Source organism: Leucopleurus acutus, assembly GCF_964270905.1.
Source record: "Leucopleurus acutus genome assembly, chromosome: 15".
Classification (NCBI taxonomy): domain Eukaryota; kingdom Metazoa; phylum Chordata; class Mammalia; order Artiodactyla; family Delphinidae; genus Leucopleurus; species Leucopleurus acutus.
Window position 1 is genome coordinate 69,743,761 of NC_139157.1, and position 144,179 is coordinate 69,887,939.

The 144,179-nt window shown below is 43.0% G+C and overlaps 2 protein-coding genes and 1 pseudogene across 7 annotated transcripts in view; 1 reads left to right on the forward strand and 2 right to left on the reverse strand.

The window, feature by feature from the left end:
* Window positions 1–11,497, forward strand: part of SNX14 (sorting nexin 14) — a 67,611-nt gene extending 56,114 nt beyond the window's left edge. For all 5 annotated transcript variants that reach the window (XM_082855357.1, XM_082855359.1, XM_082855361.1 and 2 more), the window contains 9 exons: window positions 1,351–1,462; window positions 3,790–3,830; window positions 3,958–4,077; window positions 6,506–6,629; window positions 6,903–7,067; window positions 7,245–7,340; window positions 9,552–9,643; window positions 10,313–10,369; window positions 11,267–11,497. In XM_082855357.1, the coding sequence (XP_082711483.1) occupies window positions 1,351–1,462; window positions 3,790–3,830; window positions 3,958–4,077; window positions 6,506–6,629; window positions 6,903–7,067; window positions 7,245–7,340; window positions 9,552–9,643; window positions 10,313–10,369; window positions 11,267–11,305 (846 nt within the window). In that variant the 3' untranslated portion in view covers window positions 11,306–11,497. The remainder of the gene's footprint in view (window positions 1–1,350; window positions 1,463–3,789; window positions 3,831–3,957; window positions 4,078–6,505; window positions 6,630–6,902; window positions 7,068–7,244; window positions 7,341–9,551; window positions 9,644–10,312; window positions 10,370–11,266) is intronic.
* Window positions 11,498–12,796: 1,299 nt separating this feature from the next.
* LOC309971978 (3-hydroxyisobutyrate dehydrogenase, mitochondrial-like) lies at window positions 12,797–14,107 on the reverse strand (annotated as a pseudogene). Its single transcript has one exon. The product of its transcript is annotated as a 3-hydroxyisobutyrate dehydrogenase, mitochondrial-like (transcript).
* A 16,010-nt stretch (window positions 14,108–30,117) lies between these two features.
* Window positions 30,118–75,354, reverse strand: NT5E (5'-nucleotidase ecto). The gene is made up of 9 exons (XM_082855364.1): window positions 74,917–75,354; window positions 59,949–60,171; window positions 54,751–54,939; window positions 40,435–40,632; window positions 39,372–39,526; window positions 37,624–37,729; window positions 36,677–36,826; window positions 35,132–35,332; window positions 30,118–32,146 (listed from the first exon to the last, which is right to left on the reverse strand). The coding sequence occupies exons 1-9, from the start codon at window positions 75,253–75,255 to the stop codon at window positions 31,983–31,985; spliced, it is 1,725 nt and encodes a 574-aa protein (XP_082711490.1). The 5' UTR covers window positions 75,256–75,354; the 3' UTR covers window positions 30,118–31,982.
* Window positions 75,355–144,179: the final 68,825 nt, after the last annotated feature.

The window sequence follows — 144,179 nt, forward strand, 5'->3', positions numbered from 1 at the left end:
TCCTGGACTTCCCTGGTGGTGCACTGGTTAAGAATCTGCCTGCCAGTGCAGGGGACACGGGTTTGATCCCTCGTCTGGGAAGACCCACATGCCATGGAGCAACTAAGCCCATGTGCCACAACTACTGAGCCCACGTGCCACAACTACTAAAACCTGCATGCCTAGAGCCCGTGCTCCGCAACAAGAGAAGCAACCACAATGAGAAGCCTGTGCTCTGCAATGAAGAGTAGCCCCTGCTTGCCACAACTAGAGGAAACCTGTGCACAGCAACGAAGACCCAACGCAGCCAAAAATAAAAAAATAAATTTAAAAAATTTAAAATCTCCTTTATTTGGACATGGAACTTTGTAGTTTTAATTAAGCGTTAATTCAGTTAAATTTGGATGCCTTTTAGCCAACAATAAGTACTTTTTAAATTAAAAATATTCAACAGTGTAAAGGGGTGTTTACATTATATTTTCTGTATTTGAGCCAATGAATACCTCAACCCAGAAGGTATTTTTTTCATAACTTTTTGGTGATATGAAAATTGAAATATGATATAAACATTAACTATTGCAAGGATATTTGAACACAGCGTATGCTAGTGTTAACCTGTGGTTTTGTTGATATCATTAAACCCATTATTTGAACCGACTAATTCTAAGAACTAGAGAACCTCATTCTAGAAGAAATATTTTTTGGTAATATGGAGTTAAATGTTGCAGTACTGGTATTTCATTTTAACTCTTTCATAGTTACAAAACTGAATATTAGGTAAGACTGGGTTAAATCTCACTTTAAAACTTCAGTTTGTCTTGTAAGAAGAAATAGTGTTGCAAGCAGATCAGGCAACAGAGTCTCCAAGTTATTTCACATTTCCACGTTTAGTTCTCTGCAAAACCCTTTATACCAGCTTCCTTTAATTATCAAGATAGATGTATGATATTGTAATACTTATTTTATAGTTGAGAAACTGAGAAATAATATTAGCTAATGTTTAATCTTCCTTCCTGTGTATCAGGTACTGTGCCTCATCTAACAACACTGTAAGTAGGTAGTGTTATCTTCATTCTACACATCAGGAAACTGACTCTTAGGCAATATATGAACTTTGCTAGGGACAGCTAGCTAGCAAATGGAAGAGCAGAATTCAAACCCATTCATGTGTGACTATAGAGGTCTTACCCTCTTATATGATGCTATTCTTTCTATAAATGTGCTTTGTTATTATTCTGAATATGAAATAGCCTTTGAGGATTTAAAATTGTTTTCTTGGTTAAAAAAATCATTTTAATGTAGTTTTTCATCACTCTTCTAGATTGTTAAAACTGTTTTTCCCCCCCTTTTTTTCTGTTTTTGTTCATCAAGAAACTTCTGCAGCATCCAGAATTGAGTAATAGTCAACTTCTGGCAGATTTTCTCTCCCCCAATGGTGGGGAAACACAATTTCTTGATAAGATACTACCAGACGTAAATCTTGGTAAGTCAATTTAAATAATCATATAGAAGAGGATAAACTGAAAAGAAAAGAAGCAGTATTTTCAGATTAATTTAGAAAAATAATTTATAGAGTGAAGCCATGTATCAAAACTCTGAAGGACTTCTTATATACTGTTAATGGGAATATAAATTTGAAAACCACTTGTAACTTTAATGGAGTATAATCTATAAAAATATTGAATCACTGTGTTGTACACCTGCAAGTAATATAATATTGTAAATCAACTATACTTCAATTAAGAAAAAAAGGAAAACCACTTGGAAAAACAGTTTGGTGTAAAACTGAATGACCCAGCAGTTCCTCTCTGAGATATACACTCTAGAGAATCTTGTATTCATATTTAACAATGTTCTTAGCAGCATTGCTTATAGTAGCCTAAACTGGAAATAATGCAGATGTTCATCAGCAATAGAGTAGACATAAATTATAGTAGTTTCACAAAATGAATACTTAGAGCAATGCATACCCATGGCATGTAGCTGCTTGGAACGTGTTGATAATCTTAAAAACATGATGTTGAATGAAAGAAGCAAGAGGCAGAAGAATGTATGCAGCATGATTCCTTTTATATAAAGTTCAGTATAGACTAAGCAATAAGATAAGCTGGAAAAGTGTGAATAAAATTGCTAAATATCGTAATGGAAGAGAAGCAGTATTTCTAAATATATTTTATATAATGTCATTTTAAGTATATATAGAACTAAATGAATAAATATTACAAGTGGGCATTTGGCTTTTATCTGTATCTCTACAATTTTTTTTTGTTTTTGCGGTACGCGGGCCTCTCACTGTTGTGGCCTCTCCTGTTGCGGAGCACAGGCTCCGGACACGCAGGCTCAGCGGCCATGGCTCATGGGCCCAGCCGCTCCGCGGCATGTGGGATCCTCCCGGACCGGGGCATGAACCCGTGTCCCCTGTATCGGCAGGCAGACTCTCAACCACTGCTCCACCAGGGAAGCCCTCTCCAAATTAATACATATAGTTGAGCCAGAATATTTGGTGTGTGTCTTATCGAGGGAAAATGTGAGAACATTTTGTATTTGGTTATACATAATGTTTAGGAGATAGAATTGGGTAGACCTGGTTACTGACTAGGTTTGAAGAAGAAATGATCAAAAAATAATAAAATTTAAAAAAATATTTCAGATGTGGAAAACACAATATATTGGCTTCAAAATGTTTAAAAAGGCAGAATTAAAATGAATAAACATTTAATCAAGTCTCCAAAATAAAAAAAAATGATGATCCAGGTTTCTGTTTATACAACTGGATGAATGCTGTTACTTGCTGAGATACGGAATAAATTTAGAGTAGTTCTGAACTTGTTGAGTTTATAGAATCCAGTTGAGGAAGTTTTATAAGGTAGGAGAGGCCAGGAGAGAGGCACAGAATAGAGATCTGTATGTTATTTGAAATCAGATTGAGCAAAACATTTGGCTCAGGCAGAGCATGTAGAAGAGAGAAGCACAGGATGCAACACTGTAATTCAAAGAACTTGGGAAATTCTGAGGTGGGAGGAGTAATTTATGGGGGTACCAAAGGAGAAAGAGCCTGGTGAGAGGGTTGGAGGTTTGCATGTTATAAAACAATCTCTATGTTATTTTTCATTAACATGCCTTTTGCTATTGCCATTAGAGTCTACTTTTTTCTAAACCGGACTGAAAGAAATTTAAGTTATATTAATCAACTTTGACTGATTTTTACAGTCATTTCTAAATGCTTGAGAAAATCTCGTGATGTTTGATATTTTATAATAAAGGAACCTGGAGATACGATCAAGACAAAATTCTGGCAAACAGGATTAGAATATATATTCTTAATCTAAAGCTGAGAATGCAAACTATTCAAATAGCCAATTTAAATAGTGTAGCAACTTTTAGAGCTTCTTTTTCCCTTTGACTAACTTTTGCATACTTTTAGCTATCTTTATATATTCACCATTGCTTAAAATGTTTTGAAAACATTTCAATGGAAAATTTCAAATATACACAAAAGTAGAGAGATTTGTATAGTGAACTCCTTATCCCTTCAATAGTTATTGACACTTGGCTTGTTCCAGCCCTTCACCTGTCTCTCACCCCACTGGATTACTTTAAAGTATCCCAAATGTTGTATCTATAAATAGTTAAAGACTACCTGATTTATTGTAAATTTTTGTTAAGCGTGAAATGCTCAATTATAAATATTTTTTTACCATTTTGCTTTTTACTTGGCTGTTTAGTGTTTTAAATTAGTAAAGTATTTATATGAGCAGTTATGAGGTATATTATGCCTTGTTAAAATTAATATTTTACTTTTAATTGCAGGGAAAATTATAAAGTCTGTTCCTGGAAAACTAATAAAAGAGGTGAATGACTGATTTATGTGTATTCTATAAAATGATAGCTATAAGCATATTTAAATAGCAATAAATTTTAATGGGTTATATGATAATGAAAATCATAATCTTGATTTTTATACCATGATCTCCACAGAAAGGTCAGCATTTGGAACCTTTCATCATGAATTTCATTAATTCTTGTGAATCTCCAAAGCCTAAACCAAGTAAACCAGAACTGACCATTCTCAGCCCTACTTCAGAAAATAATAAGAAGGTACTGTGCATTGCCTCAGAGAGCCATTAAGTTTGAAGCTGTCCTACTTGAGATGACTTTTCCATTATAGGGAGAATCCTGTGTTAATGAAATGGATGGGACTTTATATTTTCCTTATGTGGAAATTAATTGTACAGTATAAGGAGTATATGTAGTTGCTTCGTTCTTTGCTTTAAACGGGGTGGGTTTTTTTTTCCTCTTTTTATAAATTTATTTTATTTATTTATTTATTTGTGGCTCTGTTGGGTCTTCATTGCTGTGCGCAGGCTTTCTGTAGTTGGAACGATCTGGGGCTACTCTTCATTGTGGTGTGCGGTCTTCTCACTCTGGTGGCTTCTCTTGTTGCGGAGCACGGGCTCTAGAGCACAGGCTCAGTAGTTGTGGTGCACGGGCTTAGTTGCTCCGCGGCATGTGGGATCTTCCCGGCATGTGGGATCTTCCCGGACCAGGGTTCGAACCCGTGTCCCCTGCATTGGCAGATAGATTCTTAACCACTGTGCCACCAGGGAAGCCTGGGGTAAGTGATTCTTTAGAAACTGTATTCGTAAACTATCATTCTGTATTTTGGGGAATTTTTAAAAGTGGTTTTCTTAAGCTGTAAATCACCAACTTCCAGTAATCAAGGAATTAATTGCTATAATATATTTATTTGCTGGTATTATGTAATTTTAATGGCTTATAAAATATTTCATCGATTCATTGAACAAATACTTTATTGTGTGCCTGTTATGGAGAGGCACTGGGAATATAAAGATAAATTACCTGTCTGTAAGAAGCTTAGTTCAGTGCCAGAGTAGGACCCAGTATGGGGAGCTATGTGAGCTCAAAGAACAGTTCCCCTGCCCAAAAAAAAACCCTTCATTTTGTTTATCACTATAAAGGGTATCTTTAATTTTTTTCACTTTATAGGTTTATTGTTGGTAAACAGTAATACAGTTGATGGTTGTGTATTAATTTTTAATTCAATAATCTTGCTAGACTTACATTAATTTTAGTAACGTATCCATTAATTCTTTTAGATTTACACATGCAAATGATGGCAGTTTTCTTTCATTCATGGCTAGGACCTGCTATACAAAGGGAATGGTTGCAGTGTTTCACCATTAAATAAATAGTGTAGCTTTTTTTGTAGAAATCCTTTATGAGGTTAAGGAAATTTAAGTCCATGTTTATGGGTGTACTTAGCCTATAATTTTTCTTTCTCATTGTATCCTTGTCAGGTTTTGGTATTAAGGTTATATTAACCTTTTTCTATTTGCTGGTAGAATTATAATTGGAATTATTAGTGCTTTAAATAAGTGATAACCTGTTAATAGTCATTTAGGCCTCAAGTTTTGTTTGTGGGAAGTTTTTTTTTTTTACAACCAATTTAATTTCTTTTATGATTATAATATTCTTCAGGTTTATTATTTCATGAGTCAGATTTTGATAGGTTATGTTTTTAAAAAAATTCTCCATCTTATCTAAATTTGAAAAATTTTGGTCTGAAGTTGTCACTAATATCCGTTTTTCTTTTTGTTTTCTCTGACATCTATAATTATGTCCCCTTTTATTCCTGACATTTTTTGTCTTTTTCTTTCCTTTTCCTTTTTGATCAATCTTGCCAAAGCCTTTGTCCGTTTTATCATTTGGTTTTGTTGGTCTTTTCTATCAGTTAAAAAAAATTGTTTTAGATTTATTTATTTATTTATTTGGCCACACAGCGTGGCTTGCAGGACCTTAGTTCCCCCACCAGGGATCGAACCCAGGCCCTTGACAATGAAAGCACGGAATCCTAACCACTGGACCACCAGGGAATTCCCTATCAGTTTTTGTTTTTAGTTCCTTAATTTCTGCTATTTGATTATTATTGATGATAATAGACTCTTTTTTTTTTGGCATACTTTTGGGGTAAGTAGGGCTGAGATTTAGTTGCATTTTAGCATTTTTGCTATAAGTAATTCTTCATATCTTGTTTTTGTCTCATATATTAGGCCTTTCTGAGCTTTGACTATTATTGTCCAAATAAACTAAACATCCTTTAATTAAATAGTGATTTATAATCTTTAAATCATGTTAGAATTAAAATTAGCTATTACTGATGTTTTTATGCATCTTTATGTAGATATGTTCATTTGCTCCTTTTGGTGTAAAAAATCAAAGGGGTTCTTTATAGATAATGAATTTTCTGTTATGTCTAAAATGAAAGTAGATTTTTATTTAATATTTTGGCCCCCCACAAAATATTGTATTTTTTAATTCAATTTTGGGTGTAAATGTGGAATTTTGGGGGCAGATCTTAACCTCTGTGATATTGTAGGGTTTTTAAAAATATTCTCTTTTGATTGGACAAAGTTTAAACGCCTTTGCTCTGTGTCACTTTACCCTTAGTAATTATTATCAGCAGGTGTAATAAACTATATTTTTTTTATTTCAACTTTTACTTTAGCTTTTCAATGATCTGTTTAAGAATAATGCAAACCGTGCTGAGAATACAGAAAGAAAGCAAAATCAGAATTATTTTATGGAAATGATGACTTTAGAAGGAGTCTATGATTACCTGATGTATGTAGGTAAGATATCTGTGGTTACTGTTAAAACCTGTTTCTCATCCATGTATTATATTTTTTCTGTGATGCAAATTAATGCTCTTGAGTATTGCCCCATTATAATTTTTTTAATTGAAGGTACTTTTTAAAATAAGAATTCAATGTATATAATTGATCTTGAACATATTAAAGTTATTAGTGTTTACAAATAAAATATTGACCATTTGTATTTTTTGCATTGGACAATGTTCAGGTATCTGTTTACCTTAATGAAGTGTTCTGTGTGATCCTTCTCAGGACGGGTGGTTTTCCAGGTTCCTGACTGGCTTCATCATCTCTTAATGGGAACTCGAATCCTCTTTAAAAACACCCTGGAAATGTACACTGATTACTATCTTCATTGTAAACTAGAACAGTTATTTCAGGAGCACCGTTTGGTTTCACTCATAACACTTCTCAGAGGTTTGTATTTTCTCATGTGTTTGTTTCATGTTTTGAGTACTCTTAAGGATTTTAATTAGACCTAAAAGAGCGAAAAGTCTTGCTTTTCTTTGCTTTATTAGTATTTCTACCATGAGGAAATACTTTGTATATAATAGGTGAAAATTCCAGCAAATGTTTCTTTTTGTCTCTTTTTAGATGCTGTATTTTGTGAAAACACTGAACCTCGCTCTCTCCAAGATAAGCAAAAACGAGCAAAACAGACTTTTGAAGAAATGATGAATTACATTCCAGGTAATGTAATATTTAAAAAGTAGTTTAATATAGATTAGCACTCTTTTGAGGTCATGATGTATAGTAATTATTGAGGCTAATTTTTACTGTGAGTTTTAATTTTAGAAATAGTTACAGAAACCAATTAAAATTAACTCAATTGGTTAAATAAAATTTGGTTTTTATGATGTTAGCACTAAGAACTTTAAGGTAAGGCTGTTTCTACTCACACAATAGTTGGATTCTTTCAATAACTTAGAATCAGACTGATCAAAGTGATAGGTTTGTGGGATGGTTGGAGTCCTGCTGCCCAATCACTTCACCAGGAGAAGAGCTAAACTAGTGTGTGTGAGTGAAAGGTCAGAATTCATTCATTCATCCCAAGTTTATTGAGCACGTTCCATGTGCCAGGCACTGTGCAGAGTGCAAGGGATATAAAAATCGTACTTGGGTAGCTCAGTCTGGCAGGAAGGTAGACATACAAATAAAACATGCATGTGATTATAGAGCCATGTTCAAGTTACATAGTATCTCAAAGGAGGAGGGTGATCCCCCTCTCTTATAAAGGAGGTAGGCTTGGGCCACTAAATGAATGAATGGTAGTAACCTCTTACTGAGATGGGAAACATGAGGAAGAAACGTCAAGAGGTCAAAGCAGAGGATATTTAGTTTAGGACATTTTGAATGTGAAGTGCCTATACATTATTCAGGAGGAAATGTCTAGTAAGCAATTAAATATCCAGGTTTGGAAATAGGAGGAATGATGATATAGGATAAATATATGGGAGTCATGTGTGAGTGGGTAATAATGCCCAGGGAGAAAATACAGAGTAAGAATGGAAAGTATCTTAGAGAATTCTCATCATTGAAAAATGAGTCTCAGAATGAGCCTGCTGCTCTGTGAAGACAGTTAAGTTAAATCCCTGGTCTGAATGTGAAAGTGAACCACAGCTGTTTTTGAGTGAAACTTCTCTAGGTATATAATGAAGTAATTTCTTACTTATTTTGTATTATAGTGACCTTTAGCATTTACAGTTTTAATAACAGTCTTAGTTTTTTAACAACATGGAAAGCCAGTGAATGTAATAATTTCTTATTTTGCTCAGGCACGAATTTGAATCACATCTACTTCAAGACTTCATTTGGGAAGAAGTAATTTAGCTACTGAGGAAGCTTAGCATGCTTTCTGTTGTCTTCTACTCATTTCTTCCTTAGTAATGAAGAATCTGAAAGGATCGTTTATTTTTGTCCATTATACTTCATGCATATTAATTGGGAAATTCTGTGTAGTATTGGTGAATTAAAGGATTCACAAAGACGCATAAATATCAAGGATCTACTAAACTTATTATAAATTGAATTTGGCTTTTGCCTCTCAGGGTTAGATTTACCTTATGAAAGCAAACATAAAATGAGAATTTTCCATGAACAGCATTAAGAGTTTCATTATGATCGGAGTGGAAAGGACAAATATTTGAGCACCTTGTTTACTTAAGAATAATTTTGTTTTCCTGCTTGGAGTAATAGGAGTGATACATGACAGCTGTGTAGTCACACATGAATTGGAACTTTGGGGACCCTAAATTAGTATGTAAACATTTTCCCAGGAGATTGTTCTGTAAGATAGTCAATACTAATTATGCAAAAAGTACAGAAATAAAGTGGTCATATTCATTGAAGAGAGTCTATGTTCACCATAAAATTAAATTAATTATTAAAAATATTAAGATATTCAAATATTATGAAAATATAGAGAGTAAAAAGTAGAAGCCATCCTGTCCCCACTGTGCAGAAGTAGCTACGAGCTCCCGTTTGGTGTTAATCCTCACAGACAGTTTTTATGTATCTCTATACATGTATGTACAAATGTATGTGCATAATTTTAGCATTTTGTTTGTTTTACTTGAATGGGATAATAAAATATGTATTATTTTCCAACTGTCTTTTATCACTTAATAGTATAAACAGATTTCTTTACTGCAGCATTCCCCAGAGCTTGCAGTATGCATTGTGCATTGTGAATCTCCCAAAGGAGGATTCCCAATACTGCATTTCTTGACCACAGAACCCTTTTTTCCAAGAGCTTCTTGCCAGAACACTGATTTAGGAAATGCTAATTTACAGTTTTTGCATAATACCCGGGAAAGAGAGTGGAGATTTTGCTTTATGATCCAGTAAATGATAAGTCACTTTATAATATAAAATTGTTTCACATGTGGCTTTCTTGTTTAGATCTGATAGTCAAGTGTATTGGTGAAGAAGCCAAGTATGAAAGCATCAGACTTCTTTTTGACGGTTTACAGCAGCCAGTTCTCAACAAGCAGGTAAAATTCATTAAAGCAGGTTGACTAGTGTTGGCTAGGTTTAGCAAATGACACAGTAGGGTGTCTGGTATATTATTAACTGTGAAGTGATGCTGTACTAAAGGAAGGCAATGTAATTCAAACATTCGGATAGGAAAAAGTATCTTTGTTAATAACTCTCTTTTGCTGAATACCTTTTTTTCTTTATAACATGAACTGTTTTGATTTAAAATAAATATATATTCACTATAGAAATTTGGAATATACTAAAAATTCATGAAAAAAGTAAAAATTTAAATATCAAGAATTCCATCATTCATTCAGGTTACATAGAATAACCACAGTTAACATTTTACTGTTTATAGTCTGTTACATAGCCCGTTGAGATCTTAATACAGCTACAATTTTGTATCCTGCTTGTTTTCTTTAAAATTGTTGTTACACATAAAATGTTTAACATAAAATGAATTATGAGGAATAATAGTAAAATGAACTCATGTGTATGTAAAACTCATCTTTAAAATAGAACATCATGGATACTATTGAAGCTACTGCTTTTGTGCTTGTTTTATATTGTCAGTTTTATTCCCTGCCTTCCCCTTTAGCGGTAACCATAGTGCTAAATTTGTATTTATCGTTTTTATGGGTTTTTTGTCTAATGCCTTAAAAAATATTTTTTTGGCGTTTTAGCTGACTTATGTTTTATTGGACATTGTGATACAAGAACTGTTTCCAGAGCTCAGTAAGGTAACTGAAAAGCAGCAATTTTTCTTTATGTTTTTAGTGGTATGCTGGCATTTATTTTAATTAGAGACATAAAAATTAAGGAAACCCTCGTGATTCTGATCATTTTAAAAATGAACACCCTTATTTTCTTCATTCAACATGCTCAAACATAGAGTGGATTTTGGGAGATAGGAGCTGAATAGCCTCTGCCTTGACTTCCTCCTTTCCCAATTACAGTCAGATAGGGACACTATACCCTGTAGGGCCAGAGGAACGTGCGAGTTTACCTCCTAGCAGTAGGATGGGCCAAGCTCTGCAGGCTATCATCTGTGACACTGAATGCTGTGTAACTCAGACTTGAGCATTTTTGAAGCAGTTGAGCTTATATGAACCCAAGAACACAAAATGAATTGGAATTGGAGGATGCTAATATTATTATTATATTGAATTTTGAGGATTTTGAGTTTTGAGCATTGCTTTTTACTGTTTTTATTTTTTGACCAATCCCTTTGGTCAGATGAAATAACTATTCAAGGTTGTGATACAGCAATGAAATGTCAGTTTCGTAGAGGAAACCAGATTTGGACTATTTACCTATTGAATACAAGTTTTCAAGTTATGGCAGTATTAAATGTATATTAAAACAGGGTGGCAGTTATGGATAGTTTGTGTTCAGTTTACATGGGAATCAGTACCAGGAAACCTCCAGCTCTCTGCTTGAGACTTTATGAGGTCTATCGCTATACCTTGCCATTTTTCTTCTCTCTAAAACGTAAATAATTTCACACACACACACACACACACATATACACAATATCTTAGGTTAGAATTTTAATACACTGAAACTGTTAGGCAGTTTACAAATCAACTCTGGTTTGTTTCTTTCTCTTCTATTAAATAGATTTCTTTTTAATTTAGGTACAAAAGGAGGTTACCTCTGTGACGTCCTGGATGTGAACATTTGGATTTGGGATAGAATAACCAGTTGAAATGTCTGCTATGCTAGTGTAGTCGATATGTGCTGTTTTTTCTTTTATTTTTGTATATTCTTATATATATCATGTAATTCAGTGTCTGAAATTTGGATTTTGTTTGTTTTAATAAAGACTAACACGGACTTAATAATGATGAAAAGTGATTGGGTCTCATAGCCTCCTTTATGAGTTTTTCATAGCAAACAAGGGACTTCTTACTCTTTTTTTTTTTTTTTTTTTTTTTTGTATGCGGGCCTCTCACTGTTGTGGCCTCTCCCGTTGCGGAGCACAGGCTCCGGACACGCAGGCTCAGCGGCCATGGCTCACGGGCCCAGCCGCTCCGCGGTGTGCGGGATCTTCCCAGACCGGGGCACGAACCCGTGTCCCCTGCATCGGCAGGCGGACTCTCAACCACTGCGCCACCAGGAAAGCCCAGGGACTTCTTACTCTTGCTGGATGATTGACAGGTTATATATAACCCTTTAGGGTGTAAAAACTGAGTACTTAAAAGACATTTGTGTGATTCAATGTGTGATTGAAGTTGCATTTCATTGAACGTATATAACTGTATTCCAAAAACTTATATAAACAACTTAGTCAAGTAGATTTTGGGTTTATGTTGTCTCTCCAAAAGAAAAATATGAATTAACTGTATTCTTTGAGGAAAGTTAAATAATTATTTTTAAAGTTTCAATGTTGAGAATTCTACTGATAATTTCTTCCCATGATATGCTTTTCTCCTTCAACCACATTTGTCTTTCAAGAGTGGGCGTTTTGTGTTTGGTTATTGGCTGTAGTGTTCATTCAGAATATATTTATTGAGTTTCAGCCATGTATCAGGCACTGATAATGTGGGAACTCTAAATATAAGTTGGAAAACTAACCCATTTAATGGTACTATTCATGAATGTTTTTCAAAAGTTTGTAAAAATGGTCATTAGATATTGTAAATGTTTTGCCAGTAGTTCTATTTTTTTTTAAATTATCAGCATAGAAATTTATTTGAATTCAAAATAATATGGTTATATTTAGGATAATATAATAATTCTCTAAAGCACATATCATCGTTGGCTCTGAGACAGTTCTAAAGATGTCATTCTTTTGAAGTCAAAATGTAGTTAGAATGTACAAGGAAGCAAAAATATAAAAAATAAGTTTGCTAAGTATTGGGAGTTGTTATAAGAGGGGCACACCAAGGTAATGTAACAGAGTTCAAGGTACATAGCATGCAGCAGGAGTTCTCTTGCTTTACCAACTCCTGGAAAATAAACCAGTAACCTCAGAATGCAAGAATACCACCACTGGGTTAGCAGGACAAACTTTCTGAGGGACACAGGGAGTAATTCACTATACTTCCACTTTCTCTAACTCCTTGCCTCACACTGATTTCTTTTCTTTCCTCCAGGATAGGTTTTATCCCATGGAAAAAAAAATGTGGTTTTATTTGTAAAGTGGAGTAAATAATATTCTGTTTGAAGTAGGCAACGTTTTAACTGACAATGCTTAGGAATCAAACTTTTGAGAAAGGTCAATCAGCTAGCTAGCAGAGACCATCAGTGGCTTGCAGAAAAAAAAATTCAGATAATATGTGTTTGCTAAATAGATAAAAAGAATAAGCAGTTAAAAATGGGTGGAAAATCCCAGGGTTTATTGTGACCTAGACAATCAGAAGCAGACAGGTGACCTTTGATTAAGCCCATTTACTTGCGGAGTGAGCTGTGAGGGGCTCCAAGATAGAGTTTGGTTTCCAACAGTGTCCACAGCCAAAGGGCAAACTCAGAACATCTCCTTGTCTCACAGAAACTGGAACATGGATGAGAAGTCTTTTTTGGAGTAGCCCTTTGAGCACATCATCCTGTAGATCTGATGGGCCTGACTGCCCAGAAGGATTGGGCTCTTCGTGCTGGCAGCAGAGTCCTGTGCTAATCCCAGATCCTTAGCCATGAGTGTTGTTCCGAATCCACCCTGATAGTTATTAGCTGAGGGAACTCCATCCATCACCCCAGGTACAGGATTATAAGTGTCACTTGACCAACATTATCCTGAGCTCATATTTAGGATTTTAGCCAAGAGTTTGGGGTCAAGCCCTACCTGATTCCCGCATGCATAGCTGCAGCAGTCCTAGCCGTACTGATAGCTAACAGCAAGTTGTTGCAGATCTTCGCAGCCTACCCAGTCCCAGCAGCTCCACGCCATGCCACATTGCAGCCCACGCACCCCGGCAGCTCTTGGGCAGCAGCAAATTCTTCTGCGACTCCTCCCACCGCAAATGTGAGGCTCCCAGACCGAACAGCTCCCACACCACCATAAACGGGCATCCGTGAAGACTGCTCCCATTTCCTCAACTTCTTTGGCCAATTCGTTCAAAACCATAGGATCAACAGTACTGGAATCTATTAAGAGTGAGCCTTTCTTCACTTGTTTTTAGAATTTCATTTGCTCCAGAACAAGCTTCTATCGCATCGATGCTGGTGGGCAACATTGTAATAATTCTGTCAGCTTTTTTGGCTACATCTGCTGGGGAAGACACTACCTGTTCCCCTGTGTCTAGAAACTCCTTGCATGCATCAGGGAACACATCATAAATAATGAGTAGATAGCCATGTTTCATGAGATTTTTTGTCATTGGATTCCCCATGTTGCCTACTCCAGTGAATCCAACTGGAGTCTTAGAAGCCATTGACCTAGAATACACCGCTACAAGGCTGGCCACCGCCGGTTGCTGCCGGCAGCTCCAGTACCGGAGGCCAGAGGCAGCTCCACGGAGCTGTAAGGAGGCTGCCATGCTGCCCCCGCCCCGCCTCCCCACGGTGACCTCCGCGGCTCCCAGCTCACCTACTGCCTGTTAGGGTGCGTGGTCTATTATCTTTTTTTTTTTTTTTTTTTTGCTTCTATAAATGCATTTATTAAATTATATAAGTTTAAATAGTTGGTAGACTCCTCCATCCCCAATCCTGATCCGCAGATAAAACTATTAACAGTTTATATGCCTTTAGAATTTTTAAAAACATTTAGACAATTGTATATATAGTTATTTATCTGGAGAGATGATTCTTTTTTTTGGAGGGGGGCATTGGATCTTGGTTGCTACGCGGTCTTTCTGTAGTTGCAGTGAGCAGGGGCTACTCTTCGTTGCAGTGAGCAGGGGCTACTCATCGTGGTGGCTTCTCTTGGTGCGGAGTGCGGGCTGTAGGCGCGCAGGCTTCAGTAGTTGTGGCGCACGGGCTTAGCTCCTCCGCGGCATGTGGGATCTTCCCGGACCAGGGCTCAAACCCGTGTGCCCTGCATTGGCGGCAGATTCTTAACCACTGCGCCACCAGGGAGGTCCTGATGTACTCTTTTTTTTTTTTTTTTTTTAACATCTTTATTGGAGTATAATTGCTTTACAATGGTATGTTAGTTTCAGCTTCACAACAAAATGAATCAGTTATATATATACATATATTCCCATATCTCTTCCCGCTTGCGTCTCCCTCCCTCCCACCCTCCCTATCCCACCCCTCCAGGCGGTCACAAAGCACCGAGCTGATCTCCCTGTGCTATGCGGCTGCTTCCCACTAGCTATCTACCTTACGTTTGGTAGTGTATATATGTCCATGCCTCTTTATCGCTTTGTCACCATTTACCCTTCCCCCTCCCCATAGCCTCAAGTCCATTCTCTAGTAAGTCTGTGTCTTTATTCCTGTTTCACCCCTAGGTTTTTCATGACATTTTTTTTTTTTAAATTCCATATATATGTGTTAGCATACGGTATTTGTCTCTCTCTTTCTGACTTACTTCACTCTGTATGACAGACTCTAGGTCTATCCACCTCATTACAAATAGCTCAATTTCGTCTCTTTTTATGGCTGAGTAATATTCCATTGTATATATGTGCCACATCTTCTTTATCCATTCATCCGATGATGGACACTTAGGTTGTTTCCATCTCTGGGCTATTGTAAATAGAGCTGCAATGAACATTTTGGTACATGACTCTTTTTGAATTATGGTTTTCTCAGGGTATATGCCCAGTAGTGGGATTGCTGGGTCATATGGTAGTTCTATTTGTAGCTTTTTAAGGAACCTCCATACTGTTCTCCACAGTGGCTGTATCAATTTACATTCCCACCAACAGTGTAAGAGGGTTCCCTTTTCTCCACACCCTCTCCAGCATTTATTGTTTCTAGATTTTTTGATGATGGCCATTCTGACTGGTGTGAGATGATATCTCATTGTAGTTTTGATTTGCATTTCTCTCATGATTAGTGATGTTGAGCATTCTTTCATGTGTTTGTTGGCACTCTGTATATCTTCTTTGGAGAAATGTCTATTTAGGTCTTCTGCCCATTTTTGGATTGGGTTGTTTGTTTTTTTGTTATTAAGCTGCATGAGCTGCTTATAAATTTTGGAGATCAATCCTTTGTCAGTTGCTTCATTTGCAAATATTTTCTCCCATTCTGAGGGTTGTCTTTTGGTCTTCTTGATGGTTTCCTTTGCTGTGCAAAAGCTTTTAAGTTTCATTAGGTCCCATTTGTTTACTCTTGTTTTTATTTCCATTTCTCTAGGAGGTGGGTCAAAAAGGACCTTGCTGTGATTTATGTCATAGAGTGTTCTGCCTATGTTTTCCTCTAAGAGTTTGATAGTTTCTGGCCTTACATTTAGGTCTTTAATCCATTTTGAGCTTATTTTTGTGTACGGTGTTAGGGAGTGATCTAATTTCATACTTTTACATGTAGCTGTCCAGTTTTCCCAGCACCACTTATTGAATAGGCTGTCCTTTCTCCACTGTACATTTCTGCCTCCTTTGTCAAAGATAAGGTGACCATATGTGCGTGGGTTTATCTCTGGGCTTTCTATCCTGTTCCATTGATCTATCTTTCTGTTTTTGTGCCAGTACCATACCGTCTTGATAACTGTAGCTTTGTAGTATAGTCTGAAGTCCCAGAGCCTGATTCGTCCAGCTCCGTTTTTCTTTCTCAAGATTGCTTTGGCTATTCGGGGTCTTTTGTGTTTCCATACAAATTGCGAAATTTTTTGTTCTAGTTCTGTGAAAAATGCCAGTGGTAGTTTGATAGGGATTGCATTGAATCTATAGATTGCTTTCGGTAGTAGAGTCATTTTCACAATGTTGATTCTTCCAATCCAAGAACATGGTATATCTCTCCATCTATTTGTATCATCTTTAATTTCTTTCATCAGTGTCTTATAATTTTCTGCATACAGATCTTTTGTCTCCTTAGGTAGGTTTATTCCTAGATATTTTATTCTTTTTGTTGCAATGGTAAATGGGAGTGTTTTCTTGATTTCACTTTCAGATTTTTCATCATTAGTATATAGGAATGCCAGAGATTTCTGTGCATTAATTTTGTATCCTGCCACTTTACCAAATTCATTGATTAGCTCTAGTAGTTTTCTGGTAGCATCTTTAGGGTTCTCTAGGTATAGGATCATGTCATCTGCAAACAGTGACAGCTTTATTTCTTCTTTTCCGATTTGGATTCCTTTTATTTCCTTTTCTTCTCTGATTGCTGTGGCTAAAACTTCCAAAACTATGTTGAATAAGAGTGGTGAGAGTGGGCAACCTTGTCTTGTTCCTGATCTTAGTGGAAATGCTTTCAGTTTTTCACCATTGAGGATGATGTTTGCTGTGGGCTTGTCATATATGGCCTTTATTATGTTGAGGAAAGTTCCCTCTATGCCTACTTTCTGCAGGGTTTTTATCATAAATGGGTGTTGAATTTTGTCAAAAGCTTTCTCTGCATCTATTGAGATGATCATATGGTTTTTCTCCTTCAGTTTGTTAATATGGTTTATCACATTGATAGATTTGCGTATATTGAAGAATCCTTGCATTCCTGGAATAAACCCCACTTGATCATGGTGTATGATCTTTTTAATGTGCTGTTGGATTCTGTTTGCTAGTATTTTGTTGAGGATTTTTGCATCTATGTTCATCAGTGATATTGGCCTGTAGTTTTCTTTCTTTGTGACATCCTTGTCTGGTTTTGGTATCAAGGTGATGGTGGCCTCGTAGAAGGAGTTTGGGAGTGTTCCTCCCTCTGCTATATTTTGGAAGAGTTTGAGAAGGATAGGTGTTAGCTCTTCTCTAAATGTTTGATAGAATTCGCCTGTGAAGCCGTCTGGTCCTGGGCTTTTCTTTGTTGGAAGATTTTTAATCACAGTTTCAATTTCAGTGCTTGTGATTGGTCTGTTCATATTTTCTATTTCTTCCTGATTCAGTCTTGGCAGGTTGTGCCTTTCTAAGAATTTGTCCATTTCTTCCAGATTGTCCATTTTATTGGCATAGAGTTGCTTGTAGTAATCTCTCATGATCTCTTTTATTTCTGCAGTGTCAGTTGTTACCTCTCCTTTTTCATTTCTAATTCTATTGATTTGGGTCTTCTCCCTTTTTTTCTTGATGAGTCTGGCTAGTGGTTTATCTATTTTGTTTATCTTCTCAAAGAACCAGCTTTTAGTTTTATTGATCTTTGCTATTGTTTCCTTCATTTCTTTTTCATTTATTTCTGATCTGATTTTTATGATTTCTTTCCTTCTGCTAGCTTTGGGGTTTTTTTGTTCTTCTTTCTCTAATTGCTTGAGGTGCAAGGTTAGGTTGTTTATTCGAGATGCTTCCTGCTTCTTAAGGTGGGCTTGTATTGCTATAAACTTCCCCCTTAGAACTGCTTTTGCTGCATCCCACAGGTTTTGGGTCGTTGTGTCTCCATTGTCATTTGTTTCTAGGTATTTTTTGATTTCCTCTTTGATTTCTTCAGTGATATCTTCATTATTAAGTAGTGTATTGTTTAGCCTCCATGTGTTTGTATTTTTTACAGATCTTTTCCTGTAATTGATATCTAGTCTCATGGTGTTGTGGTCAGAAAAGATACTTGATACAATTTCAATTTTCTTAAATTTACCAAGGCTTGATTTGTGACCCAAGATATGATCTATCCTGGAGAATGTTCCATGAGCACTTGAGAAAAATGTGTATTCTGTTGTTTTTGGATGGAATGTCCTATAAATATCAATTAACTCCATCTCGTTTAATGTATCATTTAAAGCTTGTGTTTCCTTATTTATTTTCATTTTGGATGATCTGTCCATTGGTGAAAGTGGGGTGTTAAAGTCCCCTACTATGAATGTGTTACTGTCGATTTCCCCTTTTATGGTTGTCAGTATTTGTCTTATGTATTGAGGTGCACCTATGTTGGGTGCATAAATATTTACAATTGTTATATCTTCCTCTTGGATTGATCCCTTGATCATTATGTAGTGTCCTTCTTTGTCTCTTCTAATAGTCTTTGTTTTAAAGTCTATTTTGTCTGATATGAGAATTGCTACTCCAGCTTTCTTTTGGTTTCCACTTGCATGAAATACCTTTTTCCATCCCCTTACTTTCAGTCTGTATGTGTCTCTAGGTCTGAAGTGGGTCTCTTGTAGACAGCAAATATATGGGTCTTGTTTTTGTATCCATTCAGCCAATCTGTGTCTTTTGGTGGGAGCATTTAGTCCATTTACATTTAAGGTAATTATCGATATGTGTGTTCCTATTCCCATTTTCTTCATTGTTTTGGGTTTGTTATTGTAGGTCCTTTCCTTCTTTTGTGTTTCTTGCCTAGAGAAGTTCCTTTAGCAGTTGTTGTAGAGGTGGTTTGGTGGTGCTGAACTCTCTCAGCTTTTGCTTGTCTGTAAAGGTTTTAATTTCTCCATCAAATCTGAATGAGATCCTTGCTGGGTAGAGTAATCTTGGTTGCAGGTTTTTCTCCTTCAACACTTTCAGTAAGTCCTGCCACTCCCTTCTGGCTTGCAGAGTTTCTGCTGAAAGATCAGCTGTTAACCTTATGGGGATTCCCTTGTGTGTTATTTGTTGTTTTTCCCTTGCTGCTTTTAATATGTTTTCTTTGTATTTAATTTTTGACAGTTTGATTAATATGTGTCTTGGCGTATTTCTCCTTGGATTTATCCTGTATGGGACTCTCTGTGCTTCCTGGACTTGATTAACTATTTCCTTTCCCATATTAGGGAAGTTTTCAACTATAATCTCTTCAAATATTTTCTCAGTCCCTTTCTTTTTCTCTTCTTCTTCTGGAACCCCTATAATTCGAATGTTGGTGCGTTTAATGTTGTCCCAGAGGTCTCTGAGACTGTCCTCAGTTCTTTTCATTCTTTTTTCTTTATTCTGCTCTGCAGTAGTTATTTCCACTATTTTATCTTCCAGGTCACTTATCCGTTCTTCTGCCTCAGTTATTCTGCTATTGATCCCATCTAGAGTACTTTTAATTTCATTTATTGTGTTGTTCATCGTTGCTTGTTTCATCTTTAGTTCTTCTAGGTCCTTGTTAACTGATTCTTGCAATTTGTCCATTCTGTTGTCCATTCTATCTCCAAGATTTCGGATCAACCTTACTATCATTATTCTGAATTCTTTTTCAGGTAGACTGCCTATTTCCTCTTCATTTGTTAGGTCTGGTGGGTTTTTATCTTGCTCCTTCATCTGCTGTGTGTTTTTCTGTCTTTTCATTTTGCTTATCTTACTGTGTTTGGGGTCTCCTTTTTTTTTTTTTGCAGGCTGAAGGTTCGTAGTTCCTGTTGTTTTTTGAGTCTGTCCCCAGTGGCTAAGGTTGGTTCAGTGGGTTGTGTAGGCTTCCTGGTGGAGGGTACTAGTGCCTGTGTTCTGGTGTATGAGGCTGGATCTTGTCTTTCTGGTGGGCAGGTCCACGTCTGGTGGTGTGTTTTGGGGTGTCTGTAGACTTATTATGATTTTGGGCAGCCTCTCTGCTAATGGGTGGGGTTGTGTTCCTGTCTTGCTAGTTGTTTGGCATAGGATGTCCAGCACTGTAGCTTGCTGGTCGTTGAGTGAAGCTGGGTGCTGGCGTTGAGATGGAGATCTCTCGGAGATTTTTGCTGTTTGATATTATGTGCAGCTGGGAGGCCTCTTGTGGACCAGTGTCCTGAAGTTGGCTCTCCCACCTCAGAGGCACAGCACTGAGTCCTGGCTGCAGCACCAAGAGCCTTTCATCCACAGGGCTCCTTAATTTGGGATGATTCGTTGTCTATTCAGGTATTCCACAGATGCAGGGTATATCAAGTTGATTGTGTTGCTTTAATCCGCTGCTTCTGAGGCTGCTGGAAGAGATTTCCCTTTCTCTTCTTTGTTCTCACAGCTCCCAGGGACTCAGCTTTGGATTTGGCCCCGCCTGTGCGTGTAGGTCGCCGGAGGGCGTCTGTTCTTTGCTCAGACAGGACGGGGTTAAAGGAGCCGCTGATTCGGAGGCTCTGGCTCACCCAGGCCGGGGGGTAGGGAGGGTCACAGAGTGCAGGGCGGGCCTGCAGCGGCAGAGGCCGGCGTGATGCTGCAGCCTGAGGCGCGCCGTGCGCTCTCCCGGGGGAGCCGTCCCCGGATCCCGGGACCCCGGCAGCGGCGGGCTGCACAGGCTCCCCGGAAGGGCGTGTGGCTAGTGACCTGCGCTCGCACACAGGCCTCCTGGCGGCGGCAGCAGCGGCCTTAGCGTCCCATGTCCGTCTCTGGGCTCCGCACTCTTAGCCGCGGCTCGCGCCCGTCTCCGGAGCTCTCCCAAGCAGCGTTCCCAATCCCCCCTCCTCGTGCACCAGGAAACAAAGAGGGACGTAAAAGTCTCTTGCCTCTTCGGCAGGTCCAGACCCCTCCCCAGACTCTCTCCCGGCCAGCCGCGGCGCACCAACGCCCTGCAGGCTGTGTTCACGCCGCCAACCTCAGTCCTCTCCCGGCGCTCCGACAAAAGCCGGAGCCTCAGCTCCCAGTCCCGCCCGCCCCGGCGGGCGAGCAGACAAGCCTCTCGGCTGGTGAGTGCCAGTCGGCCCGATCCTCTGCGCTGGAATCTCTCCGCTTTGCCCTCCGCACCCCTGTTGCTGTGCTCTCCTCCGCGGCTCCCAAGCTCCCCCACTCCGCCTCCCGAAGTCTCCACCCGCGAAGGGGCTCCTAGTGTGTGGACACTTTTCCTCCTTCACAGCTCTCTCCCGCTGGTGCAGGACCCGTCCCTATTCTTTTGTCTCTGTTTAGTTTTTTCTTTTGCCCTAACCAGGTACGTGGGGGGTTCCTTGCCTTTTGGGAGGTCTGAGGTCTTCTGCCAGCGTTCAGTAGGTGCTCCGTAGGAGTTGTTCCACGCGTAGATGTATTTCTGGTTAATCTGTGGAGAGGAAGGTGATCTCCGCGTCTTACTCTTCCGCCATCTTCCCGGAACTCCCCTATTATCTTTTTAATTGCTTAAAAGTTCTAGACTATGTATGAATTTCTTTGAATCGGTGCTTTACTACCAAGCCTTAAACATTTACTAGTTTCTCAGGGACAGGTGGGAAATTAATCAGTCTAATTCTTCACATTTAAAAATCAATAGCATTTTGCATATTATTATTTAAAGTGTCATGGTGAACTGGAAAAATAAAATATGTATAGCCCTTTTATGCCATCCTCACCCACTTTCCTATAAATTGTGGTATTTTGTTTATTTAGATGAGAAAAAAATTCTTATGAGTGTATCAAATGGCCTGGGCTACCATGACAAAATACCATAAATGGGGTGACTTAACAGAAATTTATTTCTCACAATTCTGGAGGCTGGTAAGTCCAAGATCAAGGTGGCTGCAAGGTAGGTTTCATTCTGAGACCTCTTCCCTTGGTTGTAGACGGCTGCCTTTTTTCACTGTGTGCTCACATGACCTCTTTGTGCGAGCGTGTGGGAAGAAAGAAAGAGATCTTTCTCTCTCCTTCTTCTTATAAGGCCACAAATGCTATTGGGTTAGGTTTTATGACCTGATTCAACCTTAATTACCTCCTAAAGACCTCATTTCCAACTATAGTCATACTGGAGTTTAGGGTTTCAGCATGTGAATTTTAGGAGGACACATGTAAATCTATAGCAGTGAGTGAGCTCTATTTAAAGAAAATGTGCTGTATAAAAATCTACAAATACAAAATCATTCGCTATGTAAAAGGGAAAGGAACTAGATGCATTCTCTGTTGGCCAGGCATTTTATATCACATTTCACCGTCCAATAACTGTGAGATGGTATTATTCCTGTTTTATAGATGAGGATAATGAAGCCAGAGAGAACGGTAAAGTTGGAATTCAAACTTAGGTCTGTCTCTAGTCTTCGTGTTCTTGTCATTGTTGACCCATGAAAGGAGCCTTTATTTCCAAAAGCGGTCACTCTGGATCCCTTTAAAAAGTAAGTTCCCCTGGTGCCTTTCAAATATTTTACTTTGCACATTCCTTTCTATCCATCTCTATGTGTGTCTTGTAGTGCATGAGTTTCACATTTTGAAATGTGTTTATTAGAAATAACTCTCTGTTTCTGGTTGGGGGATAAAATGAAATTAAATAGATGGGAAGATACTTTGAAATTTATAAAGGACATTATAAGTTTGTGCTGTAAGTGTAATCATTTAGCTGTAGATAGCAGAAAATTCTGAGAAATGGTTGAAAGAAAGCAAACATATTTATTGCCTTCCTAAAAACTGTTAGATTTTACAATAAAAAATCAGAAGTCTAATCTGCCACTGTTCTTTGCAGACTGTATAATGATATATATACAAGTTGTAACTTCAGATATGGTCAACATTAGAATAAAAATGACCGACTGACTAAATGAATGAGCAAACATCTTGCTAGTCTACTCCACTTCCATTTCAAAGACTATGTTGTCTTTTATGTATCCAGTAGTGTCTTCAGTGTTGCTAGATACGTAAGGAGAAATCCTTAACCTGAGGCCTATGGCCCCTAGAAGATCGTCAAATCCAGTGAAAAATGTTTTTTGTATTTCACTATTTTTTGTTAATTTGATGTTTATGATTTTTTTCTATCAAATTATATTAAAGTATTATTCCAAGTAAGGGATGTGGCTGTATTCCAGTAAAACCTTACTTACATAAAGCAGTGGCAGGCAGGATTTGGCCCTTGGGCTGTAGTTTGCTAATTCCTGATGTGGAAGAACGAAAGCAAGGAGGGAAAAGGGATGCTCTTAGAAAACTTGTAATCACCTTCATATTAGGGAGTGGCAGGGGGGAGACTACAAAATTTACTCTTTGGAGAAAGGCACCTGTCCTTCTTGGGGAAGACTTAATTGGCCTTTTGGTTGCAGAGGGGTTAAAGAAGAGTCTAACTGCTCTGCATAATGAAAAGGGTGTTTAGGTAGAGAAGTTATTTTCTTAATTGCTTACTTTCTCTGGAGGGGCTGATACCAGAGAAAAAGGACTGTGTGGCTTTTGGACTGAGTCAGGAGGGTGGCAGAGAGGCAGGAGAGAAGGAATCATGCACGATTTGTTCACCTTATTCTACACGTGTGTATTGAGTCCTCACTATCTGCCAGGCAGTTTTAGATGCCAGGGATATATTTGTGCATTTCTAAGCTTACATTCGAACCCAGGGAGACAGACAATATAAATAAGAAAATAGTATATAGTATGTTAGAAAGTAACAAGTGCTCAGAAGAAAAATACACTGAAAAGGAAAATAAAATGGTATGGGTGGAGGTGTGCAGTTTAAAATAATGTGTCCAGGACATTGTAGAAAAGACCGGAAGGAGGTGAGATATCAAGCCATGCAAATATTTTGGAGCCCATATTCCAAATATTTGGAAATAGCAAGTGCGAAGGTTTGAGTGGGAGTGTGCCTGTTTTGTAGAAAGAGTAGCAAGGAGATCAGTGTGGCTACATCATGGTGAGTGAGGGGAGATAATGTCAGAGAAATGACGGGAGACAAGATCACAAAGGGCCTTGGAAGCCATTGTGATAACTCCCTTTTACCTGGTGTATGATGGAAAGATTTTGAGCAGGCCAGCAGCTATATTGTGATAGAATTACTTTGGTTACTGCATTGGGAGTGTTGAGAACAGACTAAAGAGTAAAAGTAGAGACAAGGAGCTCATTTAGCAGGCTGCTGAGGTAATTCAGTTGAAATGACAGTCATTTGGATCAGGGCAGTACTTGTGGAGTTTTTGTGAAGTTGAGGTCTTCTGTTTTTAAGTTGGGCAACAGAATTTCCTGATGGACAGGTTGTGAGTTTGAGAAAAACGGAGCAGCCAAGGATGACCCCAAGGTTCTGCCTGAGCAATAGGAACGATGAAGGGCCTATTAAATGAGCTGAGGGAGATTGTGACTGGCACGTGTTTTGAGGGGAAGATCAGGAATTCATTTTTGGACACGTAAAGTTTGGGGGGGCCTATTAACCATCTTAAATAGAGATGCCAAGTAGGCAGTTGTATTTATGAGTCTGGAGTCCATGGGAGGGGTTATAAATTTGAGAGTCACCAGGATCAAGATGTAAAACTGGATGACAGCACCGAGAGGTGAAGTGTAAACAGAAGAGAGAAGCAGTCCAAGGACCGTGCCCTGGGGCTCTCCAGTGCTTAACACTAAGGGAGCTGAGAAGGAGCCCCAGGAAGGACTCCCAAGTGATGGGTTTGTGGATGCTTTTTAGGAGCATTGATATCTCACACTGAGCTGTAAGTTTTCTTCTTCATTGTAACTCCCTCCATTTATGCCCACTTAACACTTCAACATTATGCTAGCCGCTCTTGGGAGTGGAGGGAGTACTGTATCCATATTTGGGGACGATGCCTGGCGGAGAAAATGGGTACGGCCTGGAGACTTAAGTTTTTAAAAGTGGCTCAAATGTCTGAAAAAATGGGTGACATTGAAATTTCTTTATAAGGAAATGTGTTTTAGGTAATTTTCTAAAGTTTGTCAGATCCATTTTCGTCATACAAGAATGAAAACTGCATAATTTTCCCTGAGGAATTTTATTCATGTTACTTAATGTTGGAACTGTGCTTCCTATTTAACTTCCCTCCCTCCTCACCGCACACACAGGTGCTCAGGGGAACTTTCTGACATTTTCTCCTAGTGTGGGCTAGTTTAATCTCTTGATTGTAAGTGATGGAACTGAACTTTGCTTTAGAGAAAGAAAAGAGGAATAACATATTTTTTCATGTAACCCAACTACAGAAAGGCAATAATGGAGTTGTCCTCAGTATGACTTACCCAGCACTTGAATAGTGTCAGGACTCTCTGTGGACATATGTCCATTTCTTGTCTCAGCTTCTGTCCTGTTAACTGTTATTCTTGTGGATGCCTTCATGGGAGAGGACGGTTAAACAAACTGTGGAATCGCGTGATGATACAGAGGGGCAAAGAGGGAGCTTGTCTCTCTCTACATCTATACCCATATAAAACCTTGTGGAAGGATTCTTATTGTCTTGGCTTGCCTCTTAATTCAGACCAAGATGATCAGGCACTATAACTGTGAGGCCTAGGTCATGTGCTTCCACCAGAGCTAAGAGATTGCTTCTGTAATTAACTGTCCCACCAGAACTACCTGGGATTGAAGAGGTTCAGTGTCTCCCCAAAATGGGGGCTCTTTCCAGGAGTGGGAAGAGATGCTAGATTGGCAAATACGTGCATGTGTTTCTGTTTTCAGATGTTAATTTTGGCTGTCACTTCCACTCAGCTGTGAACAGTCCAAGTGCCAGGATGTGTCTTTCTCACCCCTGTATCACCTGTGCATAGTCCAGCAGCACCTGGCACTAAGAAGGTGATGGGCACAAAAAGACTAGGTGAGTTGAGGTGGAATGTACGTGCAGGGAGTTAAGAGGCAGGGGTGTGGCCTGTGATCCAGGTCCCTCACCTCTCTTATGACTGTTGCCAGAGTGAAAGACATATTAAGACCAGGGCACAGGCCTCTCTGTGATCCTGAACCAGTGCTGCAGGTAAGGTGATCATGTCAGCTAACCTCAGGACACTGGTGACTCATGTGCACACTCACAGATTTCTGAATCAGATACAAGGCATTTCAGGAGAAGGAGGAAGCAGAGAGAGGTGTTGGAAAGAAAGGGAAAGGGGCTGCTATAGAGGTCTAACTGCTGAGAAGTTATAAGGGAGCACGAAGACTGATATTGATTTTTTTCCCCAAATAGCCACAAAAACAAGAAAAGTTACACTGAATGCGGCCAAAGTATTGAATAATTGAAGGACATTAAGTATATAAGAGATAGAGCTGTGTGGACACTGACAGATACACTTAAGTTGAGGACGCCGGTGAGCTGAGCACCAGAGGGAGGGAGAATAGCCCTGCTGAAGCATTGCATTCTATTGAACTGCACCAAGTGCTCACTCTTTCAATTTTCGTTTTTTTTGGCCACACCATGCAGCTTGCAGGATCTTAGTTCCCTGACCAGGGATTGAACCCGGGCCCCGCCAGTGAGAGTGCTGAGACCTAACCACTGGAGCACCAGGGACTTCCCTCAATTTTCTATATTGATGAAAAGTTTAAAGATGTTCATGCGGTCTTAAATAGATTAATGATCTTTTGTAAATGATGTGGACTTGTGTTAATTTTTTTTTCTTTTTTTAAAGAAATTTATTTATTTATTTTTGGCTGCGTTGGATCTTCGTTGCTGTGTGGGTTTTCTCTAGTTGCGGTGAGTGGAGGCTACTCTTCGTTGCAGTGTGCGGCTTCTCATTGCGGTGGCTTCTCTTGTTGCGGAGCATGGGCTCTAGGCTCACGGGCTTCAGTAGTTGTGGCATGTGGGCTCAGTGGTTGTGGCTCACAGGCTCTAGAGTGCAGGCTCAGTAGTTGTGGTGCACGGGCTTAGTTGCTCCGTGGCATGTGGGATCTTCCCGGACCAGGGCTCAAACCCATGTCCCCTGTATTGGCAGGCGGATTCTTAACCACTGCGCCACCAGGGAAGCCCTTGTGTTAATTTTTACAGTCTATTAATATTTCTAATAGTTGTACACTCTCCTCCCTCTGTTAAGGGACCTCTGGCATTAAGCTGTGGCTGGTATCTAGAGGAGATTAGCAGTTGTCTCAGCTCTGGGATTGAGCCCACTGGTGTCTCTTGATCTAGATTTGAAGGGGATGACTAGTAATTTATTACAGTGAATAATATTTAAAATACTTAAGTCAATGTGTGATTTATTTTTTCTATTTATATTTTAAATGTGAATTGTATTGGCTTCCTCATTAGCCCTGTAATGCTACTCCCATTCACTTGCATTGTGGGCTTTCTTGAATGGGTTAGGGAGGGGCAGATAAAGCAGTGATCAGATAGTCAAGGAGCCAGCAGCCTCCTTATCTGTGGTGTCATTCTAGAGAACAGTAATGACCGAGGTTACCTTACTAGTTTGTTCATTATGTCTTGTTCTACAGTAGTGTCTGGGATCTCTTGTTTTATAGTCCCATCTTCTCTTTCCACTTTTACTCAAAGATAGATACTCAGTAAGGAATAAGGCGAGGCTACGTGAAGAAAACTTGAGCAGGATAATGATACACCTGTGTGGTAGATGAGCAGGAATGATGCTATATGCATTTCTTAGTTATGACACAAGAGTTATCACAAAATCAGTTTCACACATGATAAATTAGTGAAATTTTTAGGAATGCTATATAAATGTAAACATATAAAGTCAATACATTGTGATTTTACCAGAAAGATAAGACTTGTTTATTTTTTAAGTGTATGCATTTCCTTTCTTCATCTGCAGAGTATAGATCTGAAAAAAAGTCAACACCAAATTAAAAACTCAAGCTCAATTAGAAATTTGATTAGCCATATTTATTTTTTCTTTATAAAAAAATATATATCTTAGGGACTGATTTCATTACTAATATGCTTATTATTTAATGATTAAAGTACCAGAAAAAGTTTAGTGTTGTTTACTTTTAGAGTGATTTTGGCTTTCATAAAAATCTGGATTTCATACATGTGAATGTACATTGTTGGAGTGGAAGTTAAGAACTCAACATAGTTTTCAAGACACACTCAGAAGGTAGTGTTTTTATTTTTAACATCATTTCATATATATTTGTTGTACTAGGAGATTCTCAGAGTACTCACAGGGGCCACTTCTCACTTTTGATTGTCCGGAAGTGGAACATCTTTATTTGGAGGAATTCCAAGGTAATTGGGGGAGGGGGCGTTGAAGGAAGCCAAAAGGCTGGAGCTGAGTCCTCACTCAGCCTTCTTTTATCTTTATGAAAGACAGCTTGGGCCTGAACCAGGCTCAGCTTGTTATTTGCTCCCATCTGAATGGAGGCACCAGGCAGCCAGTGGCCCTGGCAGGTGTAGCTGTGGTGGAGGTGAACCCAGCAGCACCAGGCTGGTGTATGAAGGCTGTTCCCGTGGCAGGGTTTTAGCCATGCCTCACTTTCCTCGCTCTCCATTTCTAGGCCTGGCTCTCCAAGCTTCCGGATGATTCTGAGGACTAGCTAATATTCTTCTGGTATGTCTCTGCTGATAGACTTGTTGTTTTTGCAACCAAAAATCCCAGTGAATAGTGAGTCTATAATTTCCATTGTTGCTTTTATTTTATTATTATTTTTGAAGTTTTTCAGTTTTATTTATTAATTTACTTTGGCTGCACCACACGGCTTGTGGGATTTTAGTTCCCCGACCAGTGATCGAACCCGGGTCCACGGCAATGAAAGCCCGAGTCTTAACTGCTGGACCATCAGTGAGTTCCCTCCGTTGTTGCTTTTAATATGCCAGTATCCATGTCATAGGTCAGAGTTAAATTGTCTTCATACCCTAACTAGCTTACTTGTTAACCGAATATTTTCATCAAGTATTTCATTCAGGTTCTTAGAGGGCTCAGTACGCGTTCCTAGAGATTGGAGATCTCCCAGCTTGTTATAAAAGTTTAAAGCTCCTGCTTTTGACTGCATTAGTTAGGAAAACTCGTTCCTTTTGATTTGCTTGGGTTGAGCCAAATCAGCTTCTAAAATGTGTCCTATTTTACCAGCACAAAAATAACATTAATTGTAACCCTTCATTTGTAAGGTTGCCTCAGGGCTGCCCCGGCTGATTACGTAGATCACCTAGGGGACGGTATGCGTTGAATTGTGTCCCCTGAAAAGATGCTGAGGTCTCGTGGCAGGACTTTAGTCCCAACCCCGTGTACCCGTGAATGTGAGCTTATTTAGAAATAGGGATTTTGCACATGATTAAAACGAAGTCCTTAGAGTGGGCCTGATCCAGCATGACTATGACTTTATACAGCATAAGGGGAAATTTGGACCCAGACAGACATGTACAGAGGGAAAAGGATGTAAAAGCCTGGGGAGAATACCATCTATAAGGCAAGGAATATCTGAGGCTAGCTAACCAGAGCTGGGAAGAGGCCTGGAACAGATTCTCCCTCCCAACCCTCAGAAGGAACTAACCGTGCCAAATTGATCGTAGACTTTTAGCCTCCAGACGGTGAGATGATGAATTTCTGTTGTTTAAGCCACCCAGTTTGTGGTACTTCGTTACAGCAGGCCCAGGAAACTAAATCAGAGGCCGTTACTAATTTAGGCAAGCCTAGTCATGTATCCACAGGGCTACATACTCTCTGAGGGCACTTACTCTGCTGAAAACTGCTGAGGGCAGCTCTGCCACCAACTGCATTTAATGTGTCTGATCACGGTGTACCAGCTGGTCTGCTTTGTCTTCAGCATTAATTGAGGAAAATTCTTGACGTACAACCAGTTCAGATAAGTTAATTAAAATCCCTAACACTGTATGACTTGAACATTTTTATTTTTAGGAAACCACTATTGGTCTTAAATTCTGTACATAAAAACCGTAAAATTTAGTAGTCTTACTTAAAATATCCTTTATTTACTGTTCTTTCCTACCTAAAGACTGCATGTATTTTTCTTGTTTTGGGGGTAAGAAGGGGGATAGGGAGTGTTAGTAGATGGCAGGGGCTGATAATCAAGGGAAGTGATACCAGTGATGAACTGGCAAAGAGTTTTCCATCAGTCATATTGTCTTGGGTTGTAGGTGTTTGCTTGAGAGAAGTAACTACCAGAGACAAGGAGTATATCTTCAATTTTATTGTTTGGAACCTACAATTGCAAAGTGTTTTCAGGTCATTTCTTAAACCACTGAATAATACATGTACACATATTTAGAAAACTTACAAAATGTTTTTTAAAAATTTGTGCTCCAATAGGATTTACCCTATTTTACAGGCCAAGCATAAGAAAATACACCCCGAATGCAATCTTATTGACATTTTCCTCTTACAGTCTATGGACATTTGGTTATTTAGGGCCAGTCTGTATATGCATAGAACCTAGGGCATTATTTTACTGCAACATTTACAAAGAGGTTGTGAAATTTAAAAGTATGTTTTGTATCAAGAATACCTAATAATTGTAAACATCAAGAAACATTCTCACTCTTCCATCCTTTAGCTGCTGTTCACTGACTCTGTGTAGGGTGAGGGCTCCCACTTCTTACTGAATCATTTCTACGGTAAGGAGCAGGCTCACGTGGTCCCCCCACCCCCTTAAGCAAGTATTTGTTCCTTGTGCAAAAATCATTCATTTCGTCGGTCTGGGTATTTCCTGAGCACCCGCTTAGAGGGGCACTCTCTCAGGCAGGAGTTCTCATATCTGTGCCTGAGAATGACTGAGAGTGACTGTTCAGATTTGGAGGCAGAGCTGACTTTAGATTTAGGTATACCACTTAAAAAAAATCAACCTTGGCTCCGCTCTGGATTTCCCATAACTGGGGGAGGGGGCGGAGTGTGTGTGTGTGAGACTAGAATCAGTGCTGGCATCTTGCTGGGGAGAGACAGGTGCAGGTTTAGAGCTACACCTTCTCTAAGAAGGTTCTCTTCTCATGACACCTTCCCATTAGGAAGAAGGAAGAAAGAAGCAGAGGGAGAACTGATAGAATCTCATAAAATTATTAGTAGCTAACGCCGTGTGTCAGGCACTCTGCTGCTACTCCTTAGCAAATACGTATTTAACAAGTGTAAATGGCCTTTAGCTCTGACTCTTCTATAATGTTAAGTTGGTCCTGGGCATCCTGGTCTTTCCTTCCCTTTCTCCCTGCCCCCTGACTGCGTTCTGCAGCTCCTGGCCTTTCCCATTATCTGCTGCACCTCTTGTCCCAGCTCCTCAAAGGCACATGGTGGTGCAGGAGAGAACGCCACCCTGTGTTTAGTCCGTTAAACTCCCTATAACAACACGCGCTGAAAAGGAAAAAACAGACCAGAAATAAAGCAGACTTGTTCTACATGAGTCTGGGGCTACGGATAGTTAAAAAGAGAGGAGACCATTAAGTATCTTCCTGAACAGTTAACTGGATATAATTGAAGGAGTGCGGGACTGAGGTCAGAAGGCCCAGGTGCAGGTCTGGGATCTGTCACTTTTAGCTATATGGCCTTAAACATGTCAATTCTTCCTGAGCTTTAGTTCCCTCATCTGTCAAATGGGAAAAACAATACCTGTCTTGCCTACCAGCGAAAGTTATGGGCATCAAATAAGATAGTGTGCTTAAAACTCCCTTGTAAATGATAAAGTTCTATGTAAACATAAGTTGTTTGGTGGATTAGAATGAATATAAAGGAGAAAAATGATGTGTATGTTTTAAAATTGTTTATAAAGTTTTATTAAAATTTGCATATGTAAACTAAAGATGGTTGGCCTTCTCCTCATGGGGCCCCTTTTCATTTCTTTTCTTGTGTGTTCGTTAAGTTGCTGATCCTGAGTGATGATGTCAGTGTCTTCATTTACAACCCTCTAAGCTCAGCTTCTAGGAGACTGCAAGGATGGTCCGCACCATCACAAAGCCAGTTCCTAAAAGGTAGACTTGAATCTCACTTGAGAAAAAAATACAGTTCCATTAATGGCAAGGAGAATTTTTGGCTATTGGTATAAAACTATGATCACTGCCAAAACTGAAAGAAGTATTAGAGAAAAACTTCCATGGCAATGACTTCCTGCAGAAAACTGGATCCGACCTTCAACTGCTGGATAAATTACTCTCATTTTTGAGATGTATGCGGAAACCACGTTGATATCTTGGTCACCTAGAAAAATACATACATTATTTTAACTACAGAAAAAATAATTATCAATTAACAGTAAGAAGGGGAAAGCCAATGTACTTCTCGAAAGTCCTTTGTAATTAGATATAAGAGGGAAGATATTCCTTTCATAAGCAGGGATAAAGTGTCACAGAAGACAAGAACAATGGCGATCACAAGTGCAAAGAATCTGATTGCTTTTTCATGTTCCAGATGTGAAATGTGCCCATTGTCCAATATTGGATAATTGGGGGGAATAAATTGTCTAAGCTCTGAGATGACTCAATATAGAGGCTCTTGTCATCAATGCCTCTGAACCACTCCGGACTGAGGGCATTAGGGAACTGGGTCAATATCAGTTAGCTGAGACATAAAAGTGGCTTGTTTTTTTTGGCTTGCCTGCTCAGGAATCATTTTCACGTAACTGATGCTGAGGCAATGGAGTCTTCACTTGCAAAAGAGAGGAGAACCGACAAATACTAATCGCCTGTAACTACAACAAACCCCTAGGGACCTGACAGACTTTTATTTAAAAAATGCCACACTACAGGGCTTCCCTGGTGGTGCAGTGGTTGAGAGTCTGCCTGCCGATGCAAGGGACATGGGTTCGTGCCCCGGTCTGGGAGGATCCCACGTGCCGCGGAGCGGCTGGGCCCGTGAGCCATGGCCGCTGAGCCTGCACCTCCGGAGCCTGTGCTCTGCAACGGGAGAGGCCACAGCAGTGAGAGGCCCGCGTACCGCCAAAAAAAAAAAAAAAAAAAAGGCCACACTACAAATCATATATCTGATAGGGCAGTTAATATCAAAAGTATATAAAGAATGTATACAACTCAAATACAGGTGACCAACAAGCACATGGAAAGATGCTCAACATCACTAATCATCAGGGAAATGCAGATAAAACCACAATGAGATATCACGTCACGCCTGTTACAACGACTGTTATCAAAATGACAAGAAATAAGTGTTGGTGAGGATGTGGGGAAAAGGAACTCTAGTGCATCGTGTGCAGAAATGTAAATTTGTGCAGCCACTATAGAAAATAGTAGGAGGCTCCTCAAGACATTAAAAATAGAACTACCATATGATCCAGCAATTCCCCTCCTAGGTATTTATCTAAATAAAATGAAAATAGTAATTTGAAAAGATATATGCCCCCCCCCCGCCATGATCATTGCAGCATTATTTACAATAGCCAAGATAAGGAAATGAGTGTCCATCAGTGGAAGAATGGATAAAGAAGATGTGATATATATATATACACACACACACACACACACACAATGGAATACTCTTCAGCCATAAAAAAAATGGCCTCTTGCCATTTGCAACAACAGGGATGGACCTTGGGGACATTATGCTAAGTGAAATAATTCAGAGAAAGGAATACCATATGATCTCATTTATGTGGAATTCAACAATAAAAGCAAGCTCAGATACAGAGAACGGACTGGTGGTTGCCAGAGGTGGGGGGAGTCAGGGGTGGGTGAGGATGCACAATGGGTGAAAGGGGTCAAAAGTTATTACAGACTTCCAGTTATTAAAAAAAATAAGCCCTGGGGATGTAATGTACAGCATAGTGAATATAGTTACTAATACTGTATTGCATATTTGAAAGATGCTACGAGGGTACATCTTAAATATCCTTATTACAAGAAAAAAAAATTTTTGTGTGTGATTATGTGAGGTGACAGATGTTAACTAGACTTATTGTGGTGAGCATTTCGCAATGTATACAAATGTCGAATCATTATGTTGTACACCTGAAACTAATATAATGTTATATGTCAATTATACCTCAATAAAAACAATATATTACTATCAATATAATACTTAAAAAAGAACTCTTCTCTCTGCAGTGGTTCTCACCCCTGGGTGTACATCAGAATCACTGGAAGAGACTTTTGCCCCACCCAGGTAAATCAGAATCTCTTAAAAGTTGGGACCAGTGCATTGGTATTTAATTTAAAATGCTCCCCAAGTGATTCTAATGAAGAGCCAGGGTTGAGAAGCCTTAGGGCCAAGGCTTCCTCAGCCTTCTTCTATGTAAGGTCCTTCTCTCCAGCACCTGTCAGTCTGGCCTTGGGTGATGCACAGTCATCAACTTCTTTGTTTCATGCAGGGCTCGAGAGGACACCTTTTAAGCCTGCCTTTCCATTTCCTATCATGGGATGGGTGGAAGTGCCTGGCAGCTTTCCTCCCAGGAAGGGCTGTCTCCTTTGCCCTGGATCTGTCCTTCACCCTCCTTGGGATACACAGCGAAAATGGCAGTCCCCTATGATAAGGCTGAAGAGGAACCTGGCTGAGCTCCTTGCTGGAGACAGATGCAGGGAAGCTGTGCACGTGTTTTGTAAACACACTAGTTTCTGCCCTGGAGAACAGGAAGGGGTAGTGTACTGGCAGTGGACTCTATGCATAGGAGGTGGTTCTCAGTTGGATTTTAAAATATGAGCAGGGGGTATCATGACCCTCACTGCTGCTGGAAATATCACCTGGGGTCAAGTGTGGTGGTTCCTATAATTTGCTCCAACCCACTGTGCAGAATGGGGCAGGGGACATATCCCATCCACGCCTACCTGACCTGTTTACACTAAAAGCTTCTTCAAGAAAGTTTAGATGATTTAATATAGTTTCCCACATCCAGCCTAAAGTTCTAGAAGTCTGGTTTTTCTATAAGTGCCACACTGATTGATATTTCACAATTTAAATAACTGGTTATACGTACTTAAAAGAGTTTTAAAACACATGTAAAAATGTTTTTCCCTGGGCTTGGGTGGATGGGTACGTGTGCTGGGGAGAGGCAGGGCAATATTCCCCCACGCCGTGCTGCTGTTTCCCAACAAACAAAGCAGGAAGTGGTCAGCAATGTGGGGAGGCATCTGGATTTCTGGCTTTGCCCTCCGAGCATTATGCGTAGCTCCCCTCTTGGGACCAGTTCTGTTCTCGGGTACCTCTGGGCTAGGGAGGGGTGGAGACACTTGTGCTTACCAGAGTCATGTTTTAACACTTCGTCTTTTATCATCCGGAATCCATCCCCACCCTTGGCAAGGAAGTTCGGGAGGATCACCTTGTACACCTCATCCATTTTGAGGGGCTCGTAACTGGGCACGCGACACTGGGTGCAAAGGACCTCTAATTTGACCACTCTTTCCCCGGGGTTTCGGGAAAGATCGTACACCACGTGAATTCCTAGAAAAGAAATGAGCCTGTATGTTTTCACTGGATCCAAAGGGAAATTTCTGTTTTCTAAGAAAGGGCCAAATCTGGAATTGGGGCACTGGGCTTAGTTTTCATTTAGTTTGAGCTTGAGTGAAATTTCAGCAAGAGAGCTGAGGTGACATTGCAGCTACCCTATCTGGTTAGGTTTGTCCTTGAGTCCTTCTGGGAGGTCTGAGAACCCCCGGGAGGAAAACTGGCTCTGGCCCAGAGTGGGCGAGAGGTGACTCTGCAGGGAGAAAACAGACCTTTTTAAAATCCTGAGTTAATTGGTCCAGCAACTCGGTTCAGTGGCTCTGGAAAATGAGGAACAGATGACAGGCACAGAACCTTGCACCATCTTGATGACTAAGAGATGTTAATAATTTGGGCTTGGGTGACTTTCACAAAACATACGACTACCCAGCACTGTGCTGGGGCACCAGAGCCCCGGTGTTCCCTCCACTCTGTCCTGGAAAACGCAGAATATCTGGGCTACTCCACAGGCAGCAGCCTGGACCCCACCACACTCTGCAGCCCCTCGATCCCAGCAGCGGAGCCCCTCGATCCCAGCAGCGGAGTGCCCTGCAGAGGGAAGACTTCACAAAGCAATCACAGCCCTCAGGTGCAGCCCGCTATCTACAGGCCGGAAACTCAGGCCAGAATGTGGAGTCAAACAAGATCATTCATATTAATTTAAAGTTGAATTCATTGGACTGTGGACTTAATTATTGACGAAAGCATTTCAGAAGTCCATGACAATTTGGGAAGCATTTGTTTTCCTTCCGTTTTCACTGCAATCCATGAGATAAGCAGGCCCATTTTCTCACTGTGCTCCTAGAGGCTGAGGGCTTGCCCCAGGTCCCGCTGGAACCAGAGCCAGGTTCCTATGTCTTGTCCAGACTGCCCCGCCCAGAAATCATCCTTGTTAATACTTATTGGACACTGCATTCCTTTGAACTTCTGTATGGTTCCAGGCACTCACAGAAAAAACAGACCAAAAAAAAATACTTCTCTGTTTTTTTACGAAGAATATTGAATGTTGAAGCAACTAAGATTTTAATAGAAACTAGACCTCAAGGCAGCTGACCTGCTTAGAGTTTGGGGGGCCAGCTCCTGCCGAGACCATCCGATGTCCAAATCAGACTTGGCAAATGGTGCTCATTTTCGGGGCCTTGGGGCTTTGACCCCGACCTACTCCAGTGGTCTGGCCATTCAAAGACTATGCGTTGGTGTTGGGTGTGTGAAAACCCAAACAGGCCTGACCAAGAGGTTCTGGTAAGGGGGGAGCTAAGCCAACCAACAGGAAAGCCCACCCCACCTTGCAAGGTGACTTACCGCCCACCTGCAGGAACTCCCCTGTGGACTGGCCGTAGCGGTACACGCTGTGCTCGAAGGCCTTCTTCAGGGTGGAGCCTTTTAATTGGACCAGGTCAAAGGTGCCTCCAAAGGGCAACACAGCAGCCAGGTTCTCCCAGGTAATTGTGCCTGTGGGTAGTCACAGATGAGGCGAGGAGGAAAACAGCTGGAGAACTAGCACACCCCATGGCTGGTGTCCTTTAGGACTGACGGAGCAGGTAAGGGAGACACGGGGCACAGGGAGGCTCTGAGGACAGCACAGCTGCGTCTAAGTGTTCCTGACACTTAGGGGGAGGATGGAATCAAGAGGCCTCTGGCCGTGCCCTCCACCACTGAGGCTGACACTTTTTGACACCATTATTTATAAGGGAAGACTACAACCGTGTCTTGAGTATCTGTCTGGTTGGTTTGTTTTACCATACGCTATAATCCTGGATACCTGTAAATGCACTAGAGGAACTTACCCAGCTCGTTTTTCCCAGCACCTAAGATGGGCAATTTTTTTTTTTTTTTGGCCATGCCGCATGGCATGTGGGCTCTTAGTTCCTCGACCAGGGATGGAACCCGTGCCCCCTGCAGGGGAAGCGCAAAGTCCTAACCACTGGACCGCCAGGGACGTCCCAAGATGGGCAATTTTGTCCTCCTCTTTCCAGATATCCAGGTGGAGGCCATCACTATTTTGCGTACATCAGCCACCATTTGCGTTTTGCTGTGTGAATCAGAAGTTGAGCTAAACCTTGGTGCCAGTAAGGCTGGCTGCTCCCTCTGTGAGCAAATGCATCCAAGAACACACAAGCCTGTGTGCGCCCTTCAGGTGGGGCACTGACTCGAGTGGCCGAAGGGCCTGGCACGGTGGGGGGGGGTCTTGGGGGACTGGTCAGACAGCATGCTGAGCTGAGGCCGGGGGCCGGGAGCTGGGAGCATACCGTTGTTCCGCTCGTCAATGGGTGACCGGATGCTGCCTCCGTTTAAAATGCACATGGACACGTGGTTCCAGGACATCTCATCCGGGTGTCTCAGGTTGTTGTTAATCTGCAACAGCAGCATGAATTTACACTCGTTATTCTGGGTCCTCCTCCTTAGGGTCAGTGCCCGGAACTTGGTTAGCTGCACCGAGCAAATAAAGCTGCTGTTGCCCTGCTCCTGTGTGTGCCCAGAGCTTTCTCAAGTGTAATTCATCAGAACTAGTCTTATGCCCTGAGAAGCAAACCTCAGATACTGTGACCAGTCCCAGGTCAGACTCTTGAGTAGCCAGTAGCTCTGAGCCCCTCTCCTAAGACCCCTGCAACCCGCCAGGCCAGGGGCCCTTAGCAAAGCCAGCACTTGAAGTAGGAGAAAGGGGCTTCTGTGCAGACTGACCCACAGGGCTGCTCCCCCCGGGGCTCCTCCAGGGCAGGACCCACATTTGCTCCTAAGGGTGGAGCCCAGAAGCCTTTCAACTCCAGACCTCAGGCCACAAAGGACCCTGGCATCCATGTCTAGGTCCCCAGCCAGTTCCCAAGCTGGCAATTTTGGATACAAGAGAGAGACGGGGGAGCCCCTGAAACGGGGGAGAGTCAGTTTCATTCTTCCTTTTCTTTTACAAAACATATGTTTAGTTACAAGAAATAAAACGAATTACATTCTCATTTGAAAAAATATGATGGTGGAAGAGGTGAGGGAGACACAGGGCCACAGGGTGGCTATGAGGGCAGCACAGCTGCAGTGTTCCTGATGCTTAGTGGGAGAAGGGGCTCATTCTCTCTTTGTTAGGTAAGCCCTGCTGGAGCCTGGGGTGTTTCCTTCCAGACCTGCCTCTGCACATTCACAGCTCTGGCTTCTCGTTAGCTGCTTGTCTCGCACTGACCGTGCGATGCTGAGCCTCCAGCACTTGTCCCACCTTGGAAAGCGTGAGTGTCGTCATTTACTTGGCAGACACTTATTGAGTGTGGCTGCATCCCAGGTACCGGGCACCCGGCACCGAGCTGAGCCCAGACAAAGGAACGGCCTCCTGGGTGCCCCTGGGCGTGGTGAGTCTCAGCTGGAGACCTCGGCTGGGCACGGCCCTCCCAGGGGGGCTGCCCGCAGACAGGTGGACAGAGGGGTGTTTTTGGTGTGGGAACTTGCTCTGGGACTTATTATTCTTGTGATAACGGCCTTGCTTGTGAAGGTAGTTCACACAAGGCCAAGTTCTCTGGGGTCAAGAGGACAGATCAGTGAAACACACTCTGGCCTAGTTAGGCCCAGGCAGATGCATTTAATTCTATGTCTACTTCTTGGGAGGAGCAGAGTTTGTGGATTCAGGTCATCTTACCAAAGGAAAGCAACATCCAATATTCAGACACCTAAGATGAGCACCTTGAAATAAAGGCTTCTGTCCTTTTTTTTGGGCGGCACTGCGCAGCATGCAGAACTTACCTGAACAGGGATCGAACCTGCACCCCCTGCAGCGGAAGCATGGAATCTTAACCACTGGACCGCCAGGGAAGTCCAAGGCTGCCGTTCTTGTAAAGCAGTAAAGGGATGGCCCACTGGTCTGGTTCGGGCACCTTCCCAAGGTACTCAGTGTGATTACACGCCAAGCTTTTGTCTGGGGACTAATTTCTAAAAGTCCTCAATTCAGTAACTGTCAGGTTGTCCGTCCTTGCATCCTCCCCCACTAGGCACAGGCCCTGCTCTCCTGTGGACCACTCACCACAGCATCACAAATCAGGTTGCCCATGTTGCATTCTCGAAAGCGGCATGACTGAGTGGTACCATCCAGATAGACAATTGTTTTCCCCAGTTCCTGGGTCGAGTAATTATCTAATTTTGTCCTCCATTTGTTAATGTCTGCTTTTATGCTCGGATCTAGAAGACAACAAACAAATCAGCCTGCAGTTAAAGCCTAAATGTTGGAGAAAGGCTCAAACGTCATTCAGCTCACCTGGCGTGAGTACACAGTTCTTTACCGTATTTGTGTACATTTTGATTTTGACTGGGAAATTTCCTTAGGAACCTCTATTCCGTTTCCTGGGAGTAAGACCCAGCTTGGATCTTAAAGACGTGCCAAGTAAATCAGCATCAACTCGTCACATCTGAATGAGTGTCTGCTGGCTCAACGGGGAGGGCATTAGTGGTGGGGAGACAATGAGAGGCCCAAGGGCAGGTATAAAGGGTTGAGACGTCCGGCTACAGCGTCCCGGCCCCTCCCTCTGGCTGTCGGGAGCTCTGGCTCTCCAGGGCCCCTGGTCACCTGTCCTTCCCTGTCTGATCACGGTAAGCAGGAAAGGGCAGGCGAGAGAGAAGCACAGGAGGATGTTCATGTACACTGTACGAAATGCATGACATGAAATGTCTTTTCGTTTTGATTCCCAGATCAAAAAGTAAGAAAGACACACACGCATGTGATGACCTGAAGCCCATGGAGACTGGGCCGCCTGCCCAGGTACACTGCTTCCTTTGCCCCAACAATCAGCTCTCCTCTGGACATGGGCCGAGAGTGGCTCTCCTGCGCCAGGGTGAAGCTGGAAGAGACACGAGAGGCAGCGACACAGTGTCTGATGCTGAGAGGGCTTGGAGGAGCACGTGGGACTTTTGCAATTCGTGTGTGTTTTAAGTCTCCTTATCCACGAAGAGGGTAGAGTAAACTCAAGGGAGAAAGAAGCTCGGGTCTTCAAAAACATTAACCAAAAAATAAAAAGGAAAAAGAAAAAGAAAAAAAAAATCCAGCCACCAAATCTTTGCGTTGGTGGATCACTGCCCTGAATTTCACGTACCTTCCAGAATGCTGCTGTTGAGAAGGATGGGATTTCCATGTGAAGTGACGACGTTTCCTTTTTCATCAAACTCGACCTTCAGATAGCCTAGGTATTTGCCAAAAGCATAGGCCTGGACCACGGGAACCTGCCGTCCGTCATCGGACGTGACTATGAATGGGTACTTCCCCGCCGGCACCTCTTTGGAAGGTGGAGTGCCTGCAATGAAAGATCCAAAGTTAATCAAGTGGGCCCTTGTTCACGGCCGGCCGGGAGCCTGCAGGCTGCCGGCCAGGTGACTGCGAATTCTGAACTGACGATTTGCCAGCTGCCGCTCTACACAGCTGGTCTTTCAGAGCCCAGCTCGGGCATCTGCCCCTGTTTCCGAATGCCCTTTTGGCACGTGAATCTTTCCATTCTCAACTCAGCAGCGGTTGCTAAGCTCTTGCTAAGTCCTGGGCACCGTGCCCGGTGCTACGTGGCATACAAAGATGCGACACTGCTAAGACAGTCCCGCCTCCATCCTGACCCTGGCTCAAGTCTCACCAGCCTGGGGAAGCAGCCAAGCCACTTCACCTCACCGTGCTTCAGTTTCCCCATCTGTAAAATGGGCATAATAACGGGTTATTGCTGCCATCCTGGGCTTGGCAGTGCCAATTTCCAAGCCCTCGGGCGGCAGACTCTTGTGTCTCCTGAGTCCTCCCTGGTGGCAGAGTCCTACTGTGTGGGGGGAACATGTCGGAGTCCCCGGTTTGGTGCTCCGGTGCTGTCGGGCCTCTGTGACGTGCAGAGGGGTGCTCCGGGCGAGAGTGGGGCGGGGGGACGGCGGGTGCACAGGCAGGCTGTGAGCAGTGCCGACTCCTGAGGTCCAGCGTCTCACGGTGACCTCTAGAAAGGGTCCGTTCTTCACTGGGCCCAGAAAACCCCATACAATCATGCAAATCAAGCAGTTCAAACCTTCGTGTTCACTGTAAGGACACTCATGAAACTGCCCAGGCCCAAAGCCACCAAGTAGCTGAAGGATGTCACTTTACAGAAGCAATGTGTGCCATTCCATCATTCCAATGGTGGAGTTGGCAGGTGCGCCCAGGCCAAACAGTGGGGCTGGATGCAGGGTCGGTGGCCTCCAAAAGGTGCTGAATTGTTACTGCACACGCTCAAAAATGCAGAGAGTAATGCTGAGCTTAAGGGCTTAGATGTAGATTCTCTGGTCATGGAGCGTGTTCAAGTGAACAACGCCCCCAAGATGCAATGCAGGATTTACAGAGCTTGTGGTCGGATCAACACAAGCTCTCCCTGCCACATTGAGATGATCCTTCGTGAAAAAGAACAGACTGTTACTAACCCAGAAGAGGAGGTTGCACAGAACAAAAAGATACCGCAGAAAAAACTGAAGAAACAAAAACTTATTACCCGGGAATAAATGTTGCAAAAAAAAAAAAAAAAAGCAAATAAAAGTAAAAGAAAAAAAAAGGCAAAATAACAATTCCTATTTCACAGGAATCTTGAGAGGATTAAACATTTAAACTCTCTTGCTGGGACTTCCCTCGTGGTCCAGTGGCTAAGACTCTGTGCTCCCAATGCAGAGGGCCCGGGTTTGATCCCTGGTCAAGGAACTAGATCCCACGTGCCACAACTAAGTGTTCGCATGTCACAACTGAAGATCCTGTATGCCGCAACTAAGACCCGGCACAGCCAAATTAAAACAAAACAAAACAAAACTCTCTTGCAGACTGCCTGGCGCATAATACTCAATAAATGTGTATTTCTTTCCCCCATGAGGGAATGGCAACCTCTAGAAACCCTAGACACACACTCCAGAGCTTAGACTTTAGTGGAAGATCAGCAGAAATGACAAGAAATTAACACAACATTGTAAATCAACTATACTCAATAAAAAATAGAAATGACAAAAGGCCATCCTTAGGTTTTTTTTTTTTTCATCCTTAGGTTTTGTTGCTGAGTTCTGTGTCCCCTCGGGTGCCTTGAGGAAGAGCCGCATTCACCGGGGTGGCCGACTGGCACACAGACCTCCCGCCCCAGCCAGACCACAGACCTGCCAGGTTCTGCTGAGTTCTGTCTCAAAGGGGAGCCCTGGGGAGAGCCTGGGAGCCACTTATCTCAAAGGGGAGCCAGAGGCTGAGTCCCATCCCAGCACCGTCTCCCGGACACACGCCGTGTGAGGGTGGGAGCCCGGCACTCGGAGCATGAGCCCTGGGCTCTGATCACCTGGCACGTTTCAGTTCTGCAACTGCACCCCTCCTATGGGTGCCCTGTACTTCCCATCTCACCTCCGGTGACAGCGGGATCTCATCTGGGCTGTTCTGAGTCAGAGACTATAGAACAGATACCCTCGACCCACTACTATTTCTATCACCTCCCTCTGCACACCCACTACCAGTGCTTCCTATTAGATGTTCACTGAGAGCCCGGAGAACTTCAGTTTGTGTTGGTTCCTCATTGGACCAGTTATGAGAGTCAGCCAGGAGCCAGCCCCGGGCTAGATCTCATTTAATCCTCCAGGAATCCCACGAGGCAGCTCCTATTATTATCCCCACACTGTAGACCAGAAGACCAGTTGTCACAGGCATGCGTCCATGGTCACGCAGCTGGTATGTGAAGGAGGGCGGGTTGAAAAGCAGGGCTGTGAGACACCGGAGCTTATGTTCTCTCCACTGCCCAACACAGCCTACGACGTGCTGTTCTCAGAGAGCCTGCAAGAGCTGGTTTCCAAAGGGCACTCACCAAAGCAGGTGCAAGCCCGGTGGCTGCACCTTTGTGCCCCAAGCTGTGTCTGGGCTTCCCTTTTCACTGAAGACATTAGGCTGTACACCTGGGTTTATGAAAAACCCAATCCTGCCTTGCGCCTGAGCCAAAAGCAGCCCCTTTAGCTCAGTAACCACAGAGCAGAAGTGCTGCAAATACCAACATTTCACCAGCAGGAAATATTCATAGCTGTGGCCAATCTTAATTTCCCATTGTCCTGCTTCCTCTGGATAAAGAAGAAAGCCTTGGAATTTTACTTCTACAAAAGCACGGACTTGAGATCCAGTGCAGGCTGTGTCCCATCTCCATTTGCACAGGCTTACGGGTGGCCGGCAGATGGTGGCGGTGACTGCCATAGATGGTCTGATGCATTGAAGAGTAGCATTCCGTTTTGTGGTGGTCCTTGGACAGTCTTGGAGCCTGGCCTTTACTTCAGGGGACGGGGATGTGGCAGTCCCCTCACCTCAGCTGGGCACGGTTAGGGAAGGTGGCTCCTCCCCTGAGCCCAGAGAAGCCTGGCAACGTGCAGTTCCCATTATATCCACAAGGTGGCGCACAACACCTCGTCCAGGCCCTACATGTTTCAGAAAGGGGTCTGGCAGATTCCTGGAAACCCAAGAGAAGGGCAAGCCTGACTTCTTTAGCCTTTATTTTTTCTGCCTTCCATAAATATATCTGAGTTTAAACAGAACGTAAAAATTCGAAATCGAACTATGGGGTCAGATGCCTCATCAGATCAGCTTGCTCTTTACAAATGGGAGCCACCAACCCCAGCTCCTGTAGCACAGGGGACTTTCTCCGGCGCTGAGTGGCCTCGATGTGCCGTTTGTTAGGACAAAAGATGTGTCATCTTCATCTCGGATGGACTTAATCGGAGACAAGGAGGACGCTTCCCACGTGGCTGAGACAATAACCCGTCTAGTTTGGCTCCAGTCTGCGTTCCCCACAGCTGGGCCCTCTCTGCTTCCTGTGCACTTGGCAACCCCAGAAAACCACTGGCAGGGAAAGCAATCCAGGGCTTCAGAGTTCCCACAGCACTCTATTCAGCCACAGAGGCTCACGCCCCAGATCGTCTCTCCACACACAGAGCCACATATCTGTCTTTAGAAACGCAGCCTGTCCTCTTGGCAGGGGGAAAACTGTTTACCAGAACTCTATTCCAGCCTTTTGGCAAATCAGCCCTCTTGGAAGCAAGCCTTGGAGGAGCCAGGAGCTGTGGGCTGACATTTAGAGCCGGTAACAGGGTATTCCCTAGAACAGCGAGGGTGTCTGAGGGAACGGAACAGCAGCCCCTCAGGAATGTGGGCGTTCCCAGCGCAGGCCCGGGCAAGCGCCTGCCCAGCTGATACGGAGCAGGGCCCTGTGGGACTCCTGGGCACAAGACTCCTTGCTGGGCACCTGGCAAACAAACGCTGTACTTTCCTTCACTACAACCTGGTGTCAGTGGACTGGCTTTTCTGCATGGCGGGTGAGCAGACCCACGTTCGCTTGGATAGCAACACTACCATTTTTGACGTGAGCAGCATAGCCTATCAGACCCACACGATGTGGCCCAGCTTCATCTAGACCCTCCACCCTGCACTTCAGCAATCTTAGTTTCTCCCATTCCTAGACCACACCCGCCTCCACAGTCATGAATATAGAGTAAGACCTGGAACCAGAGGCCCACAGGCAAATTATTTACATCTTTTTGTTTCAGTTTATTCATCTGTAAAAGGAGAAAATAACAATACCTGCCTTAGAGGTTGTTTTGAGAATGAAAGAAGTTAGGCGGCACATGAAGCCTGACTCAGGTAAACGCCCAATAAAGGTTAGAGATAATTATTTACCGAGTTACCATCATCTCTAATGATTCGCCAGACGCGGTCAGGCGCTCCTATACCTGCTCTCCCAGCATTGTGGACTTCTTCCTTCACAGCGTGCTTTGTAATTACATATGATTGATTTCTTTGCATACTTAAAAAAAAATCTGATGGGCATCAGGATCCCTTTCAAGCCAGTAAGTTCCCTGTGGGCAGAGGCTGCTGTGTCTCTGGGGCTGGCCCAGCACATAGTAGGTAGTCAATAAATGTTGAACGACTGATTTTAAGGGGTTTAGCCAACAGATTTCCAGAGATCAGACAAGATTTACATGCCCTTCCTGTGGAGGAATCCATATGTCAAGGGGAGTCATGCCCCATCCCCCAACTCCCCTCCATTCAATTTCCTCAACTGATGAGCTGGGTGGGGCTCATGAAGCCGAACACCTGCTTGTCGAGAGAATGGGTTTTGGCGCCAGCTCCCTTTTAATCTTGTTTCACAACCTCGGGAGAGACTTTTAACTCCTGGGACCTAAATTTATTTCCTGTATTTGTAAAACAAGAGATTTGATCGTGTTTGACACCAAAAGTGGTTTAATTTTTTTTTTTTAAGTTATGAGCATCTTTCACATGCAGGAAGTCTTGTGGCGTTGCAAGCCATGAAGTAGGCTGGCCAAGATGCCCTTTTCCCCCCCAGGCAGTCAGGCCAGCTGCTGTCAAAAGGTGTTCCACAGCCAGAGGGGTGAGTCACTGTCTCCTCAGCCATCTCTGTACCCGACCCTGATACACAGGCTGTCATGTCTCCTCCAGGGAACTCAAGGGGCCACTGACATTCTCCGTATTGGGACTGTGTCCCTCTGTTTTGTACATGCTTCGATAGACTGCCCACATTCTGGCTCTTGGACATTCAGTGATGACCGGAAGGTCTAACAGTGATGATGTATCTTCAAGTGGTACCCAGAGTGGGCACAAACTCTCATGAAGTCCAATCTGGGTTGTCTGCCTGTACCCGGTCCTGACTGGCTGGGGTAAATAAGAGACCCCGGCAGGGTGGGAATGGGTTCACACACATTCACTCACTCAACAAACACCTCCAAGCTCCAACAAGTGCCCAGTGTGTGGGACTCCACTGTCCCGTGGAGCCAGGCCTGAGGGCTTCGCTTCATCTCTGTGAGGCCTGGAGAGGCCACTCACTGGGGAAAGAGCAGGGGATGCAGTGATACCCCCGCTGTCCACCACCCTCTTCTCTTCACGGAGGATCTAAGCCAGGGTGACTATCCTTCCAGACACCAGACTTCCCATTCGCTTTTTACATTATAGAACAGGGTTTTATATAAAAATTAAAAACAACGTCATAACAATGCAGCCATCCCCTGGTTCCATCACTATGGCCTGTTAAAATGCAAAGTCCAGAGGAACAGGCTGGAGAGAGAGAGACTGATTTTCATGTTAACATACTTTGTAGTTCCATTTGAAATTAAAAAGGAGGTCCACAGGGCCATGAATTGATGTAAATAAACCTGACATTTTTTTTTACGGAAAATCAGCATTTAGCTGGACAGGGCATTCCACAGTGGTTCTGTACCCTGGGAAGTGCTAGGTGTTTGTATTCAGTGAGGGTCTGAACCGCTGATTTCCACAAAGCATTAGCTTCGGCCACAGTGGCGGGCAGTGGAGCACACGACGCACAATTCAAACGGGCTCATCTCAGAACCTGGAGGACTGCCGGTGGGGAAGCCCGAAGCTCTGCTTCCGCAACATGACAGACGATTTGGAAATTTCCCTACACGTGAGACGTCAAAACTGACAACCGTATGAGTTTCTAGGTTTGGGGGAAATTAATAAACTGAGGACAAGAGATCTGAGTGAGGCCCAGCCAGGCTGCTTGGGACAAAGCACCGCACTCCCGGTTTCTTATCTTTTAAAGGTAAGAAGATACATTTGGTCATTTGTGTATTTAGCTCAGATTCTCAAATTGAGTATATGCCTCTCCTTTTAAAAAAATTTAACACACATATTTATAAGAGTTCAAGTTGTGAAAGTAACCAGGTCAGGCCCAAGATGGAGCCGCTCATGCTAAGATTCCCATCAGCAAACCAGAACTCCACTGCGCTTCTGCGTGGCTCTCCCAGCCCCGCAGGCCCGTGCTGCACAGGCTCCAAGACCTCCCTGCGCTCCACAGAAGGGAAGTTAACCGTCAGCAATGCCCAGGGCAACTTCCTTGTTTTTGCTCCCTTTGGTCTCTAAGACCCTATGGCCTCCTATAGCTCTTCGGAGTCCCCTTTTCTCTGCCACATGGGATGCTGCTCCGCCCATGAATTGCCAAATAAAAGCCTACTGATCAGTAAATTGTCTGTGGAAAATTTTCTTTTCATAAACTTTAGGATTAATGGTTCAGTTTCTAGGGTTTAGAGAGGTTAAAAAATTTTTCTTTTTTATCAAAGTAAAACTAGCACGACATATTTAGCAAATGGAGAAAAAAAATTTAATTGCAGTCCCACCCCGCCATGGCAATAACCAATATAATTTCTGTGAATTAAAAAAAATATATAGGTATGAAGAGAACAGACTTGTGGTGGCCAAGGGGGAAGGAGGGTGTGTGAGGGAAGGATTGGGAGTTTGGGATTAGCAGATGCAAACTAGTATATATAGAATGGATAAGCAACAAGGTCCTACTGTAGAGCACAGGGAACTATATTCAATATCTTGTGATACACCAAAATGGAAAAGAATATAAAAAAGAATGTAAATATATGTATAACTGAACCACTTTGCTGTACAGCAGAAATTAACACAACATTGTAAATCAAGTATACTTCAATTAAAAAAATATATGTAGGGCTTCCCTAGTGGCACAGTAGTTAAGAATCCGCCTGCCGATGCAGGGGACACGGGTTCGAGCCCTGGTCCGGGAAGATCCCACATGCCGCGGAGCAACTAAGCCCGTGTGCACAACTACTGAGCCTACGCTCTAGAGCCCGTGAGCCACAACTACTGAGCCCACATGCCACAGCTACTGAAGCCCGAGTGCCTAGAGCCCGTGCTCTGCAACGAGAAGCCACCGCAATGAGAAGCCTGTGCACCGCAACGAAGAGTAGCCCCTGCTCGCTGCAACTAAAGAAAGCCCGCGCACAGCAACAAAGACCCAATGCAGCCAAAAAAAATAAACAAAAACAAACAAATAAATAATAAATAAAATACGTATGCACGGATAGCAAAGAGGGGGAAATGGGTGGCAGAATCCATTCTAGGGAAAAAATCATTTTCTGTCTAGTAAACACCTGTGAGAGGACCAGGGTCCGCCAGGCTTCCCTAATGACGGTCTTGGGTCCTCGTTCCTCTCCTCCTCCCCAGGGGGAGGTGAGGCAGACCTGCCTGGAAGGACGGGTTCCCGACAATGATGGGGATGGTGGAGCAGGGGTGCGCACAAAGAGCTTAATTTTTTGCATAAAAATAGTGGGAGAAAACTTGAGTTTCAGGGGTAGCCTTGGATCAAGGGGGTGAGGACAGGAGTAACAAGAGGAGAACCGGAATGGGAGGAGGGCCGGCTGCAGAAGAAAGCCAGAAAGCCAGCCAGCGAGGCACGCCCTGGGGCGGCAGAGACTTGGAAGGCAGAGTCATCCCAGGCTGCACAGCGGTGGGTCCCCTGCTGTGCGTAGCCGACTTGGAGGGAAGCTGCCTCATGTGGATGGAATTCAGGGAGATCAAGAAGAAAGGGCACTCTTCCATATTTGGGTCTCTGCTTCATGGACAAGAAGAATGGTTTGAAAGAGGCAAGAACAGGGGGGACACAAGTAAGAATCAGGACCTAGGGGATCAGGAAAAATAGAGGCTCCCCAAGGAATGATCAGATTTTGGGGGGAGGGGGTGAGAAGAGCTCCAGTGTTTCCCGAGTTTTGTAGGATAAAGAGTCTTTTTATTTATTCAAGAGAGGAGTGACATCATAAATTAGTTTGGAGTTGTGTCAAGTGACTACAGTCTGGGTAATAAATGTTTGTATAGTTGTAAAAGAAAAAAATTGTTGGGGCTTTCCTGGTTGGCACAGTGGTTCAGAGTCTGCCTGCCGATGCAGGGGACACGGGTTCGTGACCCGGTCCGGGAGGGTACCGCGTGCCGCGCAGCGGCTGGGCCCGTGAGCCATGGCCGCTGAGCCTGCGCGTCCAGAGCCTGTGCTCCGCAACGGGAGGGGCCACAACGGTGAGAGGCCCGCGTACGGCAAAAAAAAAAAAAAAAAAAAAAATAAATGTATCTTCCTCTTTTTCATTTAAAATGAAATTGTATACATTTTCCCATGTTGCAGAATATTGGAGAACTGACATTTTTCTTGGACCCACTATGTTCTGTTCCTATACCATCTCATTTAATCCCTACGACATTCTCTGAGGTAGTCGTATCACTGTAGCGGTTTTTTAAAATAAAAAGCTGAAGCTCAGAGTGGTTAAGTAACATGTCTGAGGTCGGACAGCCAGTGGTGACCAACCCCGGGGGGAGACTGTGGCCGTCAGAGTCCAAAGCCCTCTCCATGAGCCCGTGCTGCTTGTCACAGTGAGGCCGGAAAAATGAGGTCCTTCTTGAAGACCATCAAGGGGCAAACTTAGGGCAACACGAATGGCAGCCCCGGGAAGAGATCTGCCCTGTGGCAGGAGCAGGCTTTGGATTTCACAATATGCAGTCGGTCATTAGCTTGCCTGACAACTCAACCCTGCCAAAGGATGTGACCCTGTTTTACAGATCATTTGGGGTTTGGCTCACCCCGCTTCGCCCTGGAAAGCGGTTTCATGAGACGTAACTAAAACCGATCAGTGTTAGGTGGCTGCAAAAATCGTTAAGCAGAAGGCTCTGGCTTTGCTCCGTGAAGGAAGCTGGTGCTGTGCTGGGCTATGGCTGGAAGCTGACCGAGGGGTCCTGAGTAGCGACCCCTGGGACAAGTGAGTCCCGGTACCACCAAGGACATCATCTTTGAAGTTACCGGCCACACCTCTGTCCTCTGGCTCGTTCTCCCGGCTCACTCAATACACCCACACATCAGCAATCCTACGGATGCCCAAAGGAAGCGGTTCTTTGTTGGAGAGTGTTTCCCTGTCCTGTGGATGTAGTAAATAATAAGACCACTTTCTTGTTCTAAAAGACAAGATTATCTCAACCACAAGAGTGAAAATCAATGGCGAGATGAACAATGATTGCGAACCACAACCAAGGCTTTTGTCCTCGCTCGCTTATTCTAACAAAGCACGGATGTCTCCGCCCCTGCACTCGGAGTACCCGGCCGCTGGCTGCTGTGGGTAGAACAAACGCTAAGGTTTCCTGGTTTTGTTTATACTTAAACTGTGAACTCCATTTGTTTTGAGAACAAAATACGGTGGTTATTAAAATCATTTATGTTCTCTAAGTCAATGAAAAGGCTTGAATTTCATATTCAAGAAACGTGTGCCAAAATCCAGAAGCAATACAAATGAGGTACTTAATACAAAAAGCTGTTCAAATAAAGAAATCTTACTTAAAAAATAAATTTTTGGGCTTCCCTGGTGGCGCAGTGGTTGGGAGTCCGCCTGCCGATGCAGGGGACACGGGTTCGTGCCCCGGTCCGGAAAGATCCCACGTGCCGCGCAGCGGCTGGGCCCGTGAGCCGTGGCCGCTGAGCCTGCGCGTCCGGAGCCTGTGCTCCGCAACAGGAGAGGCCACAACAGTGAGAGGCCCGCGTACCGAAAAAAAAAAAAAAAAAAAAAAAAAAAAAAAATAAAATAAATAAATAATTTTTTTTTTTTTTTTGGCCACGCCATGCGGCATGTGAGATCTCAGTTCCCTGACTAGGGATCAAACCCATGCCTCCAGCAGTGGAAGCAGGAAGCCCTAACCACTGGACCACCAGGGAAGTCCCAAAAGAGCTTACTTTTAAAGGAGCTGCATCTGTCAGCATTCACTCAACAATCCTGGGCACCCGCCTTCCGGGTGTCAGCCAGAGACGTGGTGGTGAGTCTGTAATGGACGCTCCCAGGCTAAGGAGGAGAAGTGACACCTGCTGGGCTGGGAGGGGAGGAGGGTTCACCAGACCGAGGTTTCCGTGAGGCTGCAGGCCTCTTCGCAGAGGAATAAGGGTGAGAGAGCCTTAAGGAGAGGAGGGAGGTGGGCAGTGGGGCTGTGGGCATGCCGCAATTCAGGATGATGACCGGGTCTCAGCCTGTGGTCCCAGAAGTGAGGTTGCTGAAAAGGAGGCGACAGTCACGAGTTGATAGGATCAAGGGACTCTGAACTTGGGTACTGGCTCCACCATCCATATAGACAGTCAGCCAGGATGCAGGCAGGAGCGGGAGTGCAGAGGAAGACAGGACGTTGGGTGCTAAATTCTTGGTGACACCGGGGATGGGCTTAGGTGACAGTGATAACGGGGGGGAGACAGGGTAACCAGGAGGTGTGAGCCTCAAAGGAGCTGGAGGTATAAAGAAAATCACTGCAGTAACCTAAGGAAGTTAGAGAGTATTCTACCAAGAAATGTTTTACTTCCCCAAATTCCCGCAAGTAAGCAGTCAGGCTCCTGGCATGGATGCCTTTCTAGGGAGCAGGGTGTTTGAACAGAAGGGATCATAGATGTCACGCTTGTAACTCCTTAACTGTGCAGATGGAGGAAAGGACGGACGTCTACACTCACCAAGGCCACGGCAAACTGATGGGCCTGCATGATCCAAAATCCAGTTAAAAAAGCGGGAGGCAAACAGAGCGACAGCGTCTCAGGAGCCCGTCTGCCTTCAAGGGTCACACGCAGAGGAGAGTCCCCTGGCACACCTGCCACATCTTCCAACCTGCACACACTTTAACTACTTTTTTGTCCAAAGGCAACAGCATGAACCAGTTCCTTAACTCTAGGATTTAAATCCTTTAGAAGTCCGCATTCTAGCCCTCATCCTCGCAGTTCTGACATTTTGCAAGCCTGGACGTGGAAGTCCTCTCCTCTTCATCCCAACGTGAGAATGGTCAGGCAATACCAGGGTTGTCTGGTCTGCATGTGCACGGCGGCTGTAATCCAGAGAACCTGCAGGGGCTTCACTATTTGGAGAGGAACCGTCCATGTGCTATTTGGGTCGTGCCCCACGTAAAGCTGAGGTTTTATAAATACGGACTGGTGACAAGACAATGAATCTTATTCAACAGGTAGTCACCAGCGTTTAAAAAAAATTAAATAACAGAATAGAAAATATCAGGTGCAATCCCGACACTTTGTGAAATTCCCTTTCAGGTGAGTGTGTTTGTGTGTGTTCGGTCCTGTGTGTGTGCTGAAATGGTTCTCGGCAAGACTTAAAATTCCAAAAGATGTATTATTTTAACCCTAATTTGATTACCTAATCATATTTAACTTTAAGCTAATTCCAAAGGCAATTCAGCGGAGGGTTGTTTCTTGTTGTTGCTTTGTTTTTCGAGGCTGGGAAAATTTATTTAAACAAGCAAATATGCCTCATCCTCTACTGTGTCCTGGAATTACCTTTCATTGTTAAGTTCATTCCTCACCATGATGAATGTGCAAATTGAATATTTTCATGAGAACAAGTTTAATCTTGGTAAGCAATCATGAAATGTGAGATAAATGACAAAGACTCTACAGGCAGTCTTTTCCAGAGACTGTAATTATCTACTTTAAGGTTTATGGATAAGCAAATTGTAATTTTTATCCTCACATCTTTCTTTCATCCAGTCATTCATCATTCACTAAATTCATCTCCTTCCCAAAAGGCACATCCTCTTTTGCAGGATTTCATTGGCGCATCGTCACTGACATTCTGAAGCGAAGCTAACAGGTTCAGAGAGGGTGACTACTCAAGGTCCTTCAAGTGAAACAGGAATAAGGACTTCTGACCCAATACTGTGTTTCTTTCTTTCCTTTTTTTTAAAAAAATAATTTGTGTCTCTTTTTCTCATTGTAAAAGCAACATGCATTCATCATTTGAAAACACTCAAAGGTGTTAAGAAGAAATTAAAAATTACCCATACTCTCTTCTTAGTGAGAACTTTTAACAGGTTTGGACATTTCTTACTGCTTGGGTTTTTTTTTTTTTTTTTTGTGGTACGCAGCCCTCTCACTGTTGCGGCCTCTTCCGTTGCGGAGCACAGGCTCCGGACCCGCAGGCTCAGAGGCCATGGCTCACGGGCCCAGCCGCTCCGCGGCATGTGGGATCTTCCCGGACCGAACCCACGTCCCCTGCATTGGCAGGTGGACTCTCAACCACTGCACCACCAGGGAAGCCCTGTTTTGGGTATTTTTAATTGCTGCTTTTATAAAAATAGGATTGCCTGAGATAGCTCACATAGAGACGGGCGAAGCAGCAACCTCTCCAAGGGGAGGGTTGTTCCCCATTGAAGTCGTCCTTCCCAGAGCTGATAGAAGCCAGTTCCAGCAGGCTCTTCTGCTCGTCTTCCTTTTCTTGAAAATACTTTAAAGCCCCATGAAGCAGTGGTTGGGGCAGGGAGAGGGCATGGTGGGAAAGACTCACTGAGCCGGACCCAAAAGTTTTGCGACAGTATATGTTCAAATGGGAAAAAAAAGAGTTAGACTTTTCCTAACTAAAACTACCTGATACCAAGGGGGGGGGGGGGGGAGAGAGAGAGAGAGAGAGAGAGAGAGAGAGAGAGAGAGAGAGAGAGAGAGAGAGAGAGACATGTGGAAGGAATGGAGGGAAGACGGGAAGGAAGGAAGAGAAGAGAGAGGGAAGGGAAAGAGGGAGAGGAGGAGGGAGGGATGGAGAGAGGGGAAGGGAGAGGAGGGGGGAAGAAATCAAGGGAGGAGAGAGTGCTTGCAAGAGCACAGGGGCCTGTGGCTTCTAGGGCACCACAGTCCTGGGATGCTGCAGGGTTAGGGCTTGAGCCCAGAGTTCCAGCTTCTGCCACCTGTGAACCTACCAATCAAGTCCTGTCACCTTGAGCTGTGAAGGCCTTATTTACATTACGTTGTTTATGCTTAAAATTTTTATATGCATGTTGCTTTTTGATGTACAATGACTTTTAGTTGGGCTTCAGTAACCTTTTATATATTTGAATGTGTATGTTATATATATTTATAATTTACATAAGTGAATGGAATTGACATACTCATGAAACCAATAAATTACTCTTAGTAATGTCTCTTTGCATGGAGGCAACCAAAATGTCCATCAACAGATGAATGGATAAAGAAGATGTGGTACATACACACATTGGAATACTATTCAGCCATCAAAAAGGATGAAATAATGCCAATGGCAGCAACATGGATGGACCTAGAGATTATCACACTAAGTGAAGCAAGTCAGACAGAGAAAGACAAATATCATATGATATCACTCATATGTGGAATCTAACTTAAAATGATATAAATGAACTTATTTACAAAACAGATATAGACTCACAGACATGGAAAACAAACTTATGGTTACCAAAGAGGAAAGCAGGGGACGGACAAATTCGGAGTTTGGGATTAACATACACACTACTATGTATAAAATAGATAACCAACAAGGACCTACTGAATTGCACAGGGAACTCTACTCAATATCTTGTAATAACCTATAATGGAAAAGAATCTAAAAAAGAATGTACATATACATATGACTGAATCACTTTGCTGTAAACCTGAAACTAACACAACATTGTAAATCAACTGTATAGTTCAATAAAATGTTTTAAAAAGTCTCTTTGAGTAAGATTTATACATGTTACCACTCAGTGTGCACCACCTATGTACATTATTACATGTATATATTATACTATATATGTAACGTATATCATCTAGCCCTCCCGCTGCCATTACCTGTGTAAAGAAACGTGTTGGAATGTCCTCCCACCACTACGTCCACGCCCTTCACTTTCTGAGCGATGAGTTTATCCATTTCAAAACCAGAATGTCCCAGTGCAATAATTTTGTTCACATTTAGAGTTTGTAGCTTATCTACTTCAGGTTGCAATGCAGCGATTTCATCTTCGAATACTAAATTCGTTCCTAAGGAAGAAAATAAATATGGACATTTATTGACAACAATTTTTATTATGTTGCTTATTATACAAGCAGACCAAATAAAAACACCTTAATCTCCTAAAGCTCTTAAATTACTAAGACCAAAACTTATTTATAAATTCAGTATAAAATCTTTACAAAGCCAATAAAAATTCACAGCAATACGCTCAGTTGCATTCGCTTAATGTTGCACCGGTTTAAGGTTGTGGATGATATCATGTTACTCAAATTCCAACAGTGAGGAGCCTTCAGATTTGGAATCTCTCTATTTTTTTACATCTATTTGTATATTTAGACTTCCATCAGGCCAGTGCTGAGCGTGGCTGAGCACACAAGCATGATGGGTTGTACCTATGCCAAGTCACTATGCTGCACACCTTAAACCCATACAGGTGCTGGATGTCAATCATATCTCAATAAAACTGAAAAAAAACAACCAGATTAGCTACTCTACGGCTTTGTTTGCAAGTTCAACATAATCAGTCTTCACACTTGAAACTCTGTCAGCAATTAGCCCTTGAATGCCAATTGTACGACACCGTTGACAACTCTGTCTTGTTCACTGGCTAAGGTCAGCATTACAGCATCACGGAGCTCTGATTAGGTGGCAGCGGGCGGGGGGTGTCCCATCCAAGGACTGCCGGCCCTGGGAGCATGCGCATCCTTCCCTGGAGGCTCGCCCCGCACTCAGTGGGAGCGGAAGCTTGACCGCTGGTGCAGCTGGTGACTATGGGTGTGACTCTGTGAGCTGGGCGCTCTGTGTGTCGCAGGCACGTGCTACCCCTGTGGCCAAACCCCAGCGTGCCTTGAGGGCTTACGGCTCTGACTGGCACACAGGTGACTGCAAACACAGACACGCTGCCCTGAAGTCACATCCAGCCGCCTGTGACTCGGGATCCTCTAGAGGATCCAGATTCCCTTATGCAAATATCTCAGAACCATCTCTCAAATGAGAATGCCGAAACATGAATCAGTCTCGTAACGATCTTTCGAAACCCAGGAGTCTGCCATCTCCAGTGTGAAAAGTATTCAACTCTCTAAGGAGCTACAGGACTGTTAAACTCATCCCTTGTGATGCCGTGGGGTTTGGGGGGTCTCCGTGTGCTCCAGTGGGGAACTCTGGATTCTCTCGAACCAGTCAAGCCAACACGTGCCAATGAGCACATAAAATAAACAGCATGGCTGACAGCAAAGCCGGGGGCATCCCAAACGGACAGCATGAAAATGAGTGGCTCACAGATGTGGGGTGGGACCCGCAGTGCTGTAACGCACAGGCAACATTTAAAAATCAAGAGGTGATGTCTGCAGGGTAGAAATAGAGAAACAGACGTAGAGAACAAACGTATGGACACCAAAGGGGGAAAGGGAGGGTGGGATGAATGGGGAGATTGGGATTGATATATATACACTAACATGCATAAAACAGATAACTCAGGAGAACCTGCTGTATAGCACAGGGAACTCTACTTAATGCTCTGTGGTGACCTAAATGGGAAAAAGAGGGGATATATGTATACATAGAGCTGATTCATTTTGCTGTACAGCAGAAACTAACACAACATTGTAAAGCAACTATACTCCAATTAAAAAAAAAATCATCTATCCAATCCTACTTTACTTTTGCAAAGTAAATACATATTGATTTTTTTCAAAAAAAATCAAGAGGTGTAACAGCTTGGCCACCATTGTCTGCCATGAGGCCATCAAGAATAATACGCTTCTTGCCAGTCACCCCAAGAAGCTCAGGGCTCCCAGGTCACCCCCAGTGCCATGTCACCATCTCTGTGAGCTGCTCATTGAGTCTCTCCTTGAAACGACAAGGTGAGCTCACCCCTATGCCCCACTTGCCACCCCGTCTCCTGCTTAATTTCTCTCTATATCATTTATCGCCTTCTGGCACCACACATTTTCCTCATTTATTTCTTCTCCCACTAAACGTGAAGCTCCAGTGGGCAGGGCTTTTTTGGGGGTCAGTATCTCTGATGCCTAGAACAGTGCCTGGCACAGAGGCACGCTCTCAGGGGAATGAATGAATGAATAACTGAAGAAATGTTTGCTGAGACTTTCAGACAACGCTACCGTCCTCTACTTCAGTGTGGCTGGCAAGAAGAAAGAAAAAAGTTGAGAGAAAGGCCTCTGAGGACAAAGGAATGTGTTCTCCTAACACATCAGAAACCTCACAGGATCGGTCGTCTCACATACAGAAAGCGTGGGATATATTTCAGTATATCATGAGGGGAGTGAGAGGAAGTCCATTATCTAGCTAAAATAAATTAAACGTGCTAGAAATACAAATTATACTTGTGGGTCACCAGCACGGGAGGAATGAGGCTGGATTTGGGGTCAGAGGTCTGTAGGGGGAGCCGGGCTGCTGGGACTGTGGTCTTGGGAGAAGCCAAGTGTCCTTTTCCACCCCTGCCCAGCTCCTGCCCTGGCTCCTGCATGGTGCAGCCTTTCTCTCCTGAGAGCTGCTGGAAAGAGCATGGCCCCTTCGGAGCCCCTGTCTGTTGTAACCTGGTAAAGAACTAAGATGGGGTGCTGTCAGAGTCCCAGACAGGGTGGTCTGAGCTCTGGAGCCCTTTGTCTCTCCACCACCCCACTCCCCTTCTATCTTTTTACTGGTGACTATTAAAAAAAATTTTTTTTAAAGTCTTTATTGAATTTGTTACCATACTGCTTCTGTTTTATGTCTTGGTTTTTTGGCTGCGAGGTATGTGGGATCTTAACTCCCCGATCAGGGATCGAACCCGCACCCACTGCATTGGAAGGCAAAGTCTTAACCAGTGGACCGCCAGGGAAGTCCCTTTCTTGGTGACTATTAAAGGAGGGCTAATGCTTTTCTCCAAATCAGGCTGAACTCCTCAGCCTGACAATCCAGTCCTCAGTCCCCCTTTCTAGCTTTCTCTGCTTAGAACCCATGTTCCAGAAAACTGAACACCCAGCCACTTTGGGACTCTGGTCCCACACCTGCCTGCTCTCACGAGTTCATTCCAGCAACTTTCACTGGGAACCTCCCCTGTGCTGACACCCAGCAGGTCCCCGTCCTCAGGAGCTTGCGTCCTATCAGGTGACTCTGACCTCACTCCTGGAATGCTTTTTGCCCCAGTTGCTTCGCACACCCTGGAGAGGCCAAGCAAGGTCTTCATCATGTCTACCTCACCCCCAAGCTGGGCATCACGTCCTTCGCTCACCGGAACCCCTCCCTCTCCCTCCCTGACTTTGTTTATGACTCTCCTATGGCGTTAATTACATGCCGCCTTAAATGAACTCAAAACCCCCTGGGTGGAACAGACATTATGGAGACACATAACTATTCAGTTATTCAACACGTCCACATCTTTAGCCCAAGGTCCTCAGCTGGCCACTCTACTGGGCTCCAGATTTTCACTGAGAGGAGACCCAGCTCTGTCCTCAGGCTGCTCCAGTCATGCAGGAAGCCCAGAGCGAGGACAAATGTGATGAGGGGGAGGCGTTTTCTGGGGGTGACGGGGACCCAACAGCAGAAGCATCCCACCCGAGGGCGCCCTGTGGCAACCAGGCCACACTACTCCAGCCCTACCCATGTCGGTGACTGGTTCACTCTGTAATCGCCACCCTGGCCTCTTGGCAGAAAAGCCCCAGGTGGTTCAGAGGCAGCATCCCCTGAGCCCCGGGGAAGGTGTGATCAGCCCGCACAGCGATGTCTGCAGGGGTGGGGAGAGGAAGAGGTCAGGCCGGGTGGTGGAGAGCAGCCCGAGACCAGGTCCCTCTGGTGGGACCACGTCCCTCTGAGGCAGAAGAGCACTCCTAAGACACTTCAAAAGCCAGTGCCTCAGCAGAAGCTAACACACCAGTGTAAAGCAATTACACTCCAATAAAGATATTAAAAGAAAAAAAGCCAGTGACTCATCACGTCCGTGGCTACCCTCTGTGGCTTCACAATGACCTCAGCAACAGCCGGTGACCATGTGCAAAGGCTTGGTCACCGTGGGATAGACGTCCACCTGCCGCCTGGGGTGCCTGACAAGCCCCAGGTCCCCAGCCATGGAGAGCGGCCCAGCCCTGCCTCCAAGCCCCGCAGGACCCTCTGGGCCCCGGAGCCGCTCAAGGCCAACCATTGACCTTTTCGTTGTTTCCTACGGCCTGCAACTATTTTAAACAGCAGCAACGAACATGTGACTTTTCTAATTGTTAATTAGATGTCCTTTATCAGTTCATTCTTAACGAAAACCCTTATTTCCCTTTTTTCTTCAAATGCGGAAAGAACACACTGATTTGGATAATTTAGAAAAAAACATCTTTTTGTTTTTACTGCCAAAGTGCTCCTCTAAAAGTGGCTCAAAAATGTTTTCTGAATGGTCTCAGGGTTATACATATGTGTGTGTGTGTGTGTGTGTGTGTGTGTGTGTGTGTGTATAGATATAGCAGATATATATATATCTCCTGTATGATATATATACACATATACACACACACACACACACACACACGACCATTCAAAAATGTATATATATTTCCCAGAAAGCCAGATACAACAAAGTCATTAAAACTGTAAGAGACAAACAACTAAGAACAGAGAAAGCAGAGTTAACTGGACATGTAATAATCACATTAGAAAAGGAAAGTTGAGGTAAATTGCGGTAAAACCCTGGCCCTGGGCTCTGCCTCCACAGGAAGAAGGGCGTGAGTCACGTGGCTCTCATCCTCCAGCGAGTGACTCTGTACGGTTCAGCACTGGATATCAACGGCCCTCTCGTCCAATTCTGAATGCACTGAATTAAACAAAGATACTGTTTATGTCAACAAAGAAGTTCATCGAGCAGGAGGGCGAATGTCTTTAAGAAGTAACTCAGGGCAACTGGGAGCCACTGGACTCGTTTTTCAGTGTCATCCTAAGTACACACGAGTCCAATACCACACGTTCCTACTTTAACCAACGGTCCAGAAAAATAATGCCAAGCTCTGATTTAGCGCATCTATTTTCAAGCAACAAGTGCTGTAAAAGAAGAAAATACCTGGATTGGAGAGGAAAGGGGTTTCTTTTGAAGTGTATCCGACAATCCCTACAACTTCATCACCAACAGGAAGAATTTTATACGGCAAATAAAGTCCTGATATTTGAGACGCCAGCGGCCCCTTGGCTTTAATGTTTGCACTCAGAATTGGAAATTTGGCCTCTTTGAGAAGTGGATCAATCAGGCCTTCTACACCATTATCAAATTCGTGATTTCCCAGTGCCTGGTAGAAAGGGAAAAGAGAAAAAGAATCAGGTACTCTGGAATTGCCAGTAAAAGCATACTTTAAAGAACATTACCTTGGGGAATTCCCTGGCGGTCCAGTGCTTAGGACTCCGTGCTTTCACTGCTGAGGATGAGGGTTCAATCCCTGGTCGGGGAACTACAACCCTGTGAGCCACGCGGTGTGGCCAAAAGACAGTTACCCTGGCACGGGGCTCCCAAACCTGGCGGAGCCCTAGGAAGCCGACTACATGACTGCTGTCCTTCTCAGGCTCAGAGACTTTATTCTGGGGCCCTGGGGTTGGGCCCAGGGGCAACCAGATCACCAGGCTGGTTTGAAAACTGCTCCCCAGGGTCCACACCACCTGCTGAAGGTGGCATCAACGTGCATAGGAGTCACCTAGAGACCTGGCTGGGTGTCCACTGACCTGCCACTCCCAGATCTGGGACAGGTCAAGAGTCTGTACGGGTTCAGAGCCAGGGCTCTGGGAGGAGCTGGCACGCTTTAACACAACCCTTGTTCCCACCTGCTTCCCTCGTTTCCTTTCCTCACTGTTCTGGGACTGGCTCTAGAGGGCAAAATGACCACTTTGACGTCTGGCAGCTTCCCCTGGGGTGATGCTGACAAAACACAACGTGCCAGCCACCTCCTCAAAGGCCTTCCGCCCCCTTGTCCGCGGGCCTCCTGGAAGAAGCCCACCTCCTGGGGGCACGCACCCACCTGCTCCAGCTGCCAAGCCTGATTTGCTAACTTAGTACTTAAACCAGTGAGTCTCAAACTTTCTCAACACCACACCCGATTTTGCTCCACCTTGAGGGTCATCTGAGAACAGGCCTGGAAGTGCTGGCGGGTGACCCCTCTGTCTAAATGAACACCCCCCCCCATATTCTCTTACTGCCCCGCCCTTCTCCTTCCTGCACGCTCCCCTCCGCAGCGGCGCGCTCTGCATGCCCGTGGGGTCCTCCCCGCGTGGAGGGCTCCCTGAGCCACTGCGTCCCACCACCTCCACCCTGCTCAGCCCTGGAGCCCCTCACCTGCCCGGCAGGTGCCCCCTGGGTGCCTGGGCTCAAAGGGCCATGTGTGTTGTGTCCTCACGTGCACTGCTTCTCCACGGAGAAAGCAGCACAGTGTCTTCATGTCCCCATGTGCCTGTCTCTCCGACCAGACTCAGAATTTCTGAACTTGCCTTTCCCCCCCGTCTCTGAGTATCTGCTCATTTTTACTTCTTCCTCTTACCTAACTGCTTCCCTCTTCAAGGCTGACCGAGTTAAAGGTTCTCCCAGTCTTCGGTAATTGCCTTTTTCTCTTCTATTCTTAGAACATTATGGTTCTTTCCTATGGTGAAATAAGTCTGCCTTATGAGGTTACAATAACTATCTTGCTTAGCTATAAAGTTTTTTTAAAAAATGAATGTTCCTACAGCTCTTCACGAGAGATTATCCAATAAGTCGGCCGCCTTACACTGTACCATTATATTGCTAGCACTCCGCAACAGCTGAAGTTACATTTTTCCTTTATTTGTCTTGCTTGGTGACTCCTCCTTGGACTTGAGTGTAATGCCCTGAAAGTGGTGACCTTGGCTGCCTTTTCCCCTCTCTGCCCCGCGGGGAGAGGAGCCCTGATCCGGGTGCTTGGAGCGGTGCACGGGTGCCTGAAATATCTCCCTGGCACTCACACCTTCCACTCCAAACTGAACACCTGCTGCCCTGTCTTTTCTCCTGACTCTTCATCTGTCTGTCCGGCTGCCACGTGGACATTGCCCTCCAGGGTCTTACAGGCACCCCAAGCTCACCCGGTTCAAAGCCCCTGCCTCGGGCTTCCCTGGTGGCGCAGTGGTTGAGAGTCCGCCTGCCGATGCAGGGGACACGGGTTCGTGCCCCGGTCCGGGAAGATCCCACAGGCCGCGGAGTGGCTGGGCCCGTGAGCCAATGGCCGTTGAGCCTGCGCGTCCGGAGCCTGTGCTCCGCAACGGGAGAGGCCACAACAGTGAGAGGCCCGCATACCGCAGGGAAAAAAAAAAAAAAAAAAAAAGCCCCTGCCTCTGGGATTCCCATCTTGGTCCAGGTGCTATCATCTCCCAAGTCAGTACAGCCAGAAGCCCCGGGGCAGCTGAATCCCTCCCCCTCGCTGCCTCTCCCGCACCTCCCAGCAGCATCTCTTCCCTTTGGCTAAATGCTCTGGTCCAGCCCACCCCATTGCTCCCACCCGCCTGCGCCCTGGCCACTCCTTCTGGGAACCGCAACAGCTTCCCAGCCGGGCCTCCAGCTACCACCATTGCCTTCTCTGAGCCATCCTGCACGCATCTTACTGCCAGAATCATCTTTCCAAAACGCAAATCTGAACTAGTCCGTCCGACCTTAAGGTCCCACAGAGGCTCCCCACTGCCTTTGTGATAAAGTTCAATGTCCTGAGCTCTCTGAGGTCTGGTCTCGCCTTCCCCTTCAGCCTCCCTCTGACACCCACCCCCAGGCAGCAGTCAGGCCTGACGCCATGACTACCGAGCAGTGATTCAGGCACATTTCCAAACTGCAGCTTCCTCCGGAAGAGCAGTCAATGAATAAAACAAAAGTCGTAATGAAAACGAGCCGGCATTTACTAAGCACTCTCCACACACCATGCGAGGTGAGTTTGCAGAGCAAAGCTGGTTTCCTGCTGTGACGTTGGTACTATTACTATCCTCATGTTACAGAGGAGAACAACTGAGCTCTACAGACATTAAATCAATCGTTCAAAGTCACACGATTAGGAAGCAGTGGAGCTGGGACCAGAGCCACTTCTGTTTGACTCCAACCTTCTTCACCTCTATGCTTGGATGTAATGGGTTTCGCATAAGACCTAGTACAGGGTGAGCTCTCGAAATAAAATCCTGACTACTCGTACTTTTCCATGCTCTCACGGATCTCTGTCCCTCTGTATATGATGGAGAAAAGATGATCAACTGATACATACATAGGGAGACAGAACATTCCTTTCCCATGCCAGGTCTTTACTACTTTATTCAACTAATGGCCTTAGCTCCTGAAGTCTGATGGTCCTTCTGGAAGAAAGACTTCCCCAAACCCTCATGGTCGTCCCTGAGTTAGCTGTCCTTCTCTGCTCCGAAGGTCCCCTCAGGCAGCCCTAGAAGACCCCACAACTGCCCACTGAGTCCCCGTATCACCCAGCACAGTCCCTGGAGCAGAGCATGAATAAATGAATGAGCAGAAAAATCTCCATCAAATGTCCTTCTCCTACACACAGCTGACTCTTCCTACAAAAATCAAGGCAGGACGTGCTCCACGGAGTTGCCTGGGAGTGACCTGGTGCTCACTGCCGGCTCTCCCACCCTCCCCATGGCTTCCCGCTGCCCCCTATCCCGCCGTCAACCTCCAGCAGGAACTTACCCTCAGTAAGCCAGTGAAGGAGACACTTGTGAGGATGCGCGTGATCCCAGGTGTTGGGAGAGTCTCCACAACCTCAGAGAAACCCCTGGAGAAGCGCTGCAACACCCAGGCGACCCTCCCTTCCCCTCACGACCCACCAGCCACCAAGCTCCGTTGCTCCTGCACCGCCCCAGCCAGGGCGCCCCTCCTCTCTGCGCTCCCAATGCCCCACTCTGCCTCATCGCTCTTCACCCACACCTTTGCAGAGTCTCCGAGCCGGTGTCTGGTCGCCAGGCTCACGCACCTCTCGACCACAGCCCGCGGGCCCCCAGAACGCGCATCCCCAAACACCCACCTGACCGCTTCTAGCCCTGGTGTGAGTCTCTGCGAGGCTCCCCCCCTGCCCACCGAAACCCCAGCCCTGCCTCCTCGGACGCCGTATGAGCGAGCCCCTCCCTGATCTCCCTGAACTCTCGCGTTTTTTCTGCCAGACCAGGTGCCCTCAGTTCCAGGAACACTAATCCACCTGCACGCAATGAGCTGCCTTAGATGCAGCCCAAGGTGAGCTCCGTGAGAAGCCTTTCGTGGCGCCATGACCGCAGACAGCCCTCCAGCCACATCCGTCACACCTCGCTGCCGCTGTCCACACATCTTTCTCCCGGAGGCAGGAGTGGTGTCGACTGTCCCAGTGTCCTTGGTGATGCCAGATGAGCGCCTGGCACCAGCGCCCTGCAGGTGTTTACTGAACGGATAGTAAAACCACCTCCTTCTTTCAAACGGGCTCCATTTTCACCTATGATTTGGTAAGTGAGCCACTGAAACTTTTCAGTAGAACGCAGGATATAAAAACACTTGGTAAATAGTAGTTAAGTGATATTTAGTTGTAAAACAAGAGAAACCAAATTGCTTGGAAGCAGGTGAACCAGACAGTAAGCTTGGAAGCTTAGCCAACTGCTTCACAATTCATCGCCTGGTCCTCTTATTTCATTTCCTGTGTGTGTGGGTTTTTTAATTAATTAATTTATTTATTTTGGCTGCGTTGGGTCTTCGTTGCTGCACGCGGGCTTTCTCTAGTTGCGGTGAGTGGGGGCTACTCTTCGTTGTGGTGCCGGCTTCTCATTGCGGTGGCTTCTCTTGTTGCGGAGCACGGGCTCTAGGTGCACAGGCTTCCATAGTTGTGGCGTATGGGCTCAGTAGTTGTGGCTCGCGAGCTCTAGAGCACAGGCTCAGTAGTTGGGGTGCACGGGCTTAGCTGCTCCGCGGCATGTGGGATCCTCCCGGACCAGGGATCGAACCCATGTCCCCTGAATTAGCATGCGGATTCTTTTTTTTTCTTTTAACATCTTTATTGGAGTATAATTGCTTTACAATGGTGTGTTAGTTTCTGCTTTATAACGAAGTGAATCAGCTATACATATACATATATCCCCATATCCCCTCCCTCTTGCGTCTCCCAATCCCACCCCTCTAGGTGGTCACAAAGCACCGAGCTGATCTCCCTGTGCTATGCGGCTGCTTCCCACAACTGTGCCACCAGGGAAGTCCCTCCTGTGTTTTACTTTATATTTCCACTAATATCTTATTGGCAGTTGTTGGTGAATAGATTTTTAAACAAAGTTTTCTGAAATGTTCAGTGTCTTGTCTTGCACATGTGAACGCTGTACAGATTTCATGATAGCAGTTGGCAAGAAAATGGAACTTTTTGAAGTGTCTTTCTATTGGGAATCTACCAAGGGGATCAACTCTTTGGTCTATCAAAGGATACCTATAGGGTATCTGAATTAGAAAGGGGACATTTCATAGCCCCAGTTGTGTCTACAAAGAACTGTGAAAATTACCAGTGAATTTGACATGAGGGAATTTCAAGAAAGAGGAAAAATTTTAAAAACAAAAAAATGACAAAAGGAAATACTAATAGTTAAGACTTTCCTGCTACATGGCCAAGCCCTGTTCACACATGAACTCATTCAATTCTCACAATGCTATGAGGTAGGTGCTATTATTTGTCCTTTATAGAGATGGGAAAACTAAGGCACGGGGCTTCCACAGCTAGCAAGCGGCAGAGCTGGGGTTTGAACAAAGCGAGGCTTTAGCATCCAGGACCTTAACTGTTCTGCCAAACTGCCGCTAATACAAGCACCTGTAAACCATGATGTAAAAGGATATAGAAAGAAAAGAATGTATATATACATGTACAGCTGAATCCCTTTGCTGTACAGCAGTAATGAACACTACATTGTAAATCAACTATACTTCAATAAAAAATTATAAAGAAATAAAAAATAGTTATTATACACAGAATGGATAAGCAGCAATGTCCTACTATAGGGCACAGAGAACTATGTTCAGTATCCTATGAAAAACCATAATGGAAGAGATTATAGAAAAATACAAGCCTCTGGAAGGGATGAGTATCACTCAACAACCCACTGGTTTCTTCCAGATTTCTACAGCGCCAAGCAACACGGCCCTGGTCCTTATCCTTAGGAAGGGGAGGGCAGACAGGGAGAGAGCGTGACATAAACACATCCATCCACGCATCCATCAAGCAAGTGGGAACCACAGACGGGGACGTGTGTGAGAGAGCCTGGCAAAGACGCAGGCCCGCCCTGCCCGTTAAGGATGGCCAGGGCTCCAAGTGTGAGCTTCACCTGGTCAGGGGAAGCTCCCAGGCAAACGACATCAGCTATATTAACAAATGAGGGGATGAAGACATGACAGCTGGGATAGTCAAAAACGTTCCAAGTGAAGACAAGAGGCTTAAATCCAGGTGGAAGAGAAACGAAGGAAAGAAGAATTAAGAGCAGCGCAGGATGCATTACACAGAAGAAAAGAATTTCTGTTTTAATCCGCAGAACTCAATTGTGAGAACGTCAAAAAGCCATTTGTCAGAAATTTGCAACACATGAATTTAGTGAGTCATTTAGACACTAGCTCATCCCATGAAGGAGTCTGCAGGAAACCCTATAATTTAAGGGTTAGGGGAGAATCTGGTCTATCATACAACAGGGCTCAGCTGCCAATCACTCAGGGAGACTCAGCAACAACCGTAAGTGGGAAGGATCACAAGGTAGGTCTGGTTTGGGTGGTACATTTCTGGCGCTGTGGCCACTTCTGGTGTTGGGTTGCACTCCACACCCCCAGTTTTAGGCCCTGGCAGGTGAATGTGGCACCTGACTGAATAGCAGAAAAGATCCCCAGACTTAATCCAGCTTTCCTGCACCTCAATGTTCGCTGAATGAATGACTGAACAAACAAGTACCGAACAGACAGTATTTCACATTTGCCATATAAGCTCTCTGTACATGCAAAATACCCATACCATTGTTACCTTTAGAATCACCTGCTCAACTAGTTGGGTTCCAGGCAGGTTTAACTACATCTCGGAGGGGCTAGAAGGCTCCAGCTAATGTTTGGATTCTATATAGAACCAACTATTCAGGTGAGGGAAAAGAAGTGTCAAGAGGATATTCAAGTTCTGGTTCCGCAGCTGAAGAACACAGCCAGGGAAGGAGCTTACACAGCATTCAGAGGCATCTGTGAGTGAAGTGGGGAACACTGTCAATCTGCTGTGGGATTTGTTTGGTTCCTTCCCCTTTTCAGTTAAGAAAACACAGATGGCTAGGACAAGATGAGCTAACAAGCTGCCTTTGTTTCCTCCTCTCCGTGCCTGAGGCTGGTCTCACCCAGCCCAGCTCTGGTGTGGAAACTCAGACTGGAACAGGAAGCGTAAGGTCCGGGACCACAGCCACAGGACAGGGTCGGGGTCGCGGGGTGAATGTTCACATCACTGAGGCCCGAGGATCCACAACCCACTAGACATGCACAACTTCTGAGGTCTGAGCTCTAGGAAAAACTACCAACTTTCTTTGCTTTTAAAAAGAGAACAAAATCCCCGCTGCCATTAGATATCTCTTTCAAGCTTCCCAAGCCAGCAAGGCTAGTCTGTCTTCCCAGAACATCTGCTTTGTTATTGAAGATAAACTCATTTAGTTTCCTCCATATGAGAGGCTTTGTCGTTAACCACTTGAATATAAGGTGACTTCTCTTTGCTTAGGGATTGGTTTTCTGGGGAGGAGGGGAAACATGCCCACTGTTGATTTGGGCATATATGGTACCCGGGCATTGTCTTCTGCAGACAAGATGTTTAGTTGGAGAATCCCTTTGCACAGGTATTAGCATTTCAATCATTTTTGCTTTGCTTTGCTCCTCCCCCCTCCCCCCCTTCATAGGTCCTACCCAGCCTCTTTATGTGGTTAAGAAGGGCTCAGGCGGGCATGGTCCCCTCCACTGGACAGTAAGTTTCACCCTGGCAGGTCTTGGTCACTGCCCGAAGCACTCAGCACGAAGCCTGGCACAGGCCAGTGCCTAGTGAATATTTGTGGACTGAATGAATAAAAGAACCTCACAGCAGGCTTGAACCTGGGCTCATCCTCCTCCCATTGCGGCCACCGCCTTCTATTATGGAGAAGGTAACCCTCCATCCAAACTCCTGGGAACCTGTTTGTCTGGAAGCAGTGGCCACCTGCAGGTACCTGGGAGAAGACCCAAGCCATCCCTCCACAAGGCAAGAGCCTCCATGAAAGGGATGGTGAAGGGGAAATAAGAACGTTGTCAGGCAAACTTAGACTTGTGCGTAAAATTCAGGGCCAGCACCAGCCGAGCTATGTTGGCAGATTAGAAGCAAGACAGACGGCAAGGGCTGAGGCGCTGAGAAATGACAGGGGCAGACCACCCTCTCCAAATGCCCTGTTTCATAGAGGAGGGATCTGCTGCCCAAACCCACACAGATAATGACCTGCAAAAGCCAAGAAGTAAAACCTGGGTGTCCTGAGGTCCTGTCCAGATCTCTTTCCACCGCTTCTGTCTGCCACAGCCCTACAGGGGACAAGCATGTCCAGTAAGTTCAGGAAACGCCTTTAGCTGGAAATAACAGGCTTCAGCTGTCAGGGGGTATGCTTACTACACCTCTGCACTCCTGAGGTGTAGTGTTAAACGATGCTGACTCTCCCTGTGTCTGCGGCTTGAACCCTCTTAGTCATCTTTTGATTATAACCTCTCCTGAGCCACTCCTGCCAACAGAAGGTGACCGTGGCTAGCACTGTGCAGAGAACTTTCCATGCGTTATCATCTCCTTTAAACCCCACAGCAATCTACGGGGGGAAGACCGCCATCACACTCACCTTACTCCTGCGGAAAGGAAGGCTCCACGAGGTCCAAGAACCTGCTCACAGCCCATAGATTTTAAGTGGTAGAAAGGGGACCTGATCCCAGACAGTCACCCCCGAGTTCACCCTCACAGCCCTGTGCCACGCTGCCTGCCCACTGAAACTGGTCCCGGTGGCTTCAGCCTTTCTTTCCCCGTCACCATAGTTTCGAACCAGAGTCCCCCTAAAACCGAGTTCTCTTACTGAGTTTATGATTAATCTCTCTGTTCAAAACTTTATTCCCTTTCTTGTCCCCTCTGACCTCAACCACGTGCTAACTGAACAGTAATCAACCAGAGTCAGAGGAGGAAGATGGCCCGTTGTAGATTTCATCATTAATGTACAAACTCAGGTTGTTCTCCTAACAGGCCCTGGAGCCATGGACCACCTGGCCAGAGAATTGTAAACCGGAGACACCCTGACTCCAGAAACTGTGATTAAGAAATGTCACACACACAAAAAAAAAAAAAAAAAAAAAAAAAAAAAAGAAATGTCACAAGACAATGATTAATCCCAGCTTCTTTGTTCATCCCCTTTAAAAACACCAGTAACTCAAAGTCTAAGCTGGAGTGGATCTGAGGCTCATCTCCCACTCCCTTGCTTGGCGCCCTGCAATAAACCTTGACTTTGACGCAGACTCCCGCTGTCAGAGTTTGGCTTTCTGCGCCATGGGCACACGAGCACTTTGCCGGGTTGCATTCAGGGTCCATCATCTCCCACCTAGACCGCTGGCCAGCCCCTTCTCCCCTCCTCTTCTCTGGTATCTTCGCCCTCCCATCCATTTCTGTTCATCTTCCAAAACTAGGATTTCCTTCTGTTGCTGTGAGGTGTCTTCTCACACCAACCAGTTCTCTAGTTCTCTGCGGTTACCAACTGTGTGTCCAACAATTCAATTCCATTTTGACACTGTCTACCTGGAGTGAGCATCAGATCACAAATCCCAGGCTCAGAGCCACAAGCCTGACCCCTTCAGATGCCAGCTGCAAGTCTTGGGTCACTTGTACTTCTGACCCATCAGCTATAAATCAAGGATTCCCACGGCCCCTCCACAGGCTCGATAATTTGCTAGAACCACTCACAGGATGCAGGAAAGTGCTTTGGTTACTGTTACTGGTGTATTTTAAAGGCTACAACTCAGGAACAGCCAAATGGAAGACATGCATGGTACAAGGTGTACAAGTAGAGGGGTGCACGTGGCCTCCTGGAGCACACCACCCTCCGGGCACCTCAGTGTGTCCACCGTTCAGGAGTTTTTATGGAGGTTTTATCACACTGACATGATTGATTAAATCACTGACAATTGGTGATTAGTTCAATCTCCGGGCCCCCTCCCCTCCCCCGAGGTTGAAAGTTCCTACCCTCTAATCCTGGCTGGGTCTTTCTGCCACCAGCCCTCATTCTGAAGCTGCCTAGGGGTTCCCAGCTATCAGTCACCTCATTAGCATACAAAGGACACTCATCACTCATCCCTGAGAGTTTGGGGAGCTATGCTGCCAGGAACTGCAAAGACAAAATGTTTATTTTTCATTAACCACAGTCCCTCAACTCAGAAACCTCCAGTGGCTCCCCATGGCAACAGGAGAGCCCACACTTTTCAGGGTGGCCTGTAAACCGTACACAATCTCATCTCCCCTGATTCCTGCCACCTTGCTCTGGTCCGGGCTGATCCATCGTGCAGATTCCTGCCTCTGCACCTATGCTTCATCCTCCTGCCCCCTCACTAAATCAAAGTGGAATCAAGGGACTTCCCTGGTGGTCCAGTAATAAAGAATCTGCTTTCTAATGCAGGGGTTGCGGGTCTGATCCCTGGGCAGGGAACTAAGATCCCACATGCCGCGGGGCAATGAAGCCTGCGCACCACAACTTCTGAGCCTGCACGCCTCAACTAGAGAGCCTGTGTGCCACAAACTACAGAGTCCATGCACCCTGGAGCCCGTGCGCCACAACTAGAGAGAGAAATCCCGCATGCCACAACTAGAGGGAAGCCCGTGCACCACAACTACAGAGAAGCCTGTGCACCGTAACAAAGACCCGACGCAGCCAAAAAAAATTTTTTTAAAAAGGAAATAGAGAGAAGCTCGCGCAGGGCAATGAAGACCCAACACAGCCAAAAATAAATAAATAAACAAAAGAAAATAAATAAAATAAATTAAAAAATGGAATCAAAACATTTCTTAGGACGCCATTGGTTTAGAGATGTAAGGAACCTCAGATTTTACAGATGAGGAACTGATGACCCAGACTGCTGAATGGCATAGCCCCAGATTATAGATTCATTATCTCTCAAAGGCAGAGAGAAAGGTACCCATCTCTGAATTCCAGGGATGAGCGCTGGGGGTGACAAGCTCCAAATGAACAAAGTCTTGTGTAAACTTTCAAAAGCACAAACCACACACACACACACACACACACACACACACACACAACAAAAATTAATTTGATTATACCAAGTGGAGGATTTCTGTTCAGTGAAAAGACACTACGCACAAAATTACTAAACCTAAATAGAAGATATCTGCAATGTCTAAACTTGATTACAGATCAACACTTAGAATTCCTGAAAATCAGGAAAAATAGAGCAAACCTAATTTTTAAAAATAGAGCAAAGTATGTGAACATGCAGTTAGGGAAGAGGAAACCCCCAAAGTTAACAAACATATCAAATTCACTAGTTATTAGAAAAATACAAGATCAAACAATGAGATGTCATTTTACACCTCCTGGAAAGCTGCAGAATGATGCAAAGCCGGGGTAAGGATGCGGGGGTCACATCTGCCTGGGGGTGGGTGTGGTGAGTACAGGGCTCCAGGAAAGCAGTCTGGCGATCCTTACAGCGCAGTCCCTGTGGCCAGCAATTCTGCCCTTGGGTATGGATCCCAAAGAAATCCTTACAGGCGGGACCCGCAGGAGGCTGCTCGGGGCAGCGCATTTGTGGAACTGCAGCACGATGTGTGCGATCTCCAAACCCATCGTGGGGGAGCAGATGCTAAAATGTGTGGAGGTGTCCGTGGAGCAGGATGCACAGTGTACGTATGGGGAAGATACAGAGTGACACCACTCAATGAGGAAACATTAAGAATAGCTCAGTCCAAAAAAAATAATCATCAAACCCCTGGTGAGCCCTGCAAGTACAAACTGCTACATGGTGTTACGGGATTAGCATTTAAAAATAATTTTTTTCAATAAATTTTTTTAAAAAAATGTATAAAAAAATTAGTTCAGACAATGGGACTTAGAAGAGATGGTGGAGGGGCCGGAGGAGGGTGGTAGGCTGTGCGGGGCAGTCAGAATCAGATTAAACTGAGAGCTGAAAACCCAAACCCCCATTCCTCACAACTTTTGCTCTTTTTGGCCGGGCACATGGAGCTAACCTTTACTGAGTACTCTGAGCCAGGAGGGTGCTAGGGATTTGTACATTTATTATCTCATGTGTTGCTTGCAAAACTCCTACACCGTTGGGTAGGGGTGATCCCTCCTGTTTTGCAGTTGGAAACAGGACACTCAGAGAAAGCAACGTGCCAAAATCACATGGTGATGCACATCGGATGCACATCTGAGCTGTCTTCCTGTCCCTCTGCCAATAAAGCGACACCAACTAGCGACTTGTGACATTCTCCCTCTAGAGTTTTCTGCCTGGCAGCTGGGTCCAGGGGTCTTCCCCAGGCTTGCCCTAGGCTCCAGAGCTATCAGAACCCACCCCCCCCCCAGCTCTCTCCCTGGGACATACGGGTCCAGAGGTCTAGGGTACTCCTGAAGTTAAGCTAGATTCTAGTAGCTTCCTCTTTGCCCTCCAGACCCACGCATCCTTTGATGTGGCTCCTCGAACCAGGTCCAGTTTCTAGAGAACTGGAGACGTCCCTGCACAATTGTTTTCCACCCTGATCTAAATCTCCAGCTTCCTGGGAGTCAAGATGTAGCGGCAGGTGGGTGGGCATGGGAGGAACATTAACAGCAGAAAAGCGATAAATTCCCTGAGAGCAGTATAAGTAAAATGACAGTGAAAAACCTCTGTAAACCCAGAACACGGCAGAGCTTTGTTAAAGCAACGCGAGAACTAGGATTTTACGCAGGTCAAATCATGTTTGTCAAACCCCAGAACTGCACAGAGTTAAGTCTGATAAGATGCTATCAGGAACCTGGCTGTTGACCCTCCTCTCCCTCCTTACCCGCTGCCAACATTATATAAGCTGCCTAGTTTTCCTCAGGCCCCAGTCCAATTATTCTTAGTGAAACTGAAAAGAAAGTAATTCCATCCAATAGAAAGTATTCTAAAAGGTCCCAGTGGTGATGGGCTGTAACTTGCCGCAGACTGCTTTGGCTTTACCCAGACTCCTTCATAAACACTTGATATGATGACTAACACCATGAGTTTAATTTGACTTAAAGAGAAAAACATTATTATTCAAGAAAACTAGGAATTATCCATCTTTTTTTCACCAAAAAGAGTCTACACAACTGTGGACAAAAGAGTGACACAAAAAGAAAAGTTTAGAAAGTTGTGGTTTATACATGAAATCAAAACAAACTTATGTAAGGTTTATTCTTCCTCAGAGGAAATGGCAACGTAGGCTAGTAACAGGTTAATTTTATAAATATTTATTCTGCTGTTACCTTAGGGCAAAGCATCAGGCAGGTTGAGCTGCGCAGATAAGAACGCGATGAGGCCACTCACGGAATTCTTGGGACCCATGATTCTTTGGTGGAGTCCAGATGCTGGCGAGCTCCCCAGATAAACTCTGGGGCTCAGGGGTCCCTTTGTATTGCTGCTGCTTTGAGCATCCCTGATAACCTTAAAACCAACGATCAGAATGGAGAGGAGAGCTCTCTGCCCTTCTTTCATCTCTCTACAATGAGCTTTCTTGGAAAAACCCCCCCAAACAAAACAACTCTACCCTCTTATCTTCTCCTGTCCTCCTCTCTCCAAGTTTCCAGCTGGGGTGGTGGGTGGGGGAAATACAGCACTGTGCTTTGCTGACCTCTGTGCTCTTCTGATACAAAGTGTGCCATTAGCCCTCTGTATTCCAGCCTGTACCACACCTCTCCCTGCCTTCCAGATGCACACACATGGACTTCACAGATTTCCCTGGACCCCTGCTCTGTTCTTCTAAAGCTCCTAGGATTTCTTGCCCCCAGTTTCTCCACAGAATCCCTTTATTCTAGGATTTTACACAGGGTTAAACTTGGTGCTGGTTTGAGTTACAAAAGTCATACCTATTTATTACTGTGTAACTAACTCCTCTCTGCTCCTTTTCTAGAATTCAGTCTAACCAATAAGGCACCACCTTTAACAGAGCACTGGGGAACTTGGACTTAAACTCTTGCCCATGTTTTAAGAGCCTCTCATCTCTTAAGCTGGAGTCTCTTCCTAAATCTCTTCTGCTAAACTGGTTTTACTGAAATCCTTTGAAACCCAGTGTTTTCAGCATTTTGGCCTCCTCTCGAAGTTTCTTTCTTTCTGTGTTTAAACCTCTACAGCAGGGTCTGGTAATAATAAGAACTAACATTTAAAGAGGCCATACTATGTGCTAGGCAATCCTCTGAAGTAGATAGAATTATTACCCCCATATTACAGAGGAAGGAACTGAGGCAGAGAGAAAGTCAATTGCACACAGAAGGTGCCCAGCCTTTTTCCCAAGTCTGCCAGCTTAAATATGCTTAAGCTGCGGGGTCAAAGGGCTCTGGAGTCCATTCTTAACCTGTCTCCCTATTCTGGAGCTGGGTGACCTGCATAATGCACTCAACCTCTTTGACCCTGAGTTAGTTTCACTTCCGATTATTGGTAAATCGAGATAAAGCATTCTTCGAAAGACCGACCAGTAAATGAGAGGTTCGTGACGAGTCTACCTCGGTCCCAGGCTCTGGATAATTGGGGTCCTACGCACCCCAGCGGAACGCCCTCACTGGCAGGGCTGAAACCCGCTCCTCGAAACGCCCCATCTCACGGTGAGGGTGCAGCAACATCAGTCCGTTTAAGACGAACCGGCCAAGGGACGTCTATGTCTGCGTCCACCTGGCACACTGACGGGGAGTCTCGCTTTCTCCCCACATCGCTCTGTGCCCCGGTCCCAGGCTCGCCACCCGTGCCTCGCCGTCGGCGGCTCCTCCACCCCGGCTTCTCTCTCGGTCCGGGGACTCTACCCAGGGGGCTCCCCAGCTTCCCGGGCTCGCCTTCTTACCATGGCATCGTAGCGCAGGGCGTTCATGAAGTGCGCCACCTCGGCGCCCTTGTACACGGTGAACCAGATGGTACCCTGGTACTGGTCGCCGGCGTCGAGCAGCAGCACGTGGGGCTCGGCGCGGCGGATCTGGCGCACCTTGGTGGCGAGCCGTGCCACGCCGCCCACGCAGCGGCTGGCGTTGACGCACTTGCTAGAGTCCTCGCTCGTCTGCTCCAGCCGGCTGTGCACGTCGTTGGTGTGCAGTATGGTGAGCTCCCAGCCGCCTGCCGCGGGCCACAGCAGCGCGCCCAGCGCGAGCAGCCTCAGCGCTGAGGCGCGTGCGCCTCGGGGACCCATGGCTGCAGCTGCCGGCGAGGGCGCGAGGGCGGTGAGTGCTGGCGAGCCGCGCGGGTGGAGGCGTGCGGTGGCGAGCGCGGAGAGCGTCGGAGTCAAGTGCCCGGGCCGGCGAGCGGGCGGGCCGGCGGGCGGGCCGGCGGGCGAGCGGGCGGGCCGGCGGGCGGGCAAGGCGAGGCGGGGCCGGGCCTGGGCGGGCTCTCCTGAGGCCCGGAGGCCGGCCCCACGGCCAGGCGCACGCCCGCGCGGTCACCCGATACGACCCCGGCCCGCCGGGCTGCCGGGGCGCGGCTGGCGGCTGGCACCCGCTCCGGGCGAGAACAGTGGGGAGGTTGTTCACGCTGGGGACCGGGCACCGGCCGCGAGCCCGGCCCGTCCGGGGAGCCTGGTCGCCGGCGGTGGGCTGTTCTTAACGGGGTGCGAGGGAGGAGTTGGAGGGTCCACCCCGCTTCCAGGTCCTCGCTGATTCTCGCCTCTTTAAAATTTTTCTAAAGAGGGATGCCTTGTTTGTGTGAGTGGGTTTGTGGTTGCGCGAGCTCATCACTTGAAAGAACGAAAGAGGAAAGAGGAAGAGAGGAGGTGGAAAGGAAGAAGGGCGAGACGAGGGAGACAGGGGAGCGCTGTGCTTTTGGGGCTGTGGGAGCCGAAGACGGGTCGTGAGCTGTGACTGCTCCCTTGCCAGTTTAAGGACACACCAAGTCTGCGTTGCTTAGACGTAGAATCTCAGAAGCTAGAAATCATTCTAATCCAGTCGCGCGTTTATTGATGATTATAACCTTAGCGACACAACAGCAGCGGTGCGCGGTAGCTCTTGGAAGCTAAAACGGACCATCCCGAGTAAAACCAGTAGCGCTGAGGGTGTGATGCTGCCTTCTGTTGCTTTTCTCGGCTTTTTTTCTTTTTTTTCTGTCCTATTTTTGAGGTTTTAATGTTTTAAGGATGGTGTGGGGGGTGTGTGTGTGTTTAAGGCAAAACTTCTGGCAAGGAAGGCAATGCTAATAGGAATGCATACAGTAAACAAATCATCATTATAATCGAGTTTAATATTGCTGCAGAGTTTCCCTCTGTTTAAGAGATTGATTCCTGGGTACAGTTAATAATCGAATTTGGGAAGGGAAGGAGCCCCTACTAGGTGTCCCATTATTTATGCTTTAAAGAACAGCCTATGTTGTCCTCACACTTCTCCAAAATGCATCAAGCCAGTCCTGCTGTATTTTTTAAAGCTTTGGGGAACAAAATATACATAACATCATTTACCATTTTAACCATTTTAAATGTGCAGCTGAGTGGCATTAAGTACATTCACATCGTTGTGCAGCGATCACCACCATCCATCTCCAGAACTCTTTCATCTTCCCAAACTGAAACTCCATAGACACTAAAAAATAACTTCCCATTCCCCTCTTCCCTCAGCCCTTGGCAACCACCATTCCACCTTCTGTCTCTGTGAATTTGAGTACTCTAGGTATCTCATATAAGTGGAATCAAACAATTTGTCCTTGTGTGACTCATTTCACTTAGTATAGTGGTTCAAACATGGCTGTTCAAGGTTGTGGCATGTGTCAGAACTTTCTTATTAAAGGTTGAATAATATTCCATTGTATGTATATACCACATTTTGTTTATCTATTCATCCATTGGTGGACACGGGTTGTTTACACTTTTTGGCTGTTGTGAATAATGCTGTTATGAACGTGGGGTACAGTATCTGTTCAAGTCTCTGCTTTCAATTCTTTTGGGTATACACCCAGCAGTAGAATTGCTGGATCGCATGTACGGTAGTTGTCTGTTTAATTTTTTGAGGAGCTGCATACTTTCTTCTATAATGGTTGCCCCATTTTACATTTCCTTAAGCCATGCACAAGGGCTCCAATTTCTCTACATCCTTGCCAATACTTATTTTCTGCTTTTGCTAATAGCTGTCCTAAACGGTGTGAAGTAGTATCTCATTGTGGTTTGATTTTCATTTCCTTAATAATGGATGACGTTGAACATCTTTTCATGTGCTTATTGGCCATTTGTATATCTTACTTGGAGAAATGTCTGTTCAAGTCCTTTGCCTATGTTTTAATAGGATTACTTGCGTTGTTTTTGTTGTTGTTGTTGAGTTGTAGCAGTCTTTATATATTCAGGGTGTTAACTCCTTATCAGATATGTCAGGGGTCCCCAACCCTCCTACCAGTACCAGTCCGTGGCCTGTTAGGAACTGGGCCGCACAGTGGGAGGTGAGCGGCAGGCCAGCCAGTGAAGCTTCATCTGTATTTACAGCTGCTCCCCATTGCTCGCATTACTGCCTGAGCTCCGCCTCCTGTCAGCATTATGGTGAGGTGTATAATTATTTCATTATATATTACAATGTAATAATAATAGAAATAAAGTGCACAGTAAACATAACATGCTTGAATCATTCCGCAACCATCCCCCCTGACCCCCACCCCAGTCTGTGGAAAAGCTGTCTTCCACAAAACCAGTCCCTGGTGCCAAAAAGGATGGGGACTGCTGAGATATGTGATTTATGAATATTTTCTTCCATTCTATGGATTGTCTTTTCACTCTCTTGATACCATTGCTGCACAGAGTTTTATATTTTGATGATGTCAGATTTATCTATTTTTTTCTTTTGTTGCCTGTGTTTTTAGTATCATATCCAAGAAATCATTGCCTGATCTGATGTCATGAAGCTTTCTCCCATGTTTTTTTCTAAGAGTTTTATAGTTTTAAGTCTTCAATCCATTTTGAGTTAATTTTTGTTAATGGTGTAAGATGAGTGCAAAGGTGTTCTTTTACCTGTAGATATCCAGTTTTCCCAACAGCAGTAGGATGGATATTTATTTATTTATCATAAGGTATTGGTTCATGGGATATAGCGAAGTCCCACGATCTGCCTTGTGCAGGCTGGAGGCCCAGGAAAGCCATTGATGTGGCCCAAAGGCCCAAGAGCTGGAGAGCCAAGGTGTAGATTCCAGTCTGAGTGTAATGGCTTGAGAAGCAGGAGTGCCAGGACAGGAGAAGTGGATGTTCCAGCTCAGCAGTCAGGCAGAGAGGGAATTCAACCTTCCTCTGTCTTTTTGTTGTATTCAGGCCCTCAATAGACTGCATGGTACCCACCCACGCTGGGGAGGGCCATCTGCTCTCCTTAGTCCCCCACCTCAGATGCTAATCTCTTCTGGAAATATCCTGACAGACACACCCAGAAATACTGTTTAACCAGCTATCTGGGCATCCTGTGGCCCAGTCAAGTTGACACATAAAATTAGCCAGCATGGAGAGTGTAAATCATTTGCCCAGGGAAAGCTGTACAGGTTAGGAGCAGCAGAGCCTGAGGCCATAAAGACCCCTTAATCCTGAAATTCATGCTTTGCAATATTTGCCCACCTGGCTGAAAGGTAGAGGAACTGGTAGTTATTTTTTAATTAAAATTAATTTTAGACTTACAGAAGACTTACAGAGGTAGTACAGAGAATTCTCACACACCCTTCACTTATCTTCCCCTAAAGCAAACAGCATATATAACCATCAAAACGAAACAAACGGGCTTCCCTGGTGGCGCAGTGGTTGGGAGTCCGCCTGCCGATGCAGGGGACGCGGGTTCGTGCCCCGGTCCGGGAGGATCCCGCATGCCGCGGAGCGGCTGGGCCTGTGGGCCGTGGCCACTGGGCCTGCGCGTCTGGAGCCTGTGCTCCGCGACGGGAGGGGCCGCGGCAGTGAGAGGCCCGCGTACCGCAAAAAACCCAAAACAAACAAAAAAAAAACACTAAACAAACAATACTGAAACAAAACTATGAACTATGTTGCTGACTTTGTTTGGAGCTCACCAGTTATTCCATGACTTTTCTGTACCAGCAGCCGATCCAGGGCACCCCACTTAGACCTTAATCTTGTCTCCTCTAATCTGTGACAGTTTCTTGGTCTTTTTTTTTTTTTGTGGTACGCGGGCCTCTCTCTGCTGTGGCCTCTCCCGTTGCGGAGCACAGGCTCCAGACGCGCAGGCTCAGCAGCCATGGCTCACGAGCCCGGCCGCTCCGTGGCATGTGGGATCTTCCCGGACCGGAGCATGAACCCGTGTCCCCTGCATCGGCAGGCGGAGTGTCAACCACTGCACCACCAGGGAAGCCCAGTTTCTTGGTCTTTTGTCTTTCATGACCTTGACACTTTTGAAGAGCACTGGTTTTTGTATACTGTCCCTCAGATTGGGTTTGTGTGATGTTTTCTCCTGGTGAGGCTGAGGTTATGGATTTGAGGCGAGAATACTGCAGAGGTGAGGTGCCTTTTCATCACGTCATATCTGTGGGTACATGATATCAACACAGCTTACCACTGACCACTGGAGAACTGATGCTTTGTTGTTTCTTGCTTTTTAAACCTGGGCCATTGAAATAGTCTTCAAAATTCCTGTCCTGGGGATGCCATCAAAATTCTGCTCCAACATCATTCCTCTGTCATTTGTTTGCACACAAGATCTAAAATGGCTTTGCTTGCTTATGGGATCAGATTCAAACTTCCCAACCTGGCCTTTTAAACAGTCACTTCATCCATCTAACTTTACTTTCCACTGTCCCTCTCAGGTCCATGCTTCCTCTTTCCTTCCCTCCCCACCATTCTCAGCCTGCCCTCAGGCCGAGGCCCAAGTTTCCTTGAGGGCCTAGTTCAAGTCCCTGTGAAATTTCTTTGACTACTCCAGACAGCAGTGAGCTTTCTTTTCTCTGAATTTCTGATCTGTTCTTACAATCTCACTGTCTTGTGGTTTTGCCTTTTTCCCTAGGTGTTTAATGTGTGTGGCTTGTCTTTCCTCCAAGTGCTAAATACAAAGTAGCTGCTTCAGTAATGTGATTCACGTAGCACCCACCTAAAATCTAACTAGACATCATTCAGCTAGTAGGTGGCAGACAGATTTTGAATAGAATTGAATTCCAGCACTCAGATTACATTGTATGGTCCTTAAGTGTTAAGGAGTAGACATTATCACTCCTCTTTTATAGGTAATAAAATTTAGGTTCTGCATGTTAAATGGATTGACCAAGTTTCCACAGGTGGACTTTTCTTTTTTGGCCGCACGGAGGGGCATGTGGGATCTTAGTTCCCCGACCAGGGATCGGACCCATGCCCCCCTGCATTAGAAGCGCGGAGACTTAACCATGGACCACCAGGGAGGTCCTCCACAGGTGGACTTTTATCTTTTATGTGTGTAACTATATTTCACACAAGTTCTCTGTCCACTCACAATGTTTATTTCCTACTGTCCTTCATCCCGGCATCTCTGATACCCAGGGAGCAGTTCTTGGGGATTTCTGAGGTCCCTCAAGAAGCTTGGGATCATCTCCTACAGCTTTTGCCATGGTCTCTTTGTGGCCACAGCAGGATGGTCAGTGTATAGCTGCCCCTTTCATAAACCACAAGGAATAGAATGGGTTGAGTCCGAGTCAGTCCGGGACACACAGAATTTACAGGGCCTGAGGACACAGACCGTTGTGCCCACACACCCCCTCTGGTACCTCAGCGCAGACCCACCTCCCTCTCCAGCATCCTGGAGGCAGACAGATGTTCGATGTGCAGCCTCTCTGTCACAGCCCGCTCACATTCCCCCCCGCCCGAAGATGTAGCAGCAGTAGCATCTCCCCCCATCAGACCCTGCCCCCTCCACACAGTGGACTTTCTCCCTCCCCTCAGCCTCCATCAGAAGCCACATGGAATGTGGGCCTTTCTTCCTCCAGGTGGGATTGTGATGCTTTTCCCACAGGCAGGAGGACCTGTGACACTCCTGGGACAGAATCCTCTGTGGCTCTGAGTGGACAGGTTTGAATATCACTGTTGCCTCTAGGCCCCTTCTGCTTCTACAGTATGTAGTACCATGTTGCTGGATTCAGAGTCCAGAGAATTCAAGTACATCCTTCTGTTAGATCCTACCAAATCGCCAGGAAGAAAAAGAAAGGTGCACAGAAAAATGTAAATCCTTACTCCATTTTATACCAGAGGATCAACTTGAGAGCTACTGTGATTCTTTTTTTTTTTTTTGAACATTTATTTATTTATTTATTTGGCTGTGTCGGGTCTTAGTTGCGGCACACGGGATCTAATTCCCTGACCAGGGATCGAACCCGGGCTGCCTACGTTGGGGACTTGGAGTCTTAGCCACTGGACCACCAGTGAAGTCCAAGAGCTATTGCAGTTCTTAAAGGGAAAACTCTGGGAGCCTTGTTCTCCGTTTAGCAGGGAACAACTTAGGAACTGCTCTTGCTTAGCAGTTTCCATTTACCATGAGCCCTAGATATTTATTTCCTAGCTCTTCAGAAAATCTTCCAAGATGTTTATGTCCATTTGAAGTCCTTAATGTGCTGGGGCAAAAATTAACTTTTCTTCCAAATTCTTGTAACATAACTTGGTGTCTGTTCCCCAAGTGTGTAGGCACTCATGCTTTAGAATTAGGGAGAGTTCCAAGCAGAATTGTTAATATCTTCAATAACAAATAAAATTGTATCCAGTGCTTTGCCTGTAGTGTGTGCTCAGTTCATATTTTACTTGGTTTGAGAGAAGTCCATAGGAATTGGGATTGGAAGCTCTTTGTTCATGTATTCAGCAAATACTTACTGAACACTTACTATATGACAGGTGTCAGAGGAGGCCAAAATGTTATGGGTTGAATTGTGTCCCACCAACTGTGACCTCCAGGACCTCTGAATGTGACCTTACTTGGAAATACAGTCTTTATAGAGGTATCAAGAGGAAATGAGGTCATTAGACTGGGCCCTGATCCAGTATGACTGGTGTACTTATTAGGGAAATTTGGACACAGGGACAGGGGCACATAGAAGGAAGACATAGTGAAGACTGTTGAAAACAGACAAGAGGCCCTAAGTGGAGCCACTTATGCTGAGCCCCAAGTCACAAAACCAAGACTTAATTACAGTTTCAGCTCTCCCAGAAATGGAATCTTACACCAGTCAATAAGGCATAGCCTGACCAGCACCAGTCAGGTAATCTGCCCGGCAGGCCCCTGCCATCCCCTATAAGGAAAGTAATCTTGCAATAACCAATCTGCTGTTTTGCCTCCTGCAACTTCTTTATTCCTGCTCCCTTCTGCCTATAAAATCTCTTGCTTTGTATAACTCTTCAGGGAACTTTTCCATCTACTAGATTGGATGCTGCTTGATTCATGAATCTTTGAATAGAGCCAATAAGATCTTTAAAATTTACTCAGTTGAATTTGTTTTCTAATCAAGACACACACAGGGAGAACACTACATCAACTTGAAGGCAGATAGCAAGGTGAAGCTTCTGCAAGCCAAGGAACGCCAAAGATTGCCTGCAAACCATCAGAAGCTAGAAGAAAGGCATGGAACAAATCCTTCCATCGCAGTCCTCAGAGAGAACCAACTCTGCTGACACCTTGATCTCGTTCTAGTCTCCAGAAAAGTGAGCCAGTAAATTTCTGTCGTTTCAGCCACTCAGTTTGTGGTACTTTGTTATGGCGGCCCTAGGAAACTATACATGAAAGCAGAACGAAGCAATCACAAAACTGTGTGACATGATGCACGGGGCATACATGTGACCCCTCAGGGGGAGCAGAAGCCGAGTCATACAGTCCTTGAGGGCCAGTAAGGGCTTTAGATTTGCCCTTGGGTCAAAGGAGGGAAGATAGTGGAGAGACAAGCCAGGAGGTCCATGCCGCTGGCAGAAGGCACATAAGGATTTTATTTTTAGTTTTTTAAACCACAGAAGAGGACATATTCTTCCCCACCTGAACTCTTTTCTTCTAGCAGGATGGAGGCTTCCTCAACTGGAAACAGCTAAGAGATGGAGCAAAGCCCCAAGATCCTTGGCAGCAGAGGGAAGATAAGAAAGATGTAAAAGTACCCCTCGAAGGGTCTTACACTGGAGTGCATGCCCTGGTCCGGCTGCTCCCCCATTCGTGTTGCTCCAGGTGCCGCCCAGGCCACGCCGAGCTGCTGTGGGAAGAAGACCATGGATGGGGGCATTTTGATTTCACGTATTTGATGATTTTTAGCCAGAATGTCTGTGAATGAAATTATAACAGTTAGGTGAATTAAACTGTTTTTAAAGCAATGATCCTTTTTCCCCCCCAGCAGAGTTTAAAACTCAAGAAGGGAATTTATATTTGGGCCAATAAGAAGAAACCAAAGAATTGATAAGAAGCTTGGCATGAGACCAAGGTCTTCCAATCTTCCAAAGGCAAAAAACTAGATTCTAGAAAGGAGCAGGGAGTTGCCATTCTTTGGCAATGTGCTCATTTAAAAATAATATTTCTTTTTCTGCCAAAACTGTTTTTTCCAAATTTGAGGATTTTTGTATCGAATGCCCTTTAAATTTCAAAAGTTTTTTTTTTAAACATTGCAATAAAACTGGAAAGATCTATGGATTTACCTTGATTTTAAAGAATATAATTTTGTGTTTCATTCTGTAGTGATACACGCAGTTATTACAGAGTGAAAAATTGGAAATTTGGTGTACAGTAAGTATTTGGATTTTTACACTAAAACCAAAAATGATAAATACTATGCAAATGTGATAAAACATGGGATTTCAATTGCAATTAGAGTGTATTATAATGGGAAAAAATAGTGTCTTTTAAGAAGGAAATAGTTCTAGCAGGACCCTGGACTTATATGAACCTATAAAATTTTCCTCTCGAACATTCTGAGTAAGATTCATTTTACAGTCAGTGTTTATTTTTTGTTTTTTCCTTTCATATGTTTTGGTTATATATTATAATATTTTTAATTGGCTTGGGAGAATTTGAACTCATAATTTTAAAGTAACCGATATTTGTATTTATTCAGTGACTTCTGAGAATTTGCAGTTCTACACTATGTTTATCTGTAATTAAAATAAGGATCCTGATAATGTGAATTTCACCCAGGAATCTTTTGAACAAAACCTCAAAAGCCTGTATTGCATTGTTTCTTGCTAATTGGTAGTAGGTACCTTCTCTGCAGGAAAATTAAAAACTTTGATGGGCATTGGTTAAAATAATACTAATAATACTAACTGGGAGAATCATTTGGATGTATATGATACACACTTTAGAATAACTATTATATTTTAAATTTGTAAGAGAATGTTGCACGTTTAAAACGACAAAAGTTTATAGGTATGAAAAGTGTGCAAAATTTAAAATCTTTGGAGATAAGGCCAGGATGTAACAAAGTTAAAAAATATATATACTTGAACATAAAAATTTTGATGTTACTAGAAATTAAACAGTAGGAGTTAGAATTGGTTTATTTAGTTAGAAATCATATGACTCTTGTATTTATAACTATTAAGTCATTATAGCTGGACCAGAGGATGATGACAAATAAACTATTGTTTATCTGCCAGGATTTTCCCATTATTTCAAAATAGAGGACATCCTTCTATTAGTAGCTAAAACCAGCTACCATCCAAAACCAAAAGGAATTATTAGAAAGTTCTGAATTATATTCAGAATTGAGATTTGTATTGATACTGTATTTTTTTAACTTAAATTGTGGGATAAAGTAAATAATTATATTAATTTTATCAGGAAAAAGATAAGTACAAGATATTCAGTTTAGAGGAAATCAAAAATGGGAGCACCGACCTGTTACAACTGGATTGGAAATATCAATATTAAATCATTCCTTTAAAAGAAACTCCTGTTTAGCTCTTCCACTGAAATCGCCCAGGAGCAGTATCGCCCCATGACACAGGCTAATGTCCAGTACTATGATCTCTAGTACTATTTTCCTCTAAAACAAACAACTGATTCCATGTCTGGGGCTAAAAGGTACAAGTAAACATAAGAATTAGGCAATGTGTGTAACATGAATCTGGGGAAGTGACCAAGGTGATCACCCTGTCCTTGATGGTGTGAAATCATTGTTATAACAACTGTAAATAGGGTTCTGGGCATCCTATCAGGGTCAAAAAAAAAAAAAAAGAATCTAGGTAGCTGTATGGCCCAAATCAGTGCTAGTAGATGAGATCATTGACTTTATAGGAAGCAGCAAGTGGTCTTCCAATTGCTGTGATGGGAGACTCACACCGTAAGTAATCTCATGAGATTGCCCATGATGGTTCCAATAACTGGAGGGCATACTGCTGTCTTCATTAAAGGTAGTCTATTCCAACTTCCTTTCAGAAAAACCGTGAGCTGCCAGGCCACACTTATTTCCACACCAACGCAACCTTTCCAGCTCAGAGTGAAACTGAGCGGGACCCTGTGGGGGTCCTGGGCAGGGAAGCCTTTCTGTCCCCTGTTTCTTGTAGGACTCCAGCCTCCACGACCTTCCCTGGGTTCTAAGGGGCAGATTCCAACGGTTGCTAATCTGGGAAGGGAGGGGATGCAGGGTTGGGGGAGAGGAAGCCAGGAAACTGTAGTGCAGCATTGGGGCGGGGTCCTGGTTCCCCCTCAAGGGATACACACAGCAATGTCTTTAAGCTCTTTAAGATGTCAGCATTTTTCACACCAGAGGAAGACTACCTGAGGCTACATTAAAGGAACCAGAGAAACTCATCCATAAAATTACCTGAGACCAGATTAGAGGAGTGCAGGCCCTGTACACACCCTAATCTCATCAGCAACCCTACCTTTGAACCGTTGCTGTAAAACTCCTCGTCAGATCCTCCTGGGTTGGGGTATACAGTTTTTCAGGACAGGAGCCCGCTGTGTCACCTTTTGCCTGGCAAAGCAATAGAGCTATTCTTTTCTACTTCATCCAAAACTCTGTCTCTGAGATTTGATTCAGCACCGGTGCACAGAGGCTGAGCTTTCAGCATCAAGGGGTTCTTAAGGTTATCTGTGCAATGAACCTTTTGCCAGTCTGGCAAAGCCTATGGACTCTTCTCCTAATAATGTTTTAAATGCATAAGATAAATTGGATTACAAAATAAACTAATTATAGTGAAATATAATTATCAAAATATTAAAAAAATTGTGTTATAGTAATACATGTATTCTTTATTAACACATTAAATGACAAAAAAACATTTAAAATATTGGCAAGGTAAACTAGGTTTTCTTTTTTGAAGACATTAGTGTGAAGGCAGTAGTTGCTTAGCTTGAATAAGAGAATTAAACTATGGGGAGGGCCTTTGTCAAGGCAACATGCATGCATGTTGGGAAGCCAGTCAGTTTTGATCTTCTGTTTGGATGGTCACAGTGTTGAAAATCCCAGTTCTCAAAATATATTATTGTGATTAGAATTAAGGCTTCCATAGTTCACTTTACAAGGCCAAGATAGGCAGACGTATTTCAGAGAACATCACAACTTTAAAAATTAAATGCCAACTGTAGTCAAATTTTTGTCCAGAAATCAGTGAGTTCTTCTTTGGCTACATCATTATTTTCAACATAGATTCTCAATCTTTCTTTTATGTTTAGTATTTTTTGCATCCTGTAGATGACCTGGGGTAGGCAAATATTGCTTCAACAGAAGATCTTCAGTATAAAAGTAAATAGAAATGATGGTAGTAGGCATTCTTATGTTCTTCTAAAATTGAGGTGGAAATCATTCACTATTTTCACTGTAAAGTATGATGGTTTTCTGTAGGGTTTTTTATGTAACTTTATCAGACTAAAAACAATCCCTTCTATTTTCACCTTGTTGAGGAGTTTTGGTCATGTTGACTTCTTTGAAAAGAGAAATCTGAGAACACTGGGGTCATTTCAGAGGCCTATCAAAAGTTATATCTATTTAGATGACATTAAAGTTGAATGATGGATTCACAGTTCTTTCCTTTCTGATATTAACTGTGTCCTCCAGCATTTAAAAGTTGAAAGGATCAGCAAAATATTCACAAATCAAATCCAGCAATATATGAAAAGAATTATATACCATGGCCAAGTGAGATTTATCCCAGGTATGCAAGGCTGATTCATCATTCAAAAGTCAATTAATGTAAACAATCACATCAACAGACTAAATAAGAAATATCACATGATCCTATCAATAAATGCAGAAAAAGCGTTTGACAAAATTTAACACCCATTCATGATAGAAACTCTAAACTAGGAATAGAAGGGAACTTATTCAACTTGATAAAGAATATTGACAAAAAATCTAAAGCTAACATTATACATAATGGTGAAAAACTTGAAGTTTTCTGACTGAGATCAGGAATAAGAAGAGGATGTCCCCTCTCACCTTTGCTTTTAACCATTTTATGGAAAGTCATAGCTACTTTAATAAGGTAAGAAAAAGAAATAAAAGGTAAACAGATTAGGAAGGAATAAATAAAACTGTCTTTGTTCACAGATGACATGATTATCTATGTAGAAAGCCTGAAGGAATTCCTGGAACTAAAATGCAATTATAACAAGGTTGCAAGATTCAAGGTCAATATTCAAAAGTCAATTGCATGCAAAAGAATTAAACTAGACTACTATCTTACACCATACAACAATATTAACTCAAAATGGAGTATGACTTGAATGTAAGACCTGAAACCATGAAACTCCTGTAGAAAACATAGGTGGTAAGCTCCTTGACATTGGTCTTTGCGATGATTTTTTGGCTCTGACTCTAAAAGCAAAGTCAACAGAAACAGACAACTGGTACTACATCAAATTAAAAAGCATCTGCACAGCAAAGGAAATCATCAACAAAATGAAAAAGCAACCTACTGAATGGGAGAAAATATTTGCAAATCATATATCTGATAAGGGTTAATATATAAAATATAAAGAACTCATACAATTCAATAGCAAAAAAGTCAAACAGTCTGATTAAAGAATTGGCAGAGCATTTTCGAAAGAAGGCATACAGATGGCGAACAGACACATAAGATGCTCAACATCACTAATTAGGGAAATAAATAAAAATCAAAACCATAACAAGATACGACCTCACACCTGTCAGAATGGCTGTTATCAAAAAGGCCATGAATAACACAACATTGTAAATCAATTATATTTCAATAAAAAAATATTAAAACTAAAAAAAAAAAGACCACGAATATCAACTGTTGGTGAGGGTGTGGAGAAAAGGGAACCCTGGCGCACTGTAGGTGGGAATGTAAATTGGTGCAGCCACTATGAAAAACAGTATGGAGGTTTCTCAAAAAATTAAAAATAGAACTACCATATGATTCAGTAACTTCTAGATATTTACCCAAAGAAAACAAAAATACTAATTCAAAAAGATACATGCACCCCAATGTTCATTGTAGCATTATTTACAAAAGGCCAATATACGGAAATAACTTAAGTGTCCATCAACAGATGAATGGATAAAGAAGATGTGAGATACACAGACAGACAGACAGACAGACACACACACACACACACACACACACACACACACACACTAGAATACTATTCACCCATAAGGAAGAATGTAATTTTGCCATTCACAACAACATGGATGAACCTGAAGGGCATTATGTTAAGTGAAATAAGTCAGACAGAGAAATACAAATACTGTACGATTTCACTTACATATGGAATCTAAAAAACAAACAAAACAAAACAAAATCAGCCCCATAGATACAGAGAACAGAGTGATGGTTGCCAGAGGGGAGGGAGGTGGAATGTGGGGGCAAATAGGTGAAGGGGGTCAAAAAGTACAAACTTCCAGCTATAAAATAAATAAGCCCTGGGGATGTAATGTACAGCATGGCAGCTATAGTTAATAACACTGTATTGCATATTTGAAAGATGCTAAGAGAGTAAATCTTAGAAGTCCTCATCACAAGAAAAAAAAGGAAAAAAATTGTAACTATGTATGGTGATGGATGGTAACTAATTGTGGTGGTCATTTCACAATTTATACAAATATTGAATCATTATGTTGTACATCAGACACTAATATAATGTTATATGTCAATTATACCTCAATAGAAAAAGAAAAAAAAGTAAATTGCTTTCCTATATACCAGCAATGAACAAGTGGAATTTGAAATAAAAAACACAATACCATTTACATTAAGACCTCCATAAATGAAATACTCAGGTATAAATCTAACAAAATATGTATAAGATCTATATGAAAGAAATCAAAGAAGAACTAAATAAATAGAGAGATGTTGCATATCCATGGATAGGAAGGCTCACTGTTGTCCACATGTCAGTAATTTCCAATGCAATCCCAGTCAAAATCCCAGTGAGTTATTATGAGGATTTGGACAAACTGATTCTAAAGTATGTATGGAGAGGCAAAAGACATAGAACAGCCAAAACAATATTAAAAGAGAATAAGAAAGTTAGAGGACTGACACTACCCAACTTCAAAACTTACTATAAAGCTACAGTACTCAAGACAGTGTGGTATTGGTGAAAGAGTAGATACATAGATCAATGGAAGAGAATAGAGAGCTCAGAAATGACTCACAAAATTACAAACTGGTCAGTAAACTGATCTTTGACAAAAGAGCAAAGACTATACAATGGAGAAAAAGTAGCCCTTTTCAACAATTCCTGCTGGAACAACTGGACATCCACATGCAAAAAAAAAAAAAAAAAAAAAAAATCTAGAAACAGACTTATATCCATCACTAAAGTTAACTCAAAATTAGTCATAAACCTAACTGTAAAACACAAAACTGTAAAACTCCAAGAAGATAACAGGGGAAAATCCATGTGACTTTGGGTATGGTGATGCCCTTTTAGATATAACACCAAAGACATGATTAATGAAAGAAATAATTGATAAGCTAGACTTCATTCAAATTAAAAACTTCTGCTCTGTGAAAACTCTCAGGAGAATAAGTAGACACCATAGACTGGGAAAAAAATATTTGCAAAAGACATATCTGATAAAGGACTGTTATCCAAAGTATACCAAGAACTCTTGAAGCTCAACCATAAGAAAACAAACAATTCTATTAAAAAATGGGCAAAAGATCTAAACAGATACTTCATCAAGGAAGATGTACAGATAACAGATAAGCATATGGGGACTTCTGTGGTGGAGCAGTGGTCAAGAATCCGCCTGCCAATGCAGGGGACACAAGTTCGATCCCTGGTCTGGGAAGATCCCACACGCTGCAGAACAAGTAAGCCTGTGCGCCACAACTACTGAGCCTGCGCTCTAGATCCCGTGGGCACTGCAACTACTGAGCCCATGTGCTGCAACTACTGAAGCCATGCTCCTAGAGCCTGCGCTCTGCAACAAAAGAAGCCACCGCAATGAGAAGCCTGCGCACCACAACAAAGAGTAGCCCCTGCTCGCCGCAACTAGAGAAAGCCCACGCACAGCAACGAAGACCCAACGCAGACAAAAAACAAAAACAAAACCCAAATAAGCATATGAAAATATGCCCCACATCACATGTCATTAGGGAAATGCAAATTAAAACAACAGTGAGATACCACTGCACACCTATTAGAATGGCCAAAACCTAGGACACTGTAAGAGCAAATGCTGGCAAGGATGAGTAGCAACAGGAACTCTCATTCATTGTTGGTGGGAATGCAAGATGGTATAGTCACTTTGGAAGACAGTTTGGTAGTTTCTTACGAAACTAAACATACTTTTACAATATAATCCAGCAATCTCATTACTTGGCAATTTACCCAAATGAGTTGAAAATTTATGTCCACACAAAAATCTGCACATAGTAGCTTTATTCAGAATTGCCAAAACTTGGAAGCAACCAAGATGTCCTTCAGTCAGTGAACAGATAAACTGTGATACATTCAGACAATGGAATATTATTCCGTGCTAAAAAGAAATGAACTGTGAAACCATGAAAAGATGTGGAACTATGAAATCAGCTCCATTCCATAACCAATGGAATGTTATTCAGTGCTAAAAAGAAATGAGTTATGAAACCTTAAATGTATATCACTAAGTGAAACAAGCTAATACCAAAAGGCTACATGCTGGAAGGTTCCAACTATATGATATTTTGGAAAAGGTAAAATTCTGGAGACAGGAAGACGGTCAGTGGTTGCCATGGGTCAGAATGGAGGGAAGGATAAAGGGGTGAAGCACAGAGTATTTTTAGGGCAATGAAACTACTACATACGATACTATAATGGTGGGTATTTGTTATTATACACTTGTGAAAATGCATAGAAGGTGCGACACCAAGAGTGAACCTTTATGTAGAGTATGGACTTTGGGTGATAATCATGTATCAGTGCGGGTTCATAGATTATAACCAGTGTACCGCTCTGTACAGGATGTTGGCAGGTGGGGAGACTGTGTGTATGGAGACAGGGGACATATGAGAATCTCTGTACCTTCTGCTCAGTTTTGCTGTGAACCTAAAACTGCTCCAAAGAGTAAAGTCTGTTTTCAAAAAAAGTTAGAAGGATGCCAGTCCTGTTCTCCTTTTTCATCTCAGCAGCTTAGCTGAGAAAGCGTATTATTTTTCAGTAGTATCCATGATGGTGACTGTAGAAATTTAAATGGAAAGATTTATTCATGTAAGTGTAACTAACTGGCAGGTAATGCAACTAAAGGATATGTTTTTTTCCCAAAGCCAAACAAGAATGGGTTTTCTTTTTCTCTTAGAAAAAGGGAAACTTCTGCTCATAGTTAAAGTGCTTTTAAAGATTTCCCTCTTCTGAGTGGTAGAGAAATGATCTCCACCATGTTCCCTTTTCTTGATAAAATCTTAAAAAAATATGTGGTGATTCAGAGATCTGTTTCTGATAATGATCTTGCCTCTGTGACTAAAAATCATCTTCAGGGTAACATGAGGAGTCTTTGTCATCAGCGCCTGTCTGTGTAGTGGGTAATGACTGATGATTACCTGAGAGGTCCCTTTCTCGTGGAAGTAGCAGAACAAGCTATATAACGGAGTGTGGCAGGAGTTTTACCTGTGCAAAGAGTATGAAGTGTTTCTTTTCAGACAAAGTTGTGTTTGGCATTATTTTTCCTTTTTCTTTCTTTTCTTAAAAAAAGTCATTTTGAAAACATTCAGTCATTGTAATTCTTAAAATGGACTAAAAAAAAAAAAAGAATTTTTCTTCAATAGCACCAGCAAACACATAGTGAACAAAACAAGGAGATGCCTATTTTAAGGAGATGGCCTGTCGCTCCCACCAGCTGCATGCCGAAGGGAAACCTGAGGTTTTCAATTCTTCAGTGATGTGCTTCAAAATACCCCTGAGTATGGACCATACTTTCCTGTTTCTTTGCACATCTTATAGGTTTTTTTTTTAATTAAATACTGCATTTAAAATAATACATTGTGCAAATCAGACCATCCCCTCCCTTCCCACCCCCAACTAGAGTTTGTTGTTGCTGTTTGGGAATGTGGGTGTCACCGTTGTTGCTGTTTGTTTGTTTAGTGACTTTCCTGGATTAGTTAGAGTCAATATTCTCTGTTGTGTATGGTCACTGAAGTCTTTGCTCAGTTAACTTCGTGATTAGCTAACGATTGGACATACGTGTCCTGAAATTCCTTGACCCAGTACCTCTCCCAGCCTTTGCCGGGGCGGGGGCGGTTCTCTGTGCATATTGGGACTTACTTTCAAAGTTCTCACAGACAATTCACAACTCTCCCTTAGCCTTCACTTTCTGCTTGTGCAGAATCTCAAGGCTAGACAGAGGGGGAATATTAGGACCTTCTCAGATCTTCCCTGGGCATACTCACAGCCCAGGACATGCAGGTGGCCTTGTAGATTCCCAGGAATATGTTGAGCTTTTCACAGCCCCCTAAAGACTTCTTATTCACCAGATTTGCCTTTTAAAATATTTTGTTCGGTCTCTTATTTGCCCAAATGTTATTGCTAGGATAGGCACCTGTGATGCTAAAGAATTGCCATGGATTGTTTTTGGGTTTTGTTTGGTTTTATTCTTTTCTGCCAACGAGTATTTGTGATTTTTAAAAATTGAAGTATAATTGACTTAAAATGATATATTACTTTTAGGTCTGTAACAGTGATTTGATATTTTTATACATTATAAAATGATCACAAGTCTAGTTACCATCTGTCACTATACAAAAACATTATATTATTATTATGAACTATATTCCCTATACTGTATGTTAGATCCCTGTGACTTCGTTATTTTATAACTGGAAGTCTGTACCTCTTAATCTCCATCACCTATATCACTCCTCTTCCCATCCCTCTCCCCTCTGGCAACCACCTGTTTGTTCTCTGTATCTATGACTATTTCTGTGTGTTATGTTTGTTAATTTGTTTTATTTTTGAGATTCCACATATAAGTGAAATCATACAGTATTTGTCTTTGTCTGACTTATTTCACTTAGCATAATACCTTCCAGGTCCATCCATGTTGTCACAAACAGCTGAGTGAAAAAAGAATTTCATTCTTTTTCATGGCAGAATAATATTCCATTATATATATATATACATGTGTGTATATAAAATTATCACATCTCCTTTATCCATTTATCTATTGATGGGCATTAGGTTACTTCCATATCATGGCTATTTTTGTTTACTTGTTTTGACCATGCTGCATGGCTTGTGGGATCTTAGTTCCCTGAACAGGGATGGAACCCGTGCCCTCGGTGGTGACGGTGCAGAGTCCTAACCACTGGACCACCAGGGAATTCCCGTCACGGCTATGGAATTGCTGGATTGTATGGTAGTTCTATTTTCAATTCTTTGAGAAATCGCCATACTGTTCTCCATAGTGGCTGCACCAATTTACATTCCCACCAACAGTGCAGGAGGGTTCCCTTCTCTCCACACCCTCTCTAGCACTTGATATTTGTGGTCTTTTTGATAATAACCCTGGTGGGCAGGGTCGGTTCCCAACATGGCTTGCTGTGGGCTCCTGAATTTTCTGGAGCTGGTGTCGGCCTGCTGGTGGGTAGGGCTGGATCCCAGTGTGTCTAGCTGAGGGGCCCAAAGTGTCCAGAGCTGGTGTCGGTAGGCCGGTGGGTTAGGTCAGGGCCCAGGTGATCCTGGGGCTGGTGCCTGCCCACTGGTGGGTGTGGCAGAGTCCTGGGGCTCGTGTTGGCCCACTGGTGGGTGGAGCTGGGTCCTGGAGTCTCTGGTGGGTGGGGCTGAGTCCCTGGCGGCTTGAGGCTCAAGAGGGTCCTGTGGTAGCCTGCCTGCTGGTGGGCGAGGCTGTGTTTCCACCTGGTTAGCTGTTTGGCCTGGGGCATCCCAGGACTGGTGTCCGCTGAGCAGTGGGAGGGTCTGGGTTCTGGTTCTAATAAGCTAGAGGGAGGAGTCCAAAATGGGGCTTATCGGCACCAGTGTCCTCACGGTTAGAGTGAGCTCCCCAAAATGGCCATGGCCAGTGTCTGTGTCCCCAGGGTGGCTCCCAGTTGTCTCCTGCCTCTCCAGGAGGCTCTCCAAAATTAGCAAATGAGTCTGACCCAGACTCATTTCCAGTTACTGCTTCTGCCCTGGGTCTCGGAGCAGGTGAGATTTTGTGTGCATCCTTTAGGAGCCGAGTGGCTGTTTCCTATAGCTCTCTGGCTCTCTTGAAAGTCAGCCTCGCTGGCCTGTTGCATGCGTGAATGCAATTTCGAAAAGTAGAGTCCTTCTCTTTGAAATCATGGCATAAACGACCACTTCTTATTGCCCCAGAATTGACTTCTGACTGTGTATGCTGTGTCTTTGTTGTCTCTTTCCACACTGGAAGGAGCAAATTCTTTTTATTAGCTCTTGAGTTTGGGGGTTTGGTTTTGGTTAGAAAAGAACAATTTGCAGACAGAGTATAGTTTAAACAAGGCTCATAATTCAGAAGACAACAACTCTGGGACGTTTCCTGTGCATCGTTATCAGATACTTTCTACTCTACCTTATCCACGCTCTATAATAATGTCATGCCCTCCAAGAAACGTGCTTGGTGCAGTGGAGAAGATGGAAAAGAGTAAGACAAAACCCAGAAGTTATGCTGCCAGGTTTGGATGTGTGATTGAGGGCAATTTCTACAGTCTGGGTGGCTGGAAAGAAAGGGGAGAAAAAGAGAAGAGGTGTAAACTCACAGGAAGCCTCAGAGCTGAAAATGCTAACATGGTAAGTAAGAGGCATAAAAGCACTTAAAATACACTAGTGTTTGGTCTAACATTGACCGCTCCTTCACCATGAGTTTTCAACTCAGATTTTTTTTTCCTTAGCATATAAATCAAATGGTTAAAAAGGAGTCAATGGGAATTCATTGCTCAGAGCTGTCTCCCTTGTTCAGTTTGGCTATGAGACATCCATTCATCAAAGGAAGTGATCGTGTATTAACTTGCTCTGTGCAGTGCTTACATATTAGTAAACTCAAGGAGGGGGAGTTAGATTTAAAAGTTTCTAAGAAAAGTGAATGATACACAATAATGCTCTAAAATCCAAACTGAAGAAATGGAAAAATTATTAAATCCTTAATTATCAAACCTAAGGGGATATTTACACTTCAAACCCCTTTCTCTTTAAGAGTTAAGGGATTGGATGAAGGATCAGAAAACCATGTAACTTTTTTCAAAGATGGCTATAGTGATCAAAATTGAACAATAGACCTGGGGGGCAGGGCAACGAACAAGGAACTGGGAAATTTCTGTTCCTCTCCTGGACAAGTTTCAATATAATTGCTTTAAAAAACAAGAAACAAAAAACCTCCCAAATTCACTTCTTTATAAAAAACAAGGGACTTCCCTGGTGGTGCAGTGGTTAAGAATCCGCCTGCCAACCTGCAGGGGACTCGGGTTCGAGCCCTGGTCCGGGAAGATCCCACGTGCTGCGGAGCAACTAAGCCCGTGTGCCACAACTACTGAGTCTGCGCTCTAGAGCCCATACGCGGCAACTACTGAGCCCGTGCGCCATAACTACTGAAGCCCACGCGCCTAGAGCTCGTGCTCTGCAACAAGAGAAGCCACCGCAATGAGAAGCCCGCGCACCGCAGTGAAGAGTAGCCCCCACTTGCCGCAACTAGAGAAAGCCCGCGCGCAGCAACGAAGACCCAATGCAACCAAAAATAAATAAATAAAATAAATAATTAAAAAAAAAAAACAATAAGAGTACTGGCAAAAATTGTCAAAATTAACTTTTGCATTATTCTGGAAATTAATCAAAGGCTTGCAACAATCCGATTTTTTCTATTTCCTCGAGAAAAATGTCTGGATCTCTGTAAGAAAAGAAAATCGTGTGGAATTTTAATTTGCCCTGTTCCCATCCCCATGGTAACCTTGAAATGCAGTAGTCTTGCAATCAGCAGCTGTTAACACAAGCAACCTAGCAGTCACCGGGGGATGCAGAACAGATTTGACACTCCCCCCAAATCTCCATTCCCAAAGAACTGTCATTCTATAACCTGTCTGGTAGCTCCCTAGAAACCTGCACTCACAGGGCTGGTTTTTATTTGACCTAACTCAGCACCTGCTCAGTGGAATAGCCTTTCCCCCACAAGTCTTGTCACAAACGATCAATGGGTGGCCAAGATGGTGGAGATGGAAGGCGCTGAGCTATCTCCTCCCACAGGTGCACCAATATTACAACTATTCACAGAGCAACTATCTATGAGAACAGCCTGAAGACTAGAAGAAAAGCTTTTCCACAGCTAAAGGTATAAAGAAGAAACCACAACTAGATGAGTAGGAGGGGTGCAGAACAGTGTAGATAGTCAAGACACATACCCCTAGGTGGGCGACCCACAAATGGGAGGAAATTTGCAGAGGTTCTTCCAAGAAGCAAGGGGTCTGAGCCCCGCATTGGGTTCCCCAGCCTAGGGGTCCTGCACAGGGAAAATGTTCCCCCAGAACATTTGACTTTGAAGGCCAGCAAGGCTGACTTTCAAGAGAGCCAGAGAGCTATAGGAAACAGCCACTTGGCTCCTAAAGGATGCACACAAAATCTCACCTGCTCCGAGACCCAGGGCATAAGCAGTAACTGGAAATGAGTCTGGGTCAGACTCATTTGCTAATTTTGGAGAGCCTCCTGGAGAGGCAGGAGACAACTGGGAGCCACCCTGGGGACACAGACACTGGCCATGGCCATTTTGGGGAGCTCACTCTAACCGTGAGGACACTGGTGCCGATAAGCCCCATTTTGGACTCCTCCCTCTAGCTTATTAGAACCAGAACCCAGACCCTCCCACTGCTCAGCGGACACCAGTCCTGGGATGCCCCAGGCCAAACAGCTAACCAGGTGGAAACACAGCCTCGCCCACCAGCAGGCAGGCTACCACAGGACCCTCTTGAGCCTCAAGCCGCCAGGGACTCAGCCCCACCCACCAGAGACTCCAGGACCCAGCTCCACCCACCAGTGGGCCAACACGAGCCCCAGGACTCTGCCACACCCACCAGTGGGCAGGCACCAGCCCCAGGATCACCTGGGCCCTGACCTAACCCACCGGCCTACCGACACCAGCTCTGGACACTTTGGGCCCCTCAGCTAGACACACTGGGATCCAGCCCTACCCACCAGCAGGCCGACACCAGCTCCAGAAAATTCAGGAGCCCACAGCGAGCCATGTTGGGAACCGACCCTGCCCACCAGGGTTATTATCAAAAAGACCACAAATATCAAGTGCTGGAGAGCATGTGGAGAGAAGGGAACCCTCCTGCACTGTTGGTGGGAATGTAAATTGGTGCAGCCACTATGGAGAACAGTATGGAGATTTCTCAAAGAATTGAAAATAGAGCTACCATACAATCCAGCAATTCCATAGCCGTGACGGGAATTCCCTGGTGGTCCAGTGGTTAGGACTCTGCACTGTCACTGCCAAGGGCACGGGTTCCATCCCTGTTCAGGGAGCTAAGATCCCACAAGCCATGCAGCATGGTCAAAACAAGTAAACAAAAATAGCCATGATATGGAAGTAACCTAATGCCCATCAATAGATAAATGGATAAAGGAGATGTGATAATTTTATATACACACATGTATATATATATAAAATGGAATATTATTCTGCCATGAAAAAGAATGAAATTCTTTTTTCACTCAGCCGTTTGTGACATCATGGATGGACCTGGAGGGTATTATGCTAAGTGAAATAAGTCAGACAAAGACAAATACTGTATGATTTCACTTATATGTGGAATCTCAAAAATAAAACAAATTAACAAACATAACACACAGAAATAGTCATAGATACAGAGAACAAACAGGTGGTTGCCAGAGGGGAGAGGGATGGGAAGAGGAGTGATATAGGTGATGGAGATTAAGAGGTACAGACTTACAGTTGTTAGGTGTGGGTTTCAGAAATGTATAACACAGATGATGAAACCTACGTGTTGTCCCACCTTTCAGAGATAACCAGTGTTAACATTTTAGTGTATACTCCTCTTGATTTTCCCCCATATGTAATATATATATATATGTAATATCAAGTTACATTTTTAACCTAATGTATCCTGATCATTTTTTCCATATGAATACATAGAGATTTTATGTTAAAAAACCCAAACAGTTGTTTAGTATTCCATATTATACAAAAGTCCTAATTTATTTAATTCTCTTAATAGATCATTGGGTTGTTTAGTTTTTCACTGTTGCAAACAATGTTTCTATCGACCTTTACAACCTATACATAAATGTCTACGCATCTGGGTCAGAACAGATTTTGGTGTTTAGTTACCTCCAAGTGCTATCCCCTTCATGTTATGTCAATTTACACTATTACCAACAACGTGAGAGAGAAGCTGTATCCCCCTATCTTAATCAAATGCTGAGTATTTTAGAAAAATTTTTTCCAGTTTCATAATGAGAAAATAATGTCTCATTGTGGTTTAGTTTATATTTCTTCTAATTATTAGGGAGATTGGGCATCTTTCATAAATTCATTCGTCTTTTGTGTATGTTATGTGAAATGACTTATGTACCTTATCTAGGATTATTTGTTTATTAAATAGTATAGATTGAAAATATTTTTTCACATGTTGTTTCTTTGACTTCTGTTTCCGGTGTTTTTAGGCATATAAAAGTTTTATATTTTAATGTAGTCTAGTTTATTTTTCCATTTGGTCTCTGGGTTTCATGTTATACTCTGAAAAAGTCAAGTTTTCTTCATGTATTTTCTTCCAGAGTCTTAACAGTTTCATTTTTAATAATTGTCCCAACTAAAATTTATCTTAGTCTAAGGAATGTGAGGTAGGGATTCACTTTTACTGTTTTCCCAAATGATTTGCCAGGTGACTCACTTCTATCATTGAATAGTTTTACCTTTTCCCAATTTATAGATAATGCAACTTTTTATTAAAAGAAATTTCTTTATGTACTTTAGTCATAGTTATGTTTTATTTATCAGTCTATTTTGACAGAGTTATCAATTATTGTTGCTACTAAAATCTAGTAGAACTACCAGTTCATTTACCAAGCTTGATCCAGGTTTTGTGTGACCTGAAGTTTTAAGAAAAAGAATACAAAATTATGAAAATTAGTACAAAAGAGAATATTTATTTAGAAAGAGAAAAAAATCATCACAAATTAGAGTTTTAGAAGATGATAAATCCTGCAAACATCATAATATCTGGAAAAAACATTCTTTTTTGTTTTTTGAGTAGTCATTTTATTTAATTTTTTTCTTACATCTTTATTGGAGTTTAATTGCTTTACAATGGTGTGTCAGTTTCTGCTTTATAACAAAGTGAATCAGTTATACATATACATATGTTCCCATATCTCTTCCCTCTTGCGTCTCCCTCCCTCCCACCCTCCCTATCCCACCCCTCCAGGTGGTCACAAAGCACTGAGCTGATCTCCCTGTGCTATGCGGCTGCTTCCCACTAGCTATCTAATCATTGCCTCTGATCTTTCTATATTTCCCCTACTTTTTTGGCGGCATCCTCTGATTGTCTCTTCATATCAAACAATTTTATAATTTAATTTTCTGTAGAGAGAAGGAAAAAATCAGTTTTTTTCTATCATGTATAGATGAGATTTATTTTTTATGATTGAAACATTTTTATAATTGAAGTTTATAATTTTTTAGGAATTTATTTATTTATTTTATTGAGGTAACAGTGATTTATAACATTATATAGGTTTCATGTGTACAACATTATATTTCTACTTCTGTATACACTACAGTGTGCTCACTACCAAAAATTTAGTTTCCATCATTGACGTACAGTTGATCCCCTTTACCCATTTCATCTTCTCCACCTCCCCACTTTGGTAACCACTACTATGTTCTTTGTATCTATGTGTTTTATTTATTGTTTGTTTGTTTATTTTTTTATATTCCACGTATGAGTGAAATCATACAGTATTTGTCTTTCTCCATCTGACTTATTTCACTTAGCATAATAACCTCAATGTCCATCCATATTGTTGCAGATGGCAAGATTTCATCTTTTTATGGCTGAGTAGTATTCCATTGTATTTATTACTACATCTTCTTTATCCACATATCCACTGATGGGCACTTAGGTTGTTTCCATATCTTGGCTGCTGTAAATAATGCTGCAATGAACATAGGGGTGCATATATCTTTTTGAAGTAGTGTTTTTGTATTCTCTGGATAATGTCCAGAAGTTGGTTAGCTGGATCATTTGGGGTAATTCTGTTCTGAGATTTTTGAGGAATCTCCATAGTGTTGAAGTTCATAATTTTTTATGATTGAAATGAAATTTCTTTCAGCTTCACAGCTTGTCATTAGTAACGTCATGTAAATTGGGGGAAGCTTCAAGTTTGGCTTTTCAATGTCCATAAACCTCTATAAAGTTTCTGTAATATATGAGCTATAAGAGCTATAAGGGCATTTTAAGTTTTTTTTTTTTCAGTGACTAATATATTCTTTGAAATTTTTTTTAAAATTTATTTTATTTATTTTTGGCTGCATTGGGTCTTCGTTGCTGCAGACGGGCTTTCTCTAGTTATGGCGAGCAGGGGCCACCCTTCGTTGCGGTTCGCAGGCTTCTCATTGTGGTGGCTTCTCTTGTTGTGGAGCATGGGCTCTAGGCACACAGGCTTCGCTAGTTGTGGCACGTGGGCTCAGTAGTTGTGGCTTGCGGGCTCTAGAGGGCAGGCTCAGTAGTTGTGGTGCATGGGCTTAGTTGCTCTGTGGTATGTGGGATCTTCCGAGACCAAGGCTTGAACCTGTGTCCCCTGCATTGGCAGGTGGATTCTTAACCACTGTGCCACCAGGGAAGCCCAACTAATTGGTTTCTGATGTTGTTGTAGTCACCTTGCACCTCCACGTCCTAAATCTGAGGGAGCTGGCATAATAGACAGTAGAAATAGTCTTAGCAGCCATTCCTATACTGAGATGGCTAACGATGAGTTTAACTGTACATCAAAATGACTGAATACCACATAAATATATCCAAATAAACCTAAACTAAATGAATCTTCAAGTCAAGTTCCTCTTACTTGGCTCCCCCAAACCATTATGTCCGTTCTGGTACCATTCATCACAAGAGAAAGTGGGATGAAGAGGAAGTTGGAATGAAAAGAGACAGAGGTCCCAACTGATGGTGGTTAAAATACCCTACATTTGAAGTTTTCACAAAAACATATGGCCATATGGATACATTGCTAGACCCCTCCCAGGACCTTGAAAGTATCCATGCAAGGGTGGGGCTCTGAAGTTTAAGCTTTTTAGCTTCCTAGCAGGTCTATCTCTGTACATTACTCTCCTTTTCCATAAATCTCCAAGATGTTCTCCTTTGTTTATTTCTTCATAAAAGCTTTAGAATAATTTTATCCAAGTCACAGGAATCTTATTTGGTATTTTGGTTAGTGCATCAGTCAATGGAGGGAAACCACGCAATAATGTGAATGGGGAAAGTTTAATATAAATAGCTATTATCTACAACAGAGGATTGGAGTAATAAGGAATTGGCTAGTAAGAAGTGAATAGAACTCAAAGAAATTTAGAAATAGCAGATATAAGGAGCAGCCACTACTCCTATGGCTGAGAGAGATGCCCAAGGAAGAGCCCCCAGGCTGAAATCCAGAATGTTAGTCCCATGCACAATGTTAGCTTTTTATTTGAATAATATATTTGATCACGTTAAGAAAGTACCTTTTGATTCCCACTTTTCTAATTAAAAAAACAATTGATATTGGATGTTACAAATGTCTTTTCATCATTTATTGAGGCGATGAACTGTATTTCTCCTTTGACCTTTAAACATGGTGATTTGCTGATATATATATTTTAACATCTTTATTGGAGTATAACTGCTTTACAATGGTGTGTTAGTTTCTGCTTTATAACAAAGTAAATTAGTTATACATATGTTCCCATATCTCTTCCCTCTTGCGTCTCCCTCCTTCCCACCCTCCCTATCCCACCCCTCCAGGCAGTCACAAAGCACCAAGCTGATCTCCCTGTGATTTGTTGATATTGAACTAACTTTGCATTGCCAGACTGAACTGCCCTTGATCGTGGGGTTGTGGTCTTTTCAAATATTGTTTGATTTTATTTTCTAATACTTTATTTAGGATTTTTATGTCAATATTTATGAGACACATTGGGATACAATTTTCTGTTAAATTTTGAAATCAGTGTTACATGGTTTTGTACAAATAATTAGAAAGTTTTCCACTTTTTCTGCTGGAAATGTTAACAAACATTTAAATATTTGTTCCATGAAGACTGGAAAGACTTCGTCTGTAAAACTCTCTAGTCTCTGTGTTTTGGGGGATGTTTAGCCTTAGGCAACTTTAGAAACATTTTCCAGGGTTATAAGTTTCTTTAGATTATCTCTCTTTTCTTGAGTTATTTTTGGTAATTTGCATCTTTCTCAAAAGTCATGAATTTCTTCTGGATTTCCAGACTTCTTAATAAGAAGTTTAAATTACCTTACTCTTGGTAGTTATTTTTACTTTCTCATTCTTTTTTTTTCTTTTCTATTTTTTATTGAAGTGTAGTTGATTTACAATGTTGTCTTAATTACTGCTGTATAGCAAAGTGACTCAGTTATACATATATACATTTGTTTTCATATTCTTTTCCATTATGGTTTATCACAGGATATTGACTATAGTTCCCTGTGCTATACAGTACTTTCTCATTCTTAATTTTGTGTATTTGTACTTTTAATTTACAATTTTATTACATTGATATCAGAGAATGTTATCTGTACTCTTTCTACTTTTGGAATTTATTGACTTTTTCTCTGTGCCAGTATAGGACTGATTTTTGTAAATATTTCAGGGGCAAATGATTTAAACTCTTTGCTATAGGATATTCCTTTTTGGCATTAAATCAGCTAAATGTTTTTGGGAGCAGGCCACATTCTTTCAAGTCCACACACTTTCTAGCTGAAAATATGGTCCCAAGACCATCAGCACCCACCTGGCCAGGGAGCTTGTCAGAAATGCAGAATCTCAAGCCCTATCCCAGGCTTAATGAATCAAGCTCTATTTCAACAAGATCCACTGGTCATCCGTGTGCACATTAAAATTCTAGAGCACTTCATCCTTCATATAAAACACTTAAAATGAACATACTCCAAGTTTGTTATTTATAAATGTTGCCCTTTTTATTTTTAATGTTACCCTTTTAAAATGAATTGAATCTATTATTAAAATCTAACAAAAAGTAAGTTTTGTAAGGCACTGGATAGGATATAATTATAGCTGAGGCTGGCCCCTGGCCATGTGCTGACATCATCCTTTCTTCCATTTGCCCTGCCGTCCTCATCCTCCCTCCCATTGCTGGGGAACTGATTAGGACCCAAGGATTTTGGCTCTGCAGACCTGGGGGACATGGTCACACCCACGATGCAAAATCAAGTGTAAGAACAATGTTTTTGTCTGTATGTTTTTCTGGGCAGTTCAGGCTTGAGCTCAAGCCACCAGGCAGCAGTGCCAGACCTTGTGCCAAGTGCTAACAGCAACAGAAAGAAACAAGAAGCACATTCTTTTCTCCCTGCAGCCCAGCAACCCCAGGAAACCTTAGGAAGTGGGGGACAAGGAACGACCAGCAACCTGGGAGCCACTGAGGAGCTTAAAGGGTGAAGACTGGGCCCAGGTCAAGCCAGCAGTAGGAGGCATCTCAGGAATTAGTGCCTTTCAGATGTAATTCATCAGAAGTTCTTACATCCTCATCATGCCAGGCCTCAAGGACTTTTCTTAAGGGAATTGTCCAACGTCTAAAACAGGGCAAGAGTTGTAGGTTTCCTAAGCTATTGCATTTCGTTTTTGTGGAACTAACTCTCGAGATATCTCTGGCAGAGGAGAATTTCAAACCGAGCAAGGAGGGGATAGAGCATGACAGCCCATCCTTACAGGGCCTGTCCAGTTACCCCATCCAGCATCATCATCATGTACAGCATCAGAAGCACTTCAGCAAAGGTGTAACTCGTTTATCTCAGAAGAAAATGCTGATTATTGGTCTAATCAATAGCCAGGATGAGCCTGAATTCTCATATGGATAAAGCTTGGCATGAAAAATCTACTTAATTGATGCATTTGAGAAATTGGCAATGCCTTGTTCCACAGTCATCTGAAATGTTCTGAAAGTAGGTTTTGACTAATGTAACCCCTTTAAGTTCTTATCAACTAGACAGGTGTTTCTTGGATTGTTTTATAGTCATACCTTTCTGAAATCAGGGGGTTGCCTTAGACTGAATTAGGTCACCTGTACCATTGAGGTCACTAAATGGACTCCTGTGACAGCGTTCCAGATTCTAGATCAGGCCCTCCGCATAGAGCTTTCTTCCTCCTCTCTCCCCTTCCCCTTCCTCTTTCCCTCTCTTGTCTTCCACCTCTCTCTCTACTTTCCATTCCTCCCTGGACTATGTCTGGGAGCCCCAGTAGCATCAATACATCAACTCTCCAACAGACCTCTACGATGCACCATGCACGGTGCTGGGCACTCTGGAGGATGCAGAGATGACCACAGCCTGTGTTTGTCCTTGAGGAACTTATACCTTAGCTAGAGTAACGAGAATATCCACACATAAAGATGACCTCACATAGTGCCTACTATGCTGTGTATGTAAATACTATAGGATAAATTCAGAACAGGGAGACATCAGCATTGTCTCAGATGGTCAGGGGAAAAGACTTACCAGGGCACTTGGGACTTGAAGAATAATCAGGAATCAATAGCTAAGATAGTCTTACTGATGATTCTTAAAGAAAAGCAAATATTGTTGTGCCTTGGACTGGTTCCTTCTGAACCTATGTTTTTTTTAAGTTCTCTATTGTCCAAAGTGAAATATTGAATTTCTGGAACAGATTTTGACGCTAGAAGGTCAAGCGCTCCCATTTTTTGTCATAGGCTGTTTTTCCTACACTTGTCCTCTCCGGGTTCTCTCATTACTGACACGCAACCACTGGCTCAGTTAAACTTGTTTAGGTTGCCCTGTTAGTGCGATCGCCCTAAGTACACATTTTGGCAGCTGCACCTGGTATTATTCCTGTCTTTGAGGTCATCAGCAAAAGCAAACGTCTTTTGTTAACAGTCATTTCGTTTTTCTTGCCTCAGTAGCATCATCCTGAAATGAGGAAACTCCTTTTTGGTGACAGTTCTGTCGGAGATAAAACTTAGATCCATGCGAATATTTGGTGTGATGGGGAGTCACAAAGAAAAAAGTGACCTTTCTCCCTCGTGTGAAGTTTTGGGCTCTCCTGGTGTGGGTTTGCATTCTATGTTGACTGGATGGTTGGAAATCCCCACCTGGAATTTGCAGCGATTTTCTACCTCCAGGCCAATAGACCATTCTTTGTTTTAGTTAACCTAATCTCTCACTGTGTATGGATTTTATTGTTTTTATTTCAAAAAAATTTTTATTGGAGTATAGTTGATTTACAATGTTGTGTTCGTTTCAGGTGTACAGTAAAGTGAATCAGTTATACATATACATATATGCACTCTTTTTTAGATTCTTTTCCCATATAGGCTATTACAGTGTGTATATGTCAATCCCAATCTCCCAGTTCATCCCTCCCCGCCTTTCCCCCACTTGTAATTGTAAGTTTGTTTTCTGTATGGATTTTACATGGTGAGTAACAAAAGTAAAACTCCTTATATTCATTTTAATTGGGAAACACGATTAAATTAGTCTTTCAAGTCAAGGCTCTTTTTCCTTTTGCTGCCTCGGTGCTGCTGACTAAGGGGTAAGGCGTCAGTGTCGGCCATCGTGGACTTTGCTGACCAGGGACGATTTTTAGGGCCTGAGGACGGGAAGCATTTTCTAGAGAGCGGGGGAGGGAAAGCTCTGTCCTCCTGGGCCTCTGTGTCCCTCCTTGCTTATCTTCCTCGGGGTTGCTTTTTCCCCTTTTGAGTTCTCTTGAATAATATTATTGTTTATCTTTAGTGCTCTCCTCCCTGCTTTGACCAGTGTCCTCCCTGTTTGCTGAATAATGTTTCACATTTTCCTGAGGTCAGCACCTGGCTGGCCGGCCGGGAAACTCAGTGGCAGAAAGCACCAAAACAGCCTTTTCTCTAAGCAGCCTTAAAACACAGCTCGAGGGGACTGAGGTTCTAAAGCTGAGGGAGAACTGAGGTTGACCACAAATTCTGGTTGCCATGGATGTGGAGCTTCACTTGTTTTTCTAATTGTGTGTGTGTGTGTGTGTGTGTGTGTGTGTGTGTGTGTGAGAGAGAGAGAGAGAGAGAGAGAGAGAGAGACTGTAGGTGTCTGTGTGTCGGGCTGTCTTTTACATCCACGTTGCATTCATTCATTCATCCTCACCTTCTCTTTTTTTATGGTTTCAAAGTATTTTTTTTTCTATTACTCCTACCATTAAAACAAAACCAGAACTGTTGTTCACACAGTGCACAGTGGTATGGCTATGATGACTGTCAAATGTGGAAATGCTTTTGGACCTGATGGCAAATAACGGTTGCCACAAATCCGCTCCCCCCTCCAGTGCCGCCCGAATGCTCCTCTGCTGCTAGGGGTCCCCCAGCCTCCACACAGTCCAGCTACTGTCAGGTTCGCCCCTGGCATAGGTGGGGCAGGATCCCCTGGGGCCCTAGGGCCCTGTACCCCTGCCTGCATCCACTCTGCTTAGTTGGTGCCGTCTGTGCTAAACCAGGTATTACAGATTTGGTTATCAGCTCCTGAAAATAACTGAACTTAACCTAGACAGTGCATGGTTATCCACTCAGTCTTAGTCCTGGAAGTTATTTGTTTATTTTTTTATAATTAATTAATTAAGTTATTTTTGGCTGCGTTGGGTCTTCATTGCTGCGCGTGGGCTTTCTCTAGCTGCGGCGAGCGGGGGCTGCTCTTTGCTGCGGTGTGTGGGCTTCTCCTTGTGGTGGCTTCTCTTGTTGCAGAGCATGGGCTCTAGGCATACGGGCTTCAGTAGTTGTGGCATGTGGGCTTCAGCAGTTGTGGTGCATGGGCTTAGTTGCTCTGTGGCATGTGGGATCTTCCCGGACCAGGGCTTGAACCCCTGTCCACTGCATTGGCAGGAGGATTCTTAACCACTGTGCCAACAGGGAAGTCCCAGTCCTGGAATTTAGCCAAGATTTGTGAAGGAAGCTCAAGAAATCCCTGAACAGTGAGGATTGATCCCTCAAAGTCTATGCACTAATGATCACACACTTTCCTCATAAGGAAGAACTTTATGATAACTTAGATGGCCACAATCCAGACCCAGCTATCTTGCTGAAGTGTGAGCTTCCTGTCACTAGAAGCAGACTTGTATGTCCTCCAAGGCCCCTTCCAAACGCGATATTTAAAAAATCATAAACCTTGCAAACCCTTTCACAAAGTGCATACCTCGCATGTTACATGAGATTCATAGGCATTAAATAAGTGAAGAACCAGGTGCTACCTTAAGGCCTCTGTTTGCCTGTCCTGGGTTTAGGCATATGGTGGTCGCAAGAGTAAAGAGAATATGGTGTAAGTCTGCATTTACGGGACTTTATCTTGGAGCGCGGCTCATCCATGGCCACCCAGAGAACGTGGGATGAAATGACAAGCCTGTGTGTGGGATTACCAGGATGTTTAGGAAGGAAGTGGTTTGATGTGGGGAATAAGCAGTCGAGCTTCGTAAGTACAGTGATGACAATGACGGGAGGATTTATTTTCTGGGCTAAAACTGAAATGGAAGGAATCCCTAGTCTCCTGAAACTGATATAGGGCAGCAGCAGCTGCAAGTCACTCCAGAGAGACATCAGCTCCCTAGTTCTTTGGGCTCTCCGGAGTTTGGAATCCGGATGCAGAGGTTCTGGTAGCCCAAGGTACGTCCTTTGAAGAAGGTTGGAGGTGAGAGCCATTGGCAGTGAAGGAGACAGAAGTCGGGAGACAGGCCCACGGAACTGGTCAGAGGGACTCCAGGGGAAGCAGGCAGGACATCGGCATGCCTCCTGCAGAGAGGTCTCGCAAGGCAGCTGACTTGGCTGTGCTTCCGTTGTCTCCTCTGTAAAGTGGAGATTATAATATTTCCCCCTGTATCTTTTGCTAGCAATTGTGAGTTATGTGTTTGGCCGTGACAAGTGTCAGTATGATTTTTACTAGGAGCCCGGGAAGCAAAGTGACTCCTGGGAAAGGGAAACATCCTGTGGTCCTGCAGCCATGAGACCCCCTGGAACGCCCACATGCTCTCTGGCCATGTTAGGTTGGGCTGGATTGTATACCTTTCTTAAGGTAAAAAAATCAAATCCCGGGACTTCCCTGGTGGTCCAGTGGTAAAGAATCAGCTAGAGCCCGTGTGCCACAAACTACAGAGCCCATGTGCCCTGGAGCCTGCGCCTCCCAACCAAAGAGAGAAAACCCACACACCACAACTAGAGAGAAGCCTGCGTGCCGCAACGGAAGACCCTACGTGCCTCAGAGAAGATCCCACGTGCTGCAGCTAAGACCTGACACAGCCAAAAATAAATAAAATAAATAAGAAATCTTAAAAAAAAACAATCTGAGGAAAATTGAAAGAACAGAATTATTAACACCCATATACTGGTCTTCTAGATTCACCAGTTGTTAACATCTTCACACACACACACACACACACACACTTTCCTTTCCTTTTGTAAGCCATCCAAAGGTAGTGTGCAGGTATCATGACATTTCACTTCTATATGATTCCAAATAATGGGTTTCTCGTAAACAAAGACATTTTCACTTTCCTAGCCAATAATCATAATATTTCCACATCTAAAGAAACCGTTAATTCAATAATATGCAACACATAGTCAATTATCAAATTTCTTAAATCGTTTCCAGAATATCGTTAGAGTCAAAGTTAATGCCTTGCATTTGCCGGCTATGTTTCTTTAGTAGACGTCACTCTAGAGCAGCCTCCCCTTTTCCCTCTGTTCTTTTGTATTGAATCTTGGAAGTGTCCAGGCCAGATGTTCTGCAAAGCGCTCCATGGGTTCCTATCGCTGTTTCCGTGTTAGATGGTACTTCTGAGTCAGTCCTTCTAGTCCTGGTCTTATGAGTCATGGGGTTGCCTTTGATGTTTTAGCCTGAGAACCTTACTGGATGTTTAGGGTAAGCACTTAGAGAACTGAGTTTATTTTTATACACATTTGAAGACCCAACCTCGTTAATATGCCTCCGAAGGACTCCAGGTTCATTCAGTTCCTACTTATCACCATCTTAACCTATGTTTCTACAAAATCAGTCATACTCGACATACTGCGACCTCTGGGATCATTTCTAAAATGTGAAGCAGAAAAGAAACAGGGGTGTTTGATTCATTTTTCCTCTGCAGTGATGATGTGGACTCACTCTCAAGGCATCAAAAGTAAAGTGGATGTTGAATGCAGATCTGGAAGAAGAGGATTTGTGTTTTTCTGTCTTGGGTATTTGCCCACAACAGACTGACATACCATAGGTTGTAAATTGGGCTCAGACTTTGAGTTGTGACATGTCAGGTGAATAGAGTGGATGGAAAAGTGGGTTATCACTGCCACATGCCACTCCAATATTTATACAGATCCTCATTTCCCCAAGAATCTATAATTATGGAGACCAAAGGATCATTTTGCAGATGAGGAAATGGAGGCCCAGAGAGAAAAGTGATGTGACCGATGACCACCAGCTTGCTCGTGGGCAGACCCGTGATTAAAACCTGTCTCCCAAGTCCAGCCCTATGCTTTGTCTGTTATCTATAATGATGGAGTCGTTAGATTTTGTTTTCAGATGCTTGAGGAAACAGTTTTGAAACGGCAAGTCATAGGGAAGAAGAGAACATGATTAATTAAGCAGACATGAGAGACTCTCATAACTTTTGAAATCAGAGCACAGTGTTCCACTGCCATATCCTTGAATCTTGAAACAGGGCAAGTGTGGCATTCTCTAAGAAAAGGCAAAGCCCTTTGCTTCTTGAAAACTCTTTCCTCTTTCGTCTGCCAAAATCACTCTTTTAACCTTCAGAGTTTGACTCAAGATACTATGTGTTTGGGGGTAAGTAACTTTTTCTTGGGTTGTCATAATGGATTGTTTGTCTTTCAGATTGAAAACTGAATCACTTTTGGAATCACGTTTTTCTTTTATAGGCATTTTCCTTCTGAAGTAATTTTGCAAAAATCTCTCTCTTCCTCCTCCACAGGCGTATAAATACTCTTCGCAATTACCAGGTGTCTGTCTTCACCTGCCTATTGCAGAGAGTTTTCAGAAGTTCCAATTATATACCAAATTTCAGATCATGGCCTAGATTGTACTTTGATCTTAAAAACAGAATTTAAGGTAAATTTTCTCAACCAAGTTGCACGTATTGCTGTGGTTTTATTTTTTTGTGCACAAAATATATTTGTTCAACTAGGTCTCCTTTTTTCATTCTTAAAAAAAAGTATCTTCAGTTCCCTATAGAAAGGAAGGGAGGGAGGAAAAGAAAGAAAGAAAGAGAGGGAGAGAGGAATGGAGGAAAGGAGGAAGGAAAAGAAAATTTATCATCAGCCACTTGCACTTGGTCGCTGTTCAATTTTTTTCGTCCATTGTCTTGGCTAAGGATTTTTCATGCTTTTTTCAATGAACATGAAAACCTCCTCCTGAAGCAGTAAAGGAAGGGAGAGTTCCTTTACAGTAAAATGCACATCTGTATCAGTTAGATATTTCGGCAGCAAGTAGCAGAAACAGACAAAAAATAAGCCTTCAGACTGCCTTAAAGAATAAAATCTATGGCTTATATAATAAGAAATCTAAAAATAGGGTGGTCTTCAGGGTGCATTGACTTTGTGACTCAATGATATCATTAGAGACTCAGGCTCCTTCCGTCTCACTATTCTGCCAATGACAGTATAAACTTTGTTCTAAGGCTGGATGTTCTGGGGATCAAAATATACTTGTCAGTTGCAATTGGAGGTATAAGAGTCCTTGTTCTGGTTTAGTTTGAAAGAGTGATCATCTTTTCCTATGGTTCTCTCTAGTGGCAGGAAGATTTCCCAGAAGATCCCAGGACAAGTCCCTTCCTTTCATATTAACCTGATTTGAGTCATGTGCCCATTTCTGAACCAATTCTCATCACGAGGGGAGCTTCATGGTTCGACCTAGTACATGTCGTATGGTGGGTTCCCCAGGAAGCAAACTCTGAGACAGTTTGTGTGCAGGAGGTTTACTGGAGGGTGTCCTCCAATGAACATTTGTTGGGGAGTGAAGGAAGTAGCACTGGGCAAAGGAAGGGGTTAAACAAAAAACTCAGCCAACTCCATGGGGAACTCTTGAGCTGAGGCAGAGTTGTCCTTCCTTGCATTAAGACTGCCTGGCTTTGTACTTACTCCGTGACCATTCCCTGGATGTGAGCTGACTCACATCCGTAGCATGTGGCCTTGGGGAGAGTGGCTTTCTTTGGCTTGCCTTTCCAGGGCAATGACCAGAGAGGGACTCGGCTGAGAGCCATCAATTCCCAGCACACCTAGCGGCTGGGAGGATGAGCGTTTCAGTCCCGGAGGGGGGATCTGGACAGCACAGCACAGCATACGTTACACTTCAGCTCTTGAACCACTTGGACGCACCTTTTTGGTATACTATGTTCTGGGAATAGCTCCTTCAGGATTCTGATTAGTCTGTGTTCCCAGGGAACTTATAAAAGGAAGGTTACCGGTCAGCATGAATTGCTGCCCCTTTGAGGGTTGAAGGGGTTGAATTAAGTCAACTTGCCAACAAGTGGCTGGTTAGTCTCTTCAAAGGATTGCCCTACTGCCCTTCACTTCCATCTGCAATAGTAGTCAGGTGGGGAAAGAATATCAGAATTTGGAGTACCACAAAATTAGCATGGAGTTAACTATATTTTTTTCCTCAGGTATCGCCAGCCTGATCTCATTCAGTCAAAATGCAAAAGTAAGCATTATGGAATAGATAGAGACCCAGGAAAATCCTTCTAGTTCTGCCTTGAGGAGCAGAAAAGAACTCCTAAAACTCAGAGATTGAGGAAATCACTCTTTTGTTTTCCCTCCCCTTTTTCTCCATTCACTTTCACCCCAGGCCCCAGGCAGTTTTGTGGTGGGAGCAGTGGGAGCAAAGCAGCCCCTGTGGAAAACTGCAGAAGCCAGACTTCTGAGCAGGGGGACAGTGGAGCTGCAGTTATAAGAGGCGGGACCAAGCCACCTCTCCCTTCTTTTTTTTTTTTTCTTCACTTTCTGTCTCTGGCCTCTTGTCATTTGGACCCCAGATGTGACTCAGTCACAGAAGTGAGTGACATTTGGCTGATGGACTGAAAAAAGGAGACTCAAGGAACCAGACAGTGCTGGGAGATAGCGGAGAAGAAAGAGGTCAGGAAATGGATCCCATAAAATTGTTTGTCTTTCTGGGCTGGTCTCCAACCTGTGCTGGTCTCCAACATGTTCAACCTCTGCTCCTAATTAGCCTTCCAAAGACTGTGAGAACTGAGCTAACAGACCTCTTCCCTTGTCCCAGATTAATCACTGGGTGACATACTTACAGGACACATCTCAATAGCACTTAAAGCCTTTGAAACCTGAATTGATGTTGTAACCACAACACACAGAAAGTGAGCTGGAACTTATGACTTGAACTTAACCAGGTCAAATGCTGCTAAAACAGAACCATCAACATTCTCTCATATGATTTAAACAAGACCCAGAGTCTTATAAAGTATTTACAACAGTGTGTTAGTTTCTGCTTTATAACAAAGTGAATCAGCTATACATATACATATATCCCCGTACCTCTTCCCTCTTGGAGACGCAAGAGGGAAGACATATGGGGATATATGTATATGTATAGCTGATTCACTTTGTTATAAAGCAGAAACTAACACACCATTGTAAAGCAATTATACTCCAATAAAGACGTTTAAAAAAAAAAAAAAAGAAATGTCCTGGATACAATCCAAAATTACTTGGTATATGGAGAACTATGAAATTCTCAACTTGTTTTGGAAAGGACAATCAACAGATACCAATGATGAGATAATACAAATGTTGGAATTATTTGACAAAGACTTTAAAGCAGGTATTATAAATATACTCAAAGGAGCAATCATGAGTGCTTTTTGAAACAAAGTTAAAATGGAAAGTTAAAAATAGAAATAGAAGACATAGAAAAGAACCAAATGAAAATATTAAAACTGAAAAACACAATAACCAAAATTAAAAATCCACTGAAAGGACTCAATAACAGAATGAAGAACAGGGCAAAGAAATAGTGAATCTGATGCCAGATCAATGGAAATTATCCAATCTGAACAACAGAGAGAAAAAAGATTGAAATAAAATAAAGAACAGAACCTCAGAGTCCAGTGGAACAACAGCAAGAGGTCTAGTATTTGTGTCATCAGACTCCCAGAAGGAGACAAGAAAATGTGGTGCTGAAAAAATGTTTGAAGAAATAATGTTTAAAAACTTAACACATTTTGAGAAAGACACATACCTACAAAGTTAAGAAGTGGAGCAAACTCCAAACAGGACAAAATCAGAGGAATTTATGGCTAAGCACATCACAAATTTCTGAAACATCGAAGACAAAGAAAAATTCTAGAAACAGCTAGAGAGAAACAGTGACTTTTTAAAAATTTTAATGGAGTATAGTTGATTTACAATGTTGTGTTAGTTTCAGGTGTACAGCAAAATGATTCAGTTATACATATACATATATTCATTCTCTTTTAGATTCTTTTCTCTTGTAGGTTATCACAGAATACTGAGTAGAGTTCCCTGTGCTATATACAGTAGGTCTTTGTTGGTTATCTATCTTATATACAGTAGTGTGTGTATGTTCATCCCAAGCTCCTGATTTATCCCTCCCTAAAAAACAGTGATTTGATGACAATGATTCTTTCATTAGAAATCGTAGATATCAAAAGGAAGTAGTACATTTTTCAGGTGCTGAAAGAAAAGAATTGTCAACTCAGAGTTCTGTGTACAACAAAAATATCTTATAGGAATGAAAGTAAAATAAAGTCATCCTCAGATGCTTTAAAATAATTGCTAAAGGGAATTCTACAGATGGAAAGGAAATGATACCTGAAAGAAGCAGGGAACATCAAGAGTGAGAAAGAGGAACAGAACTGGTTAATATTTGGATAGATGTAATAGACTCTTCTCCTCTTGAGTTCTTTAAAATACGTTTTATGGTTGAAAGCAAAAAGTATAACATGGTCTGATGAAGTTTTCAGTATATGTGATATTTAAGACAATACCTCTAACAATAAGAAGGTCAGGATAAGGGGAGCTTTATGATGTTAAAGTTTCTATATTCCAATGGAAGTGACAAAATATTGATTCTAAAAAGATTGTAAAAAGTTAAGTATGTATTTTGCAACCCCTAGAGCAACCACTAAAAATCTATACAGAGAGATGCTGTTAAAAATCATAATAGATAAATTAGAATAGAGTAACATTAAAAAGTGCTCAAATAATGCCCCACAAAAAAACGCAAGAAAGGGGAAACAGAGAAATGCAAAATGAGAGAACAAAGCGAAAACAATAATAAAATGGTAAACAAATCCAAACATATTAATTTCACTAAATGTAAATACTTTCAATACACCAATTAATAAACAAAGATTGTTAGAATGGATTAAAAAAAGCAAGTCTAAACTATATGCTGTATGTAAACAAAGTACTTCAAATACAGTGACAGAGGTGGGCTAAAAGTTAAAGATTGGGAAAAGATATACCATGAAAAACTAAATAAAAAGGAGGCTGGAATGATTATATAAATGGCAAGCATACTTCAGAGGAAAGAAAATTCAGGGATAAAAAGGAACATTACACATTGATTACATAAGAAAAAAAGACTAATTTGCCAAGAAAACATAAAAATTCCTAATGTGTGGACTTCCCTGGTGGCGCAGTGGTTAAGAATCCACCTGCCAATGGAGGGGACATGGGTTCGAGCCCTGGTCCGGGAAGATCCCACATGCTGTGGAGCAACTAAGCCCGTGTGCCACAACTACTGAGCCTGCTCTCTAGAGCCCACAAGCCACAACTACTGAGCCCTCGCACTCTAGAGCCCATGCGTCACAACAAGAGAAGCCACTGCAGTGAGAAGCCCCTGCACCGCAACGAAGAGTAGGCCCCGCTTGCCGCAACTAGAGAAAGCCCGCGCACAGCAACGAAGACCCAATGCAGCCAAAAATAAATAAATAAATTTATTAATTTAAAAAAATTCCTAATGTGTATATACCTAACAACGAGCTTCAAAATACATGAAAATATAGTTGGAAAGATAAACACTTCTCTCTCAGTAATAGAAACAATAGACAAAATGTTAGTGAGGTTAGAAAGCTGAAAAACACCGTTAACCAACTGAATCTAGCTGATGTTTATAGAAAACTCTATCCAACAGCAGAGCACACATTCTTTTTTAAGTTCACAAAGAATATTTTCCAAGAGAGACCATATCCTGGATCATAAATCAAGCCTTACAAATTTAAAAGAACTAAAATTCTATTCCCGCTAAAATCTGGAACACGGCAAGGATGCCCACTCTCACCATGTCTATTCAACATAGTATTGGAAGTCCTAGCCACAGCAATCAGACAAGGAAAAGAAATAAAAGGTATCCAAATTGGAAGGCAAGAGGTAAAATTGTCACTATATGCAGATGACATGATACTACATATAGAAAACACTAAGGACTCCCCACAAAAACTACAAGATCTAATAAGTGAATTCAGCAAAGTAGCAGGATACAAGATTAACATTCAAAAATTAGTTGCATTTCTTTACCCTAACAATGAAATATCAAAAGGGGAAAGGTAAAACAACAATACTTTTTAACATAGCACCAGAAAAATGAAATACCTAGGAATAAACCTGACCGAAGAGGTGAAAGACTTATATGCTGTAAACGATAAAGCATTAATAAAGGAAATTAAAGAGGATTCAAAGAATTGGAAAGATATCTCATGCTTTTGGATTGGAAGAATTAATATTGTTAAAATGGGGATACTACCCAAAGCAATCTGCAGATTTAATGTGATCCCTATCAAAATACCCATGACAGAACTAGCACAAATAATCCAAAAATTTATATGGAACCATAAAAAACCCCAGAATTTCCAAAGCAAGCCTGAGGGAAAAAAACAAAGCAGGAAGCATAACTCTCCCAGACTTCAGACAATACTACAAAGCTACAGTAGTCAAAACAGTGTGGTGTTGGTAAAAAGCAGATATACAGATCAATGGAACAGAATAGAGAGCCCAGAAATAAACCCACATGCCTACAGTCAATTAATCTTCAACAAAGAAGCCAAGAATATAAAATGGGAAAAAGTCTCTTCAGCAAGTGGTGCTGGGAAAGTTGGACAGTTGCATGTAAATCAATGAAGTTAGAACACACCCTCACACAATGCACAAAAATAAACTCAAAATGGCTTAAAGACTTAAACATAAGACATGACACCATAAAACTCCTAAAAGAGAGCATAGGCAAAACATTCTCTGACATAAATTGTACCGATGTTTTCTTAGGTCAGTCTTCCAAGGCAATAGAAATAAAAACAAAAGTAAGCAACTGGGACTTAATCAAACTTGCAGGCTTTTACACAGCAAAGGAAACCATAAAAAAAGACAACCTATGGAATGGGAGAAAATATTTGCTGAATATGCAACAGACAAGGGCTTAATCTCCAAAATATACAAACAGCTCATACAACTCAACAACAAAAGAGCAACCCAATCAAAAATGGGCAGAAGACCTTAATACACATTTCTCCGAAGAAGACATACAGATGGCCAGTAGGCACATGAAAAGATGCTCAACATTACTAATTATTAGAGAAATGCAAATCAAAACTACAATGAGGTACCACCTCACACCGGTCCGGATGGCCATCATTAAAAGTATACAAATAACAAATGCTGGAGAGGGTGAGGAGAAAAGGGAACCCTCCTACACTGTTGGTGGGAATGTAAGTTGGTGCAGCCACTATGGAAAACAGTGTGGAGGTTCCTCAGAAAACTAAAAATAGAATTACCATATGATCCAGCAGTCCCACTCCTGGGCATATACCAGGACAAAACTATAATTGAAAAGATACATGCACCCCTAGGTTCATAGCAGCACTATTCACAATAGCCAAAACATGGAAACAACCTAGATATCCATTGATGGATGAATGGATAAAGAAGGTGTGGTACATATATACAGTGGATTACTACTCAGTCATAAAAAAGAATGAAATAATGCCATTTGCAGCAACATGGATGCAACTAGAGATGATCATACTAAGTGAAGTAAGTCAGAAGGTGAAAGACCATATGATATTGCTTATATGTGGAATCTAAAATATGGTACAAATGAACCTATCTACAAAACAGAAACAGATTCACAGACATAGAGAACAGAACAGATTTGTGGTTGCCAAGGGGGAGAGGGGTGGGGGAGGGAAGGACTGGGAGTTTGGGGTTAGCAGATGTAAACAATTATATATAGGATGGATAAACAACAAGGTCCTATTGATAAACCATAATGGAAAAGAAGATTAAAAAAAAGAATGTCTATATGTGTATAACTGAGTCACTTTGCTGTACAGCAGAGATTGACACAACATTTAAAATCAACTATATTTCAATAAAAAAATAAAGTAAAAATAAAATAAAATAAAATTCTATGAAGTGTCTCCACTTTGCTTAGTTCTTCTGTGGCTTTTTGGAACATATTCCTCTGTCTCCTCATTTTGCCTAATTCTCTGTGTTTACTCCTATGTATTAAGTAGGTAGGTTACATTTCCCATCCTAAGATATGTACTATATATTTCCCAGCTTACCAGATGCAGAACCTAGATATTTTTAAATAGACAGTTTTTTAGAGCAGTTTTAGGTTCACATCAAAATTGAATAGAAAGTACAGAGATTTCCCATATACCCCTTGTCCCCACACATGCATAACTCTCCCTTACCAGAGTGGTACATTTTTTTACAATCAACGTATCTACATTGACTCATTGTACTCACCCAAGGTCCATAGTTTACATTGGGGTTCACTCTTGGTGTTGTACATTCTGTGCATTTGGACAAATGTATAATGACATGAATCCATCATTATAGTAGTATAAAGAGTATTTTCACTGCCCTAAAAATACTCTGTGCTCTGCCTTTTCATCCTTCCCTTCCTCTTCCAACTCCTAGTGACCACTGATCTTTTTACTGTCTCCGTAGTTTTGCCTTTTCCAGAATGTCATATAGTTAGAATCATACAGTATGTAGGCTATTCACATTGGCTTCTTTACTCAGTAATATGCGTTTAAGTTTCCTTCATGTCTTTTCATGACTTGATAGCTCATTTCTTTTTAACTCTGAATAATATTCCATTGTCTGGATGTACCACAGTTTATGTATTCATTCAGCTAATGAAAGACATTTTGATTGCATCCGAGTTTTAGCAATTATGAATAAAGATGCTATAAATAAAGATGTAGGTTTTTGTGTGGACAGATGTTTTCAAGTCATTTGGGTGAATACCAAGGAGTGTGTGATTGCTGGATCTTATGGTGAGAGTATGTTGAGTTTTGTAAAAAATCACCAAGCTCTCTTCCACAGTGGCTTTATCATTTTGCATTCCTGGCAACTGTGACTGAGAGTTCCTGTTGCTTTACATCCTCATCAACACTTGCTGTTGTCAGAGTTCTGGATTTGGGCCATTCTAATAGGTGTGTAGTGGTATCTCATTGTTGGATTAATTTGCATTTCCATAATGACATATTATGTGGAGCATCTTTTTATATGCTTACTTGCCATCTGTATACCTTTTATTTTAGCATCTTTATTGGAGTATAATTGTTTTACAATGGTGTGTTAGTTTCTGTTGTATAACAAAGTGAATCAGCTATATGTATACATATATCCCCATATCCCCTCCCTCTTACATCTCCCTCCCACCCTCCCTGTCCCACCCCTCTAGGTGGTCACAAAGCACCGAGCTGATCTCCCTGTGCTATGCAGCTGCTTCCCACTAGCTATCTGTTTTACATTTGGTAGTGTATATCTGTACATGCTACTCTCTCACTTTGTCCCAGCTTACCCTTCCCCCTCCCTGTGTCCTCAAGTCCATTCTCTATGTCTGCATCTTTATTCCTGTCTTGCCCCTGGTTCATCAGAACCATTTTTTTTTTTTTTTTAGATTCCATATATATGTGTTAGCATACGGTATTTGTTTTTCTCTTTCTGACTTACTTCACTCTGTATGACAGACTCTAGGTCCATCCACCTAACTACAAATAGTTCAAATTCATTTCGTTTTGTGGCTGGGTAATATTCCATTGTATATATGTGCCACATCTTCTTTATCCATTCATCTGTCAATGGACACTTCGGTTGCTTCCATGTCCTGGCGATTGTAAATAGTGCTGCAGTGAACATTGTGGTACGTGTATCTTTTTGAATTATGGTTTTCTCAGGGTATATGGCCAGTAGTGGGATTGCTGGGTCATATGGTAGTTCTATTTTTAGTTTTTTAAGAAACTTCCATACTGTTCTCCACAGTGGCTGTATCAATTTACATTCCCACCAACAGTGAAAGAGATTTCCCTTTTCTCCACACCCTCTTCAGCATTTATTGTTTATACATTTTTTGATGATGGCCATTTTGACTGGTGTGAGGTGATACTTCATTGTAATTTGTGTGTGTGTGTGTGTGTGTGTGTGTGTGTGTGTGTTACGCGGGCCTCTCACTGTTGTAGCCTCTCCCGTTGTGGAGCACAGGCTCCGGATGCACAGGCTCAGCAGCCATGGCTCATGGGCCTAGCCGCGCCATGGCAAGTGGGATCTTCCCAGACCGGGGCACGAACCCATGTCCCCTGCATCAGCAGGCGGACTCTCAACCACTGCGCCACCGGGGAAGCCCCTTCATTGTAGTTTTGATAGGCATTTCTCTAATGATTAGTGATGTTGAGTATCCTTTCCTGTGTTTGTTGGCAATCTATATATCTTCTTTGGAGAAATGTCTATTTAGATCTTCTGCCCATTTTTGGATTGGGTTGTTTGTTGTTTTGGTATTGAGCTGCATGAGCTGCTTGTATATTTTGGAGATTCTTTGTCAGTTGCTTCGTTTACAAATATTTTCTCCCATTATGAGGGTTGTCTTTTCGTCTTGTTTATTGTTTGCTGTGCAAATGCTTTTAAGTTTCATTAGGTCCCATTTATTTATTTTTGGGCTTTTTTCCAATTCTCTAGGAGGTGGGTCAAAAAGGAACTTGCTGTGATTTATGTCCTAGAGTGTTCTGCCTATGTTTTCCTCTAAGAGTTTTATAGTGTCTGGCCTTACATTTAAGTCTTTAATCCATTTTGAGTTAATTTTTGTGTATGGTGTTAGGAAGTGTTCTAATTTCATTCTTTTACATGTAGCTGTCCAGTTTTTCCAGCACCACTTATTGAAGAGGCTGTCTTTTCTCCATTGTATATTCTTGCCTCCTGTATCAAAGATAAGGTGACCACATGTGTGTAGGTTTATCTCTGGGCTTTCTATCTTCTTCCATTGATCTATATTTCTGTTTTTGTGCCAGTGCCATACTGTCTTGATTACTGTAGCCTTGTAGTATAGTCTGAAGTCAGGGAGCCTGTTTCTTCCAGCTCCATTTTTCTTTCTCAAGTTTGCTTTGGCCATTCTGAGTCATTTGTGTCTCCATACAAATTGTGAAATTTTTTGTTCTAGTTCTGTCAAAAATGCTGTTGGTAGATTGATAGGGATTGCATTGAATCTGTAGATTGCTTTGGGTAGTATAGTCATTTTCACAATGTTGATTCTTCCAATACAACAACATGGTATATCTCTCCATCTGTTTGTATCCTCTTTATTTTCTTTCATCAGTGGCTTATAGTTTTCTGCACACAGGTCTTTTGTCTCCTTAGGTAGGTTTATTCCAAGGTATTTTATTCTTTTTGTTGCAATGGTAAATGGAAGTGTTTCCTTAATTACTCTTTCAGATTTTTCTTCATTATTGTATAGGAATGCAAGAGATTTCTGTGCATTAATTTTGTATCCTGCTACTTTACCAAATTCACTGATTAGCTCCAGTAGTTTTCTGGTAGCATCTTTAGGATTCCCTATGTATAGTATCATGTCATCTGCAAACAGTGACAGTTTTACTTCTTCTTTTCTGATTTGGATTCATTTTATTTCTTTTCCTTCTCTGATTGCTGAGGCTAAAACTTCCAAAACTATGTGGAATAATAGTGGTGAGAGTGAGCAACCTTGTCTTGTTACTGATCTTAGAGGAAATGGTTTCAGTTTTTCTCCATTGAGAACGAAGGTGGCTGTGGGTTTGTCATATGTAGCCTTTATTATGTTGAGTTAGGTTCCCTCTATGCTTACTTTCTGGAGATTTTTTGTCATAAATGTGTGTTGAATTTTTTGAAAGCTTTTTCTACATCTATTGAGATTATCATATGGGTTTTATCCTTCCATTTGTTAATATGGTGTATCGCATTGATTGATTTGCATATATTGAAAAACCCTTGTGTCCTGTGATAAACCCCACTTGATCATGGTGTATGATCCTTTTAATGTGCTGTTGGATTCTGTTTGCTAGTATTTTGTTGAGGATTTTTGCATCTATGTTCATCAGTGGTATTGGCCTGTAGTTTTCTTTTTTTGTGACATCTTTGCCTGGTTTTGGTACCAGGGTGATGGTGCCCTCATAGAATGAATTTGGGAGTGTTCCTCCCTCTACTATATTTTGGAAGAGTTGGAGAAGTATAGGTGTTAGCTCTTCTCTAAATGTTTGATAGAATTCGCCTGTGAAGCCATCTGGTTCTGGGCTTTTGTTTGTTGGAAGATTTTTAATCACAGTTTCAATTTCAGTGCTTGTGATTGGTCTCTTCATATTTTCTATTTCTTCCTGGTTCAGTCTTGGAAGGTTGTGCTTTACTAAGAATTTGTGCATTTATTCCAAGTTGTCCATTTTATTGGCATATAGTTGCTTGTAGCCTTCTCTCATGATCCTTTGTATTTCTGCAGTGTCAGTTGTTACTTCTCCTTTTTCGTTTCTAATTCTGTTGGTTTGAGTCTTCTCCCTTTTTTTCGTGATGAGTCTGGTTAATGCTTTATCAATTTCATTTATCTTCTCAAAGAACCAGCTTTTAGTTTATTGATGTTTGTTATTGTTTCCTGCATTTCTTTTTCATTTATTTCTACTCTGATGTTTATGATTTCTTTCCTTCTGCTAACTTTGGGGTGTTTTTGTTCTTCTATCTCTAATTGCTTTAGATGTAAGGTTAGGTTGTTTATTTGAGATGTTTCTTGTTTCTTGAGGTAGGATTGTATTGGTTTAAACTTCCCTCTTACAACTGCTTCTGCTGCATCCCATAGATTTTGGGTCACCGTGTTTTCATTGTCACTTGTTTCTAGGTATTTTTTGATTTCCTCTTTGATTTCTTCAGTGATCTCTTGGTTATTTTGTAGCGTATTGTTTAGCCTCCATTTGTTTGTATGTTTTACAGGTTTTTTCCCCTGTAATTGATATCTAGTCTCATAGCATTGTGGTCAGGAAAGATACTCGATATGATTTCAATTTTCTTAAATTTACCGAGGCTTGATTTGTGACCTAAGATGTGATCTATCCTGCAGAATGTTCCATGAGCACTTGAGAACAAAGTGTATTCTGTTGTTTTTGGCTGGAATGTCCTATAAATATCAATTAAGTCCATCTTGTGTAATGTGTCATATAAAGCTTTTGTTTCCTTATTTATTTTCAGTTTGGATGATCTGTACATTGGTGAAAGTGAGGTGTTAAAGTCCCCTACTATGGTTGTGTTACTGTCAATTTCCCCTTTTATGGCTGTTAGCACTTGCCTTATGTATTGAGGTGCTCCAATGTTGGGTGCATAAATATTTACAATTGTTGGATTGTTCCCTTGATCATTATGTAGTGTCCTTCTTTGTCTCTTGTAATAGTCTTTATTGTAAAGTCTATTTTGTCTGATAGGAGAATTGCTACTCCAGTTTTCTTTTAATTTCCGTTTGCATGGAATATCTTTTTCTATTCCCTCACCTGCAGTCTGTATGTGACCCTAGGTCTGAAGTGGGTCTCAGGTAGACAGCATATATACAGGTGTTGTTTTTGTATCCATTCAGCCAGTCTATGTCTTTTGGTTGGAGCATTAATCCATTTGCATTTAAGGTGATTATCAATATTTATGTTCCTATTACCATTTTCTTAATTGTTTTGTGTTTGTTATTGTTGGTCTTTTCCTTCTCTTGTGTTTCCTGCCTAGAGAAGTTCCTTTGGCATTTGTTGTAAAGCTGATTTGGTGGTGCTGAATTCTCTTAGCTTTTGCTTGTTTTAATTTCTCCATTGAATCTGACTGAGATCTTTGCTGGGCTGAGTTATCTTGGTTATAGGTTTTCCCCTTTCATCACTTTAAATATGTCGTGCCACTCCCTTCTGGGTTGCAGAGTTTCTGCTGAAAGATCAGCTGTTACCCTTATGGGGATTCCCTGGTATGTTATTTGTTGCTTTTGCTTTGCTGCTTTTAATATTTTTTCTTTGTATTTAATTTTGGATAGTTTGATTAATATGTGCCTTGCTGTGTTTCTCCTTGGATTTATCTTGTATGTGACTCTCTGCACTCCCTGGACTTGATTGACTATTTCCTTTCACACGTTATGGAAGTTTTCAACTACAACGTCTTCAAATATTTTCTCAGACCCTTTCTTTTTCTCTTCTTCTTTTGGGACCCCTATAATTCGGATTTTGGGCCATTTAATGTTGTCCCAGAGGTCTCTGAGGTTGTCCTTAATTCTTTTCATTCTTTCTTCTTTCTTCTGCTCTGCAGTAGTTATTTCCACTATTTTATTTTCCAGGTCACTTATCCTTTTTCTGCCTCCATTATTCTGCTATTGATTTCTTCTAGAGAATTTTTAATTTCATTTATTGTGTTGTTCATCATTGTTTGTTTGCTCTTTAGTTCTTCTAGGTCATTGTTAAACGTTTCTTGTATTATCTCCATTCTATTTCCGAGATTTTGGGTCATCTTTACTATCATTACTCTGAATTCTTTTTCAGGTAGACTGCATATTTCCTCTTCGTTTGGTCTGGAGGGTTTTTACCTTGCTCCTTCATTGGCTGTGTGTTTCTCTGCCTCTCATTTTGCTTAACTTAATGCGTTTGTGGTCTCCTTTCTGCAGGCTGCATGTTCATAGTTACCTTTGTTTTTGGTGTCTATCCCCAGTGGCTAAGGTTGGTTCAGTGGGTTGTGTAGGCTTCCTGGTGGAGGGGAGTAGTGCCTGTGTTCTGGTGGTTGAGGCTGGATCTTTTCTTTCTGGTGGGCAGGACCATATCCGATGGTGTGTTTTGGGGTGTCTGTGACCTTATTATAATTTTAGGCAGCCTCTCTGCTAATGGGTGGGGTTGTGTTCCTGTCTTGCTAGTTGTTTGGCATGGGGCATCCAGCACTGGAACTTGCTGGCTGTTGGTTGGAGCTGGGTCTTAGTGTTGAGATGGAGAGCTCTGGGAGAGCTTTTGCCAGTTATTATTTCGTGGGGCTGGGAGGTCTCTGGTGGTCCAACGTCCTGAACTTGCCTCTCCCACCTCAGAGGCTCAGGCCTGACACCAGGCCGGAGCACCAAGACCCTGTCAGCCTCACGGCTCAGAATAAAAGGGAGAAAAAAAGAAAGAAAAATAAATAAATATAAAAAATATTATTAAAATAATAATAATAAAGAGAGCAACAAAACCAATAAACAAATCCACCAATTATAACAAGCGCTAAAAACTAAACTAAGATAAAAATCAGAAACAAATCAGTTGAAGACAGCAAACCCCAAGTCTACAGTTGCTCCCAAAATCCACGCCTCAATTTTGGGATGATTGGTTGTCTATTCAGGTATTCCACAGGTGCAGGTACATCAAGTTGACTGTCAGTATTTAATATAGTGCTCCTGAGGATGCTGGGAGAGATTTCCCTTTCTCTTCTTTGTTCGCTCCGCTCCTGGGGTTCAGCTTTGGTTTTGGCCCCGCCTCTGCATGTAGGTCACCCTCAGGCATCTGTTCCTGCCCAGACAGGATGGGGTTAAAGCAGTGGCTGCTTAGGGCACTCTTGGCTGGCGTGACGTTGCACCAGCCTGAGGTGTGCCATGTGTTCTCCCAGGGAAGTTGTCCCTGGATCACAGGACCCTGGCTGTGGCGGGCTGCATAGGCTCCCAGAGGGTGGGTGTGGATAGTGACCTGTGCTTCTCATAGGATTCTTGGTGGCAGCAGCGTTAGTGTTTAATGCCTGTCTCTGGGGTCCGTGCTGTTACCTGTGGCTCATGCCCGTCTCTGGAACTCGCTTAGGCAGTGCTCTGCCTTCTGTGGGCACAGAGGGAAGGAATCCCCTCTCCTTGCACACCCTGAAACAATGGTCTCTTGCCGCTTCGGCAGGTCCAGACTTTTTCCTGGACTTCCTTCTGGCTAGCTGTGGCGCACTAGCCCCCTTCAGGCTGTGTTCACGCAGCCAACCCCAGTCCTCTCCCTGGGATCAGACCTCCGAAGCCTGAGCCTCAGCTCCCAGCCCCCACCTGCCCTGGCCGGTGAGCGGACAAGCCTCTCAGGCTGGTGAGTGCTGATTGGCACCAGTCCTCTGTGCAGGAATCTCTCTGCTTTGCCCTCTGTGCCCCTGTGGCTGCGCTCTCCTCTGTGCTCTGAAGCTTCCCCCCTGCCCACCCTCCATCTCTGCCAGTGAAGGGGCTTTCTAGTATGTGGAAACGTTTCCTCCTTCACGGCTCCCTCCCAAAGGTGCAGATCCCATCCCTATTCTTTTGTCTCTGTTTTTTCTTTTTTCTTTTGCCTTACCCAAGTACATGGTGATTTTCTTGCCTTTTGGGAAGTCTGAGGTCTTCTGCCAGTGTTCAGTAGGTGTTCTCTAGGAGTTGTTCCACATGTAGATGCATTTTTGATGTATTTGTGGGGAGGAAGGTGATCTCCACGTTTTACTCCTCCGCCATCTTGAAGGCCCCCCTACACTAATTCATTTTCTAATTTTGAAACAGCCTTGCTTTCCTGGGAGAAATCCCATTTGGTAGTGGTGTACAATTCTTTTTATACATTGTTGGATTTGATTTGCTGATACTTTGTTGAGGATTTTTGCATTTATCTTCATGAGCAATGTTGGTATATAGTTTTATTTTCTCATAATGTCTTTGGTTTTGGTATTAGGATTATGCTGGTCTCATAGAATTAGTTAAGACGTATTCTCTCCAATTCTAAAGAAAGATTGTAGAGAATGGGTATAATTTCTTCCTTAAATGTTTGGTAGAATTCACCAGTGAACCCATTTGGACCCAGTGTTTCTCTTTTGGAAGATTATTAATTACTAATTTAATTTATCTAATAGATATAGGCCTATTCATATTATCTATTTCTTGTTGTGTGAGTTTTAGCAGATTGTGTCTTTCAAAGAATTGTTCCTTTTCATCTAGGCTATCAAATTTGTTGGCATAGAGTTGTTCATGGTATTCTTTATTGTCCTTGTTCATGAGATCTATAGTGATGTCCCCTCTTTCATTTCTGATATTAGTAACTTGCGACCTCTCTTTCTTTTTTTTTCTCAGTTAGCCGGGCTAGAGCCTTATTGATTTTGTTGATCTTCTAGAGAGTCAACTTTTGGTTTATTGATTTTTCTCTGTTGATTCCCTATTGTCAGTTTGATTGATTTCTGCTAAAATTTTTATTATTTCTTTCTTTCTTTTTTTTTTTTTTTTGGCGGTACACGGGCCTCTCACTGTGTGGCCTCTCCCGTTGCGGAACACAGGCTCCGGATGCACGGGCTCAGCGGCCATGGCTCACGGGCCCAGCTGCTCCGCGGCATGTGGGATCTTCCCGGACCGGGGCATGAACCCGTGTCCCCTGCATCGGCAGGCAGACTCTCAACCACTGCGCCACCAGGGAAGCCCTATTATTTATTTCTTAAAGTTTACTTTGGATTTAATTTGCTCTTCTTTTTCTGGTTTCTTATGGTGGAAGCTTAGATAATTTATTTTGACTCTTTCTTCTTTTCTAATATATACATTCAATGCTATAAATTTCCCTCTAAGGGCTGCTTTCACAGCATCCCATAAATTTTGATAAGTTGTACTTTCATTTTCATTTAGTTCAAAATATTTTTAAATTTCTCTTGAGATTTCTTTTTTGGCCTATGTATTATTTAGAAGTATATCATTTAGTCTTCAAGTATTTGGTGATTTTCCAGCTACCTTTCTGTTATTAATTTCTACTTTAATTCCATTGTGGTTTGAGAGCAGTCATTATATAATATCTATCCCTTTATATTATTAAGGTGTGTTTTATGATCCAGAATGTGGTCTATCTGGGTGAATTTATTATACTGAGAGTTGATCTTAAGCTGAGTTAGGTACAAGAGAGACTGTCCGTAAATCAGAAAGTCACTTTATCTACTTACAATAGATAAATCATATACTTTTTTTACATGAATATTTATATCTGTGATCCAGACCTCCCCCTAGTCCTGGTGCCTTTTGGTATTAACATTAATTTAAAAGTTGCTTGATGAATTTGGATCTCAGGGCAAAGAAATTTTCATAGTCTTACGAGATAAAGTCCATCTCTTGGCTGACCTGAGGAGTCTAGGTGCTGTCGTGTCCAGACTTTGACCAGCTTCATGACTGTAAGTCATTGTGCAGGAAGCTATGCAGCCTTGGCTAAGTGCTTGACTTTGGAGCCAGGCAGCGGTTTCGCCACCTACTTGCTGGGGGACCTAGGAGAGGTTATGAAACCAGATATTGAAAAACTTCTCTACGGCTTAGCTTCCTCATCTATAAAATAAGAACAATAGTAGTCCCCGTCTTATAGCATCATTGTGAAGATTAAGTTAATTTAAATTTGTAAAGCATTTTGCAAAGAGTATGTCATGTAAGTGCTCAGTAAATATTCACCATAAAGATGAAACTGGCCCTGTGGCTGGGATCTCTTTGACCTGGGACTCCACCTCTTCTCAGTGAGCCTTCTCAGTGAAGGCTTCTAAGCCTTCTACCTTATTTCTCATACCTGAATCTCTGCCCTTACAACCTGCCCAGTTATTCAAGTTCTGCTAGACCTTGTCCCAAGACCTGGAGCACGTTCCCAAACCTGATGGGGCCTGGGATGAGAGGGAGAATTGATAGAAGACGTAAGAGCCGAGTAACTTCTCAAAGGATAAGTAGATCTGAGAGAGATGAGAAGAATGGGGACAGGTGTGGAGAGGACTGTGTGAGCAGAGGCATAGAGGGAAGCACATCATGATGTGTCGGGGAAGCAGCAAACTCCTAAGTGGCTCTGGAGGGTAAAATATGGCACCAGGAATGGTGAAAGATGAGATCAGCGTGCAAGCAGGGGCCAGATCAGAGACATTTCCTCCTCCCATGTTAAGAAGTTGAATTTTGTAGCACTTACACCACAGCCAGTGAGAAGCACAGAAGCATTTGAAACTTCTGAGAAGCAAAGTGACATGGATAAATTTGAGTTTTAACTGTAATCCGAAAGTCTCTGGCCTCTCCAACCTGGAGGCACACATGACTTAGCAATTATAAGAATTGTTAGAGGGCTTCCCTGGTGGCGCAGTGGTTGAGAGTCCGCCTGCCGATGCAGGGGACACGGGTTCGTGCCCCGGTCCGGGAAGATCCCACATGCCGCGGAGCGGCTGGGCCCGTGAGCCATGGCCGCTGAGCCTGCACTCTGCAACGGGAGAGGCCACAACAGTGGGAGGCCCGCGTACTGCAAAAAAAAAAAAAAAAAAGAATTGTTAGGAGGCTTTCTTCCTGCCTTCATTCGGATAATATTTATTGAACTACTAGATTCCTGGAATGTTGCAGGTGTTGTAAATAAATAAATGGTAGATAAAATCTCTGCTCTAGTGGGGAAAGCTGACAGTTAACAAGCAGTCAAATACATGAAGCATTTTCAGGTAGAGGGGCTGCCCTAGTATGTGGAAGCAATGGTGGGCTTATGAACCAGGGCAGTGGGATCAGGGATGTAGCAGAGGCAACAGAGGTCACTTGTTTTTGTCCCTGGAACATACCATGTCAACCAGAGGCAGAATCCTACACCTATCATGATTATTCCTAGAAGACTCTATGCCCACAAAAGCAAAATAACACAATGCAGTGAGCTGTGAGAAAGGGTTTCACTGATCACCCTGTTGCAGAAACATGAAATTTCTACTGAATATTTTGTTTCTTCTAAGTTCTTTCTCAGCTTCATCTACCAGGGTGAGGAAGTGATGACAGACTGGAATTCTGTGGTTCCATAAGGGCTCACTGAAGCAGAAAGAGGAAAGAACATTCTGGGTAGCACACAATACAAGCCAGAATTTCCAAACCTTAAGAGATCACGCCAAGGTTGAAGAAGAGTGAGTAGTTCAGGATTGTTGTGCCCTGGTAAGATTTGGGGGAGTGGCATGAACAGAAGTAATTTTAGCAATATCTCCCTGATGTCAGGGTGGAAAATGATTTGAGTGGTGGAGACCCTAAATGTAGGGAGACCTGTTAGAATCTTGGGGTAATAGGAAGGAAGGAAGGGGATCCAAGAGGAAATAGATGAGTGGAAATAAATGGAAGTTTAAAGTCCTAGATATCTGTATGAGGTGGAAGGGAAGGTACCGTGGGAATGAGTACATGAGACAGCTAGGGGTTTGCTAGAGTAGGATATTGGGGTATCTTATGTAAAACTTAAGAGGAGGAAGAGTTCGGGGTGATGGAAAATTGAAGACGTGATTCTAAAGGTGAGAAACCAAAGTCTAATGGCAGATAAGAGATGATGATGATGATGATGGTGATGTTGATGATGGTGTGTGACTTGCCTTTCGTTTCATGACGGGAGAATATAGGGATAAAAGGCATGCTTGGAAGTGAGGTCATTACTTGGAACACAGCCTGGCACATTGAGGCATTCGATAAATAAATGAATGATGTGCCGGGTGTCCTATGACTCTCCTTGACATGAATTTTTTGGTGCCAGAACAAGCTTCAAGTTGCAGGCAGTGTCTGGCATAGTTTAACATAGGCAGGGAGGCTCTCTGATCCAGGTGAGGGCTTCCCTGCCCCATTAAATTCTTCCTCACCCTCAGGGATCTAGCTTGAGTGGGTCCGTCTCATGTGTGCTTGTACAGCACATTATTTGCCCCATCTTCACAGCACATATCATGGGCTGAAACATTTTATGACTTGTTTTGCCAGTTTGCTCCCTATTCTTTCATGGTAGGACCTCAAAGGACCTGAAAAAGCAAAATCGTTTGAAACCTGGAGCTGGCCCTACTTGTAGGTGTATTAATTAATTAATTAAAGGAGAACTTGTGCATCCCTGCTATATCAGTCCGGGCCCCAGAAGGAAACAGAATAGGGTAACTTAAGAAGGTTTTATTTAAGGGACTGTTTACAAAGGCGTGAGCAGGGTTTGGGGGAACTACTGGGGAATTCAGTGTGGGGCTAGAAATAGCCTAGGCTTGAAGGGGCCAGGGAGGGAGTACAGCTACCAGGGCAGAGAGTCATATGGAAAGGCTGCCTTGAGAGAAGCTGGGACCTCTCTTTGGTGGAGGCCATCCTGCAGGAAGGAAGCCAGGGTAGTAAATACCTCTCCCTCCCTGTTCCCATCTCTCTGTTCTCTTGTCGCCCCCCTTCCAACAAACCCACGGGAAGCTGGAGGGCTGGAGGGGCTCTTTGATGTGGCCTATCACCTAGTCTCCTGAGAGAGAAGGAGAGGAAAAGGGGAGAGAGATATGGAGGTGCTAATAGGTGCTCTTAGCACACTGCCTTCCCCATTGGCCTGCCAGAGCAAGTGACATTCTCCCAACTTGCCTGGAAGGTTTAGTCATCTCCAAAAGAGCAAGTTAAACTGTGACTAGGGGTAGAAGAGATGGGCCCAGTCTATTTGTTTATACACACCTTGCCTTTTCCTACAATGGTTAGGAACCCAAACCACAGGCAATAAGGGGTAATGCATAAATGGACATATCACAGTTAGGCCCAATGGAACAATTTCCATACTTCCAGTGGGGGTTCACCAAGATGTCAACATAGGAGGCTCCAAATTCCCCTCCTCCCATGGACACACTAAGTACACGGGTACACAGGGAGCAATTACTTCTGAGAGAAATCTAGAAACTAGCAAAAAGGGATCAAGCAAAAACCACCCATTTCTCAGTCTTAACCTGAAAGGGGTCCATCTTTATACTTTGAAAGCTGCTGCCAGAGGGTTAGGCATCTCATCGGTACACATCTAGGTGCGGCCTGCAGTCCTCTCTAGAGGCTGGGGAAACCGGCAAACACCTCCTTTTCCTTATCCCTCTAGCTGGCTCCAAGTTGCCAGTATCTCTTTGGAAGGAGTTTTACAAACATCTGGCACCCCGCTTTTTGTAGCTGCTATCTGAGAGATGGGCTCCCAGATCACCTGGTTCTCATAGTCAGTGGAGCTTGCATTCACAAGTCCTACAAGGTTCTAGCAAACAAATAAGCCGTTCTTAATGGGCACAAGAACAATCTCCTGTGGGCCCAGTGCAGAAAGAGCAGGTTAAAACACCCATCTCCCAGTTTCTCCCTGGAAGGACCTTAACTACATACTTTCCCAGTTGCTGCCTGAGGGTCCAGCTTCCAATCAGCCTGCATCTAGGTATTGAATGTAATCTTCTCTTTTGGGACACCGATGGGTCTTGGCATATTCAACTACTGGAAGCCACTAAGAACAAAGAAGGTGGCTTGGACAACCAAAAGGTCTGAAAGACAAACAGGAGCTCAGGCAGGAGTGATCGATGAGGTCTATCTCCTACACAAGGCCACACTGTCAAGACTTGTGCAGAAACTAACACTGAAAGTCAAGGAAAACGAAGAAAGCAAGGAATATGTCCCAAACAAAAACCAAAATAAATCTCTAGAAACAATTTTTTTGTTTTGTTTTAGTTTTAAATTTTTAAACGACTTTATTTTTAGAGCAGTTTTAGATTTGTAGCAAAATGAGAGTAAAGTACAGAGTTCCTACATACCCTCTCCCCTCCCTCCCCGCCACAGCCTCCCCATCATCAACATTCCCCACCAATGTGGTACATTTGTTACAATTGACGAACCCGCATTGACACACCATAAGCACCGTGAAACAGAGATAAGTGATTTACTTGATAGAGAGTTCAAAATGACAAGTTATAAAGATGCTCCCTGAGGTCAGGAGAGCTGTGCCTGGACAAAGTAAGTATTTCAACAAGAATATAGAAAATATTTTAAAAAGTACCAAATAGAAATCCCAAAGCGGAGGAATACAATAACTGAAATGCAAAATTCAGTAGAGGGGTTCAACATCCGACTAGATCAAGCAGAAGAAAGGATCAACACACTTGAAGACAGGGCAGTGAAATCCATCCAATCAGAGAAACAAAAAGAAAAAAAGAATGAAAAAGAGTGACGATCATTTAAGGGACTTATGCGACATCAGCAAGCAGACAAGTATATGCGTTTTAGGGATGCCAGAAGGAGAAGAAAGAGAGAAAGAGGCAGAAAGTTTATTCAAAGAAATAATGGGGCTTCCCTGGTGGCGCAGTGGTTGAGAGTCCGCCTGCCGATGCAGGGGACACGGGTTCGTGCCCCGGTCTGGGAGGATCCCACGTGCCGCGGAGCGGCTGGGCCCGTGAGCCATGGCCGCTGGGCCTGCGCGTCCGGAGCCTGTGCTCCACAACGGGAGAGGCCACAGCAGTGTGAGGCCCGCGTACCGCAAAAAAAAAAAAAAAAAAAAGAAATAATGGCTGAAAACTTCTCTAACCTGGGGGAGGAAACAGACATCCAGATCCAGGAAGATCAGAGAGTTCCAAATAAGAGGAACCAAAGAGACTCATGGTTTCATAACCATGAAACACGTTATGATTAAATTGTCAAAAGTTAAAGACAAGGAGAGAATCTTAAAAGCAGCAAGAGAAAAATCAACTTGTTATGTACAAGGGAACCCCCGTAAGACTATCATCAGAATTTTCAGCAGAAATTTTGCAGGCCAGAAGGGACTGGGATGATATATTCAAAGTGCTGGAAGAAAAGGAAAACTCCCAGTCAAAAATACTCTACCAGGCCAAGTTTTCCTTCAGAATTGAAGGAAAGATAAGGAGTTTTCCAGGCAAACAAAAGCTGAAAGACTTCATCACCACCAGACAGGTCTTACAAGAAATGTTAAAGGGAGTTCTTCAAGCCGAACTGAAAGGAAACTGATTAGTAACAGGAAAATATGAAAATATATGAAAATATAAAACTCACTGGTAAAAGTAAATATATAGTTAAATTCAGAATACTCTAATGTTGTAATGGTGTTGGGTAAATCACTTATAACTCTAGCATGAAGATTAAAAGACAAAAAGTATTAAAAGTAGCTACAGTATTTTGTTAATGGATACACAATATGAAAAGGTGTAAATTGTGACATCAAAAACTCCTGTAAGGGAGCATCTTGCTGAAGAGAGAGCAGGTAGATAAAGGAGCATTAGAGTGGGTGGAGGAAGGCCAGAAAACAGGAGGGATGTTGGGAGTTATCTCTAAAGGGCAAGGTCCACCCAGGTAAGGATTTCTCCAAGTCAGTGTTAAGGCTGACTTGACCTGGCTAGAACTGGGGCAGCCCTCCACCCTGGATTTTGCACTGGCTTATCAGGCGTTAACTTATTAAGACGAACCCACCCATCCTTGGAAAGAGGAATTTTTTTCATTTTACACTTGGCTTTTAGCCCCACCTTTCCTCTGGTTTGAGCCAAATATGTGTGTAGTTTTTCCCTTAACAATAACAACTAGCTTTCTTTCTTTTTCTGTGCAAAGCTTTATGGCTCTCAAAATCAGCACAGTTTATTTTGAATTCCTAGCCACAGCTTGAACTGGACTGGAAGGACATGGACTGGAATGAAATTTGAGGGATTGTGGTCTGGAAGGATGTATTATTTCAGCTTAGAAGAGAAATAAAATTTTCTCTTGTGACTTGGTGTGCTGTGCCCAGTTGAGTACTGACACCTGTGATTCCCTTCCATCACCTAGGGGGTGCCAAGGATCTCTCACCTGTGTTCTGGTACCTGTGACCCCTTCAGCCAGGTTTGCAGTCAGGTCTCTTTTGGCTGTGACGAACAAAAGACAGGGGGGAGTAACTGGGTTTAAGTGGTTTGAGTCATGTGCCTCAGATGGCATTGTGAGTACACTTCACTGCCCTTTATTTTTAGGCGTAAGAGTTCACTCTGATTTTGGAAGGTAGATGAAAATCTTGCCTGTGTCTGGGAGTATTATTTATTTGCATAGGACAGATGGGCCTCACCCAATATCCTGAACTGCCCCCAGCTTGACTCACATTCCCCGGTAATGCTAAATTATTTCATCAAGTCTGAAACCCAGGGACAAATTGTGTGACCATAAACTAATAATAGTGTTCTTTTTTTCAGAGTTGATCTTTGGACACAAAGTTCTAAATCTCTTTAATTTTTCCAGCACATTGATAAAAGATGCTCTAAATACATACAGCCTCTCCTTGGTAGCTCCCTAATATTGTTCCTTTAAAAGGAACTTTAGCCATGCTACTCCTAAAGCTAGATTCCCAGACTGTTTTGATTCTCCTCATTTTTCCAGGTAAATGAGTAACCCCACTGAGTAAGGGCTCTTAAGCCGCCTTGCCCTTTTAGTTCAACAAATACCTGGGCACCAGTGTAACCCACCTTGAATCAATACCAGAGGATACCTGTTTCAGGGCTTCAAGCGTTTGGTTACAGCTGCATTGGTCCAATGAGTCAGCCAAACTAGCTTCATTTCTAAAGACATTCCAGAGTGCTGATTTACTCAACGGGCTGTATTTCCTGAGGATGTGATTCATTCATACCCAGCAGAGAAGGAAAGAACATTTGAAAGCCCACATAAGGAGGGGTGGATAAAACTGGTTTCTCTGGAAAACTGTCTTTTACAGTATGATGTGGATGTTTCTGGCATTTCTCTCTGGGGCAGGGGTTGGAGATGAGGTTTCTGAGGCTGCCAATGGGGATGTGAGGACAGCTTGCAGGTCCACCCCAAGGCTCTGAGAAAGGAGGGATTTTCTGTTCAGTGAAGACCGGCAATCAGGCCCTTTTTTGGAGCTGGGGACAGATGTTCCCTGACCATGAGGATTCACAGCTGAAGCCACATTCTGTGCCTTGCTCCAGTACTGGCCATGGGGGTTTGGTAAATCAGGGAAGGGGGCCTGCTCTGGTGATGAAGCCAAGCAAGGCCCTACAGGGCCCTCCCAGGTACAAAAGCATCTGTGTGTCCTTTTACAGAACAATCTGATATATATCTCTGGGTTCTTCTACAGGAACTAAGTCCCCACCTGGGTGGAGGATGGTAACTTCAGGCTGAGCCCAAGCACATAGACCCCAGAGTGGTCAGAATCAGAAGGCTGATGACTGAGATTCCTGAAACACCACCTTGTTACCTCCCAACCGACCAATCAGAGGAGGGTTATACACCCTACAGCCCTAACCCCAAATTTTACCTTTAAAAACTCTTCCCTGAAAACCATCAGGGAGTTGGGGGGGGGCGTCTTTTGAACACAAGCCACCCATTCTCCTTGCTTGGCCCTGCAATAAACCTTTCTCTGCTCCAAACTCTGAGGTTTTGGTTCGTTTGACCTCACTGTGTGTTGGGCACGTTCATCAACGGTGACAGGAATCCAGTCTTCCCACTGTCTGCCTTCTTGTCACAGGCAAGTGCTCTGGGCTTCTTTACTAAGGAATCTTCCCTTGCTCCAGGTTTGCTTTTCCTTCTCAGGCATAATATCTTTATTCTTTTGTTTAGAAAACATTCCAGGGACTTCCCTGGCAGTCCAGTGGTAAAGAATCTGCCTTCCAGTGCAGGGGATGTGGGTTCAATCCCTGGTTGGGGAACTAAGATCTCACATGCTGCAGGGCAACGCTTGTTCACCTCTACTAGAGAGAGAAAACCTGCATGCCAGAACTAGAGAGAGCTTGTGTGCCACAGCTAGAGAGAAGCCTGCGCACTGCAACTAGAGAGAAGCCCATGCACTGCAACGAAGAGCCCGTGTACCGCAACGACAAAAAAAGAGCCTGCATGCCGCAAGGAAGATCCCGCATGACACAACGAAGACCCAATGCAGCCAAAAAAAAAAAAAAATGAATAAATAAAAAGAAATAAATAAGTAAATAGAAAACATTCCAGCCTGTAGGTAACCTCTATGCCATATAGGCTTTTATTCTGTCTGATCAGGAAATTGGATGACAGCCAGATGCCTTGTGCTGACTTGTCCATTTTCATGTATTCTGCACCTCAACCTGGAATCCAGCTTGATTTAGAGGTACCCATGACTAGCTTCCGTTCATTCATTTGTTCATTCACTCCTTTACATATATTCCACCACTATTTATTAAGTGTCAGCTATGGGCCAAATGCTCACTCAGTTATTCATTTATGTGAATACATTTTATTCACTGGAATTTTGGGAGAAACTAGGAATGACAGGGGCTGGCTCCCAGGAGAGAAGCAGGCAGGAGGACGTGGCTGAACTGGATTTCCCCAAATTTCCATGTGTAGGATGCAGGTGGGTGGCTGGAGCTGGGGCTTCTGGAGACCAGGGCATGGGCGTGGGCTGGTTCTCTGAGAAAGACAAGAGGTGAGGGTGGGAGCCCTGTGATGTACTGTGACAAGGGCCCCCACCCCCAGGGACCCTCTGATCTTCAAGCCAACAACCATAACCATGATATGCTCAGTGTGTCTGAGTTCCTTTCTGGGAAAAATGATAGGTGTGGGGTTTGCTTTTAGGGTGCCTCGGGGTAGAACGGCCTGTGCAGAGGCAGGAGCAGAGACAAGAGTGTCTCAAAGGAATAGGGTTGGATGTCACAGCTCTTGTGGGGAGGACAAGAGACTCATCCAAGATGGTGCGATTGGGAGGCCTGAGCCAGGTTCATCTAATTTTTCTGAGGGCAGAAAATCCCTTAAGTTGACACCTTCTGAGTTTCAACAAGTTTTGATTCAGTTATAGCCCTAGACCATGATGAACATTCACATTAACTGGGCAGAAGGACATGTAAATAACCAGGCATAATATTATATACTATATAGTATGAAAATACCCTTAATGCCTAGGGAGAAGCAGCTAACTGTCTGGGGGTCTCTCAGAAGGGTTCATGGAGAAGGTGGCGTCTGAGTTGGTGGAAAAATTGCTAAGACACCTGACGAGCAGTTGCCATCACAGAGCCTCTGTAATCCAGCCCTTCCATCCTTGGGGGACTTTGACCTGAGCACACTGCTTATTTTATCAGTCTGCTCCCTATCACCCACTGATGGACACTAGTTGTAAACGGCATGGCTCCAAATGTCTGCTTGTTCATCTGCCGAACGTGAGTAATGTTGACCTTGTTGGGAGCTCGGTTTCAGTGTCTCAAAGAACATTATCTGTGGTGGATGTAGTCTGATAACAAATAATAAACATTCGTTTAATCCATGAAGTAGTCAGTTTCCCTAAATACTATTGATAACAGTAGGCAAGTGCATTTCAGTTCCAGGGTGGGACTTGCAAGACATTGCCCTACCTTTTGGGAAGTTCTTCTTTTAGGAGATACTACTAAATAATGATGATGCTTATGATAATAACGATGGAAGTAGCTGTTTATTTAGTACTTACACTGTGCTATCAACTTTATAAAACTCTCACGACATCCTAGCTTCCTCATTGTACAGAAATGGAAGCTCAGAGAAGGTAAATGGTAAATAAGGAGCAGTCAGTCTTCCCCCAGACTCCTCCCCTCCACTCCAGGCCATGTTGAGTCTGGAATCCAGCAGTGTGGGATTGCTTGGAGGTGCTCAATTTTTCTTTCTGAATGTTATCAACCCAGTCCCCAGCTAGGCTGTAACCACTCTGAGAGCAAGGACAGAACCTTCTACTTCTTCACCTCCCAAAATACCTAGCATGGTCTCTTGAAAAGAGTCAATACATACTTATGGGTGGTTGAAGGATTGCTTTCTAAATGGGCAGTCCTGGGTTTGGTACAGTAAGGAGGAAACAGAGAAAGGCCCACAAGGTAGAAATCTGCCTGTTAAAGTGTCTGAGTCTATTCAGTGTAATGTTTGCTGTTTTTTCCTCCACAGGAGCTGTGAACACATCTCTTGTTCGTGGCCACCACTCGTATTTTTAAGCACTTCCCAAGATCCTCGTGGTTGCTGGGGGTCATTCCACACTTCTGCTTTTTAAAATTTTATTTTTATTGAAGTATAGGTGATTTACAATGTTGTGTTAGTTTCACAACACAGTGTACAGCACAGTGATTCATATATATATATATATATATATATATATATATGTATATATAGTTTTTCAGATTCTTTTCCCTTATAGATTTTAATTTTTTTAAGATTTTTATTTTTGGCTGCGTTGGGTCTTCGTTGCTGCACGCGGGCTTTCTCTAGTTGTGGCGAGCGGGGGCTACTCTTCGTAGCGGTGCGCGGGCTTCTCATTGCGGTGGCTTCTCTTGTTGCGGAGCACGGGCTCTAGGCTCATGGGCTTCAGTAGTTGCAGCACGTGGGCTCAGTAGTTGCAGCACGTGGGCTCTAGAGCGCAGGCTCGTAGTTGTGGTGCACGGGCTTAGTTGCTCTGCGGCATGTGGGATCTTCCTGGACCAGGGATCGAACCCGTGTCCCCTGGCTTGGCAGGTGATTCTTAACCACTGCCCCACCAGGGAAATCCCAAGATTTTTTTTTTTTTTGATGTGGACCATTATTAAAGTCTTTTTAAAATTTGTTACAATACTGCTTCTGTTTTATGTTTTGGTGTTTTGGCTGTGAGGCATGTGGGATCGTAACTCCCTGACCAGGGATCGAATCTGTACCCTCTGCGTTGGAAGGCAAAGTCTTAACCACTGGACTGCCAGGCAAGTCCCTCCCTTATAAGTTATTACAAAATATTGAGTACAGTTCCCTGTAGGTCCTTGTTGGTTATCTACTTTATATATAGTAGTGTGTACATGTTAATCTCAATGTCCTAATTTATTCCTCCTCCATCCCCACTTTCCCCTTTGGCAGCCATAAGTTTGTTTGAAAGATGTGGAACGCTTCAGGAATTTGTGTGCCATCCTTGGGCAGGGGCCATGCTAATTTTCTCTGTATTGTTCCGATTTTAGTATATGTGCTGCTAAAGCCAGCACTACTCTTCTGCTTTCATTGTGCCTAGGCCTTCCCGAGTCTGCACCTGGCATGTACACAGGTCTTTTGTTTTTGTTCTTCCCTTTCGTGTTCTCGGGTCTCCTCCCTCTTCTGTTTCTTAAAAATGTAGCTAAGGAAGAGGTGCAGTTAGTAAGCTCTTTGCTTGAGGCTTCCTGGTTTTCATGTGATTTTGAAAATTCTGTTCTTTGAAGGTAGTTGTAAAACATGGGTGATGAGAATATTTGGCATTCATTAGGCAGTTTTATATTTGTGAATAAAACTGGTAGGAGATTCCAGCTTACCCAAATAAAGTGATCTCCTCTTAGCTTAGCACCATAATAAAGTTAAAAAACAATAAAAAAGAAACAGTTCGAACAGGAATAATTTAAAAGTTTAATCCTGAGGAAACTTTTCACATTTTTGTTTTGCCCCAGAATAATAGCTCTTAAAGATGGTCATCTTTAGTTTGGTTTAGAATCAGTTTTGAGAGTGTACACAATTTCCCAGAGTTGCTTATGTTTATTTAAGCCCTCATTCTGAGCAGTGGTTTGTGTTAAACTCTGGTCAAATGTTCCTGAATCTTTGAAGACTCTGAGCTTGATCTGAGAATCTTTGCTTTAGTTTAAGGTGTCAAATTAGAGCTATTACAAAACAAGAGGACTGGAGTTGATAAAAATTGATAAGCAACTCTGAGTTTTATTACTGCTTTTACATTTATTTATTAGTCGATTTTAGGCTAATCTTATCATTATTAATGTAGAAAAATGTAAGATGTAAAAGCTGACATTCCCCCAAGAAATTCCTGTGTGAATTGTATGGCCTGATTAAAAATATTACATGTTGGCACCAAAATTATGGGCTTCTACTATTACCACCCACAGTGTTTGGGGGAAACAGTGAGGCATAAAGAGAAGCTATGTAGAATCCTGGAGTTGTGGTCTTCCTGGAGCAGCAGCTCTGTGGAAACATAAAGTCACAGTATTTGTAGGAGGAAAGAAAATGTGATGGAAGCATGAACGGAATAGTTAGTGAGGTGGAGAGTCAAGGATGTGGGTTGTGTGAGTGGTTAATTACTTGTCTCACTTGATTGGGCTTTCGGTAAACTTGAGAAATGCCAAGTTGTTTTTCCAATCTGAGAGCTGACTTGCTGTTTGGGTCTGGACAAGTCACTGTACATTCATAAAGCATATTCAAAAGATGATTGAGAAAATTTCCTGGTAGCCACCAGCTCCCACATTCCTGTTCGTCTTTTACAAAACCCAGGGACTTCGACAATCTCCTAAACAGAATCGGAGAGTAAAATACCCATGATCTCTATTCTAGAACACTCCAGAATTGGGTCTTAGAACATTATATGTTAAATGGGTTAAATAGAATAGTGGATAAAAAAAAATTGGTGTAACTTTTCTAGATGGGTGACTTTACATTAAGATATAGGCAGTGTTTATGCAATATTTTTTTCCATTCATTCAATACCATCTAGATTTTTATTGAGCCCCATCCCTGAGTTCACCTGCAGCTGCAGCAGACAGCTCCTGTGTACACTGGCAGCCTCCCACCTTAAATGTTCATGTCTCTTTGCTTCAAGAGAAGCAAAGCAAGGGAGACCTGCAACCAAAAGGGTTTGTACAGTGCATGTACAAGGCTGCTGGAAGTGTGGAAATGGATGCCCCGAGGTCAGCTCTTAACAGTGAGGGATGAGGGTCAGTGGATGAGTACCCCAGCTTTGCCATTCCTTGGTGGGATACTTCTGAAGGCTCCTTTTCAGGGGGTCCTCAGCGGGACTGAGCTCTCGCTGCCCACAGTGGCCATCAGCTCATCAGAGCATGCTTTATTGGCATTCCTCCCACCCCTGCCTTGCTTCCCCCACTTGTGTTTCTTGAGATCCTTTTCCTAATAAACACTCGAACCCAGCATTGCCTCAGGGTTTCTTGCAGAGGAACCCAGAAGCAGATAAGCATATACTGTGACTATGGCACCAGAGATACTCTCAAGGATCTAGTGATGGAGACAGAGAAAGGGCTAAGCAAAATGTATCACCAGCTGAATGTGCCTGCGTACTGTGAATGGGAACAAAATAACAGCTATAGAGGGATTCAGAGAAAGGAGAGATGGTTTCAGCATAGGATGAACGGGACCATGGAGGGAGCAGGATAAGGTTAGGATTTGAAGAATGAGTCAGAATTAAGTTATTTTCCTACAGGGTTGGGTGGATGACATTGAATCTGTGGTCTGAGCCTGACAAATAGACCCTTTGACTGGAAGGGAAAGGAAAGGGGAGGGAACCAACATTTATTGAGTGTAGGCTATGGGCCACAGCCTTAAGGGGGTTTAGGAATTAGAATTAGTGATTAGGAATGTAGATTTTACCCACACTGTCACATTTACCCCTTGTATAACCATATGAGGCAAGGTATCTGTTGTAGTCAACTTGGGCTGCTGTAACAAAGTACCATAGAGTGGGTGGCTTATGAACAGCAGACACTTACTTCTCACAGTTCTAGAGGCTGTAAGTCAGAGATCAGGGGGTCAGGAAGGTCGGGTTCTGGTGAGGTTCTCTTCTGGGTTGCAGGCTGCTGACTTCTTGTATCCAGTCATGGCAGAAAGAGAGCTAGCTCTCTGGCCTCTTCTTATAAGGGCACTAATCCCATTCATGAGGGATCTGCCTTCATGACCTAATTATCTCCTAAAGGTCCCACCTCCAAATGCCATCAACATCAGGATTAGGCTTTCAACATATTTGTTTTGGGAGGACACAAACTTTCAGTCCATTGCAGTATCATGATCTGTAGTTTATGGAACAGAAATTTGAGGTGCAGAGAGTTTCATTGGTTGGCTCAAGGTATTTACAGTTGGTAAATAGCAAATATAGGATCCAGATCTCTAGAGGCCAGTCTTGGAAAGTGGATGTAAACGCAGCTGGTTGAAAAGTGAAAGATTAAATTGTCCCATTGGACTACAGTACCCAAAATGATGTTCATTATTTACCCCCCACTCCCAAGTTCTGCCTTATTCTATGGCCAAATCAAACTTGGTAGACAATTTTAATCATGGCTACTCAACAGATGAAGGCCTAAGACCTGGGAGTTAATACTACCAGTTCCAGGACACTGCATTATATTTTAGACGGAGAGACAGTTAATTCCCATCTCCATAGACACTACACAACACATTAAGGCTTTGATTTGTATTTAGTTTCAACTAAATAGAATAAATGGCTTGCATCTGGTCAACTAATGTAGATGTTTAAAAATATTCTTTATGTAATACTCTAGTTTGTCAGTGGACTTGATTAGGGTTGTTTATTTAGCTGAGCATTGCCCCCAGATCCGGTCTCCCCCTAGAATGATTACTGTTACGTATTTGGAGGGCAATTAGTAGTCACTCTGTCTCTGGGTATATAGTTGGCTTTGTTAAGAGTGATGTAAATTGTTAAGTAGGTGACAGGCTAGGCTTTTCTCCTTTAATTCAGAAACTGCCAAGAAAAGAAACAAATGACGAGGGAAGGCAATAAGTATTAAGAAAGGAGGAAAGCCAGAAGCCTTCTCTCTACTGCAGTTTTGGAATTTTGTGCTTCTTAGGTTTTTCAAATTATTTTCATTTGCTTTTAAATGGGTTTAATCTGGATAATATCGTGTCTAGAGATATTGCAATTCAAGGGGCTTCTACCTAATTAAAAATGAAAGAAACAACTTGAAAGCATGATGGAATATAATCCTAACACTCTTTCTCCATCCTCATGGGCAAAAGGGAGGTGAAGGTGAAGAGAGAAGTAGGAGAAAAAGAGAAAGGAGTGAGATGGAAGGTTTGCTTTAGCATCTTGGAAACACTAATGAGAATTAAAAGAATCATAGCCAACACTGATTACACACTTATATGTGTATACACATTTATACTTCTCTAAATACTTTACTTATGAAGAAATTGGGCAACAAGATAAGTGATTTTCGCTAAAGTGGGTCTGGGATGAAAGCCAGGCAGGTTCAGAGTGTGTGCTCCAAGCTTCTATATTCTTTTGCTTCAATGATAGTAACATGAGTGCTTAATAACTCTTCTTATGTGCTCTCTGTGGAAGGGATCATCTCCATTTTACAGACAAGGACATTGAGTTTTGGAAAAATTAACTCATCAATTAGCTCAAAATCAGACAACATAAATGATGGAGCATGGCTTTTAGTGCAAGTCTACTTTCAAAATTTGTGCTTTATGGGCTATGTTGCTTAAAGATCATGGTCAAACAGGTTATCAAGTAGCTTTTCAGAAAGAGCTTTCACCTTTCTGTCCTCAGAGTTGACCTTAGCTTCCTGTGCCATGGCCAGGAGACCTGGTTAACAGAACACCCGTGGTTCTGTGACTGCTCCTGGGCACTTGTGTTTAGGTGGGCAGGCCAGTCTTAAGGCTTCCAGGAGGGCTTCCAGGAGGACTTCTCTTGCTACTGTAAGTTCAAATGCTAAGTTAATCTCTTGCCAGCTCAGGAATGTTCTGTCACAGACCTGAGATCACATCTCTTTGAAATGTGACCATCAAAGAAGGTAAGGCCCTATCTCCAGCTTCCTGGGAGAAGATGGGCCTAATTTCAACTGTCCTCCAACTCCAAACAGCAATTCCTACCTCCAGTCATAAAGATATGATAGAATTAGCAATTTTGTCTTGAACACATAAATGCAGTGAATTGTATCCACTTAGCTGTGTAAAAGACTTTCCTCTGTCTTTGCAATCTCTTTGGCGAATTG

Bases quoted from the DNA above. Each gene is read 5' to 3' on its own strand.
- NT5E (XM_082855364.1), bottom strand. From the start codon at position 75,255: ATGGGTCCCCGAGGCGCACGCGCCTCAGCGCTGAGGCTGCTCGCGCTG. The intron at 60,172-74,916 runs GTAAGAAGGCGA...CCTTTCTACCAG, and splicing joins CCCTGCGCTACGATGCCATG to GCACTGGGAAATCACGAATT. The intron at 36,827-37,623 runs GTATGCTCCCAG...GACTACCCACAG, and splicing joins CATTGACGAGCGGAACAACG to GCACAATTACCTGGGAGAAC.